Source organism: Cryptomeria japonica, chromosome 1 (assembly GCF_030272615.1).
Source record: "Cryptomeria japonica chromosome 1, Sugi_1.0, whole genome shotgun sequence".
Taxonomy (NCBI): domain Eukaryota; kingdom Viridiplantae; phylum Streptophyta; class Pinopsida; order Cupressales; family Cupressaceae; genus Cryptomeria; species Cryptomeria japonica.
This window is the reverse complement of record NC_081405.1, coordinates 451,549,743-451,654,326: the sequence shown is the minus strand read 5'-3', so window position 1 is coordinate 451,654,326 and position 104,584 is coordinate 451,549,743. Positions and strand designations below refer to the sequence as shown.

General features: G+C 35.8%; 1 pseudogene; it reads left to right on the top strand.

Annotated features, from left to right (window-relative positions):
- Positions 1 to 1,417: 1,417 nt before the first annotated feature.
- Positions 1,418 to 50,611, top strand: LOC131065947 (vacuolar-sorting receptor 1-like; annotated as a pseudogene).
- The last annotated feature ends 53,973 nt before the right edge of the window (positions 50,612 to 104,584 follow it).

The window sequence follows — 104,584 nt, the reverse complement described above, 5'->3', positions numbered from 1 at the left end:
CAAGAAGAAAATAAGGAATATCAATTTGACTTGCCTATCCTCCAAAACCATGGTAGAATCATTGTTACTAAAATTCCCAACATGTAAGAGATCCATAGAAACCAAAGGAGGTGGAGCAAAGACAAGATAATGAGGCGAAGAAACAACAAACATAGGAGTATCAAAACTCTCAACCATTCCAAGACAATCTCGTGAAGAAATACTGGCCCTGGGCTTTAACTCTTAGAGTTTCTTCGAAACCCTAGGAGACACAATAAGAACAACAATAGGAGGTGAAAAAACCAACACTATCCTCAACAAAATCAGATTGAACAAAAACAACACGTGTTGATTTGTTAAACTCCATCTCTTCATGAGTAGAATACTTGGGCAACAACACATCCACATTATTGTGGACTGACGTGGAGGGTGAAGCACTTGTAGAAGGGTGGAGAAGCCCTTTATGTAGACCTGACAATGATTCATCATTAATGACATCCACCACAAGCTCCTCGACAAGCCTTTTTGCCTTTAAATAGGCCTCAAGGAGGATATTTAGGACAAGTTCATCCTCCTCTTCAACTAATTCCTTAATTGAACAAAAACCATAAATACCATACCCATCAAATGGTAAGAAACCATAGCCAAGCAGAGAAAAAGAATATTCATCTTCCTACACCCATTCAATAGCCCACTCGTTGACCTCTTCACCTTCATCTTAAACTCCATTAGTAACGATTAAACTAGATGTCACCAGCTCTAAGGTTCAAGAGTCCACATGAGAGCTCACCTTTGTTGATTCTAATGAAGGATCCCTTGCTGCCTCATGCAAGATATTATCTTTTGCAAAACCATCATTTTCAACATCCTTGCCATCATCTTTAACATCTTCCTCATCCCCCCTTGCTCACATTGGACGGCGATGAATTGCTTGTTGCTGCAAGGGTTTTCCCTTCCATCCTTTTTTTCATCTACATTGTCATTACATAATTAATCTACAAACAAATGATAAAAACATTATTGTAAAAGTGGTTGGAACTACCTCGCCAAGTTGTTTTCTACAAAAGGAAAATTGATTATTGTTTGTTCAGGTGAGCCCTCTGTTTGCTCATGTGGCCTCTGGCCATCTCCTGGTAGCCTCAGTGCTTGCTCTTTTGGCCCTTGAATCTTCTTATGCGGCCTCGATATCCACTTCCATGGCCTCTATGCTTGTGCCTGGGCCTGATTTGGTTGCTAGTGATGCTACTCTAGCCAGTGCAACTCTTGTACTCTCGCTTGTGCCTACCTTGGTTGCTTTGTCTTTGGTTGCACCTGGTGTGGTGCTAGTTCCTATGCAGGGGTATTGCATTCTAGTAGATTTAGGGACACACTTCTCTCTATGCCCTTGTTGGGGGAAGGACCTATCACAGGTTCTAATGGGCTTTCTTTGCCTTCGACAATGGTCTCCTCAGCTATTGATGCTTTTGTGGCTCCTTTTCTCCCCCCTGGCGCCATTCTTGTTCCTGTTCTTTCTAGCCCCGTGCAAGGGGGTTTTTCTATTGTTGGCCCTAGTTCTAGTGTTGAAGCTGCTGCTCCTGTTGGTCCTTCGACAGGGTCTAATTTTTTAACCCAAGCTACTAGATTTGGTCATGTTCCTCAGTGTGTGTAAAGGCCTCATCTATGCCAAACCATTTCTTGTGATTATTTGTGCTGTGGATGTTGTTGACAATGATAACTTCTACTGCAAAGGCTTGGTGTATCATTTCCCCTACCTTTGGCCTTCTCTTCCCAACTTGCATAGTTGGGTCTCAACTTCTTGGAAGCCGATTGTGGTTGGTAAGATTGGGCTCTTCCCTTACACTAAAGGTATTTTCATTGCTTCATTTTCCTTTTTGGAGGATAGAAACTTGGTGTTGAGTCAACTTTGGGACTGTCGAGCGCACTCCCTCTTGATTAAACCCCGGTCCCCTTCCTTTAACTCCCCTCACTAAACCACTTCATGTGCATCCAATTTGGGTTAGACTTTCGAATCCTCCTCGCCAATTTTGGAAGGATTCTTATTATGAAGCCATCGATAACTCTATTGGCCACTTCTTGAAAGTTGATACTTCCACCTCTCACATGGGGCATTCCACCTTCGATCACATCTTGGTTGATATTGACATCTCCAAACCCCTCCATGGAGACGTGGTTTTGATGGTTGGAGATAGGCCTTGGACACGACTCCTTGATTATGAGGGCCTCCATTTTAGATGCTGCTGCTATTTTGCTATTGGTCACTTAGCTTTGGATTGCTCTCTTCTACATCAGAAAGGAGTACTACTTGGTGGAAGAATTCCAAAGAAGATCACTTGGCAGTCGAGGTTCCTACCCTTTATGAGGATAGCTCTTCCCAGGATTTTGATGAGAGTATTGCTTCGGGCGTGGCTTTGTCATGTCCTCATGGCCATACTACGAATCCTCTTGCTACATGTTCGACTCCCGTTGTTTCGACTGCTTCCTCTTAGATTCGATCTTTTGTGGTTGATACTTGTCTTCCACTTGGTCATCATGTTGTCCCTCCTTCGGATGTTGTTGATTCCCTAGTGAGGAAGTCACCTCTTGTTTCCCATTGTAATGGGTTTCCGAACAATAGTATTGCTTGGACTGTGGTTTGTAGGAGGAAAGGTTCTTCTTCTCCTCTCCCTTTTGTGTGTTGCAAAAGAGAAGTCTTTAGTATAGGGTTGAGACACTTGTTTCTTGCTAGCTCCTTACTTTGGTCAAAAGCTTTCTAGTTGCTAGTTCCTTGTTTTCCCAATCTTACATCTTGTGAGATTTGCTCTCTTTGTTTTGATGGTTGACATGTAATGAGTCTAAGCCCTTTCGATGCTTATCTAATCAAAATGAGTGCAATCCATATTTATATTTCAAGAGGAAGAAACTTTGGGAAAAAAGTATGGTAGATACCTAGCAATGATTGCACTCCATGAAACATCATGTGAAATGACGTAGTAATTAATTTTTTCTTATAGAAATCTAAATGAGGAAATAAATTGACAAGCCTATTAATTTATTGCTCTGATAATAAGCACAAAGTGACTCAAAAACAAATTTAAGGAAATAGTTAACTTTTATCCATAAGCTTTATTTGTATTTAACTAATATGGATAAAGTAGGTGTGGTTTGATTGGCTTCTTTAAAAATATCAAGTAGATTGTTGATTTAGAGTTCTTTGAAATATGGCGTGTTTCTTTTGTGTGTTATCATTAATCTTCCCTTTGAACTATAAGAAATGTACAAATATTTTATAGGACAAGTTTAACCCTTCTAAATTTCCTTATTAACTAAACTTATTTATAGGGCAAGTTTAACCCTCCTAAATTTCCTTATTAACTAAATTGATCTCATTCAAGTTATTTGTTTTTTATCTTTTGAAATTTCCACTATGCACTTGTAGAAGATTGTGGGAGGATTCTTAGGTGCTTATCGAGAATTATTTTGATATTTAAGTCAAATATCATAGAGGTGTTTGGGAGAGAAATTTTGAGTTATCTATTTTCAAGAAGTAATAACATGGTTTTGCAGTGGATTTCAGTTGGTCTTTTCATTTTGTACAAAATACTACATATGCAATCTTGCATTTGAGATAAAGAGAACAATGTAGCGAACACAATGAAGTTTGCTTTCTTTTAATTACCTTTCATTGGATATGTATGCCTCAAATCACAAGTTTTTTCTATTGAAGGGAACTACAAAGATTATCACTAGTTTTTCAAAGTTGGATATATTGAATCCTACAATGTAAGCTCTAATGTCATAGGTCTATAGACTGAATCTTTTTTGTTGCATCCCCCTTCTTTGTTGCTTTTAGTAGATGATTTCACTTTCAAATGTCAACCATCCTCTTCTCATTGAAAAATTATGGTCCGTACTTGTTTCACATTTCTCAACAATTTGTGTCCATTTGTTTCACATTTGATTCACACTCTTCTCTAAAATTAGATTTTTATTGTGTGGTTAATAGGCCCACTAATTCTTTGACCATTGTGTTGGAGGTTGCTTTTAAAACGAGACATAAATAATCAATTTTGCCTCTTTTGACATTTTTGATAACATGATGCTTGATTTATTACACTGAGAGGTGTATTATAGTCACAAATGGATGAAAAGACCTCTATCAATAAAAACAAAAAGCAAAACTAAAACAAAACAATTTTTATTTATTTTTATTAATTTTATAAAAGCAATGCTTTTTATTTTAAAAATAGGAAAATAGAATTTCTATTACATTTTATTGAGACAATGTTTTTAAATAACAAAAAGCAAAACTAAAACAAAAACAAAATAAATATTCTTTTTTGATAAAACCAATATTTTTTATTTAAAAAACATGAAAATAGCAATTCTATTACATTTTTATGAAGACAATATTTTTTGTTTTAAAAATAAAAATAGAAAATCTATCAATTGTGTAGCAAAAACTCATTGTAAACCTAATGTTGTTTTTTTGTTTTAAAAGCAAATATTTGTACAAACACTATGTTTAAAAAAAAAACAAAATAGAAATACTATCAAAGATGCAACATGTAAAATCCTATTTAAAGCGAGTAGGGAAAGAAACCATGACAATATCATTTATCCTTGATCTAGAAGAGTTTGACCAGTTGAAGAAGGAGACGATAGCAATTTGAAGAAATTCATCAGATGTGTTCTGAATAGGATATTAGAAAATTGAATACTATAATTTTTTTTTGTTATGCATCTTCTTCTAGCCACAATGGGTTGTCATTTGTGCACTTATGGTGGTTGGAAAGTTGTGTTTTTTCCCTTACATTATAATTTTATTTCCTCAATGATAATGCAGTTGCAATCATTGTCTAATCTAAGTTTGATATGGGTTCAACATGTAATTTAGGTGGTTTAAGAAAGTTCTATTATTGTGATGTTCATTTGGGTGATTGTGAATTGGTAGACGAGCTTGATGAAACATTTTATTTGATCTTTAATTCTCAGAGTGATTTTGATTTTTTTTCAAGGCACAATTTCCTTATGTTTATGCCTGCTTATCCTTGAATTAAAGTTTAGTAAATGTTGTAAGACCACATTAATAAATTAATGGGGATGGTTAAAAACATCAATAGTAACACTCATGCGAAGGCACAAGAGCCTTGTAGGATTTTGTTTGGTGAACAATTCAAAAGCTCATTACCAACTTTGCTTTCCCCAAAATAAAAATTTAATGGCAAAATTCTTCATCAAATTCTGGAGCTGTAGAAAATTCAAATTGCATAGTTATAAGATGATGCTTTTAATGTTGCGCTACACCTGCAAGAGACAAGAAGAATGGGTTTCAAATTTGATTATTATGTGTATATTGTTTAACAAAAAACAAGTCTATATTCTTAGATTAAGATATTATCTTATTTTGATTGTTAAATATTTTGCTTCAATTTCATTTCAATAAAAATCTTTAGTATTGTTTATCAATAATATATAAAAATCTTTAGTATTGTTTATCAATAATATGCTTTCAAATTTGATATCTCTTGGTGTATTTTACATAATTTTAAAAAAATATATGTAAGTTAAATGGTTTTTTTAGAGGGCCTTGATAGGCCAAAATCAAGGTGGCATCTAATTAAATAGAATTAATGTTTAACAATTAAATTTTAGTTTGGTCTGCATATCAATCTGATGATGTAAATTTGTGAAAAATGTAATGACTATCTATGAAAGGGCTATAGGCAGTGAGATGAGTGTTGATGAAATGCAACTAGAAAATAAAAGCATTCATTTAAAATTGTTATAAGAATTATGTTAAAATATGCTACAAGAACTATGCGAGTTGTTAAAAGTGTATAATGTAGAGGATAAGAATCTTAACATTCACATTGCAAGACAAATAGATTATCGAAACAAAAATAATAATCACAAATTTATTTTTTAAAATAGATAACTAAAACTATCTACATTTCTTCACAAATTAAAACAGATGGAAATAATTCACAACTTATAAAATAAATAAAATACAACATCATTTTCAAAGCTTCCTAGAGTGGGCCTTCCTCCATTTGTGCAGGAATGATACTCAAATAGAAGTTGTTGTATATATTATGTATTCTAAAACAATATTAAATTCTTTTCTCCATTGTGTTCTCTCCTATGTTATTCTCTACTCTTCTACTTCGACATTTTTTTTCAATGCCTATGTTATCCTCCTTTTGTTGCTCTATTTATTTATACAAAGTTATTTTTAGGTTGTAGCCATTTTATATAAAATTGATTATAATAAAAGGAGTCATTATTTTTTATATTAATAGCAACAAAACAAGGATACTAGCCCTTAATACAGACAACCCATAGGTAGCTTAAAAATAATCAACAAAACAAGGGTGCTGACCCTATACAAAATCAGGTTGACCAAGCCATTAACAATAGGTCACAAGACTATTGCGTAAAACAAAGGCTAAACCAACCTTCAACAATGCACTAGCAAAACAACTAGGAACCCTTCTCAAGAGTGAGAAGAAAGACCAAAAACTCGACGAAGAGGATTGGGAGAAGAATTACCTTTACACCTACAAAAAATAAAATCCCAAGCAATGCTAGTGTTAGGAATATCATTACAAGTGGGATCAAGGGGGGGATCCCCATTGAGGGAATGCCAACACATGGAACACAAGTTTGTTGCAAAACAAGAGAAATAAGAGTAAGAACCACATGACATGAGGAGGCTATATCTATAGTGAAAGGGGGTGTAGGATTTACAAGGGGTGCCACAAGAACAGTAAGAGGCACAACCTCATCCTGTAAGGAGTAATCATTAGCATGTGAAGAGTCTTCCATAGTCAAATGATCAACAATAACATCCTTCTACCAAGTAGTAGCACTTTTACAACGTGGGAGAGAACAATTTGTAGCTAAATGACTAGTTAAGAAGCATCTACGACAACGAAAGGGGAGACCCTCATAATCCAACGATTGGGTCCATGACCTATCCCCAATCATAAGAGCCACATATCCTAAGAGAGGCATGGAGATGCCAATGTTGATTAGAATGCAAGCAAAATTAGAATGAACCCTGAAGGAAGTGGTATCATCAAACTTCAAGAAGTGATTGATAGAGTTTCTAAAGGACTCATAATAATAATGCTCCCAAAAATGAAGAGGAAGATTGCGAAAATGAACCTATACCGAACACACATTGAGTGGTTCAGTAAGAGGGCTGAAAGAAGCTGCCCATGGTTTGACTGAGAGAGAGTGAACTTCCCAAACCCATAGCTTACTTAGCACCAAGTCACGAACATCGAAAGAAGCAAAGGAAGTGACACAAACCCCTAGAATGGGGGAAAAACTCAATGTTACCAGCAACCAAAGGCTTCCAAGAATCAGTCACCCAACAATGTAGATCTGGGGGTGAAGGCCATAACCTATTAAATCTGCACACCAATCCACACGGTTGGTAGAAGACAACATTTTCAACCACATCTTGACCACAAACCACAAAAGAAGAGGTCTTGGCACAATGAAGAGGGCGAGATTTTCCTTTGGGAGGATGAGCGACAATAGATTCAACCGTTCAAGCAAAGCTCTGCCTATCCACATTATAAAAAGGCCTATAAGGGACTCCATCACCCGTATGAGCTCTCATAGGACCACCATCATCAAAGGTAAACACCTAGCCTATCCACAACGAGGGGGGCATGTGGAGGATAGGGTGGGGGAGGTACATACCTAGACCCTAACAACCCTCGATGAACAATAGACATGTAACAACAACATCAATTGAAGCAAATGTAATGGATGCAACAGTCAACATAGACAAAAAATCTACATAAACGACAACAACTGTAGAACAATCTTGGTTTGTAGCCATTGGAGGAGTGTGTTGACGAGTTTTTTATGACCAAACGAGCACGGAATAAAGTTTCCAATGTTCACTCTATCGTCTCTTGAGAAAAATCCTGTTTATGCTAAGATTGCGAAAGATCATACAAGCAATTCCAAGGATCCTACTATGAACTTGTGACTTTGTGATGGATATGAGCTCGTTTGGCTTGATGATTGCTAGTAATCCAAGGGTGACTTGACATAAAGTGGAACAATACTTTATGAAGGTTTGAAGAAATTTAGACTTCAAGGAAGTATAGAGAATGGTTTGGCAATGGTAAGTGTTTTTGGAACATTTTCTCAATGAAATATGTGGGAAGTAAAAAGGAAAGGGTTCTGAGAAGTTCTAATCTAAATCTAAAGAACTCAAAAGACAACAAAGGCTCATGTGAAATTGACCATGCTTTGTTTCACCAACTTCAGACAACTACACAAAGGGAGGTGCAATCTTCAAGGGTTGTGCAAATGATTTTCATATCATGAAATAATGCATCATAGAACAATGCTCATTCAATAGAAGAAGTTAAACATATATATTTAAGAATCTTAGTCCAATCTTATATTGCAAATAGAAATCATCTATTTGTAAAAGGTATGAGCGAATGATCTCACCATGAAACAAAGTTATCTATCTCATTCATCTAATTGCTTGAAAACAAATCTAACTACCTGAGTAAGAGAAACCTTGCAAACTTAAAAATAACACAAGTAAACACCAAAATCCAATGTATTACTCTTATTATCTTGATAGCTTATAGCAATTATCTCATACAAATTCTCCCTCCTTTACAATTGAAGGGGTGAACCCCTTTTATAGGCCCCAAGAATGAAAATGCATGGCCAAGATTACATTTGAAATTAATGGCTAAGATTCCCCATGCAAAACCCTAATTAGGGTTTGACCAAAATAACCCTATGTTGTGCCAAGTAGTGGGCTTGGCCATAAATGGGGAATCATGACCACTATGCATTAAATAACTCATCACTTATAAATAAGGCGTCGATCATGCATTAAGTACCCCACCACTTTAAATAAGGCGTCTGTCATGCATTTAATATATTCCCACCCAAAATAGGGTGACCACTATCTCTGTCTTTGACGATGAATGCGATGAACCTGGTCATGACGACCTCAAGATCCCCTACAGAGACACTTGGTTCAATCTCCAATTTATACTCCAAAATAGCAATATACTTTTCACACTTGGAGAAAACCTTCTCCCATCTTGAAATTGTCTCCTAGATCTTGCGCATGATGCTTGAGAATAAGGAAGCATTCTCCAAATGACCCTTTGAGAAGAAATCCACGAAGAAGAATTCATGCAACCTATCTTTCAGATTATCCACTATCAGCACCTCATCAGATAGTCTTTTTGCAAAAATGCCTCAATAGTATTGAGGATTTCTTCTTGAATTTTCTTGATTGTTGTCCTTTATAGATCTAACTCCATATTTGATCTTTTGAACAATTCCTTCCTAGTATTTACCGTACAATACCACTGAGGGAAGTCATATGCTTCATTTTCTATGATGACTTCTCCATCAATTAATGCTTGCTTAGGGATTTCCATCAATGCCTCAAGATGTGTAATACTCAAGTCTTGATAGATGTGTGTGTCCTCCCATTATTGGTCCACACTTTCCAATTTGCCAAGGACAACCAAGATTCTCTAGTAAAATTGAGCCAAGTTATCAATGAATTTATATGGTGTAGTGAAGGTGTTCTCTACCCATTCATTTCAACATTGGGCGATTTTCCTTATCTCTTTGAGTCCATCCATTGATTCCTTTGGAAGAGAAGAGGGAGTAACAAAATTTTGATCTTCCCGTCTGAATGGACACATTAACCATCACACATATTCATAGAAAGCTTTGTTCTCATTTTTCAAATTCTTATTTTTATTTTCCATTTCTTCATCTGCTCGTTCAATGCCTGAGAGAAATCGTCAAAATCCTGTAAGTATCATATCAATTGTTGTAACATCATACTAATTTGGAGTGATCTTGTTTCTATCCTTGTCAACCCTGGATTGCCACATGCAACCTCATGAATCTCAACTCATTTATGGTAACTTTAGAGAATTTATTTACCACCTTGTTTTGCACTAGTTTGTTTATCTGGATTAGAAACTCTTCAATTTCAAGCGTAGGATCCATTCCTTCCTTTGGCTCTTTCCTCATTATTTCTTTCAGTCAATTTGGAGCAGCTGCTTACTAATCATATGTTTCTACTTGCTCCTATTCTTGCTTTACTTCCTCAAGGAGCCCTAAGTCTCCCATTTTTGTTTCTTTGAAACAATCTTGGATGTGTTGTTCTGTATCTGGAGGAAGTTCCCGTTCCTCATTCCTTTGCTGGGCAGGCCTTAAGAAAGCATTCATATTGAGTATATCTTGTGCCTACGAAATATATTGGCCTTCTTCTTGTGACTGATTTCTTGCTACTTGTTCTATGAAGATACCAATTTCATGTACACTTGAGGAGCTATTATGTGACTTTTCTTATTCTAAGCTTCATCTCTTCTGCTATGACTCCTTTCTTTGAACCTCCTTGCTTTTCCTTGTCTGTGAATCCTTGGGAACACCTTTCTCCTTTCCATGTTCTATCCTTCCCTGTGGAATCACTTCTTCTCTAGCCTGAGCTCTTGATGACCCCTCAGTGGCCTCATCTTGGGATTCCAAGTCTCCCATCAAATTATAAGTCAGGTGGGCGTTCTTTTCCTTCAACTTATTGATGTGACGTTCAATCCAATGCCTCATGAATTTTGTAACTAGCTAGCTTAGGATATCCAGATCAACAATTTTTGGTTCTGACCAATTAGGAGCTTGAATTGGCTTATCTTTTTCTTTTTCATAATCAGGGTGAGCAATGTTCACATCATCTTTTACCTGATCTACCACTTGGATGATTTTGCATATCCTTATCATCCTTAGAGATAATGTGGAAAACATTATTTTCTTAATCTCGTAATCATCCTTGGCATTTGCCAAATAATATTCTAGCTGTATCTTATGCTTGTGTCTCGTACAAGCCATCATTCTTACCTTATCATATGGATAAAAATTTGATCTTGCAGTGTGGGGTGCGAGGTGTTAGAATAGCAGTTCCTCTGCTGAATTATCCATTGTTGCCAATGATGGGCACAATTCATCATAATCTCCCATGACAATCAAAAATTCGAGCCCACCCTTCTTTTTCTGATTCTTGTCATAGTTAGCTGTGTTGCTACTTCTAGAAACACCATTTTATTAGTTGGGTATCTTGGGAGCCTATAGGGTTGGGAAGAGAATCCATGGACCCAGATGTAAGTGAAGTGCGAAAACTGGATGAACCAAGCCATGTACTTCTTTACCAACTTCCTTGCTTCATGTGATAGCCTTGTGTGAACACCTACCTATAAGGATTGGATGATGTGCATAATGAAGGTGTCATTTGCTTTCCTGAAATGACTAGTGCTATACAAGTGAAACTGTGGATAGCATCCGTGAACTTTTAACTATCCTGGACCACATCCCATAGGTCCTTTGCTTGATAATCTATTGGACTTGCCCATTCTTACCAACATATGGACAATGCATGAGCTCATGTAGAAGGATCAAGATGTAAAGTTTTGATGCTAATAGCTAACAAGATGAGAGGTGGGGGTGAATCATACAAACTTAATCTTCCATAAAATCAACATATTCAACCTTGGTAACTTATACTTCAACAATATAACCAAAAACTGCTAAACAAGTTAACTCATAAACACATAATCATCATAACACATATAACACCAGATTTAACGTGGAAACCCAAATAGGGAAAAATCACTGTAGGATTTCGGACCCACTAAGAAATATACTCTTCTAGAGTATGCTCGGTTAAAAGAAAATCCCGTTAAAGATTACAAACACATTGCTAGATGTGACCCTATTAAAGGATTTCCCTCATATATGTTAGGATCTTAACTTTGTTAGAAGTGACCTTGTCAAAGGATTTCAAATACTCAATTAGAATGTTACCTTGCTAGAGGATTTACAAATAAGACTATTAAGTCCACTCGGTTAAGAGATTTTCTGTCACTTTACAAAATAACAGTAATAAAAATATATCTGCAACTTCACATCTAAAATGCTAAAGCAGATTCTTATTTGCTCAACACTGTCTAGTCATAGGACTTATCTTGTCCCTCTGCTGGGCTCCTTACTTTGTTATTCAAACAGGTCTTCAAGCTTCTGTGCTCGGTAATCACTATGTAGCATCCCTGTGCTTACATTTGCCCACATGCATTGTTCATCAACAATTTCTTATTTATAAACAATTTGCTAACCGCTGAATCTCCTTGATCACATTTCCCATGATCAATCATAGCCATCAGATCTTCAATCTTGACTAGGTTCAATGTATCCTTCGATCTGAAAAATGTTTTACCTTGCCTTGGAACTTGCATTCCTTCCTTGGAACTTGTGCTAGGTTAAGCAGTTCAATCTGTGCTGTAGATCTAGCTCCTGAATTTTCAAAGCCGTAGATCCTTAACAAATTTCTTGCACGACATATCAATAATTTAATCAACTCCAGCTAATCAACTTCCTTCATTAAATAACACTTTTATTCATCCAATGCTATCTGTCTTAACTCGGTTGCAACTCGGTAAATACTAAACTTTACTCGATAGACATTCCGCCTTCATTAACCAATATCGATAACCTTAGGGTTTACCGACTAGGTTCTTTGCTTGGTGACATAGTATAGTATTAACCTTACAATCAACAACATATGTAGGATATAAAAACAATCTAAACATCATGATCTCATCATTGTCTAACTTGGTAATAGTTTCCCACTGAATAACTTATTTCTCCCCTTATTCATCACATTCTTTCTGTGTCTTTTACCGACATCTTAATTCTCTTCAAATCAATCTTCTCAAGATATGGCAACATCATACTGAATCAAAATATCAATTGCTTGACATCAATGACAAAATAATGTTATAAAGATAGTTATCATCCTTCTGCAGTTATATCAATAATCTTCAACAACCTTCTCAATATCCTTATTGAAATGCCAACAATCTCTCATTGTAATTGGAATGCCAACAATCTCCCCCTTTGGCATTGATGGCAAAACCAATTGATTTGACCTAATTGATTTAGATTTAGATTGCTGTGAGATTCTGAAATGCTCTCCTCCTATCATTAGTCTTCTCCCTCTTTCTTCTGGTCTTCTCCATGTAGTCTCCTCCTTTGGTCATTAGTCTTCTCCCCCATACATTAGTCTTCTCCCCCTTTGAGAGCAATGCCAAAAAGTAAAAGAACTAATACATGATTTCTTCCTCTAAGAAGTGATCTCCTTGCTGTTATGTATCAACTCAGTTTCGGTCAGAGCATTTAGTCTTCAATTCTTGTTCCTTGTTTTATTTTTTGCACACCTTTAGAAAACCTCCTAAAGTGTGTAAATCAACATCAATCCACACATAATATTATGTAGATTCATTGAATTGATGCTTTCACCGAACTTTGTTAGTGAGTAGAAGATAGGGGTAGGACCCCTAACTTGCTTCGGAGATACTCAAAAGTGTCTCTTGGTAGTGGCTTGGTGAAGATGTCTGCAAGTTGCTCCTTTGTGCGAACATATTCCAGCACAACTTTCTTTTCTTGAACTTCTTCTCTGAGATAATGATACTTGATAGAAATATGTTTTGTCTTAGAGTGCATTATCGGATTCTTTGAAATATTAATGACACTCGTATTATCACATAATATAGTTATTGGCTCGGTAACTTTCTCATTTATACCTTCCAACAGTTGTTTTATCCATGCTATATTAGTGCAATTCAATGCTGCATCAACATATTCAGCTTCTGCTGTTGACTGTGAAATACATCCTTGTTTCTTGCTAAGCCAACTCACTAGTCTTTCTCCTAAAAAGAAAGCTCCTCCACTTGTGCTTTTCCTATCATCAATGTTGCCTGCCCAATCAGCATCAGTATAAACTTTTAAATCAAAATCATTTCTCTTTTCATATACTAAGCCATAATCTTCAGTGCCTCTCAGGTATTTGAAAATTTTCTTGATTGCTGTCATATGGGTTTCTTTGGGATTTGCAGAGAATCTTGCAACTATACCTACTGCATGTGCTATATCCGGTCTACTGTGAATAACATATTGTAACTTTCCAATCATAGATCGGTAAAGTGTCTCATCAACAGATGCAGATTCATCATTCTTTGATAGCTTACAGTTGGTAGTCATAGGAGTACTTACTGGTTTTGAATCCTCCATTCCAAATTTCTTCAACATTTCCTTTATGTACTTGGATTGAGTAATGAAAATCTCATCTTTCATTTGAAGTATCTGTAAACCTATAAAATACTTTATCTCACCGATTAGTGACATCTCAAATTCTTTGCACATTTCATTACCAAAATTTTTGCATAGAGAATCATTTCCACAAAATATAATGTCATCAACAAATATGGCTGAGATCAATATACCATTGTTCTCATCATTCTTCATGTACATATTGCTGTTTTCACTTGTTCTTAAAAAACCAATCTTGATTAAGTAAGAGTGCAATCTTTCATACCATGCTCTAGGTGCTTGCTTTAGACCATATAATGCTTTGTTCAGCTTACATACCTGATCTTTATTCTTGTCTTCAACAAATCCTTTAGGTTGTTCAATATAAACTTCTTCTTCTAGTATACCATTCAAAAATGCAGATTTGACATCCATTTGATATACCTTGAAATTTTTGAAAGCAGCATATGCCAACAATGTTCTTACTCTTTCAAGTCTAGCCACAGGTGCAAAGGTCTCGCCATAATCTATTCCTTCTTCTTGAGCATATCCTTTGAAAACTAGTCTTGCTTTATTTCAAATGACCTCACCTTTTTCATTTAGCTTGTTTCTAAAAATCCACTTTGTACCGATTACATTTTTGTCCTTCGGTCTTGGGACCAGTGTCCATGTGTCATTCTTCTTGATTTGATCAATCTCTTCTGTCATAGCATTTACCCAATCTTCACTGTTAAATGCCTCTTTTACTATTCTCGGTTCAAATTCAAATATCAGACATGTGTTCTGTCTCAGTTTGTTCCTTGTCATCACTGGATCATCCTTATCTCCTATAATTTGACTTGATGCATGATTCCTTTTGACATATTTGGCTAATACAGGCTCGGTAGGCTCTATATGATCTTCTTCATCACTTGGTAACTGAGTATTCTCTTCATTTTCTTCAGTATCTCTCTCGGTAGGACTTGTTGGTTGAACATAGACAAATTCTTCATAATCTTCTGGTTCCTTGGAATTTCCTTCATCATTTCTTTCTGCAAATTCATCAATTTTCACATTTGCACTTTCTACTATTTTGTTAGATGATTTGATCAGACATTTAAATGTTTTGCTTCTAGAAGAATAACCTAGAAATGTTCCTTCTTCACTTTTCTGATCAAACTTTCCATTTCTGTCATCTTTGTATACATAGCATCTACTTCCAAAGATTTTAAAGTAGCTTACATTAGGTTTCTTGTCATACCAGATTTCATATGGTGTTTTCAAAGTTCCTTTCTTCAGTTATACTCGGTTCAGAGTGTAAACAACAATACTTATTGCTTCTCTCCAAAATTTTTGTGGCACTTTCTTTTCAATCATCAGAGTTCTGGCACAATCCACAATAGATCTGTTTATTCTCTCAGCTATCCCATTTTGCTGTGGAGTTCTTGGTGCAAAGACTTGTCTTTTTATACCATGATCATTGCAAAATAAGTTAAATTCATTAGAGGTGAACTCTCCTCCACTATCAGATCTAAGACATTTCAGTTGTCTTCCTGTTTCATTTTCAACTCTTGCCTTGTACCATTTAAACATTTGACAAGCTTTTGATTTTTCTTTTAAAAACATAACTGACATCATCCTTGAATAATCATCCACAAATAATATGAAATATTTATCACCATAATAACTCCGAACTTTCATAGGACCACAAAGATCAGTATGCACAAGATCTAAAATTCCCTTAGAAGTGTAGGACTTACTTGTAAAGCTTGATCTTGTCATCTTACCCATCTAGCATCCTCTGCATATAGCATTCTTAGGTTTCTCCAAACTCGGTAGACCTCTTACTCGGTACTTCTTACTTATGTTGATCAGATTATCAAAATTTACATGACAAAACCTTTTATACCATAACCAGGTATCATCTATCTTTGCATAAAGACACTTGTTCCGAGTTGAGTCAAGGTGAAATGTGTTACCTTTTGTTTGAGTTCCGGTAGCTGCTAACTTTCCATGCTTGTCATGAACTTTGACAATTCCTTTCTGAAATTCTATTCGGTAACCTGTGTTGTTTAGCTGTGCTACACTCAACAAATTGTATTTCAAACCTTCAACCCAATAAACATCATCACATTTTGCATTATCAAGAAGTGTGATAGAGCCTTTACCTTTTACCGGACATGGTGCATCATTACCAAATCTTACATAACCTCCATCATAATCTTCTAATTTAACAAATTTGTGTTTATCACCTGTCATGTGATGTGAGCATCCACTATCTATGATCCAAGAATCATTTTTATTTATGTGAGATATTAGGGATTTTTCTTCATACCTTTCTTCATCAAATCCATCCTTAATGGCCACATAAAAAACTTCCTCTTTGTCCATTTCATCAGATTTATCATCATTGGATTCCTCATTGACAATTAGGCATGTCTTTCTATCTCTTCTTCTGAAATCTCGGTATCCTCTGTAGTGATTGTCTTTCTGTTTGTCATCTCGGTATTCGCTCTTTTCACTAGATTCTTTGTTAGGGCAGTTAGAGGCTATATGTCCTATTTTATCACAATTGAAACATTTCAAAGGTAGCTTTCCTTTATACTTACCTTTGCCTCTCGGTAACCTCCTGGCCAACAATGCTTCAAACTCTTCTTGCTTTCTGATTTCCTCATACAGTTTTTGCACTTCTTCCATGTTCTTACGAAATCTTTCACTTGCTCCACTGTGATTCCCTTAAGAATACTTACTCATTCTATCATTGTAATCATTAGATTCACCAAGATGAAAAGAACTGAATGCAGATTCAACTTTATTTACCGAAGACCCACTGTTATCAAAATTATTTAACTCAAATGCATGTAGCTTACCGATAGTAGCATCTAAAGAAACTGGCATGTTAGGTACAGACCTCAATTCATTGATTGCAGAGACTCGGATTGCATAAGCAGGTAGAAGGGTTCTCAATAACTTACTTGTGACATCCTTCTCTTCAATAGTTCCTCCTCCTCCTTTGATTTGATTGACAATTTCCTTTAGTCTTGTACTATACTGGGTTATGTTCTCTCCTTCATTCATCCTCATAGATTCAGTTGTCCTCTTAGACTGTCCACTTTTGCTCTTTGTACATGTTCATCACCGCCATAAACAGATATAAGCTTAGACCACATTGCCTTTGCATCAATACAACCTTCTAGATCATTAAACTCTGAGTCGGTCAATGCTGATGATATTTCAATCATTGCTTGAGTGTGTTCTTGCTTTGCCTTTATCTCTTCCATTGTCATTGGGTAGGTGCTAGGTTCAACATAATCATTCTCCAGATAGTATGTAGCATATTCTCCAATTCCTGATAGGTGCAACTTAATCCTTTTCTGCCATGTGAAAAAACTTGACTTATTCAGCTTTGGGGCAGCTCTCTTATACATCTTCGGATCTTAACTCAAGTACCTTCAAACTTTTCTTCCGGAGTCCAAAGCTCTGATACCAATTGTAAAGTTTTGATGCCAATAGCTAACAAGATGAGAGACGGGGGGGGGGGGGGGGTTAATCATACAAACTTAATCTTCCGTAAAATCAACAGATTCAACCTTGTTAAATTATACTTCAGCAATATAACCAAAAACTGCTAAACATGCTAACTCATAAACACATAATCATCATAACACATATAACACTAGATTTAATGTGGAAACCCAAATAGGGAAAAACCACTGTGGGATTTTGGACCCACTAAGAAATATACTCTTCTAGAGTATGCTCGGTTAAAAGCAAATCCTGTTAAAGATTACAAACACATTGCTAGATGTGACCCTGTTAAAGGATTTCCCTCAGATCTGTTAGGATCTTCACTTTGTTAGAAGTGACATTGTCAAAGGATTTCAAACACTCAATTAGAATGTTACCTTGCTAGAGGATTTACAAATAAGACTGTTAAGTCCACTTGGTTAAGAGATTTTCTGTCACTTTACAAAATAATAGTAATAAAAATATATCTGCAACTTCACATCTAAAATGCTAAAGAAAATTCTTATTTGCTCAACACTGTCTAGTCATAGGACTTATCTTGTCCCTCTGCTGGGCTTCCTAATTTGTTATTCAAACAGGTCTTCAAGCTTCTGTGCTCGGTAATCACTATGTAGCATCCCTGTGCTTACATTTGCCCGCATGCATTGTTCATCAACAATTTCTTATTTATAAACAATTTGCTAATCGCTGAATCTCCTTGATCACATTTCCCATGATCAATCATAGCCATCAGATCTTCTATCTTGACTAGGTTCAGTGTATCCTTCGATCTGAAAAATGTTTTACCTTGCCTTGGAACTTGCATTCCTTTCTTGGAACTTGTGCTAGGTTAAGCGGTTCAATCTGTGCTGTAGATCTAGCTCTTGAATTTTCAAAGCCGTAGATCCTTAACAAATTTCTTGCACGACATATCAATTACTTAATCAATTCCAACTAATCAACTTCCTTCATTAAATAATGCTTTTATTCATCCAATGCTGTCTGTCATAACTCGGTTGCAACTTGGTAAATACTAAACTTTACTCGGTAGACATTCCACCTTTATTAACCGATATCGATAACCTTAGGGTTTACTGACTAGGTTCCTTAGGGTTTATTGACTAGGTTCTTTGCTCGGTGACATAGTATAGTATTAACCTTACAATCAACAACATATGTAGGATATCAAAACAATCTAAACATCATGATCTCATCATTGTCTAACTCGGTAATAGTTGCCCATTGAATAACTTATTTCTCCCCTTATTCATCACATTCTTTCAGTGTCTTTTACCGACATCTTAATTCTCTTCAAATCAATCTTCTCAAGATATGGCAACATCATACTGAATCAAAATATCAATTGCTTGACATCTGTCTACCCCAACTATAATGATAATAATAATACCTCTAATTGAAATCTCAATCTGAAGTTTGGACATTCATATGGTAGAGTTTACTATTTTCATGGCTGGTGTTCATTTAGTTATCAATCCAGGAACGTAAAACTTGAAATGGGTCTGCAATATATATGCACTAAGCTCCTTAAATGATTATTCTGCATTACTGCAGTAACTAACATTATGCAGGAAGGAAAGGTAGGGATTGAAATCATAAAAGGCTACTTGAAAGCTTCACAAAACACTGCTGAAATGATCTAATGAAAATAACATAAATCACATCGTTTTGTCTTGGCTACAGGAACAGTCAACGAATCTATTTCCAGTGGCTGCAGGAACAATCCAGTCATGAACTTCTACTGCAACTAAGTAAAAACTAACTTCAATGATCATAAACATAGGATCACTCACCAAGTGGGCCCCCTTGGATGAGTGATATCAAACTCCCAACAAAGTACTATTAACAGATCAGAACAACATATTCTTATTCATTTCTTCCTGAAAATGATTACATATTCTAAAAGAGAAAATTTAGAATGCTTGACAAAACTCAACTTAATTCCTTTTCATCTTGTCTAACTCTAAGAAAGAAGGAAGAGCTTATTATAAAGAAAAGATCAACTACAATGGACAACTCAAGTTACACCTAGAAGAAGAGGCAGATAATTGTCAGATGAAGGAGATAACTGAGAGCTTGGCTGTAGGAACCATGGATTTGAAACCAAACCACAGTCTTTGCATGCCAAAGTGATATTTTGCAAATTCAATATGCACCAGAGTTAAAACTCCCATGGTGAAGTATAACTGCTTCGATTATACCATACATTGCGCTTGCTCGAATCCCCTTCAGTTTGACCTCCAATTATCTGAATGTGATTCTCCAGTCCTTAGGTGCGAAAGAAAATCATCCACCGCAACATCAATTATTATCTACACTAAAACAAAAACAACATACAAGGATATGCATATGTATCTGTAGTCACATAAATCTGTCCACTTAATTAAATGAATATTTAATATTTATTTGATTATTTAACCATCAATTAATAATTAATTAAATTAATATATTTAATTAATTCATCTTAACCCTCTTCTCCTATTAATTAAATAAATTATTCAATTTATTTGATTTAATTCACTTAACCAAATTCAGACCATTAATTAAATAAATAAATCATATTTATTTAATTAAATCTTCTCTCACATTTAAATAAATTAATATTTATTTAAATCCCCCAAAATCCCACCTCTCACATTTAAATAAATAAATCATTTATTTAAATCACCTTTATCCTCCACCCACTTGTATTTTCCTACAAAAGCAAGTTGCACAATTATTTTAAATAAATAATTTATTTAAATCACCTTTATCCTCCACCCACTTGTATTTTCCTACAAAAGCAAGTTGCACAACTATTTTAAATAAATTATTTATTTAAAATCCTATTTATCCTCACCCACTTGAAACCTTTAATGGTTTCCCTTAAAGTATTCAAACTTGATGGCTTTAAAGTCTTCAAACTTGATGGCTTCCTTCTATAGTCTTCTTAAGACTTTAATGGTTTTCCTTAAAGTCTTCAAGCCTTTAATGGTTCCCCTCAAAGTCTTCAAGCATTTTAATGCTTTATCTTCCTTTTTCTCATTTAAATAAATTAATATTTATTTGAATATTTATCCAAATACAACTTGCACACATTTAATTGAAATAAATGAATTTTTATTTTAATAAAATCCTATTTTCCCTCACCCACCAAATCCACTTGCAAAATCTAATCCCCTTCTAGATTCTTCTAACCCCTTCCTAATTAGCTTAATCCATCCCCTAATTATTGTCACATTCCTAAGCAAAATGGAGTCACTTCTCAAAGCCTAAAAGTCTTGGATAACCTTTGAAAGCTTCCAACCTTCAACCACTAAATGGCTCAAAGTCTTGGATAACCTTTGAAAGCTTTCAACCTTCAACCACTTAATCCCCAAAGTCTCCAATAACCATTAATGGTTAATTCAACCCTCCCACATGGTTAAAACATTTGTTTTGACTCAACCTCTACCCAACCCAAAGGTCTCATCAGGCCATTAATGCTTTGACCATGATTATCTCTTAAACATTTGCACAAAGGTTTATCCTTGGATTAACTCTTAATCCAATGGGTAATCTTAATTTAGACTTGACCCTTACCTTCTAGATAACCATGAGGTCTTCTCAGGCCTTTAATGCCTCCAACCTCTTCTCTCAACCCAATCCTATGTTGAAACTTGTCACCATTTTATTGGTGCCAATTGTGCACATGGATCCCCAACTTTCAATCCTAACCCTTGTTAAAACCATTCAATCTTAACCCTTCATTTCCCCATTTCTTCTATAAATAGAACCCTTCTCCTCAAGCAAAGAGAAGCATTTTAGAGTATTGTTGTTATACTGGCATTAGCATAGAGCTTTTTCATAGCATCACTATCTACTCTAGCATAGTATTTAGCTTTTCATTTCATATTTGAAGCTTAGTATTAAATCTCAATCCTCCATAAGCATCCATAGTGCAAAAAGCAGCTGAGAGCTACACTCATTTGGGACTTGGAGAGGAGAGAAACAAGGGAGAAGCATCAAAAGGCATCATGGAAGCATCTTAGGGAGGCTCTTCTCCTTTCTTTTATTTTGTTAAACTTCTTTCATGCTTTTTAAAATCTCTCTTGATATGTTTGGAATGGTTTTTAGTTCTTTGTTTTGTTTTTATGGTTGAAACTAACTTATTAACATTGAACTTTGTTGTGGCCTTGTCCCCATTTCCATGACATCATTTGGTGAACCCGACGTGAATCCAAACACCAAAAAGATCAATTTTTTTTTTTAACCAATAACATGTTTGAATGTTGAAAATGTCACACAGGTTGCGATTTTGACACTGTTTTGGTGCGTTTGGCATTATTTTGGCGCTATTCCCCCTGTTTCAGTGCTTTTCCCTTCTCTGTCTTTCCCTTTCTTTTAATACGTTTGTGTTAAATAGTGCCTCTGTTCAAACGCAGACTAGCACTATTGTAACAAAACGTTGTACAAATCACTTTGTAACCAAAAAAAATAAAAAACCAAAAAAAAAATAAAATTTAGGCTTGTAGAAGCCCACCAAATAGGCGGATTTTACTAACTATTTTTCTCTTTTGTGCAGATTTAAATTAGATTAAAGAGTAGATTTATATTTTTTTACTAACTTGTTTTTGAAGTTGGTTTTAAAAATGAATTCACTTTTTATTTTGGTTTAAAATTAACTTCACATTTCAAATTTGGGCTTTTGAAAAAGAATCACACATTTGTTTGGGGCTATTAAAAAGAATTTCATTGTTCAAAGGTAAAAAGAACCACAAACTTATACAAAAACAACTTTATTTTTTTTGCAAGTTAGAAAACAAACTTCGTTTTGGTGCTTAAAATCAACAAGACAAATTTTATTTCTTGCATCAAGATAAAACTTACAATCCACACTTCCATTTTTGGTGCAAATAAAATTCACAATCAACTTGTCTCATTTTTAAAGCAATTTTACTTCATGCAAACGTGTTTTTCATTAAGTTGACCAGGATTTTCAAATTCTAGTTTACTCCAACAATTGCCTTTGAAAATTAAAAAGAACACCATGATTGTTGGAGCAACATCTCCAAATAGATAGAAAATCATTGCGATGACAAATTAAAAGGAACAAGTGAATTTTGTGTTTGGCACACTTGTGCAAAAGAGTTGGTCGAGTGGTCCTACCTCTAACACACACTATCCTCTCCCTTGGCTCTCGTGGTCCTAGGTGCAAGAGAAAAGTGTTAGTAACGCTCAAATTTTATCTTTTTAAGAGAGGCCTGCCAAGGGATCGATACTCTTGGGAACGACCTCGAGCGGTAAATCCTTCGAGCCGCTATAGAAATCAGGTGAGAGCGAAAGCTGTAGCCTTGGGTATAGCTGTTCCTACAGTGTAACTGGCCGAAAGGACAAATGGGCCCCACCACCAGTTACAAGGCTCTTAAGTGAGTCACTGCAGAATGAACTTATGTCCAAAGCCATCGAACATGACTAAACACCTTTAAGTAGTAGCCCACCTGTTCTATTGATTGAGGATATTTGAGGTATAATTTAGTGCAAGAGCATAGATGGTTTTGCTCCCAAGATACTCACCATACATATTTCCTTGAGTAGAAACATAGCTTTTTGAAAAGTCACTTGTGGCTTGATAAAAGTGGTGGCTCCCCCATCATAGGGATCATCTATTTGTTATGCTCGTGCAAGACTTAGTATATCACATCCTTACCTGCCACGGCGGGATTCATAAGGTATGTAGTACCAAAGTCGAAGAAATATCAAGATGTGGGCTAAATTTATCACAACTGGCCATTTGACCTTAGGGATAAAAAGTGTTTGAAGTGTGTTCATTTTACAGACCTAGTGCGAATTGAGCCGACTTCAGGCTTTGGAAATACACCTTAAAATACATCTAAAGGAAGGGTCAAAAACAAGTCCAAGAATTGGGTTGATCTAGACCCATACTCATTTGTGCCTTTGAGGCTACAATCTTGTGTTTGTGTGCTTGCTTTGTTTTCTTGTCAAAGAAAAATCAGAAAATCAATCCCAAAAACAAAGTATTCATCCAACATCTGTCAACACAACCAAAAATACCAAAAACAAAGTGCAAACAAACAAAGAGTCAAAAATTTATGACCATTCTTCACATCTTGCGAAAGAAGAAGTGTCATCAGAGTATCACCTTGAAAAGGAGACCACTAAGCTCAAAGGCTTTAATCAAAAGGAGGAAATTCTTCTATATCAATCGACAAATCTTTGTCTCCCATAGAGTCTTTCTACATCGCATGCGTCTATACCTTCAAGGTAAAACAAACGAGTTTGATTCAGAATCATTGAACCACAGAGCTTTTATGCAATATAGAGCTCTGAGTTATCACAAAAATCAAGGAGGAAAGATTAATCCCAATTTCTTCCCAAACATCTGTATCACCTACAACACAGCTCGAGAAATGCCACCAACGCCTGAAAGGGAAGAAGTAGAGTTTGTTCCATTTGTAACACAAAGTTTTTATTGAAGTTGAAAACAAAACATCCATCATCTCATTCATACATCATTATTCCATCATCAATTCATCCCAACTCTCAAAACATTAAGAGGTTCTTGTCCCAAGTTCTCTTTTAGATATTGCTTGAAATCAAACACATCACATCACTTTTTAGATTGTTTCTACATCTAGGATAAGCTCATCCTAAGAGACACATCTACGCAGGTTAAAACTAGTTCATGAGTGAATCCTCTCATTACTAGGTAGTCAAAGTCTGTAACACATCTCAGATTTCTCTACACCTTATCACATCCAAACTCCTCAAAACAAACAAGCAATTCAAAGAAAGAATTTTGGTTACATCTACCTTAGAGTGCTAGAGATCTACATACAACACAAATCACCAACCATCAATCTTTCATTTCATCACCAACTCATCATCATCTTCAATCAACTTCAACACAAACTTGCAAACAAAATGGCTCAAACCCGATCGCGATCAAGGCAACGAGAAATAGAAATTGAGGAAGAAGAGGACAACCTCAATGAATTTCAAGAAGCACTTGGAGGAAATGTAAATGATGAAAACCCAAGTAGTCCCACTCCTTCAACAATCGAAAGGGTTCAGCATAACCCTCATTTTAACAGATTATTTGATGAAATATTAAGGAGCAATGCGGATGCTCACTTTTTAAGACTCGCTCAAGAAGGAGCCAAACTCCCCTCAGACTTTGATCTTGCCCAAATAAGACAAGCATCAGAAAGACAAAGTCGCCATGAGGAGGAAAGAGGTAGAAATCACATCAGATATAACATCCCTCGAGGTAACCCACCACCTCCTCCTCCAAATGAAATGGAGATGTTGCGGCAACAAGTCGAGAATCTCGCCCAACAACTTCATAGTGGTGTTAGGACCAATCAATTCTCACTTAACGACATCTGTCCCTATCCGTTTGATAGGAATCTTTATATGCCACCCTTTCCACGCGGGTTTGAAACACCCAAATTTGAAAAATATAGAGGAAAGGGGGATCCCCGTGATCATGTCCGAGAATTTCATTCTGCTTGTCTTGAAGTAGCTTATGAGGACACATACCTAATGCGCCTTTTTCCCCAAAGCTTGGGAGGAACAACCACATCATGGTTTTCCCGACTTCCAGGTGGCATTAGAACATTTGAGGAACTCATCCAGAAGTTCCTATCTCATTACTCTTATAATATTGAACGCGACATCACCATGGCTGATCTATGCAACACCAAACAAAAACCAGGTGAATTATTCTCAGTATTCCTGCAACGATGGCGCCAAATGTCTAGCAGACGTTCTCTTCAGTTACCTGAACAAGAACTAGTGGAAATTTTCATTTCCAACTTAAACGAAGAAATGGAATTTCACCTGGATGTCAAAGACACAGACTCTTTTAACGATATGATCACCAAGGGTATAAAATGTGAAAGGGCACTCATCAAGAAAGGACTCATCAAAATCTTTAATGAACCCAAAGATGGTCCTCGCCCGCGCTTCAATAGCGATAAACCGAACTTCTGGAACAAGAATAAGAATATCGTCTACGATGGAGTTGTGGATGCTCGGACTGTCCAAAATGCACAACCTGTGGTTCGGTTTGCAGGACAAAATCCTCCACCTCAGAATAACACAAATGTTCCTCTTAATCAAGGTCGCATCACATCTCATGATGAGCCAAGACCTCGTCCACAAAAACAAAAACGCACATACACTCCCTTAGGGGAACCCATTGAAACAGTGATGCGACAACTCATTTCTCAGAAATTGATCACTCTACCTAAGCTATCCAACTATGAGCCGCAAGTCAAACCGGCATGGTGGAGAGATACTGAACATTGTGAATTCCATCAAGGAAGAGGACACAAGACAAGTAATTGTCATCGATTGAAAGATCTCATTCAAGATCTTATTGATCGAGGAGAAATTGAGATTGAAGGACATGATCCGAAAACGACCAATAATGATCATCAGATGTTCAAGAATCCACTTCCATCACAAGATCAAAGGGGTCCTTCCACGTCCAGACGAGGTCCTGATACCACTGATTATACGCAAGCTGCGTATAACTACACTGTCAATCACCTGTATGATGCCAGTGAACAAATTGCAACTATCACCTTCAAAAATCCCACCTCAAATTGCAATGTTGTTACACGTCGTGGCAAGGTCACCATAAAGGCAGCTCCACAAGGCACCACCTCCATCCCAAAGCAGTACAATCTTGTGGAACAATTAGACAAAACCCCTGCGCTCATATCCATTTTGGAGCTATTACGCCTGTCACCCTCTCATAAAACTATCCTGGATCAAGCACTCCAAGAGGCGTCAGTCCCTGCAAACCTGAATACGGACCAATTTCAAGCCATGGTTGGAAGTCTAAAGTCATCACCTTGTCTCACTTTTTCCGAAAGTGATAACTCTTCCTTCCAGCAACCTCATAACGCCTCACTCCACATTGAAGGCTTTGTCAACCAACACAGGATCAAGCGAGTCTTGATTGATAATGGAGCAGGCCTAAACATTTGCACACTACAGTTGGTCACAGCATTGGGCTATGCAGTAGAATCAGTGGATCCTCGCAAGAAGATCACCATCAAGGCCTATGATGATGCAGAGCGTTCATCCAAAGGAGCTGTGGTACTACCAATCCGAGTGGGCCCTGTGGTAAAGCATATCATTTGTCAGGTTCTGGACCTTCCTCTGCCATATAATCTATTATTAGGGAGACCTTGGATACATGCCATGCAAGCTGTTCCATCTACCTACCATCAATGTATCAAGTTCCCACATAACGGGGTCGAGATCACAATCCTGGGCGATGCAAATCCCTTTGCATTTTTCCATAATATCAGCCATCAACCAGAGATTACCGTTCCTAATAATAGAGAAGCCATTTCCTCCACATCATATGTAAGTCCAGCCTCTCTTGCCAGTTCGAACACCCCTATACCCAAGCAAGAGAAGCTTAAGATGAAAGTAGCAGAGGAAGGTCCCGGGGAATATAACTTAAGTCAACTCTTTTGTGTGGGACAAATGCCCACTTCTCCTATAACTCATGGTAAACCACAACAGTTACTCCAGCAACCACTAAACATACCAGCATGTGCTTTGACACCTTTCGTTCTTGGAAAGAGTCAAGAGGAAGAAACACAAGATGAGGACCTAGCGGACTGGATCTATAAAGATCCCATCACCACTGACAAACCGCAAGTTACACTTCCTACGGAACAATATGGCAAAGGCCTCCTCATTATGCAAAGAATGGGATATGATGGTCAGAGTGCTTTGGGATACTGCAAACAAGGACGACACGAACCTCTACTACCAGAATTCAAGCCCAAAGGTAATACAGGCCTTGGCTTTGAAAAAGAGATCCTTCCTAAACTCAGATTCAAAGGAAAACCCAGCAAACCATTTTGCCCACCTACTGCAAAGAGGATACCTTTCATAATCAAAGCACCATCAAGAACTATCCCCACTGCCCCCTCAAGGCTCAAAAATCCACCATCACCAATGTCACTCATCCCATCAAACGAACCAGTAATCCTATCAGCAACACCATTTGTAGCAGCAACTATATTGGAACCCGCAGCAGCATCTATGGCACCAGTAGTTCCAGCAGAAGCCACTGAGTCACCATTACCAATACTTCCAGTGACAAATCCATTAAACCCCATCACAATTCCTGCAGCACCGATCACTACAAGGATACATAAACCAATCACACCTGCCGTGTTTAACTCCAAAGACATCCCAGTATGGTATAGCAATCGGATGCTGGAGAGTGATTCAGAGACCGACTCACATGAGTGGGAATTCGATTCAGTGCAACTTAACACTTCAGATGAGGAAGACACATCACCACCTCCACCCCGCAAAGACATCCCTGTTTACGGAGAAGCACAGATAAAGACCACTTGGGTACCTGAGCTGGAAACATCTTCCACAGACCCTATGTCTCATCCTACGCCTGATTCTGACAGGGAGAGTACCATCAACGACCTTCACCACACTGTCTTAACCCTCACTGATACATCTCCCGCACTTAACTTAATCGATGAAGTAATGCCCATTATCCACCCTGAACTCATTGAATGGAACCAACCAAATCCCCCATGTCTTGACCTCTTCCAGAACGATGAGGCTGTCATTGACTTTTTAGAATTAAGGGATAATCTACCAAGCGGGGATCACAAAGCTGGATTCGCCATTGAACTTAATAGCGCAACATACTTCGGGGCGGATGCCAAACCCTTCAGCTGCAAAAATATAACAATAAAACATGGATCTTCCAGTGAAAACCACACTGTGGCACTGTTTGATCCGACAAAAGTAAAAAGAAAGAGCGTATCCAATGGTGAAAACCTCTCTGAGGCGCCTGAGGATGAAGGCTTTGACATCCTCCCTGCTAGTACACAACAGGAACGATCAACGATTCTTATCGAGGAAACCAAAGAATACAATGTGGGGACTCCTGAAAACCCTCATATCATACATCTGGCATCTCTTCTCACTCCAGAGGAACAACCTAAATTTATAGAGTTCTTCCAGAAGCGTCAGATCAACTTTGCATGGTCATATGCAGACATGCCTGGGCTTGATCCTGATTTAGTCATGCATCATCTCACAGTAGCAAAAGGAGCCAAACCTGTCAAGCAGAAGCTTCGTAAGATGCATCCTCAGATTGCCGTGCTAGTCAAAACAGAACTCAAGAAACTCCTGGATGTTGGTTTCATTAGACCAATTGATTATGCAGAATGGATCTCCAATATTGTGCCTGTCGGCAAACCAAAAGGGGGCATCCGCATTTGTACTGACTTCAGAGATCTAAATAAGGCATGTCCTAAGGATGACTTTCCCCTACCAAATATCGACATCATAGTGGATCTAACAGCAGGACATGCGATGCTTTCACTCATGGATGGATTTTCAGGATATAATCAAATAAAGATCGCACCAGAAGATCAACATAAGACAGCTTTCACATGTCCATGGGGCACATATTGCTGGAATGTAATGCCTTTTGGTCTAAAGAATGCAGGAGCGACCTATCAAAGAGCAATGACCACCATCTTCCATGACATGATGCATACTATGATGGAAGATTATGTGGATGATTTACTAGCAAAATCACTTACTAGAGAAGGACATCTTCACATCTTAGATAAAATCTTTGATAGACTGGAACAGTACCATGTTCGACTCAACCCAAAGAAATGTGTCTTCGGAGTGACCTCCGGGAAGCTTCTAGGATACATTGTCTCAAGCAAAGGTATTGAGGTCGATCCAGCAAAGGTTAAGGCAATAATGGACATGCCACCTCCAAAGAATATCAGTCAGCTAAGAACACTACAAGGACGGCTTCAATCTATCCGCAGATTCATTGCACAATTGGCTGATAAGTGTCACCCATTCACACACCTGCTACACAAGAACATCCACTTTCAGTGGGATGACAGATGCCAGCAAGCATTTCAGGCGCTTAAAGACTATCTCATGAATCCACCATTGCTGATGCCACCAGATCCAAGTAGACCATTATTGCTCTATATCTCAGCAACAAGTACAGCATTGGGTGTACTACTGGCACAACATAATGCAGAAGGAAAAGAGTGTGCTATTTACTACATCTCTCGCACACTTGTGGGCTATGAACTCAATTACACACCTATTGAGCGAGCTTGCCTAGCAGTAATCTTGGCAGCCACTAAACTGAGGCACTATCTGTTAACACACAAGGTGCAACTCATTGCAAAGATTGATCCACTCAAGTATTTACTTAACAAAGCAGCATTGACAGGTCGCTTAGCTAAATGGGTAATGATTCTAAGTGAATTTGACATTGAGTATGTGGACCGTAAAGCTATCAAAGGTCAGGTCATTGCAGATCAATTGGCCGATGCACCACTCATAGGCAATCATCCTCTCATTTCCAATTTTCCAGATGAAGAGATATTCATGATCACAGAAGCACAACCATGGAAACTATATTTTGATGGTTCATACACTAGGCACGGCTCGGGGGCAGGCATTCTGTTTATCACACCTCAAGGTGATAGCATCCCGAAGTCTTACAGGCTCACATTTCCATGCACAAACAACATAGCAGAGTATGAGGCCTTGATCACAGGACTCAGGTTAGCCGTACAATGGAAATTACAAGAACTACAAGTATATGGCGACTCACAACTGGTCATTCAACAAGCAACTAATGAATATCAGACCAAAGATGATAAACTCATGCCATACAAGCAAATGGTGGACAGTCTAAAGACATCATTTACTACTATCACTTTTGAGCAGATACCAAGAGATCAGAATCGAGCTGCTGACGCCATGGCTACCATCGCATCTCTACTAGATCTTCCACAGAATTCAACACGCTACGAGTTCTTGGTAGAACAACTTTGGATCCCCGCTTATGATATCCCCGAATCTGAAATGATATGTTGCCTTGTCGGTTCTGAATCCCCATGGTATGGTGAGTTCTACACCTATCTCCGCGATCACACCCTTCCTCCCGACCAATCAAATAACCAACGAAAAACCTTCATTCGCCAAACTGCTCGATATACCATTATTGCTGAAACCCTATACCGACGTAGTCTTGATGGTACTCTCCTTCGATGTCTGGAACAAGATGAGATAACAAAGGCTTTGGAAGAGGTACATGAAGGAATTTGCGGGACTCACTCAAGTGGTCCATCACTAGCCAAGAAGATCATGCGAGCTGGATACTATTGGCCATCTATGGAAAAGGATTCCTACTACTTTGTTAGGAAGTGCAAAAAATGTCAAGTTCATGGCGACCTAATACATGCACCAGCTCAAGAACTGCAACCAATCACAACACCATGGCCTTTTTGTCAATGGGGTCTTGATCTTGTGGGTAAAATCCATCCATCTTCATCCAATGGCCATAAATTCATTATTACCGCCACCGAATATTTCACCAAGTGGATCGAAGCTGTTCCACTTACCCAAGTCACCGGCAAGCAAATCGCCTCATTCATCCTCAATTACATCATCTGCCGGTATGGTGTACCCATGTCCATCATCACAGATAACGGTCTTCCTTTCAAAAATCAGGATGTTCATGAGCTTTGTGAGAAATTTCATATCCAACACCTCTTTTCCACTCCCTATTACCCACAAGGCAATGGTCAGGCCGAAGCATCCAATAAAAACATATTGAGAATCCTAAAGAAGACAGTCAATGATGCCGGTCGTGATTGGCATGTTCAATTGAATCCAGCGCTATGGGCATATCGAACTAGCATTCGGACCCCTACAGGTGCAACTCCTTATTCATTGGTCTATGGTGCTGAAGCTATCTTACCTATTGAGGTCGAGATACCATACTTACGAGTTTCATTGCACAATCTCATCGATGATGAAGCATACAGAGTATCTCGTCTTCAGGACTTAGAGTTACTAGATGAGAAGCGACAAGCTGCATACAATCACCTCAAAGCCTATCAGCAGCGCATGAGTAGAAGCTACAATCACCGAGTTAGATCTCGTACATTTGAGGTAGGTGATCTTGTTCTTCGAGAAAATCCTCGCAACCAACCAAACAGAGAACATCAAGGCAAGTTTGAATCAAATTGGTTGGGCCCATATGTTGTCACTGCTGTATTCGGGTCCGGGGCATATCAGTTGGCCACATCAGATGGAGCACCACTCGCAGACCCAATCAATAGCATGCACCTCAAACGGTTTTATACCTAAGGTGTACAGAGCATCAGGCTCCCCTGCCTATCAGAAAATACCAAAAAACATTCAGAAAAATGTCCTGAAGAAAATATAAAAACATTCAAAAAAGTAAAGAAAAATCATGCATCCAAACGGTGAACAACCACTCCGGTGGCACCTTGGGTAAGAACGATGGTGAAAACCTGGCAAACAGGCGCCACTCGTAAAGGCTATGGCTCCATTATCTTTCAGACTTGTGGCGATCACATCTACTTCATACATACATCCATCCATCCATCAACCATGGCTTGTTATTCCTCTGCAATTATGATAGTACTCCATACATCTTGCATCCCGCTTTTTCATAGTCATGTCTAAAACTGGGGGCAATGCCTTTAACCTATTGATGGAAGTGGATTCTACATTGTCTTATGATTCATTAAGTTCTTCATTCAAACAATCATCAAAAATCCAAAAACATTCAAAAATATCTCGCAAAAATACCAAAAACATTCAAAACAATTCAAAATCCAAAAACATCGACAAAACCATTGAAAAATCACACAAAAACATGGCAACACCTTGTACATACTCATCCATGCAGATACCAAAACAAACATTGCGACAAACTACTCACACAATGACCATTTACCAAACAACCACACAATCCACATCAACAATCCAAAACTGTCTTTAAAACAAGGATGCATCCTTCCTTACCAAAACAAAGACAAGATGATGTTTTCTTTGACAAGAAAATTCTGTTAGGCTATCAAATACTTGGTTGATTTGTGAGTAATTCATTTGTTTATCTGTATCGGGATCTTTTCAACATTGTTTTGTATCGTTTGCGCATTATTTCCGATGAAGTTCTGGGGCATGTACTAATGGTGTCTACGTGGGAAGTTCACCAAGCTATGAGATCTTATGCCAAAATGCAGTCATAGATCACTACGGCTTGCTGACTACAGCGTATACCTCGACCATATGAGCATGAACCATTACCAAGGATCCATATTCTTTATTCTTTATGTATATACTGTTTGTTTGCAGGTACAATGCTTTTTCTTTGGTTCCTCCTACCTCATCCAAACTGGATAAAGGTTTTATCTCTTATTACGGTATGCACTTGTCTCAGGATATGATCAGCCTAAGATCAAGGAGGACGTTCCAAGTCATGCATGAAAGGAGATAATCCTTATCTATTCCGCAACAATACTCAGGTCAACTTGATCCATTATATCAAGTTGCTTGTATTAACTTGCTATATAAAAATCCATGTAAGAAATACTCTGGTCATCTTGAATCTTTATGTCAAGTTGCTTGTATTTTCTTACAACATTTTAAAGCTCAATGATGAAAAATAAAGCACCATGGATCGTCATTCCATCTCATTTGTATATATTGCATTTCGTTGCATTCCACCCATCCATACATTCATAATAGCTGCATATCATGCATACGTAGTCATAATAATGCATACTCTATTTTCCTCTTCTTCCATAGGAATGAGTCATAAGTCCTCCATTTCTTCTATTTAACATTGAACCCCCCCCCCCACCCTCCCCATCTCAACAATCAGCATCACATACCCTACATCGTGTCCCAATCAACCTACTCAAGCCATGTTCATCACCATCCATCTCTAAATAGGAGGGATTGTGTTTCCTATCCTAAGTCATCGAATAAGTCAAGAAAGTTACTCTATTTTGCACAGATACATCGACTCCCACACACCTAGACTATCAACAGATACTCTGATCAAGTATCTTCGGGTCTCAACAGGTAATCGATCATGGTAATCCTAGACTACATCAGGCATTTATCATAATGACCTAGTCTCAACGGGGCTGCTATGATTCACCACAACCATCCATCACACGCACACACTATCAATTGATCAACCAATCAAACACAATCCAATGGACAATTACATCAATTGTCTAAGTCTCAACGAGTATTTTGCTTCATATACCTTGACTTCATCGGGCAATTACATCAATTGTCTAAGTCACATCAGGTCACTTTGATTCACTTACTCAGACTTTATCATGTCCAAGCGACCAACTGACATCAACTGTCACGCTTTGACTTGACCGGGGCAATTAAACCGATTGCACCAGATTGTCCAAACAATTTTGATCAATTGTATAGCATCAATCCAAACCCCACACTACATCTGCTATGTATCTCTTGCATGACCTCAGGGTACTCGTTGGCTTGTTGTTTCTTCATATTCACTCCATTTTCTCCCATTCTTTCATCATTAGTTCTAATTTCTTCTATTCTACCTCCCCTCCACTTTGCATTCTTTTTCGAGAGATCGCCCGATTTTTCAAAATAAAATTCGGCCCATCTCTCGAGGGGGCATACCACCCATTAAATTTACATTTTATGGGGCATTTCTTCACACCTATTTTTCTTTCTTTGAAACGACGCGATAAACCGCACCGTCTCAAAGAGGGGCAAATGTAGTCACATAAATCTGTCCACTTAATTAAATGAATATTTAATATTTATTTGATTATTTAACCATCAATTAATAATTAATTAAATTAATATATTTAATTAATTCATCTTAACCCTCTTCTCCTATTAATTAAATAAATTATTCAATTTATTTGATTTAATTCACTTAACCAAATTCAGACCATTAATTAAATAAATAAATCATATTTATTTAATTAAATCTTCTCTCACATTTAAATAAATTAATATTTATTTAAATCCCCCAAAATCCCACCTCTCACATTTAAATAAATAAATCATTTATTTAAATCACCTTTATCCTCCACCCACTTGTATTTTCCTACAAAAGCAAGTTGCACAATTATTTTAAATAAATAATTTATTTAAATCACCTTTATCCTCCACCCACTTGTATTTTCCTACAAAAGCAAGTTGCACAACTATTTTAAATAAATTATTTATTTAAAATCCTATTTATCCTCACCCACTTGAAACCTTTAATGGTTTCCCTTAAAGTATTCAAACTTGATGGCTTTAAAGTCTTCAAACTTGATGGCTTCCTTCTATAGTCTTCTTAAGACTTTAATGGTTTTCCTTAAAGTCTTCAAGCCTTTAATGGTTCCCCTCAAAGTCTTCAAGCATTTTAATGCTTTATCTTCCTTTTTCTCATTTAAATAAATTAATATTTATTTGAATATTTATCCAAATACAACTTGCACACATTTATTGAAATAAATGAATTTTTATTTTAATAAAATCCTATTTTCCCTCACCCACCAAATCCACTTGCAAAATCTAATCCCCTTCTAGATTCTTCTAACCCCTTCCTAATTAGCCTAAATTCATCCCTTGAATATTGTCACATTCCTAAGCAAATTGGAGTCACTTCTTAAAGACTCCAAAGTCTTTGAAAAGCAATTAATGCTTTGTGTGTTCAACAAATTAACCCTCAAAGTCTTGGATAACCTTTGAAAGCTTCCAACCTTCAACCACTTAATCCCCAAAGTCTCCAATAACCATTAATGGTTAATTCAACCCTCCCACATGGTTAAAACATTTGTTTTGACTCAACCTCTACCCAACCCAAAGGTCTCATCAGGCCATTAATGCTTTGACCATGATTATCTCTTAAACATTTGCACAAAGGTTTATCCTTGGATTAACTCTTAATCCAGTGGGTAATCTTAATTTAGACTTGACCCTTGCCTTCTAGATAACCATGAGGTCTTCTCAGGCCTTTAATGCCTCCAACCTCTTCTCTCAACCCAATCCTATGTTGAAACTTGTCACCATTTTATTGGTGCCAATTGTGCACATGGATCCCCAACTTTCAAACTTGGCCCTTGATTAAACCACTCAATCTTAACCCTTCATTTCCCTATTTCTTCTATAAATAGAACCCTTCTCCTCAAGCAAAAGGAGAAGCATTTTAGAGTATTGTTGTTATACTGGCATTAGCATAGAGCTTTTTCATAGCATCACTATCTACTCTTGCATAGTATTTGCTTATCATATTCAACCATCTTGAATCTCCATATGGCATCCATGGCTAGTGCTAAAAGCTGAGAGCTACACTCATTTGGGACTTGGAGAGGAGAGAAACAAGGGAGAAGCATCAAAAGGCATCATGGAAGCATCTTAGGGAGGCTCTTCTCCTTTCTTTTATTTTGTTAAACTTCTTTCATGCTTTTTAAAATCTCTCTTGATATGTTTGGAATGGTTTTTAGTTCTTTGTTTTGTTTTTATGGTTGAAACTAACTTATTAACATTGAACTTTGTTGTGGCCTTGTCCCCATTTCCATGACATCAGTATCTTACTCAATTAATACATTCATTAACTCACATATGACATTATCCTAAATAATCTGCATATCACAGGGACAAATCATTTGGCTGCAGGAATAAATTGGCATGGCTGCAGGAATTAACAGACAAAGTTCAAACATGATTTCTTAAGTTCAGTTTTAAAACATGGATTACATATAGTCAATTCACAATACTTTACTTATCATAATGCAACCCAAAAGATACCAAAAAACCCTAAGAGTCATGATAAAAACATGTCAAAGCATCGACTTATGATGCCCCCCAATTTTAAGGGTTTGCTGCTCCTGCAGCAAAAGGAAAATTTCTTATTTTTGTTGAAACTCTGAAATCACCAACAGTGTCCTATCCGGTTCCCTTGGAAGGCAAATTCCAATAAAATCCCTTCATTTTCTCCAACCTGGACTATCTAGCTATTTCTTCTACAACTGCATCATAATTTTGTTCTGTTGGTTGGCATGCCAAAAGTGGCCACATAAGGATCAGAGGTTGAAAGATTAATGGCAACCAGTTATTGGATTTCTCCCTCCCTAGCTGTATCAATCTGGAGGCTCTTTGTATGGCTGCATGAAAATTCTGTAATGAGTGAGGTTCTCCCAGTTTTATATGATCTGGTAGATGATTCCATCATTGAGTTATCCCTTCTAGTGCAGTTGTCCTGTGGGTCTGAACCAAATGTTCATATGCTTGATAGACTTCCTCTCTCATTGGAAGTACTATCTTACTAACATCATCTCTTATTAGCAACTTTTGCCAATCATAATACAGAACCCTGGGTTCTTCTGATTCCCTCCTCAATGGCAATGGACAGTCAAGTTCCAATTTTTCAAACTCCCTGGCTTGTGGTCCTATGATCATCTCATTTTGGATCCATGACATTAAAGCTCTGAGATGGATATCCCCAATATACAATAAAGGATTCCATTCTCTATCTTGGGGTACAACATAGTTATGTAAATATAATTCACATAACAAATTCCTTACAGCATGTGGGGAGGTTTGATAAGCATGATAGAATTCCTCAGGTGTTTCCAAGGATGGATTAACATCCCTAACAATGCGGTTTAGTCTGAAATTCAGATATCGCTCTTTCAAATGTATTGCATAAATTCTTGGGGGTACCCTACACTGCATCATCTCAGGAACCATACCATAAATCTCTTCTACCTTAGCTTCTAATTCCTTAATTCTATTATCTTTCTTTTCAATCTCTTTTTGCTGCTGATTAATTATCCCCTGCAACCTATCCTTCTCTATTTCCCATTGCCTAAAAAATGTTAAAGCAATTGATAAACTAGTTAGGGATGAAGGAGGTCTAATAGGTCCTACCTTAGACCATGAGATTTCTTCAATAAACTCCTCATTAAGAGTTGACATATCTCCCACATTTTCTTCAGGTTGCTATAGAACATCATCAACAGTCTCCTCACATTGCAATGCCACTGAAGCAAGATTTGCTAGCTTATCCATTACAACTTCTTCTTGAATTTCTTCTTCTGCAGGGTTCCTCAGGGTTTTCTTGCATTTCTTTCTCTGCAGAATCTTCTTCTTCCGAAGTTTCTACTGCAATAACCTCTGCTGGATTACTCACAGGTTGATTCTTCCATGTCCTTCTTCTTGTTCTTCTTACATACACTTTTAAAACAGATGCAGGAGTTTTTGTTTTTGTTCGACGCCTCTTGGCTGCATGAGGAATATGAGTTTCCTACGGTCGGATAACAAATTCTTCATCTGATTCATCCTTTTCCAATTCTTTTCCTTCCCTTTGCAAAACAGGTGAATCTCTTTGAAGGGAAGTAGAGGGTCATTCTTCGATTGACTCTGCTTCAATATTTCCTTCCATAATAATTGTAGCTCCTTCAACAACCAACAAACCCTCATCTTCACCAGAAAGATCTTCTGCAACAATCTCTTCTTGAGTCGGCGGATTATTCACAATAGGGGCTTCATCAACCTTAAATTGCAGAATATCCTCAAACACACCCCATTCCATTTGTGAAACATCTCTTAGGGACCGCTGTACAAGCAACTTAACCAGTCCATGATGCCTAACAAAGCTATTTCCATATTTTCTAGTCTCCTTGGCACTTATAGAAATGACATGATACAAGAAATTTGGGACATTAACTCGTCGACCATGACGCAGATGACTAAGTAACTCAAAATGTGGTGAATGCAGATTTGAATACCGTCCTTCACATGTAATATATTTCATAATATACAAAGCTACCTGGGGCCAATGTGCTGGTAAAGAAACCTTCTAGTCTCTTGTCTGTCCACCATTAAGGGTCTGTCAGTGGAAATTGTGAACTCTGCCCTGGCACTCCTTGCGTCTTTTGTTATTGAAAAGAGATCTCCTTCCTACAGCAACCCTGTGACCTCTGCAATTCGTTGCTCCATAGCAATTACCCTTAACCCTTTGACTATAGCTTCTCCTTCATCAAAGGAATGCATAAATTCCACAGCTATTTCGTCATTGAAATCCTTGATTTTCAAGAAATAATCCAACCAATCGTGGTTTCGGAAATAAAGCTCACAGACAACATCCTGCAGCAACCCTTCATGGATCGTTGGCTAATGGCGAATTAGATCACCACCCATCTTTTACTCTGATACTTCCACAGCTTCACCAAAATGTTTGACATTTTCACAAAAAACTAAAATCTACATATCTTAATTTTGGTGGCAGACCTTATTATTCACTTGCGTGAAATAATAATTATCATAAGTAATGTCAATTAGGAAATCAATTCGGGATATTAAAAAAACTGATAATAAATCTTATTGGAAAAAGGACCATAAAGTACCCCCCCCAACTTAACCTAGCACGTGTCCACACAAGCTGACGAGATTTCGAGTTTGGAGCGGATTTAAATAGGATAAAAATCATAATGAACTAATAAATGCATAATTAAAAGAAAGTACAATATACATGTACCTACAATTGGACGAAAATGATGGCGAAATGAAATGAAGTGACAGGTAAGAAAATGGAATGGAATGCAGTGGATGAAACTTTATGTATGAAGAACAATATTCCCATGGAAATATTTTATTATGATACAGTGGATAAGTTCACTGCAAAGGCTGCATGAACATCACCTTTATCAAAATGCTCAAGTGCAACAGGAAGCTCATGAATTGATACTGAATCATTGGCAGTTTCTGCAGGAACCTTACCATTTGCTGCAGGAACTTTTATTTCATTTTGGGGAGCAAACTGCTATAGGAACTCTTCTCTAGTAGCTGGCTTGTGATAAAGTCGTAGTCGGCGTCTATTCACTAAGAGTTTAAATCGAACAGGATCTATTGTGGACAGACGAACTGCTCCATTCTAAAATACTTCTTTTACCTCATAAGGACCTAACCACCTTGTTTGGAGTTTTCCCATAGCATCCTTATATCTGAAATCATACAGGAGTGCCCAATCACCAACTTTGAATTTCTTTTCTCTGATATATTTATCATGCCATCTTGCTCTTTGGTTTTGAATCAATTCTGTCTGTTGAACAACTATCTTCCTCCATTCATCAAGAGCATTTAACTGCTGAATGCATTCCTTCTGTGCTTCAGACAATGCCATATTCAGTTGTAGAGCGGTTCTCAAGGTTTTATGCTCAAATTCAATATGCATCATTGCTGTTTTACCATAAACCATCTCAAAAGGTGTGAATCCAATTGGTGTTTTCCATGTTGTTCTATATGCCCAAATTGCCTCTGAAAGTCGATGAGACCAATCTTTCTTGTGGATAGACACTATTTTTGTAAGAATAGCGTCAAGCTCTCTATTGGTAACTTCTACTTGTCGATTAGACTATGGATGATATGGAGTAGATTTCCTGTGTCTTATATTGTATTCATTGACCAAAGCTTTTATCAATGTTGATGTAAATTGAGGTCCTTGATCTGAGACAATTTCCCTTGGTACTCCATACCTTGTAAATATTTCTTCATAGAGAAACTCAACCACCTTATTATCTCTTGCATGTTGCATAGCTCTAGCTTCTACCCATTTTGTCACATAGTCTATACATACCAAGATATAAGATTTGCCATTAGAAGGTGGATCAATGGGGCCAACAAAATCTAATCCCCACTTGTCAAATGGTGTAACAGATATTTGAGGATATAGTGGCATCTCATCAGACTTTGTAGGTCTTCCCATTCGCTGACATCTGTCACATTTCCTTGTGTACTGAGCTGCATCTTTGTGTAATGTAGACTAATAGTATCCGATATTGAGTATTTTCAATGCTGTAATTTTGGCAGCAAAATGACCTCCACATGGCTCATCATGACATGCATGCAAGATGTCATATGTTTCATCTTCTTTGACACATCTTTGCATGACTTGGTTAGGTCCAGTATAAAATAGACAATCAGCAATCCATGAAAAGTTAAAACTTTTTTCAACTAGCAACCTTCTTTCCTTAGGAGAAAAAGAAATTGGCATCTTAGCTGCAGCTAAATAGTTGGCAATATCAACATACCATGGAGTATGAGCATGTATGAGAAACAAATGCTCATCTGGAAAAGTGTCATCTATCATTGTAGAATCTTCCTGCAATTGAAGACGTGAAAGATAATCTGCAACAACATTAGACTTCCCTGGCTTATCAACATCTGTGATATCAAATTTCTCCATCAACAATAACCAGCGAGCCAATCTACCAGTGATTGATGACTTATTCATGAGATATCTAATTGCAGTATGATCTATATGTACAAATATGGGATACCCTGTAATATAGTGTCTAAACTTGTTAAGGGCATATATGACAACTAGCATTTCCATTTCAATAACTGTATAATTCAATTCAGGTCCTTGCAAATTCTTGCTGATATAATATATTGCATTTTCCAACTTGTCAACTTTTTGTCCCAACACTGCTCCTACAGCATAATCAGATGCATCAGTATGGATTTGGAATGGTAGAGACCAATTAGGTCCTTTTAGAACTGGTGCTTGAGTCAAAGCATGCTTAAGCTTTAAAAAAGCTTCATTGCATGCTGAGGTCCATTTAAATTCTGCATCTTTAGTAAGCAGTGAATATAAGGGACTTGCAATTTTGCTGAAATCTTTGATAAACCTTCTGTAGTATCTAGCATGGCCAAGAAAACTTCTCACATCTTTCTGCTTCACAGGGTCATTAATATGTTGAATAACCTCAATCTTTGCTGGATCCACTTGTATGCCTTGTACAGATATATGATGACCAAGGATTATTCCTTCTTCCATCATAATGAAACACTTCTCACTGTTTAGAGAAAAGTTGTAGTCTTCACACCTCTGCAAGACTTTCTTCAAATTACCTAATGCTTGATCAAATTCATACCCATAAGTTGTAAACTCATCCATGTAAATTTCCATAATATCTCGAGAAATATAAGAAAAAATACTGATCACTGTCCTTTGAAAAGTGGCTGGAGCATTACACAACCCAAAAGGAAGAACAAAATATGCATAAGTGCCCCATGGACAAGTAAATGTTGTTTTCTCCTGATCCTCAGGAGCTATTTGTATTTGATTATAGCCACTAAATCCATCCAGAAATGAAAAATATCTCTTACCAGCAAGAGAATCTAATACCTGATCCACAAATGGCAGTGGAAAATGATCCTTCCTTGTGGCTAAGTTCAAGGCCCTATAATCAACACATACTCTCCATTTGCCTCCCTTCTTAGGAACTATCACCAAAGGTGATACCCATTGACTATCAGAGATAGGATAGATAAACCCAGCTTTCAGCAATTTCTGCAATTCTTCTTTAACTATCTCCTTCAAGGTAGGGTTGACTCTTCTTTGAGGTTGTCTGAGAGGGCAACACTCATCCTTTATGTAAATGCGATGAGTACAAACTGCTGGATCTATTCCATTCATATCCTTGTAATCCCATGCAAAAGCATTTCTATGGAGTTTCAACAAGTCTACTAGGCTATCCTTTTGAGTGTTTGCTATATTCTTATTGATGTTCAAATATTTATTCAATTCCACCTCTATCTTGATAGTAAGATCAATCTGATTTATATCAGAAAAATGAGAATAAGACAATTCCTGCGGCAACAAGGTATGCAAGATATCAGTGGCTGCAGGAAAGTCCAAACCTGCAATATTCGGAACCAATTCCTGCAATTCTTGGTCTTCTATTAACTCATTTATCAAAACCTTATAAAGAATTGATTCTTCATCATATAACTGCATGAGTGACACTCGATTAATCATCATAAGGTGATTAATAGAGTCAATTTCTTCAGATTCCTCTCTCAAAATAGACCAAACAGTCTGCTGCTGCTCAAGCTGAGGTTGTGCTGAGGAATACAAGGCTAATGTTTTTGTGGAATTGCCATTTGAAATAGTCATGTCTCTTGATCTAGACCCAATATATGCATCAACTGTGGCAAGCCATGGTCTTCCCAAAAGGACTGGATATCCCCCCAATGTTGCTTTTGGAGATGAAATCATAAAGTCTGCAGGATATTCCCAGGAATCTAGAATAACTACTATATCTTCTATGATACCATCAGGTCTTACTGCAAAGCCATTAACAAGTTGGAGAACTGTGGGTGTAGCCCTTAAACTATCTATCTCTAGATGTTTCATGACTTCCCTTGTCATTACATTAATCACTGCCACTAGATCAACTAAAACATTTTTTATTTGACTGCCATTAATGACTATACTCACAACAAGACTACCTGGATCAGAATACTTTGGAATAGCAATTTTTCCTAACATAATATCAGCCAATTGACCCATAACATGGACTGTTTGTGGATCCTTTTTCTTTCTGCCAGGTTTCTTTAGGCATGCTTCTCTCAATGCCTTACCATATATTGGGACATCCTTTATTGCTTGCAACAATGGAATTTTAACACAAATGTGCTTCAGTTGATCAAGAATATCAAAGCTTTGCTGTTGTTCAGTGGAAACTTCTTTGTCTTTCAATCTATGGGGAAATGGTGGTAATATTTGATTCTGAGGTATTACATCTTTAGGATCAGAGATTGGCTGTTCTTCTTGTACCTCAGTAATAACTGGATGAGAGGGATTAGGTAGAGTAGTCCCAGATCGAAGGTGAATATCATCTAGTGATAAAGAATAGGCTGGGTATTGATTAGCATCAGCTGAATAAGCTTGTTGTTGTTGCTGAGATTTGATATTTGGATTAGGCAAAGGTTGAGTAGGCAGTTGTGTTGGCTTAGGAGGTGCAACTGTAGCTGCATGAGGAGGCATTAAAGCAGGAGGTTGTGGTTGCTGAGCAGGGGGCTGATATCCAGAAGATTGGGATGACCATGATGGGTTTCCCCTCCATTGAGAGGTAGGTTGCCAATTCCCTTGAAACTGGTTCCCTGAACCCTGAGGTGGACACCAGTTTCCCTGTGGCTGCTGCCACTGGGGGATTTGATTAGCGAATTACTGTCCTTGGCCTTGTGATCCATACCAATGTGGATAGTTACCAAAATTTTGAGAATACCGTGGTTTCCATTGGTTATTTGGTGCATAAGAATTACCACTATAACCAGAAAAGGAAAGTGGATCAGGTGGCATACCTTGTCTTTGAAAATTTAGTCTTCTTTGAGCAACATAGAAGACTTGTTCATCCTCACCTTGAATTGGTTTGAAATCAGGTACTTCAACATTTGCTACCATCTTACATCTGCAATCTTTCTTCTGCTGCTTACAATGAGAACAAAATTTTGCAAGAAATGCATCAGCTTCCTCATGCTTCTTCTTAGCTGCTAATGTATCCAACTGAGTAGCCATATTGTTTATAATGTCCTTCTTGAAATCTTTTAACAGATGGCTAAGTTTCAATCTAGAAACTCTAGTTCCAGATGCTGATGATGGTGCCCCTGGCTTAAATCTCCTATTCTTCTTAGAAGTAGATCTGGAATACTTCTTGCAAATTTATCCTATTTCAGCCCAAGTAGATTGTGTAATGTCACCTCCTCCCATGAGATCTAAGGAATCGGTGCATTCATCACTGATACTCCTCAAGAATATGAATTTGAGGGAATCTTCATTCAGAGTACTATGCTTGGATTTCTTGACACTAAACAAAAACCTTTCCAGATAATCCTCAAGGCTCTCATCTTCAGTTTGTGTCATTCTAAAGATATCATCCCCATGACGATTAGTGCCTCTACAATAATCTTTGTATTTTGCAAGAAACAACCGTTTCATCTCATCCCATGTGTTGATTGTGCTACTATCCAAGCTCATAAACCATCTCAAGGATGACTCCTTCAAAGTGGCGGGAAAATTTTTTAGTCTATGGGCATCTATAGTATAGTCAAAACTCCTACAGAGAACATCAAACTCAAATAGAAATGTATCCAGATCCTCTATCACCAACCCATAGAATTTAGGAAGTGAAGATGTTGGAATGTTCTTGAGGTTAGCATTATCATGCTGGTTAGAGATGGGAAAATCAAATGTTGGACCAGGTGGTGGTGGTGGATTATTCCCAATAGGAGGTGGGTTCCCTTGCATTGGACTTCTGGGGGTTGTTACTATAGAAAATTCTTCTTCTTTTGGACCAAAAAGGAACTGAAGTCTACCTTCTAGAAATTCAGACTCGGGGTGATTCAAACTCTGTGGGACTCGATACAGTTCAACAAAAGGGTTTATAGCTGGGAAATTATCTTCTGCATGAGTAGTATGAGTGGGAAGAAATCTACCTCTGGCATCTCTTCTTCTATTATGCATGCAGATTCATGAAATTTAAAACAATTAACTAGAAACTAAAATAATCATAAAAGGTTCTTAGCTTGACACCATCCCCGACAATGACGCCAAAAATGTCTACCCCAACTATAATGATAATAATAATACCTCTAATTGAAATCTCAATATGAAGTTTGGACATTCATATGGTAGAGTTTACTATTTTCATGGCTGGTGTTCATTTAGTTATCAATCCAGGAATGTAAAACTTGAAATGGGTCTGCAATATATATGCACTAAGCTCCTTAAATGATTATTCTGCATTACTGCAGTAACTAACATTATGCAGGAAGGAAGGCAAGAATTGAAATCATAAAAAGCTACTTGAAAGCTTCACAAAACACTGCTGAAATGATCTAATGAAAATAACAGAAATCACACTGTACTGTCTTGGCTGCAAGAAAAATCAACGGATCTATTTCCAATGACTGCAGGAACAATCCGGTCATGAACTTTTACTGCAACTAAGTAAAAATTAACTTCAATGATCATAAACATAGGATCACTCACCAAGTGGGCCCCCTTGGATGAGTGATATCAAACTCCCAGCAAAGTACTATTAACAGATCATAACAACATATTCTTATTCATTTCTCTGTGAAAATGATCACATATTCTAAAAGAGAAAATTCAGAATGCTTGACAAAACTCTGCTTAATTCCTTTTCATCTTGTCTAACTCTAAGAAAGAAGGAAGAGCTTATTATAAAGAAAAGATCAACTACAATGGACAACTCAAGTTTCGCCTAGAAGAAGAGGCGGATAATTGTCAGATGAAGGAGATAACTGAGAGCTTGGATGCAGGAACCGTGGATCTGAAACCAAACCACAGTCTTTGCACGACAAAGCGATATTTGGCGAATTCAATATGCACCAGAGTTAAAACTCCCATGGTGAAGTATAACTACTCCGATTATGCCATACATTGCGCTTGCTCAAATCCCCTTCAGTTTGACCTCCAGTTATCTGATCGTGATTCTCCAGTCCTTAGGCGTGAAAGAAAATCATCCACCGCAACATCAATTATTATCTGCACTAAAACAAAAACAACATACAAGGACATGCATATGTATCTTACTCAATTAATACATTCATTAACTCACATATGACATTATCCTAAATAATCCACATATCACAGGGACAAATCATTTGGCTGCAGGAATAAATTGGCATGGCTGTAGAAATTAACATACAAAGTTCAAACATGATTTCTTAAGTTCAGTTTTAAAACATGGATTACATATAGTCAATTCACAATACTTTACTTATCACAATGCAACCCAAAAGATACCAAAAAACCCTAAGAGTCATGATAAAAACATGTCAAAGCATCGACTTATCAACATCAATGACAAAATAATGTTATAAAGATAGTTATCATCCTTCTTCAGTTATATCAATAATCTTCAACAACCTTCTCAATATCCTTATTGAAATGCCAACAATCTCTCATTGTAATTGGAATGCCAACACAAGACTACTTCAAATTATTTCGCTGTTCATCTTGGTTGCTATTGATCATCCTCACCCAATCCACCATCTTTATGGAATCCACCACTTCCTTAATGAAGTAAAACATCCATAGCTCGAAGATGAATGCCTATGGGCATTCGATAATCCGACTCAACATCAGCACAAGATCACTGTATTGTTTGTTGAAGTCCACGCTGATGAGCTGCTTGGGCATTTTGAAATGGTGAGGCTTTAGTTTTTGCATCCACTTTCTGTTGATTATTCCAACACATCCTTCTATTATGAAATCATAGATCATAGCTGCCCTTTCTTTTGTCTTGAACTATCAATTGAATACAAAATAAATGCTAAGAGGGAGAGCGAACCAACATTAACTAAAATCTTGAACTTCAATCTTGCATCTAACAAATTTCACTTCAAAGATAATTAAATTAAGACATCATAGATTCATTCACATCAATCACTGATGAACACTAATATTTTATATTTGGAAAACACACACTAGGAAAAACTATGATGAGCACCAAATCACAAAAATGATCCACTATATAGAAATATTTTACAAAAAGAGAGCTAACTGCTTCAGACTTGCAGACCAAGGCTAACTTCTCTTGGGACAAGATACAAAAAAATGACTTGCAAACTTGATGCTAACTACAACAGGGCAAGATACACAATTATAGCTTATAGAAAAAGAACTGTATGAATAAAGGCATCTTAATATGTTGATTATAGTTTCTGTTATAGCACAACCTCTGACCTTATTGAAATATCTGTTGAATAGAACAAAATACTGAGAGGGGGGTGAATCAGTAGTCCCTTTTCAAATTAAAACTAAACTTCTGAAACTTAGCTTATTATCAATTAATCTTAGCTCAAAAGAAATGCATACAACATAATTGAAATGCGTGAGGTACACAATCGTAAGAGAGAAACCATATTTTTATATGTGGAAAAACCAAATGGGAAAAACCACGGAGAGGGTTAAATCTCAAGATAATATAACTAGTTATATGAGATTACAAGGCTCACTATTAGAGGGCTCATTGCTTGGAATACAAAGGCTTACTGTTGGAAGGCTCACTGCCAAGAGATAGAGACAAAAATGAACTAAGAAAATCGCGTCTACATATGCATAGGTTTAGTTCTCATTAAGCTTAGATACCTAATCAATTGCTTGCAACAGATCCGATCAAGAATTTGTGCAACTCTAACACAATCTGCTTGCACCAATCCACTATCACACTAATCTTGCCTTTCTCCTTCAACACACAAACACACTCAACAACCACAACACACAAACATTCTCACACACTCTTTCACACACATCATATACCAAGCAAATCATAACACATATATATACGACTGGTATATGCACCAAGTTGGCCTTAAGAAAATTTTCCCCAAGAATACTTCTTCATCGGTCTTCACCATGATTTCCTTCAAGAATATTGTAACAATCAGATCACATGCTACAAGAATTGGAGCAAAACAAGAACAAAAAAAATTCAAGGTCGGCTATACCTGGAATGATCATATCCTCGAACTTTCGCAAGCAAATTTCTGAAGCAAAACAACACGATCCTAATTGACATAAAGAAATTAAGATCATGAATAACTCATTGCTAGAATATCATCATTAGAAACTAAAATGTGGAGGAATGTAGAGCACTGCAAACACTGCAAACAACGTCATCACTGAATACACTTCTGGAGCACCAAAAAAACTTGCCAGAACCGAATCCAAAACTTGGTCAACATGAAAACATATCCACATACTGTCAACAAAAATTTTTAGAGCAACATCCTTCCAGAAAACACATTTGCAACAATTATAACATAAGCTTCCTGAAATAACAACAAGCTTCTTCATCTTCACACATACATACCTATCTTCCACTATTCAACAACACCTTCATGCATACATATCACTGCTTTGCAACATCTTCACTCTATACACTATATTCGTACCAATCCTAATTACTGGGTTCAACATCAATGGTAACCAAACATATATTTCTAACAATCTCCCCCTTTGTCATTTATGGAAAAACACATAAAACCACTTTTCTCCCCCTTAGAAACATATTCTCTATTCTCTACTTTATCTATAAATTTGTTCCATATCTCTCCATATCTCTCCCCCTTAGAGAACGTCTATATTTCCCCCTCTTTGACATTAAGGACTAAGGGTAACAACAAAAAGTTACCACAAAACTATACTTCCCCAAAAAGAAAATGTTTCAATTGCGCTTCACATGAAAAATTATCTTATACATTACACTTTTGTAAAAAATTTAAACTTAGCACCATCAAAATGTTTATGTTTACAACATGCACTTTGTCAATAGACTAAGTGTTTTTAATTTTTACCTTAATGTGCTTGATCATTTGACATTGCATTTTATTGTCTTTGTTTGCTTTTAAATGGTAAAATACTAAATCTTTCATTCATTGAGTTGGTTGGATTTTGATTGTCAAAACTCAATGTTCAATTTATTTTATCTGAATTGAGCCTTATACCCTACCATTGTAGATTGCTTTTTGGCTTCGAAAGTCTAGAATGCTCAGAAAGCTGGGGCAACGAGTGTCCTTGTGTCTGATGATAGGGAGGAACCTTTAATAACTATGGATTCGCCTGAAGATGATGCATATATTACCTATGTTCAAAATTTGTCTATTCCTTCTGCCTTCATTGAGAAAAAATCAGGTGACAAATTGAAAAAAGCTATTAGTAAGGGGGATATGGTTAATATTAACTTTTCTTGGAGAGATTTTGTTCCACAGATAGATCAACATGTGAAGTATGAATCTGGATGAATGACAATCATGATTGGGGATTGACATCTGATATGCAAATGGAGTTTTTAAAGAATTTCAAAGGAGTTGCTCAAATTCTTGAGAAAAATGGACACACACAATTTACCCCTCACTATATTTCTTGGTAGTGCCCTCAGGCCTTTACTTTGAGCAAGCATTGCAAAGCTCAATGCATTAATCATGGAAGATACTCTGCACTTGATTTTGATTATAAATTTAGTTGGGGGTTTGCTGGGAAAGATGTGGTGATTTAAAATTTGAGACAATTGTGTGTCTTTCAAGTTGCAAAATAAGATAACAGACCTTGGGTTTGGTGGGACTATGTCACTGATTTCAATACTAGGTGCAATTCGAGAGGGGGAAAATATATCAGAGCATTAGCAAACAGTATCATCAAATCTTTAAGTAACCATTTTCTATTTTCCTTCAATTTGTATCAGTTGAAGGCCTTGAATGTTTCTGTTTTGATTCTTGATTGTTTAAATGGAATTGGCTATTAAGAATATGGTTAGATGATGTTCTATTCATTATCATCAAATGTTTTTTTGGCAGGTTTGGATAGCAAGAGGATAGAAAAATGCATGGGAGATCCAAATGCCGATACAGAAAACCCTATTTTGGAAGCTGAGTAAGCTGTACAGGTTACTTTACAAGTGAATCTATTTGTTGTGAAAAGTTCAACTCAGTTGGAAAGTAGAATTCTTTGCAAAATATTTATCAAAATTAGCTATCAATTTTGTTCTAACTTCTTTTTTGTGTTCCCCACTTGTGCATTCCTTAGGTTGGACATGGATCTCGTAATGTTGTCACAATAGTACCCACTCTTTTTATCAACGACAAGCAATATAGAGGTCGAGGTTATTATTTTAAGTATGTTTTGTTGTTCTTGGATACACATAAATATAAGTGTGACATGCTTACATATTCTCAATGCAGGAAGACTTGACAAAGGAAATGTCTTGAAAACAATTTGTTCTGGTTACAAGGAAACCTTTGAAAGCACAATTTGCTTGAATGATGGCGAGATTCAATTCTATTGGGTAGAACTAGACATAGACATTTCAGGAGTTAGGGATTATGCATTTTTCATGTCTGAAAGTAACTGTTTGGGTGAAGATGAGCTACTTCATAATGCAATTATATATTTGTGGCATAACTTTGACAGTTTTTGAATGAATCAGATGGTTATGAATAGTGACTATATCGAAAGTAATAATAATGTTTTGTGATTTGAGATAGGAAGACATATGAATGTTTGTTAAATAATGGGGGTTAGTGGGAAGATAAAAGGGCAAACATAACAACTTGCAAGATATAGAAGATTTTAGTTTTGCTGAGATAAGGGCGCTTTTGTTTTTCTTCCCCTGTAAGTGTGCTCTATTGTTTTATAGGTTCTATGGTAAGGAGTATTTATGACCTTTCATTTTTGTAGGATACTTCAATGGGAAGGGTATGTAAGTGTCCTTTGGTTCAAGATGTTCAATTACAGGGTGATAATAATACCTATTGTGAGGTTCCTGATGTTTCTCATTCTTGAGCTTGAGAGTTCATCTTGGGAGTTGTGGATAAGAAAGGTTGTTCAAGTGTGCCATTGGATTCAAGTGTGATATTGGATTCAAGTGAGTCATTGGATTCAAGTGTGATGTTAAATTAGTGTGTCACTGAATTCAATTGAGTTATTAGAATAGAGATTGAGTTTATGTTGGAGACAATTGCACATTTGATATCTATATGTGCTACTGTGATGCCATTAATCTAAAATAGTGTTAGTATTCAGTGTTAATATAAATGAATAACTGAATTAAACATGTTTTAGAATAAGTGTTGGCAATTAACTATAATGTTGATAATATGAATCCTATAGCTTGTATCATAGTTATATATTAAATAAGTCTGGGTTTCTTCTTCTATTCAATTTTATGATTATAAGAGTTTAATGTGGTGTAGTCATCTTCTATTAAATAGAATATAATCATTTTGTTGAATGGTAGTTTTTCCTATTAATTCTCATTTAATTTTATCATTGTATTATAGCGGGATTGGGTGTGACTTTGTCATTAGGCTTTTGTTTTTAAGGTCCATCGTTTGCATTTTATGCATTCACATTTAGATTTTTAGCTACTTTTTAAGTTGCATTCACATTCCATTTTCACTCCAATGATTAAGCTTCTTAGGTCATGTCCTTTTTGTGTCTCAAATCATATGATGAGGACACATGTATTGATCTTGTTCTATCCTCACCTAGAGTTTCTCTAGGGTTTCTTTTTTATTTTTTATTTTTTATTTCTTTTATAAGGAATCCTCATTATATTGACACATTTTAATATAATTCATGTTTTTGGATCTATCAACCTTTGGCCTCCACAGTCTTTCTATTTATCTCATTATGTGACCAATTTCTGATTGCAAGTGATCTTTGGCAACTGTATCCCAGTTGATGGATCAACTCCACTACATACATCTATGTAATAAAGACATAATATTTAGTAAGTTTAGCATGGTTATGAAATTATAATTGAAATTAGTGCAAGCGAGTTTCCCATGGGCTCTTAATACTCACTCACATCCTTCTACTTAAGACTCCTCATTTGTATTCCTTGATTGTTGCAATTTTACGTGCTCCATTATGTATTTTTTAATAAGTTAAATTACTATTCATTATAATTTAATTAGAAACTATATCTGATATGCAATGTGCAATGTTATAAGCAACCTAAAATGCCAAATAAATAAAATTTATTAATTTTATTTTAAACATAATACACTATTAAAGGTAGAGATTAAATCATTAAGGAGTCAAAGTATATTGTTATCATTATAATCTTATAGAATGGTTCAAAGGACCAATGAAGAAAAATCTAAAGTGATATACTCATCTAGACCTCAAGAATCAAAACTTATAGAAGATGTGAGACTTCTCACCATAAAATTCTGGGATCATGGGCACTTCTAAACTTAAAACTACTAGTGGACTAACTAACAAGCCATAATGAGCATTCATGTTTACCAAAGACCTTGCAAGACATCACTAGGCAAGCCTAAAAAATCATCAGTATAAAGTCTACAATTTTAGGCATCCAAACCTTCTAGATTTGAAATAGACTTTTAACATCTAAAATATACAAGGATTTTTGCATTTGATATTTAGTTTTCTTATTCTACAAACATGACTTGACCTATGTAATTGACTTGAGTAAAATTTTGAAGTTTAAAGACTAAGTTGAAGTCCGTGGGGGGTATATTTAATGGTTCAAAAAGTTTCTCTAATCATATTATATAGAGTTCTTTACTTGTAAGTCTTCATATTTTATAATTCCTATATTTTTTAAGGACTCTAAAAATCCTATGCAATAGAACCTAGTAAGTAATCTTTGGTCTATGGTATTTATACTCTCAATTCCATGATTTTAAGGTGGTGTTATAGTGAATTAGGGTTCAACATGTGGCCAAAGGGAATCAAGCATACATAAACATGAATATATCTACCAAGTTTATTTGTGCCTTCAAGTAGTCTGTGAGTTCCTAGGACACAAAGAAGTAGCAACAATCAGATTCATTAAATTATTCTAGGTCCACTCTATACTTGTAATAGATGGAAAATGCAATCTAACCTAGAAAGTGTGTGTGCTTTTCAAATTATATGATTCTCTAATTATTAGTGCTAGGATTAATCTATTTTTTTTTAATGCATCATGTCTATTTTACCATTTAAAAAATAATGTAGACTATTCACAAAATAAAGGTGGTTAGAAAATTTCAACCCTTAAAGTTCATACAAGGCATCAACCAACGAAAAAGATAACATAAAATAGATTGATAAGTGACTGTAGCAAATGTAGAATGAGGAATAGAGAATCTTTATCTTTTGATTTACTTCATACATTAGTAGGGTTTGAGGTAATAATAGGAGACTCATGTTACATATATGTGTGTCTTTGTTGCCATTGATGTCAAACCTATTGGTGTAATCTGGATGTTGGTGCTAGTTAGCTGAATGTATTATGATAAACTATGATGTTTGTATGAATGTATTGTGTATGGGTTGGAAGTGATATATAGAAGAAGTGTGTGATGAAGTATGTTTATCCTGGTTCATGTTTCTGATGATTGGTTGCATCTGGTCACTAGTTCAGATGATTATATGATTGATTATATGCTACAGAGTTATTTACAATTTGATGTCGGGTTGTTTGGATGGATTTGGATGTCGAGATGAAGTATTTTTGAAAGATTAACGTTCTTTGTTTGGCCCGAAAGTGATGTTGTTATCTCTGTTAATTGTTCTAGTGAATAGTATCATGGTTCGTACTGGATATGTTTAAGATGGTTGTTCCAAAACCATTTTGGCAGTTTGTTTTCAGTTTTCTAGTTGATTGGATCATTGATTCATGAGTGACATTATTGTCTATCAATTATGGTGTTGTTCTTAGGAGTGTTCCAATTTCCTCGTCTAGATACTGCTTTGAGGATGTTGTAGATCAGTTATTATCATTCCTAAGGTGTTGTACCTCTTTTGTGGTGGACTACTTATTTTGTTTTTGGGTTCAAATTAAGATATTTTGGGTTAAGTAGATCAATTTGTATCAACTTATGTGTTTTGGTCCAAGTGGTTGCGTGTAAAGTCTTTTGGTGATATTCGGAAGGTGTTTTGACTTGATGTGAACCCTCACACATTTGATTTACCTTCGAAATGATATATTTTGAGTCAATATTAGGTACAAGTTACATTTTGTTTTGGCGAACCTAGTAGAGATTATTGTTGATCCGATTGATATTTAATGGACACATCAGTAAGGTTTTGTAAATGAGTATGTGGTATGAAGTATGATATAAAGAAGCTAATGTGGTGTTGTGAATGGGATGCAAAGTTGAAGTAAATTGGAGGTTTGGAAGTATTGTAGAGTAGACAAATGAGTATTGATTTGTGAATTGTTATCCGCATTCAGATAGATGTTATTTTCTATACAATTTAGTATATTATTCTTATTTTATTTGGACAATTGTTTTGCATCTTGCCCTGAATAAGTGATCTCAATTGAGAAAGTCCTTATCTTGTATCTTGCCTGAGTTTGTGTGTCTTAGTCTGCAAGTCTAGAGTAGTGAGTTCCCTAGCCTTAAACTTTGTAAATAGTTAATATATATTGTGAGTTTGATTCTCACTATGGTTTTTTCTAGTTTGGTTTTTCCACATAAAAATCTTGGTGTTCTTGTGTGGATTCATTTTTTGGTTCAGTTGTTTACTTTGATGCATATGTCTTTGGATGGATGTTATTATTCAAGTACTTTAATGTGATCAAGTTCTTGTATATGTTGATTCAACCCCCTCTCAGCTTTTGGTAGTGTTCAATAATTGGTATCAGAACATTGGTTCAAAGAGACAACTTAACCACTGAGTAGAAATGGATGATATGGATTAGAATGATTGGAATGATGTTGATGGCATTCTCAAGACATGGAAGGAAAATTGAGATCTGCATTAGCAAACCTAGATGATAGCAAATAAAACATAAGAAGGTAGTTGAAAATATCTCTTATCTAAGAAGTTTTCTTGATAAGGGAAAGAAGGTCATTGATGATTTTGAAAAAAATCTTGATGAGAAGACTAGAGAGACTTGAAGAACAAATTACCAAACTTGAGGAATTGAAAGTTGCAAGGGATCAATTTGATAATGGACTGAAACTCAAAGGTGGCAATGAAGTGCTAGATGTTATACTCAACTCTCACAAATAAAGTAAACACAAAGATGGACTTCCCTTTGAGGATGGTGAATGTTTAAAGATAGAAGAAGGTAAAGATAAGATCAAAGATGGCTTAAAGAACTCTAATAAAGATCAAAATAATTCCATTTCATACCAAAGCTTCAAAAACTCAAAGAATGTTTGCAGACCTCCTCTCGTTCTTTCCAAGTTTTCATCTTTTAATGGTAACTGTCTTTCATGAAATAGATTTGGACATAGAGTTGATGAATGTAGAAGTCAGATAAAAAATCACTCTTTTAATGGAAATTATCACTACTATAATAAGATTGGTCATAAATATAGTGATTGCAAAAGTAGGTTGAATTGGAGTAGAGATGGAAATTCAAGTTTTGTAGAGGTGTTCAATCTTTCAATGGACACTAAATGTTTGCAAGGCATATGGACACAAAATTGTTGAATATAGGACAAAGAGGAGAATTGGAAATGGTAGAATTAATGGCAGTGAACCTTAGAGAGGTCTGGTATACCACAATTGTAATAAAATGGGACACATTGTGAAACATTGCAGAAGCAAAATTGAGAAACCTAATGGTTTGGAAAAGAGAATTGATATCAATGAAGAGAAGGAGAAGATGAAGATGACATGGGTGAAGAAATCAGAAGATAAGGTTGAAGAAAAGACTGAAGATGGATCCACACCTACCATGAGTGTTGACTCCTCTTCTGGTAACTAACTTAGACAACATTATCCAAGAGAGAGAGCTTAACACAAATCTTTTATCCCCTCTTGGCTTGGTGTTGAGATATTCTTAGCATGAAAGATGTTTGGAAGGCATTTCTAGTGATTTTTGGGCAAGTTTAGTGATTTTGAACTTTTTCTATGATTTTGGGTAAGTTTAGCTTTTTGAGGAAACTCTAGGTAGCGGTAATATATTTCTTTTCAGAAGTCACTTGTACAAATGCAATCAAGGAGTTTTCTAGTGTAAAGTGGAGCAGAGGCATTCAATAAAAGGTATTTTTCTATTTGTGATATTTCAAATGAAAAATTCTAAGATTATTAGGGTTCATAGTGAGGGTAGACCTGGTTTTGAGATTCATCTATTTGTTCTAACAAGCAGCGACCCTGTTGGTGTTTTTTTTGTTGTTCTTAACAAAGTTCTATATAAAGAGGATGTTTGTAGCTACATTCATGTTTCTTTGGAAGAATATAATCATAGCAAGATCAATAATTTTAAAAATAATTCATCTATTTGATGGTGCACAAAGGTTTAAAGCAGATTATGTTAGTCTAGGGCATAAGGGTTTGGACACTTGGAGCAATTTTCCAATATTTTGTGATGAAGAGATAATTACGATTGTATGGAGCATAGTTCATGAAGATTGTCTATGGTTGGATCAACCATACATGATTTCCAAAGAAGCCCTAAGGGATGTGACTGGATTGTGTTTGATTGGAATGATACTTGATTTGAAGTTAGTGAACAATGAAGAAGTGAATAGATTAAATAGTGGTGTTTCTAATAAGAGAGTTCTTTGGATAGATAGTTGTAGCATCATAAATTGTGCACCCTTAATTGGGTGGTACAATTCCACACTTAGGTTAGCACCCGCCTTAGTGTGTTTGCATCTTGCATTTTAAATTCCCTTTAAGCATTTAATTAATTAATTTAATTAAATCTAAAGTCTTCTTTTATCCCTCTACACATCATAAAATTGGGCCCTTTACCCTAAGTGTGCCCCTTTTTATTTTTTTCTTCCAATTAATTATTTCGACAAAAGCCCTAATTAAGTCCTATTTCGACCTTCAAGGCCCTATTTCACATATTTGAACACCTTGAATCGTCACATACTTTTGGAATTGACTTTAGAATCACGATATCTTGCTTCCCCAAAAATTTGGAAAAAAGTTGGTTGGACCAAGAGGCGGCCTCTTGGTCCTAACTTTTTCTCCCCAAAATTTGGGAGCATGTTTTGGCAGTATTTTAATATTTGAATCCAAAGAATTGAGAAATTATATTGATTCTAGGTTCACCTATGATCAAAATAAAGTTAGGGTTTCATATATATAGCCTTTCCTTTCCTCATTTGAAGGATCCATCTACAAGCAATTGAAGGAGCCTCTTAAGCAGTGCAAGTGCAAGTTTATGCAAAGTCTTCAATCAGGAAATCAAGCATCTATCAACTCTACATTAGTCATCTTCAACATCAATTGGGAGCTTTGAAGATATTGAAGAATAATAAGAGATCACCAACTGTTGATTGACTTGTACTTCTCCCTTAGGGTTTGGTATGGTTTCATGTCTTTGTATGAGCTTCATAACTTTCATTTTCAGATTTAAATTCATGCTTTAAATCCATTATTTCATTTGTGGTTTGAAGCATTTAAATTTACGTTTACACTGATTTAGGGTTTACTCTCCAAAGTGTAGGGTAGAACTCTAGATTTACTTTCTTGTTCATTTAGGATCTTGCACACACATTTTCAATATATTATCGACTATTTGTGGAGGTGGAAATCACCAAAAGAAGAGGTTTAACTAACGTGAAACCCTATATAGCCACCTAGATTTTCAAGTTGCAAGTGCAGGTACAAAGATTCGACAGATAGACGAAATTTGGAATTGACAGATCACACAGGTTCAGGCTCAGTCTTAGAAGAAGACCTCAATTTTCTGAGACCAGGTGTGGCACCTTGGTCTAGGACCAAGGTGTGGCACCCTTGTCCTCTAGGTTTTTCAGCTTCTTTTGATAGTTCCATAATGCAAACTTTCAGGATCCAGATTCCAGAAGTACAATAGGGTACAATATCAGGGACCAAGGCGTGGCACCCTAGTCCTGCACAATCAACATCAAATTTCAGTTGCAGGTGCACATTTGAATTCCTCTTCCTACTTTGTATTCAATATCCCAGTTTTAGATCTACAAATTTTAGTATTTTCAGCTTATATCTGCATCCTTTCTCATCTCCTAGCATAGTAGATCATTTCATTGCATTTTTCACATTTCCTCTTCATAGCAACAAAGCAATAAAAACCCTAAAAATATTCTTGGAGTCTCTCTCTTTTGCAAGAAGTAGTCAAAGTGAATCATCTCCTTAGGCTCTTTCGTATTCTAATGTATGCATGAAAGTGCAATTAGGTCTTAGTTTACCCAATCCCATTTTCATCCATCACAATGGCATTGATGATTTGGGAGTTAGGTATGTGACTATGAGAATTTCATACAAAGTGTATTACAAGAATCAGAAAGGTTTGTCTTCTTCTAAATATTGCAATGTATGTGGCTTATTAGATGGTGAAGGAGAATGTTGATTATTATTTGTGTGAACTTTTGAGGTGTCAACTATTTGACAACCTCCAGATGATGAAGAAAGAGATGTACCCCTTTTGGTATGGATATCTTATTGTTTGCTCAGTATTTCATTTTCTTAATTCTTTACCCAGAATGAAGAATGTTGTATGGAGAATAGATGTTACTATTGGTGCTCAAATTAAGGAATATTTGGATAGTTTGAATGATAGTGACGATGTTTGTCATAAGTTCTTTGTGGATCTTTGAAAAAACATGGTTGTGAGGAATTAGATCCCTTTGAAGGTTGTGGAATGGGTATAAGGATGAGATTAATTTCTTATTTGACAAGGATAATTGTTTCATTTAAGTTGTTAGTTTGAGGACTTCATGGGTGACTAAGCTCCCCTATGAGGTGTTTGAAGATGAGTGTATGAGCATTACAAAGATAGTTCTTAAAATGCCTAAAGATTTGAGTGAAGAAATATTTGGAACATATGATGAGATCATGATAATATCTAGTGGAAAGAGAAGTAGTAAAGTTGAAAGTGTGTCAAAATGGAAAAGAGCTAGGAAATCATTTGTAGAGTCTTTTTCCTCTGTATCTAAGGTGATGAAATCTAAGCAAGTGAGACTGGAAAGAAAGGAATGTGTAGAATTTTTAATTGAGGAGAGTGATAAAGAGAAGAACTAGAAAAGATCAACATGTAGAACGATATTATGATTGAAGAAAAGTTGGTTACTTCAAAGTAAAGTCTGTTTGATGTTGATAGTGTGCTTGAGTTGATTGGGCGACCAGATGGTCTAAAGAATAGTGGTGAGTTGTATCTTGTTATTTTGACATATGATCAATATGTTATTGAATACGCATGTGTGACATATTTGCTCTAAAATAATCTTGTTCCTACTAATGTTGCTGATGTTCTTCTAGTGTTGTTAGTAGAATTGTTGATTGAGCGTATGGGTATAGTTGGAAAATATGAAAATAATTGAAGTGAACCCTATATAGAGACAAACTTGACAAAGATGATAGAGAAGTGCCTAAGGGAAAATCATGATCTTAAACTTAATATGGTTGGTTTTAAAAAGATGATGCATAATGTTGCTTGGTTGTATTGATATTGCTTAGGGTGGCTCATTGCTACAAATAAGTTCAAATATGAGATAGACTCTATTGAGTATCAACTTACCAAGTTGACTGATTCGTTTGATATCTACAAGGATGCTAATGGTACTATGAGATCTATAGTTCAAGATCTCCATTCTCAATTTTCCCCGTGGCATAATAAAAAAGATGAATATGTGAAATTGTTTTGTGGAGTCAAGGATGTCATGGAATTATGGTTGTCTATATTTATCATGTTATTGGCAGATGCAACAAAGGTAGAGAGAAGTATGCTTAATTTTGATATCTTTGATATTTTAGTAAATCTGTGCATTGACCATGAGTTCATAGTAGAATTCTATCTACTACTATTCGTTCATGAAACTCTTCTTTTATGAGCCTAAAAAAATAGTTAAAGGATATTTTCCTTAGTAATGTTTGATAGGTATTTTTTGTTCTTTTTATCCTGGAGATTTTTGTTAAGGGGAGTTGCAATTTTGATCATTCTATTTTTGGCAAGTAGAGTTACCCTTTGTCTTTGATGTCAAAGGGGGAGAAATATTTTTGATGCAAGGATTTTTTAGGAGAAGTATTTTGTTTTTCCATCAATGACCAAGGGGGGGATTGTTACACATATGTATGTCTTTGTTGTCATCGATGTCAAACCTATTAGTGTGATCCAGATGTGGGTGTTGGCAGTCCAGATGTATTGTGATAAACTATGATGTTAGTATGAATGTATTATGGTATGGGTTGGAATTGATGTATAGAAGAAGTGTGCGATGTAGTATGTTTATCCTAGTTCATGTTCTTGATGATTGGTTGCATTTGGTTGTTGGTTTGGATTCCTATCTAATTGATTATATGCTAAAAAGTTATTTGTAGTTTGATGTTGGGCTGTCTAGATGGATTTGAATGTTGACATGAAGTATTTCCAATAACATTCTTTGTTTGGTCTGAAAGTGATGTTGTTATCTCTATTGACTATTCTAGTGAACAATATTGTGGTCCAAAATATGTGTTCACACCAGATATGTTTCAAATGGTTATTGCAGGATAGTTCTAGCAACTTGTTTTTAGTTTTCTAGTTGATTGAATGGTTGATTCATTAGCGACATTGTTGTCTATCAATTCTGGTGTTGTACTTAAGAGTGTGTAGAGGAATGCTTTCCTTTCCTCATCTTGATATTGCTTTGAGGATGTTGTAGATCAATTATTATCATTCCTAAGATGTTTTACTTCTTTTGTGGTGGAACACTTATCCTATTTTTGGGTTCGAATTAAGAGATTAGTTTGTATCAACTTATGTGTTTTGGTTTGAGTGGTTGCATGTAAAGTCTTTTGGTGATATTTGGAAGGTGTATCGACTTGGTGTGAACCCTCACATGTCTTATTTACCTTTCAAATGATATATTTTAGGTCAATATTATGTACACGTTACATTTCCTTTTGGCCAACCTAGTAGAGTTTATTGTTGATCCAATTGATATATAATGGACAAATCAACAAAGTTTCATAAATGGATGTGTGGTATGGAATATTTTATGAAGAAAGTGATGTGGTGTTTCAAATGGGATGTGAAGTTAAAGTAAATCAAAGGTCTAGAAGTATTGCAGAGTAGATAGATGAGTATTAAGATATGAATTGTAATCTACATTTTGATAAATGCTATTTTTTATACAATTCAGTATACTATTCTTATTGTATCTGGACAATTGTTTTGTATCTTGCCCTGAAGGAGTGATCTTTAGTTGAGAAATTCCTTATCTTGTATCTTGCCTAAGGTTGTATGCCTGAGTCTTCAATCTTGGAGCAGTAAGCTCCCTAGTCAATGGCCTTAATCTTTGTAAATAATTAATATATATTGTGAGTTTGTTCTCATCATGGTTTATCCTAGTTTGGGTTTTTCATGTAAAAATCTTGGTTTTCTCGTGTGGATGCAATTGTTGGTCCAACTGTTTACTTTCAGGCATATGTGTTTAGATGAATGTTATTGTTCAAGTACTTTAATGTGATCATGTTTTTGTATATGTTGATTCAACCCCCCCCTGCCCTTCTAAACATCTGGTAGATGGATGTTATATGTTCAAGTACTTTTATTCAATAACCACTCAAGCAAAAGAGATAGCATGAGCTAGATGATAAAATTTTCTAGACTCAAGCCAACCATAATTTCCTACAATAGTAGGTAGTGCAGAGGTAGAAAACCTAATAATAGGTTGCAACTAGCCACATTGAGAATGATCCATTTTCTTAGGAGGAGAAACCTAAGAGTGGTCTTCTCAATGGCTATGGCTATAATGATGCCTCCAAAGAGGAGATCAACCCCAAGAGGAGGTAGGAGTTGGAGGTACTCTATCCAAAACACAAGGGGCACTACCCCAATGTGATGATATGATGAATCAATAAGGATACAAACAAAAAATAAGAGGGTGGAGGAGGGGGGGGTGTGAATTAGTAGATATAAAACTGACTATTTTTCATCAAACTCCAAAACAATCTCACAAATCAATCACTGAACAAACTGGTTCAAACACTGAGTAATAAAGTGCAATAGCACTGACAATTTACCGGTTGACTGGTATATCAAAATAACAGTATAACAGATTTGAAACTCTCAAACCATTTAACCAAAACATCAAAATACTTTACTAACAACAATAAAATCACATTTCAGATTTCTGCCAATCATCTTAACATAACTAAGTGGATTTAACAGTTAGGCAAATTAACCATATCAAAACATAACCACAAAAACCATTCACCACTTGACACAATGATTTTTGATGTGGAAACCCAAATGGGAAAAACCATGGTGGGGATGAATACCCACAAGTATTCTGAACTCTTCTGAAGTTTGCCTTATTAGGAGCCAAGTCTGTTAAAGGTTTACAAAATGTTCAGTTAGAAACAAATCTTGTTAGGGACCACCCGGTTAAGGGATTGACTATAATGCCTTGTTAGAAGCAATACCCTGTTAGGAGTAACCTCGAGAGAGGATTTGAAATCCAAGCTAATGGATCACCTGATTAGAGGATTTATATAGCACTAAGCCTTTTAAAGCTTACCCGGTTAAGGGATTTAACTGTTGTAATTATTAGGGAACAACATGGGTTTGCTGATCTAGTAAATAGCACCACTCCACTTGATCAAATCCTTTTCATGCTCCTATGTGCCTTCACACATACTGCATATACTCCTTCTAGTTCAACAATCAATCTCACTGACACTTAACTAAAATTGCCAACACTTCAACAAAACAACTCATCGACCTTATAAGAAAAACAACAGGTCAGTAACACATCACAAACCTAAGATCTTATAGAGATTACAAACAAATTGGTTCAAGTATGACCATTGGATTACATAGCAATCATTGCACATTATACAAGACAACCCCGACCACTCCTTGATCACTGCTTCATTGATTCCAGTAACTCATCATGCGGTTTCCTCTTCATGCTATGCACTCGCTCATTCCCAAGACAAAACAGTTATCTCTACACCCCAAAAACCATTTGAAACTTATCACATACACTATGCATATGTGGCATAATCATTATCGGTCACCATTTGATCATAACTCAAAACAACCGATTCACCAAGCTCCATCGGTTAGGGTTTGACACATCAATAGGTAGGGTTACCGGTTGATCTCACTTCTTGTAAAGTAATACTGGTTTCCATCACTTGCTCAACTACCGGTTGCATAACAACATCATTACTGGTTATAGTTGACATCAATGACAACACAATAGTTCATCAATGTAATCCTCAACCAAATAACAACAATCTCCCCCTTTGGCATTGATGGCAATACAAATATCAATACCCTTGATTGTGATGATTGAGAACAGGAATCCTGGTTTACATTTTACCATGTACTCTCCTTCAGCTGGTAACTGGCTACCATAATCATATAGTTTTTCTCCCCCTTTGATAACAATGCCAAAGTGAAAGTAAAACATGCAGTGACATACTTCAGTGTTCTGCATCAAACTGCTCCCCCTATGGAGTAGCTCCACTCTACACCAATCCTGCTTCAAGATTCTTCAGTTTGCTCTGAAACTGATGTCTTCCACATCTGCTCAATTAACCTCATGTAGGGGCACAACCCCTAGTTGACCTCTAAGATACTCAAAAGTAGTCTTAGGCAGAGGTTTAGCTGCTCCTTAGTAGATATGTGCTCCAATAACACATCTTTACTCTGCACTTTCTCCCTCAAGAAATGATATTTCAGCTCAATATGCTTGGTTCTAGCATGCAACACCAAGTTCTTTGAAATATTTATTGCACTGGTGTTATCGCATAAAATCTTTACTAGTTCTGTGATATTCAACTTGAATCCTTCCAAAATGTGTTTCATCTAGATTGCCTAGGTACAATTCATATATGTTGCAACATATTTAGCTTCAGTAGTAGACTGTGATATACAACTTTGCTTCTTGCTGCTCCAAGATACAAGTCTCCCACCAAGAAAGAATGCACCACCGATTGTGCTCTTCGTGTCATCAAAATTTCCTGCCCAGTCTGCATCTGTATAAACCTTCAAATCAAAGTTACCTGCATATGGATACCATAATCCATAATCAATTGTACCTTTCAAATATATGAATATCCTTTTAGTTGCAATCATGTGTGTCTCCTTTGGGTTCTTCTAAAATCTGACAACTAATCCAACTGCATGAGCAATATTCGGTCTGCTAAGAATAACATAATGCACTTTCCCTATCATTGACCTGTACTCCTTTTCATCAATGAATGCAGCATCATCCTCCTTAGACAATTTACAACCTATAACCATTGGTATCCCAACTGGTTTATAGTCACTCATTCCAAATGTCTTCAACACCTCTTTCACATATTTGGACTGTGTGATAAAAATACCACCCTTCATCTGTTGAATTTGCAAACCTATGAATAATTTTACCTCTCCTACCAGAGACCTTTCAAATTCACTTTTCATCTCATTTGCAAAGTCATCACTCATGTCATCATTGCCTCCAAAAATGATATCATCTACAAATACTTCACTAACCAATATCTTATCTCGTTCCACCTTGAGATATATATTGTTGTCTTCACTGGTTCTCTAAAAACCTATCTTCATCAGGTGTGAATGTAGTCTTTCATACCATGCTCTTGGTGCTTGCTTCAAACCGTATAGAGCTTTATGTAGTTTACACACCATATCCTTTGCATCTGTCAAAGCATAACCATCAGGCTGTTCAATATATACTTCCTCTTCCAGTATTCCACTTAGAATTGCTGACTTCACATCCATCTGATATACTTTGAATCCCTTATATGTTGTAAATGCAAGTAGAGTCCTAACACCTTCCAATCTAGCAACTGGTGCAAAAGTCTTGCCATAGTCTTCTCCTTCTTCCTATGCATACCAATCTTGCTTTGTTTCTGACTACCACTCCATTTTTATTTAGTTTATTCTTGAATACCCATTTAATACCTATAACATTTTTATTCACCGGTTTGGGTACTAGGGTCCATGTATTGTTCTTCTCAATCTGGTCAAGCTCTTCTTCCATAGCTTTGATCCAGTGATCATCTCCAAAGGTTTCCTTACCAGTTCTAGGCTCAATATTAGAGATCATGCAAGAATTATCTCTAACTCTTCTTCTGGTTAACACTCCAACATCTTTATCTCCAATAATCTGGTCAAGATTATGATTGAGTCTCACATACCTTGGAATGACATGATCATTATCTTCATGTTCTTCTTCCTCACTATCATCATCTTCTACAGAATCTACCTATTCCGGTTGAACTGGTACTACAACATTCACTTCACCAACTTCTGGCTTCACTGGTTTTGGTTCCAAAATTAGAATGTAAGGTTCTTCTTCCTTCTTCTCCTCACTGGTTTCTCCTGAAACTCCAGGACACTCATCCACTCAGACATCAACACTTTCAATGATTCTGTTTGTCTGGTTGTTGTAACATTTGTAGGCTTTACTCTTGGTGGAGTAACCAAGAAATATGCCTTCATCACTCTTAGCATCAAACTTACCAACATAGTCACCTCTCTTGATAAAACATTTACTGCCAAAAATCTTAAAATAATTGGCATTAGGTGATCTACCATACCAATATTCATAAGGAGTTTTATCCTTACCGAGCTCTTTACCAATATCCTATTTATAGTGTATACAACTATGCTAACAACTTCTCTCCATAAAGTTTTTGCTACACCTCCTTGTATTAGCATCATTCTAGTAGATTCAACAACTGACCGGTTGTTCCTTTCTGCAATACCATTTTGCTATGGTGTCCTAGGTGTAGAAAGATGCCTCTTAATTCCATTGTCTTCACAATATCTAGTGAATTCCTCAGAAGTAAATTCACCTCCTTGATCAGTCCTCATACACTTTATCTTCTTACCAATTTCCTTTTCAGCTAAGGCCCTGAATGCCTTAAACTTACTAAAGGCTTCTGTTTTGTCCTTCAAGAATGTGACCCACATCATTCTTGAGCAATCATCAGTGAAGATCATAAAATATCTATCACCTTGAATACTTTTAGTCCTTATTGGTCCACAGAGGTCTGTATGAACCAAATCTAACAAATGTTCCGTTGAGAAAGATTTGCTCTTAAAAGTTGAGAATGTCATATTCCCTAACTGACATTCCTTACACAGAGCATTCACCGGTTTGTCCAACTGAGGCAAACCTCTTACTGACTTGGACTTACTGACTTTGACAATGTTATCAAAATTTATATGACAAAATCTCCGATGCCAAAGCCAACTATCATCTACTTTAGCAATTAAACAATTGTTGACTTTAGGATTTAGGTGAAATTGGTTACCTTTTGTCTACTTGCCGATTGCAATCAGTTCACCTTTGCTCCCATAGATTTTGCACATTCCTTTCTTAAATTCCAGTGGATAAGTTAATGTGGCTCTCAATTTATCCGATTCTAATGCCTAGTTTCTGAGAGTTTTCTTGGTTTTTTGAATTGGGTTTGTGTCTTTTCTTAGTTTTTTTAATTGTGTTTGTGTTATGATAAATCTACTCTTTCCTATTGTTTAAAACTATGGCTTTCTTTTGAATATTATATCATTGGTTTGGCATTTTTTGTACTCTACAATTTTTCTTCTTTAAGATATACTCGGATATGACAACTTTTTTGCAGAATGAGTTATATGTCGTTGAATCCTGTCTTTCTAACCTTTCTTCAGATGCCCATAATATGGGTTTTGCTCAAACAACGACCCCTAGTATTCAAATTAGTTTCTGCAAAGCAATGATGTGCATTGCAAAGAAAAAGACTATAGAACAAAAGCCAAGTCAATCATTCTTCTACTCTTTTCAGTACAATCAAGATATCAAAATCTGAATTATTACATTAGCCTTCCCACTGGCTTGAATAAGTTGTGGACAAACTTGCATGGGTTCAGGGTAAACTTCCATAAGCTCAACAAACTCATGAACTTTATTATACATTGGCATGTTACCATTTTCATCGTGTTCTCCATCTCCCTGATTTCATAAACACAAGACATCAACCAAAGATTAGGAAAATAAGAAATGAGGAGGCTTAAATTTAATAATTTACACAATTAAAATGAAATAACTTGTATCAGATTCTAGTTACTGGCCACTGTTTCATCAAATTCCCTGAATCACATGCTAAATTTATACAACCTATCAAATAGAATATAAAGTACAGACAAAATAAAATTACAGGAGATGGTTTCCATGAAATGCTAATAGTGAACAATTAAGCTTATAAGAACAAACAAAAGACCAAGCAAACAAGCAAATATGAACAATTTTAAATATATGAAGCACCATACACTGATACAAATTCATTTTTTGAGACTTTTCGCAACTTGAATATCCGATCAAACACAATTAGATTTCTGTCTATTCTCCTCACCACCTATATGTGATAAAACCATAAAATTTTCCACCTTGAGAATACGTGTGACCACCAAACATCAAGTTTCTTGCATAGTGTTGTTATTCATGTGTCATTATTAATGCACTCCTCATGACAAGTGGTATACCCAGTAACATTTCTAAACAGTCGTTAACAATTACATATTTCTAAACATGTCTTAAAATCAAACATTGACTACATATAGTTACATAAATTATCAAACAAAAAAATAATCTTTTTGTAGTAGTTTATGTCTCACTGTAGTTTTCTTGGTAACCCTGAAGAAAATATTAAAGATTTTATAATTTAGTTCTTCAATGTTGTTATTAACACAAATCCATCTAGTTGTATATGCAAATAGTTTTATATATATGACACACCTAGGCCACAATTTTCATCGTCTTCCGCTTCTTATCTTTGCTATTTCAATTTTGAAATAGAAAAAAAAAAAAACTATTGCAAGCTCTTTTGTTTATTTATATAATTTATTCTTTGGGATTACAAACCTTAAATGACAATCATTAATTTTTTCAAAATCATTGATTCATTACCTTCTCTCAAGTTTAACCTCGTTACAGAATATTGTTTTCAGAACAAGCCTTATGAGAAACTTTTACCCCTCTAGAGTTTCACTTAAAAATTGAAAATATAAGCTGATAGCTAAAATTTTCTCCATGAAATCACATAATACTGGAATTGGACAAAATACCACATCCAATTCTACTCCTTCCCGTGTTGTGCTCAAACAGACTACGTCAGATACAAGACTTAGGGTATTATTGTCTTTTGATTTTTGCCTCTTTAACTAGTTTGATTGGACTTGTGGTATTTATCAATTTAATTGAATCATTCTTAAGAGTTAACTGACTATATTTCAAATAAAATGAAATATTCATTATGATTAATGAATATTTTTAACAACTATTACAAATATTATTATTTCTGCTACAAATTAATTGAAATACAATATAATTAATTTAGATTTTATAAACTGCTTCATTTATGACTTGAACCATGTAGATGTAATTTGGTTCATTTCTGTAGATGTAGATCTAAAGATTAATCTTTAAAAATTAAAATTCAAAATCATACAGTTTTACTAATCATAATGAGTAAAAGTGATATAGTTGTGATGATTTTTATGATATATTATTATCTTTTTGTCTTTTAGACTAAATTCACCAGATCACGTTCTCATATAACTTTAATAAAATATATACCTCTTAGAGTACTTTAAGTAGCCTTCTTCAGCCATAACAGTTCCAGTTAGCATGCAACATCAATTAACAAACACTGGATAAGAGTTCCAGTTAGCATGCAACACCAGTTACCAAAGAATGAGTTTCACTTCCACTTAGAATGCAGCTTTTAGACAGCTGTAAATAAGACTAAGTTAATCCATGTGCCAGTTTTAGATACCCACTAAATTAAACTGTACCTCAAATCCTGAGCACCACCTAAGTCTAAGGTAACATTATCTTCTGTTTAGTTTGTTGTGTTTCAGCCAACTGAGATAGGGGATAGACTTTTCCTTCATAGAGATCATTAATATATCCAGATAACTTCTTTGTATGCCCGTTCCCAAGTCTATAATTAAAACAACAGACATGCAAAACGGTAATAAGAAGTTTTTAATTAATTATGCAGTAGACTTATGATTCAGTATGGCAATATTTTGACAGTCATTAGGAATTATTGATTTGTATACTTCAAATAGATTCTTGCATCTACCGTAAAGGATAGTTTTGATAGGAATTAGTTTCAGTTAGATTCATGTAGGAATTAAATTATTAATATTTAAATATGGTATTTACATTACATAGATAAATTATATATAAATTATCACAAATCTCTCAATCGCCTTTTGTCTAACAAAAATAAACATGGTAGTTAATAGTATGACAGTAATCATCAGCGTAATAGAATATCGAGGGATCAAGCACATATCATAAAAAGGTCTCTAAGTTTTGCATGGTATTTACTGTCCTTATCCTTATTTCTCTGCCAGAGATTACTATCATTGCCCTTTAAGAAGCCTTACCTCTACAATACAATCTTCACAATCTCTTCTCTTTTTCGTTGCACAGGGTGCTACTTTCTTTCAGTCTTAGTCATTGTATCGGACTCTACATTTGTCTTTACTGTCAAAATCTACCTTCTTTATAGCTTGGTATATGCATGTTGAATATTCACTATTCTTGGAAAGCTTGAAGATAATACTTTGTCTTTACAAACTGAAACATACCAGGAAATATGAATACTATTTTTAATATGTTATTCTTTTTAATTTGGTAATTCTAGTTCTTGTTTAATATTAGAGGAGACAATCAATGTAAGTTACTATAACTTTTTCTTCACGTTTTCACATCAATATTTCGTTGCTTTCTACTTCTTTTGAATATTTAAACACTTACATTTACTAACTCTTTCTCTGCCACATAAATGAAAACCAACAAAAGGATTGAAACAAGCAAAAGCATGAATGAAACAGGACAATCAAAGATGTAAGTGTTCTTAAACATCACTCCACCTTAGGCATTGGCCTTTTGCAACTTTCACACGTTACATGATGTGTACTAGTTCTTAATTTTTTTTTTTTTTGGACTTCTCAATTAATTTTACTTTTAATCTAACCTTTCTCATTATGATCTCATATAAATTTAATTTCTTTAAATTCAGTCATATAGTAAGCTTTTTTCTCACTGATTCATTTTCTTTTCAAAACTGTCCTAAATTTTGGATTAGCATTTTTAAATTTCCTTCTTACTGTTGCTCCTCGATACACTATTATGACACTGTAACTCAGATTGTATCCATCAATAAGATTGTCTTTTACCTATTAGATCCCTGCATTCTTCTTGTATACTGCTCTATATAGAACCTAAAAACACAAGCAAAGAAATGAACAGGTACACATGTTTCTCTTGTCAGATGCAATTTCTTTGACTTTGCGACAAACATTTCTCATTACATGTTGCACAATAGGATGCTCCAAAATGTGATAGCAAAAGAATGGTGGTCAATTATGCCATCCAGTGTCATATGAGAACAACCATGTATATAAATTGCTACTCTCAAGTGAAACATGTGATACCTGTTCTTGCTTCAATGTTTTTTTAACCTAAGGGTATACAAATATTAACGCAAATCCTTCTACTCATTGCAATTGGAAATTTTTGAACCTTTGTCAAATACAATAGTTGTAAAAGCTATCCAGCTTAATTACATTTTTTTAATAAATAGACTGTTATAACATCTTTTCCCTCATTTCAATCGCTGTTCTTTGAAAGATATAATTGAAATGTCCAAACTGTCAACAATGACTTCAAGACACTTTTGCATTACATAATTTGAAGCTTATTCCTTTGGTTATAGACTAAGGATTGTTGCTGCCGCTGTCAATACTTTGTTAGCAATTATATAGTTGTTCTGATTTAGATCATGTCGTTATGAGTCTTCTTCATTTGACAGGCTTCTTGATGTTCTTCTTATCATCGAGATCTTGGATCAATTCTTTACTCTCCTTGCTTTGGGAATGTGAATGTCCCTCAAAAGGCTCAAATGTCTTTATTCAATCACTATCTTTTTCTGTCCTTCCTCAACAGATCAAATTAATTAGCCTAAGAAGCTATAATAGTAGTTATTATATTAATTACTTATTACATTAATTACTTATCTGACCAATATTGTTTCAAGTTGTATAGGTTATAACAACAGTATTGTTAATTTCTTTTACCACTGCCAATAGCACCATTTAAAGTTTCTTTTACCACTGCTCATTACACTGTTCTATCCAACTGCTCCTTTTGACATTAAATGCTCTAGAATATCTTGCTCTCCAGATGTTGTAATGGCTTTATTCATTGTTCCCGTACCCACTTTGCTATCACAGGTCCATAATGAAAACCATCTCCTCATGAAATCTTTGTTGCTTATTACATTGGACTATCATTACAGTGTTAGGTCATTGTTTCTATGTTTGCATCAACTACCCAAAGGTTTGCAAACTTGCTCCCTAGCAAAGATAAATACTTCTTTCGAGAAGGCTTTTCCATTCTGCTCTTTGATAAACTCTGGAACCCCTCCACTGTGTACAAGTCACGAATTCGCTCTGTGAAAGATTATTGTTGCCAGACCTAGTTATCAAACACTTGCTTAAAAGTTTCCATAAAAACCCTCTTTCATTTGTAAACAAAGTCTACTAAAAAGGAATTACTATCTCACAGTTTTATTAGCAAAGCCTTATTTTGGCTTTCAAGACATTTTCTTCTACTACACAGTTTTATTAGCAAAGCCTCATTTTTTCCTTACAGAGAAAAGCAATAAACTCCAAAATCAATTTCAATTGAAGAATTTAATGCACACAGAAGTGGAGATATTTTCGAAGGAGATATAGTTGTGACATATAGAACAAACCTTGACAAAATGAAGAATGCAATTGAAGTCCTCTGAGCAGACTTGACATACCACAAAGGAGAGATGACAATAACACTAAATGTCACAAAATATTTGGTTCAAAATTTGAACATAAGCTATCTCAAGGAAAAAGAATTCGAGTAACCAATTTCCAAATTTCTCCAAAAACTGGATATGACCATGGTGATTGTGACTTTATCTTGCTACTAATAGAAGCAAGTATCATAGACAATATTGGTCAAGTTTGCAATGAATATAAATTCATTCCAAACACAACAATAAGACTTATTTTGCAAAACATGGACCAATACACAGTGGGATCACTTGGCACCATTGTTGTTGGAACAAAAAGAAAGCCATTTCAATACATATTAGATCTCAAAGACGGAGACACATAATTTGATAATGCACAAGTATATTGTTACACCTCTCTATTTAGCACATACTACAAATTTCATAACTAATAACTTTAAAATATTCAAATTACATACGTAATATAATTGGTTTTTGAAAGATGCCTATCCACAAAAATCTGCTACATCACTTTGTACACATCGAGCAGCGTGTCCAAATGAAAGACTATCCTTTGTTGCTGTTCGAAAACAATGTTCGACGACCGGATATAAAAGATCCTCCACTCCACACTGGCAAATCAACATACATTGGGTCACTCACAAATATAGACACAAAAGAACATCTACAAAGGTTGCTCAATACAACATATGAGGTAAATATTTCTATGCTTCAGTAAAATACAATTTCTTTTGTATGATACATTTTACTTTGAACAAATACAAAATAAATTAATTCTAACATTTATTATCATAGGTATACAGAGTATTACGAGTTGCCAATGCTTTCTCCATACCGTTCCAACCAATTTGCTCCACATGCAATTACAACAAGACCACCTTTGGCACCTTGTAAAATAATGTTGGTCACTGCAACATGTGTAATAAAGACACTGAATACAATTTACACATTCCCTCAAATGCATTCTAACAACAGAAAACAAGAATAACTTGGAATGTGTTGTTGAAAAGGACATATTCAGTCACCTGTTTCCACAACTGCAAGAAACCACTTATGAAGACTATGTGAAAGATAAAAGTAAGACAATATTTGTTGTTCGTGGTTTACAAAAAGAAGGAACTTATACACTCAATCAAGACAATTATATTATAAAAATAGAGGAGAACCATTTACCAGTCATTGAATCTTCAAGTCAGGTATACAAAGAATATTATACAGATACTCATATATTTCAAAATTTCTTAACTTGTATAAAAAAACATTAACTAATTTCTGTTTCGTTACTTTTGCAGGTCATTTACCTGTAGCATAAATAGTATCAATCAAAATATTTTCAAGTATATTGTATTACACAGTTTTGCTTTTAAAAGCAAATTATCAGTGCTCTCCAAGATACATATCATAAATTACACAATTTTGTTTTTAGAACAGCCCAATGACCTCATATGTATTAAACATCCTTTTATTATTCAGTTTTGCTTAAAGATTTGCTTGAGGTTTCAAATAGTTTGATGTTTATTTCTCAGAAATTATTTTAAGATTCCATCCTAAATTTTCATCGTCTTTTGTTTCTTATGTTTGCTATTTCAATTTTGAAATTGACAAAAAAATAAAAACAAAACACTATTGCAAGCTGTTTTGTTCATTTATAGAATTTATTCTTTGGGATTATAGACCTTAAATAACAATCATTAATTTTATCAAAATCATTGATTCATTACCTTATCTCAAGATTAACCTCATTACACAATATTGTTTTCAGAACAAGCCTAATTTTGTGGTCAATAATTATGTACTAGTAAAGGAGATAAATTATATATCGCCTTTATTCCTTGCTTAACTGCTATTGTAATAATCAAATGGCGGTTCTATCGCTTATCTGTTCCATGTATCATGTTGTAGTGCCATTTCTGCTATTTCAAAAAATGACAGACCTGGACTACAGTAAACAGATAGTATTTTAAGGTGTTTGACTTTTTGGGTTTATGTATTTACTTATTTCATGGGCTGATTTTGCTCATTATTATGACTTTGTCTCTTATTCTATTTTTGACTGTTCACAGGGTTTTGGATTGCACCTGATTGATGTTCACAGGGTTTTCATCTCCGTCTTAAGCCTTTGACCATTTTCACAGCGAATAAAAACATTATGCTTTGTGCCATTGACTGCCTCTATAACCTCTCTTATGACTCTGTCATGATTGTGGTTTGCTTCTTTTTTAATTGCATTTCATGTTTACTCTTCAACGTTTTGAATGAATCCTACTTATCCTTTTGGGGAACTCCTCGTTCATTTATTTTACACTGTCCCTGTTGATGATACTAACATATGATTGTGTACTTGAATGTTATGAATGGTCTACCAAATGTGCGGTAAATGTATGCTACACCAGTATCTAAAGCCTCTAATTTTTGGAGACTCCTCACTACATTTTTACTGTCTTCTTCCCTGCATACACTATAATCTTCTATTTAGCTCCTTAACTACCACTCCTCATGAAAGTTGGCTCTTTATTTAGGACAAAACTTCAAAACTTTTCTTATATCTTGCTGTGACTGTCACTCACTACATAAACAATTATGACATCAATTACAAGAATGCTGGTAAAGGTTCAAGTTGCTATTATATTTTACTCAAAAAACTTTTCATGCCTTCAAGAATTATTTTATTGGTGTGCTCATGTACACATTATTCTCTTTGTTTGAGTTAATAAACCCTACATAATGCTTATTGATTTATGTATTAATACCTTGTCTTTCTTTATTCATGCTCCAAACTTAGCACTATATTTTATGACTGTATTTTCATCTTCACTATTTATGACTGTATTTTCATCTTCACTATGAGATTGCGATACAGTGCCTTTTCATAATGATTATTGATTTCAGAAAAGTTGTTTCCAAAAGCAAGAGTTCCTCACACTCGTATGTACAAACCTGAGGCAAACAGCTGCCGCCTAAAGAATTTTGTCACGCTCTTCTCACAGCTGTATGATGTAGATTTGTGGCTATTACTGTAATGCTCAAATGGACATTTCTGGTTATCATTTGCAAAGGATACTAATTAAAAAAAAATCTGTCACATGGGCTTTTCTTCAACCAACTTTAAAAATTGGATTTACTTCCTTTAAAGTAATTTACTTGGCTGAAGTTAAAAATGATATTGAAAAGGATCATAATATACGGTAACCACTATGAGAAAGTTGGCTAGTCGTCTGAGATACTAGGATAAGAATCAGTCATCAGGAAGAATGTCAATTCACCTTATTGTTTAATTCGATTACAGAATATTTATGGCTGTCTTTAGTTGGAGTAATGGCTTCACCTCCTCTATTTTGTTAGACAATGCTTAACATACAATACTTTTCCTATCATAATTGCTATGAAGAATGAAGAATGCTGTATGCTCATATTTGTGTACAACATAATTGTAATAATCCTTTCCTTGACCAAATCATAACTAACCTTATATCAAAGATTAAATAAATCTCATACATTATTTCTGAAAACTGTTCCATTGTAAACACAAAATTCACAAAATAAAGATTTATGTTGATACTTTCTCAAATCTGATTAAATTGACACCCTCTGAATAACCATGTATTGAAGTTTCAATAATTAGAACAAAGTACTTCAATAACTAAATTATAGTTAAAAAAATTGACTAATTGCATTCGTAGGTTTTTCAAATTAATTCATGACAAAGTTATCATTATGAATTTTGTGAAAACTCAAATTTAAACTTTTGCCTCACCAATAATTTACTAAGTTTCAAATTCTAGTTATAATTAATAAATGCATCTAATTGAAATTTAATTGACATGTTTACACTTATATATTTTAATTACATAATTCTTGTGTCCACTATTTTGTATAAAAATTCATAATGCATCACCTCAAATGAGTATTAGTTACAATAAACAAAGTTATCATTACAAATTTTGTAAAAACTCAAATTTAAACTTTTGCCTTACCAATATTTCACTAAATTTCAAAAAATAAAATAAAATAAAACAAATTTAAGAAAATAACATACTAGTTACAATAAATAAATATTCCTAATAATTATAACAAATATTATTATTAAGCTAAAAATTATTAAGGCAAGTACTCACCACTATGAGGCACTTTTTTATTAATTTATTATTTGACTATCAAACATGCATCATATGCATGTTCTTAAGCCTAAAATTATCTCTAAATTAGTTGTTTGACTTTAAAAAAAACAAAAAACTATTTGAATGAAAATATTCTTTCTTCCAAAATATGAAAAGCATGAAATTTTTTTTTTTTTTTTCTTTTATTTATTTGATTATTTAATGTAAATCATTAAATTAGATAATAATGATAATTTAATAATATTCATGTATAAGTGTAAATTATCTTTTTTAAATAATTAATACTATATTCATAATTATTAAATGTGACCATATCCATTAAATAAAATATCGAATATGAATGGTCATGACATAATATCCTTTTCATAGTTAGGATTGACAAGAGTAGGGGGCCGAGCAATTGCTTGCTTGATTTCTTCAAATTTGGCCTTCGCTTCCTTGGTCCAATTGAAGCCAAAATTTTCTTCAGCATGGAGGTGAGAGGTTTTAACGTTGTAGCAAGGCTAGGAATGAACCTCCTCACAAAGTTGATCCTATGAAGGAAACTCTGCAATCCCTTTTTGTGACTAGGGAGTGGAAGAGAAAGATTGACCTTCACTCCCTGTGAATCAATGGCTAAGCTTTCCTTGGATACAATATTTCCTAACAATCTTCCTTGATTAGTAGAAAATATACATTTTCTTGGGTTCACGGTCACACCATATTCCCTAAATTTCATGAACACCTACTCAAGATGATCAAAATGATTAGCTGTACATGTTTTGAATAAATAGTTATATCACCAAGGTATATAAGCACAAACTCTGCTAATACACCCTTGAAAGCCATGTACATTGCTCTTTGAAAGGTGACACACACATTGGTTGGCCCAAAAGGCATCTTACAATAAGCATAGGTACCCCACTTAATAGTAAATGTAGTCTTATACTGGTCCAACTCTTGGACCACTATTTGATTGTGGCTTGAATACCCATCCAAGAATGAAAATCAATCCGAGCCACTGACTTTTCATAGAATTTTTTCCATGGAGGGAAGGGGATAATGATCTTTAAGGGAGGTTCTATTAAGGTCCCTAAAGTCTATATATATTCTAATTTCTCCATTCTTCTTTCTTTCAAGGACAAGGTTAGCCACCCAAGAGGATTATTTGATAGGGAAGATGATATTGGCTTCTATGAGTTTGGTTGACTCGTTCCACATTAGTGGCTCAATTTTTGGGTTTATTGGCCTTTTCTTTTGTTTAATTGGTTTTGCATCTGTCTATAGTATGTTGGGCTAAGCTAGGTTCAAAACCCTTCAAATCTTCACAGGCCCAAACAACTATGTCATCGTATCTTTGACAAAACTTAACATAGGCTTCTTGTTTGGTTAAGGAACATATCATTCCCAAATTTAGTGGCTTTCCCTTGGCAACAACAAATGGCTTATAATCACCTTTCTTTCTAGCCAAGTTCATTTTCTTCCTTAGTTGATCATCCGAGTTGAAAATGACCTTCAAGGTAACTAGACCTTTAGGCAACTTGTTGGAGTTGAGTTGCATGATCTAATATCCATATTGGTCTTGCAACATTGATTGATTTTTAACAAACAATTTTGCTTCATTTTGCAAGAAATTGACTACTTGTTGATCACTTTCGAATACCTGCCAATTTGCTTGATTTTCTGGGATGGCAGGCCTTACAACCATCCTGATGTGTTGTTCCTTCTTGTTTGCAACATGCACTGGTATGTCAAACTAAGAACCAACTATTGCAAGCCTATTAGTGTGCTTATTATAACTCCTAGTAACACTTTAAAGAGTATAATTAAATGTCAACAATTGCTACTTTTCTATAAATTGAAGCATTGTAGGAATTTATTTTGGAAAGGCTTATATAAATCATATTGTGATACACAAGAAACAACTTAATATTTCAATTATTTTTATTTTATTTATTATATTGTCTCTCTCATAATTTATATTTTATAGAAATATTTATGCTTTACTATTTCCATTATGGTATTAGGGCTATTGAAAATCATGTTGTTGTGCATCCAAAATCATTGAAAAGTTCTAGTCTATGTATTCCATGGGTACCAAAAGATATAGGGGTGTATGGGGTCTAGATTTTTGCTCTCTATTAGACCAGTGTAATGCATAATGTGTTTGTTGCCTTAGATGTTTTAATGAAATAAAGTAAAGCGTACGTGCGGGCTAATTTAGCATGAATATTAGACATAAAAGATAACCACCAAACTTCTAATCTAATAAAAAAATTCAAACGCAACTCAATAAAAAAATATAAATGAAATCATTAAACAATTAAACCCATCTTGACTCCAATGCACTTGGCCTCCATTGTTCTCCTTCTTCTTGTGGGGGTAACTGCTCTCAAAGTTGAACTTCATGAAAACTTGCAATATGTAAACACAACAATTATGGTGGGGGGTGTTGTGTGTGTCACCCCTATGCTTGTTGGTGCTCTCTTGGTGCTTTGAGTTAAGGGTCCCCTTCTACTAGTATGGAAGAGAAGTTTTTGTTGTCATTTTATGACACCCTTGGTCCATCAGTGAGAACCGATCAGAGATATGTTCCATGGACCAGCGCTACCCTAATTGATCAAAGAGAAAAGCAATGGAATTATGAAGTGTGAAGTGTTATCTTGTTTGGAGGAAGTTCTTTCCTTAGTCTCCTTTCTCTTCCCCGGAACTCTGAAACCCCGAGGTTCTAAAGTTCCTTCCTTTGCTTCCTTTTCTCTCTAGTTCCCTGAAACTCCGGAACCCTAAGGTTCTGAAGTTCCTTCCTTAGCCCGTTTCTCTAGTTCCCTGGAACTTCAGAACCCCGAGGTAAAGCCTTGAGGTTCTGAAGTTCCTTGCTGCCTCTCCTTCCCTTCCCCGGAACTCCGGAACCTCATGGTTTCGAAGTTCCCTCCTTGGCCTTCTCTCTTTCCCGGAACTCTAGAACCCTGAGGTTCTGAAGTTCCTTTCCTTGTCTCTTCATCTGTTCCCCACAACTCCAGAACCCTGAGGTTCTGAAGTTCCTTTCCTTTGATTTCCTTCCTCTTTCTTGGAACTCCGAAACCCCATGGTTCCGAAGTTCCCTCCTTGCCCTTTTCCAGTTCCTCGGAACTCCGGAACCCCGAGGTTCTGATGTTCCTTTCTTGCCTTCTCTCAAGTTCTTCTGAACTCTGGAACCTCGAGGTTCTGAAGTTATTTTCTCTTAGTCCTCCTTCTCTCTTTCTCGAAACTCCGGACTCTCGAGGTTTTGAGTTCCTTCCTTAGTCTTCCCGACTTCGGGAACCTGAGTTTCCAAAGTCTTCCAACTTCCCTCTAGCTTGCAACACTTCTGGATGGCGTGATCAACACTCAAAGCTTTAAATTCTCTTACGACTCTTGTGACTTGTGCACCTTCTTTTGTGGAGCTACAGGGGTGCATTTAATAATTTTGTAGGATATCCATCAAGAGAGGTATAGGGCCATGATTATTGTTGTTACTTATGTCATGCCTGCATGCTCTGACTTTGGAATGTCAGTCAATCCACCTCCTAGAAGTAGCTTTCTTCTTAGGATTGTATTTTTAGGGTATGTCCAGGTTGCTTGCACTTCCTTGCATCCCCTGATTGACATTTCCCTGCACACACAAGGGTCATGATCTCTCTCATGCAACCATTTTATATATAAGGCTACTATGCCTCATTGTAAAGGGTTCTCTCCCTGCTGTCTGGAGCTATTCTATGCTCTTTCACTTCTCTTAAAGATTTGTATATTTTGCATTTCTGCTACTATAAGTTTGGCCATTGGCCTTTGAATGAATTGAAATTATCATTCTTGCCTTCAACTTATGCATGCTATGTATGTTTCCTTACCTTTATTATAGGTGTATGTTTTGTGGATCTTCTCTCATATATGCCGTGTTAATTTATTTTTGAGTGTGACTTGTGGGAACCTTCTCCCCTCTTGGCATTCAACAAGTTCTAACCTCCATACATGCATTGGGGTCATTCAAGTAACTAAATTTTGTGCATCTCTTGGGTATTTCGGTTGATTCTTTGTGCCATTTCGGGTGGGGAGAGAAACATCTGTTATCTTGGTGCATCACCTCCTTTCATTTTAAGCATTTCTCTCTTCCCTTTTCCTCTGCAAGTTGTTAGGATAGCCTTAGAAGTAAGATTTGAAGTGTTGATTTGGTTCAACACCTGCACCTTGATTGAGAAGGAAGCCGACCTTCTCTGAAGATTCCACCCCCTTGCGCAAGGTCCCATACTTTGGGGTTGTTTCCATGTTTCATGAGGTTGTTGAATTGATGGCTCAGCACGAGTGAAATCTTTTATGATAACAATTTTTGGCATACCCGGTAGGACTTACTTTCATTTTTTTATGCTAAGGATTCAGTGTTGTTCATAGTGTTTCAGCCTTTAGAGGCAATCACCTTTCAAGTACTTGGCGAATCTGCTCACAAGTCCAGTTCTTGTTCACGACAGGTTCCTAACTCCAGAACCCCCAGGTTCCCAAGTCATCGAACTCCGGAACCCCCGGGTTTCAAAGTTCGCAACTCCAGAGGTCCGGAACCCCTAGGTTCTGAGGTGCCTAAGTCCAGAATTTGAGAACCTCGAGGTTCCAAAGTCTCTTCTCACAAGCCCATTTCTTATTCATGCCAAGTTCCTAACTTTAGAACTCTGGAACCCCTAGGTTCCCAAGTCATCAATATCCGAAACTCCAGAACCCCCAGGTTCCCAAGTCATCAAACTTTAGAACTCCAGAACCGCTAGGTTCCAAAGTTCGCAACTTCAGAGGTTCGAAACCCCCAGATCCTGAGGTGCCTAAGTCCGGAACCCTGGAACCCTGAGGTTCCGAAGTCTCTGCTCACAAATCCACTGCTTGTTCATGACTTGTTGCAACTCCGGATTTCACGCCCATAATTCATACAAGGGCGTCTTCTAGAGGTAGTTTCCCATTTGAAGAACTCTCATCTTCAGGCTCTAGAAGGTGGAGAGGTAGACCTTCATTGTCACCAGTTAGGGGGGTCGGGGTTGTAAACACTCCATCTCCTAGGTCTCGTTCTACCCCTTCATCTACAAGACCATTACTATCAAGGGCTCCCAACACTCATATCAATAGACCATTGTTTCACGTGGCCAAAAATTAGGTTTTTGTTACCTTCAATGGGGGGAGTCCTCTTATTTTGACTCAATGGAATGATATACCAGTGGCTGCGTTAAAGAGTATACCATACTTCACTGGTGAAATAACTACTACCCCTATTGAGCACATCCAAGACATTGCGAACATCCGCTCGGTCCATAATGTCACTCAGGATGATGTTGTTGTCAGACTCTTAGCCACATATTTGAAAGGAAAAGCTTTACAGTGGTATAGAGGATTGCCATCTAGCTCCATTCACAATTGGGATGAATTAGGGGAGAAGTTGTGCAGCCATTTTGAAGATAAAAGTGATCATCTATCACTTGTGGAGCAGTTGACTACAATTAAGAGGGCACCTCATAAGTTCATGGGAGATTTCAATTTCAGATTCCATAAGGCATGGAATAGAATTCCTGCTCTAGTGAAGCCATCTCCAAATCATGCCTTCTTGTATTATCTTAGAGCTCTCAACAACAATATAGTTGTCATAATACAATCAATGGGTGGAGCCTCTCTACCGGGTGCATATGACATAGCCATAAGGGCAAAAAATTGTTTGATTTAGGCTGGGAAGATAGCTCCAAGGCCTCTAATGCCTCTCTTCCCAGAAGCTCCTACTCAACAACCCACCTTGGCTCCTATCCCCATGCCGCCCGCAGGTCAACCATCCACATCGCCTACATCCTCTAATGAGGCCCATGAAGTCAAGAATCTATTACAAAGCTTTAGCAATAAGTTGGTGACACTAAAGAGGGAAACAAGCCCAACATAGAAGACCTTATGAAGCACAAAATCAAAACTATCAGTAGAATAGGCCACCCTTTCAAGGGCAAAACCAATGGAGCAATGCCAAGCCTTTGAAAAGTATGAACCCCATAGCTGCAAGCAACTCAAAAGAACCAGTTTCAATGCAAAACAACCTTGCCCAGGAGAAAGATTCGTGTCAACCATGCAATTAGGCACAAAACCAAGGTTTATGCCAAAATGGAGCGTTTGTCCAAGCTTTAGTGGTGCAGGATGAGCCAACCACCTCTGGCCAACAATATGACCCAAACCAGCCTAGCATTGGCACTCAGACTCACTTGCAAGGTGATTCTACCTTTGTTAATTGGGAGGAGGCAAAATTTTGTGCTATGAACCAAATAAATGGTGAATCTATGCTGCGATATACAAGGTGAAAGAAGAAAGCCATGGAAGCTGCCTCACCTTCAACATCAACCCAAGCTCCAATGCCCAATATAGCTGTCCAAGATACAAGACAAAATACTATGCAAGGGAGAAAGAGGCAACAGGAGGCCCAAGTCATCCAAAGAGAAAAGGTATACCTTGTAGCCTCAATGGGGCCTCTAAAATCAGCTAGTTTTCCTTTCAACATAGTTGATTAGATGTAGAAGGCCAACCTCAATGTCACTATGTGGGAGGCCCTTTCCATCCCATCTCAAAGAGATTTTCTCAAGGAAGCAATGAAGGAGATAACTTAGTTCACAACTACATGATAGATTCAGGAGCTAGTAGCCCAGTCATGCCTAAGAAGGTAGCTGAACTTCTTGGCATAGAATATGAACCTGTGCCTAAACGGGTGGTCCAATTGGATGGATCTTCTATTAAGACAATAGGGGTTAAAAATTTGAAGTTAACCTTGCATGCATTCCCTGGTTGCACTGTTTGGCAAGACGTATCAATCATCGACCTCCCTACCTTCTTTGCCATTTGTTTAGCTAGAGACTTCACTGCCAAGATAGGTGGATAGCTATCTTCTGATTGGTCCCACATGCTATTTCAAACAAGGTATGGTACCAAGGTTACCATAAGGGTAGGGCCCATTGCATAGAACCACATTGAGCCCTACACCCCCATCCCTATAAACATGAATTTCACTTTGCAGGAAGAGGGGGAGGAGTGTACTATCCGTGAGCCTGCTACTCTTTTGCAAGAGGTCCCTGACTGTTTGCTAGATGGATGGGCCAATGCTTTTCAGTTTGATCCATTAGCTGAGACTGAAGAGACTTGGCTTGGTACCTATTGTATCCATGAAGAGGATACTCCTATCCCTAACCTCATCAAGACACAAGGAGATTCAGAGAGGTTATGGAGCATGTTATTTGATGGTTCAAGAAAAAAGAATGGTGCAGGTGCCAATGTGATGCTTGTTTCTCCTGAGCAAGAGAAATATTTCTTCTCTTTTAGGCTTCAGTTTGGTTGCACCAATAATGTTGTTGAGTATGAAGCATTGATCCAAGGCCTCCAATTGCAAAAAATAGAAAGATCGGATCTTTGCAAGTGTTTGGAGATAGCGAATTGGTTGTTAATCACATCCGAGCTCAAAGTATAACAAAGCTTAAATCATACAAACATATGGTTTGGGACTTGATTGAAGGATTCGAGGCCTTTAACATCCAGAGTATTCCTAGAAATCAGAACAAGCATGCTGATAGGCTTGTAGCGGTTGGTGCTCAATTTGACATACCAACGCATGTTGCAAGTGACCAGGAATAACACATCAAGCTTGTTGTGAGGCATATTGTCCTAGACAATCAGTGAAATTGGCAAGTGTTCGAAAGTGATCAGCAGATTATCAACTTCTTGCAAATGAAGCAAAATTTTCTACTAAAAATCAGTCTAAGCTACAAGACCAGTATTGAGATCAAATCATGCAGCTCAACTCTAACAAGCTGCCTAAAGGTCTAGTTACCTTGGAAGGCATTTTCAACTCGGATGATCAATTGAAGAAGAAGATGAACCTGGCTGCAAAGAAGGGTGATTACAAGCCAATTGTTGTCACTAAGGGTAGGTCTCTAAGCTTGGGCAAGGTGTGTTCCTCAACTGAACAAGAGGCCTTTGTTGAGCGTTGTCAAAAATATTATGACATAGTTGCTTGGACCTATGAAGATTTGAAGGGTTTTGACCCTAGCCTAGCCCAACATACAATAGAGCTAAACCCAGATGCAAAGTCCGTTAGACAAATGCAAAGGCCAATAAACCTCAAGATTGAGCCACTAATGAGGAAGGAGTTGACCAAGCTCATAGAAGCCAATATCATCTTCCCTATCAAGCACTCCTCTTGGGTGGCCAACCTTGTCCCTGTAAGGAAGAAGAATGGGGAAATCAGACTATGTGTAGACTTTAGGGACCTCAATAGAGCCTCCCTCAAGGATCATTGTACCCTTCCCTCCATGGAGCAGATTCTCCAAAAGGTCAATGGCTCAGAAAATTTTTCATTCTTGGATGGGTATTTAGGCTACAATCAAATTTTAGTCCAAGAATCAAACCAATACAAGACTGCATTTTCTACTAAGTGGGGTACCTATGCTTATTGTAAGATGCCTTTTGGGCTAACGAATGCAGGTGCCATGTTTCAAAGAGAAATGGATATGGCTTTCAAGGGTGTATTAGTGAATTTTGTGCTTATATATCTTGGTGACATAACTGTTTATTCGAAGCATCTAGCTAACCATCTTGATCATCTTGAGCAGGTGTTAATGAAAAGCAGGGAGTATGGTGTATCCTTGAACCCTAGCAAGTGTGTATTCGTTGTTGACCAAGGAAGATTGCTAGGAAACATTGAATCCAAAGATGGCTTGACCATTGATTCAAAGCAAGTGGAGGATATTATTTCTCTTCCACTCCCCAATCACGAGAAAGGATTGAAAAGTTTCCTTGGTAGGATCAAATTTGTGAGGAGGTTCATTCCCAACCTTGCCACCATGGTAAAACCCCTAACCTCCATGTTGAATAAAAACTTGGTTTTCAATTGGACCAAGGAGGGGAGGGCCGGTTTTGAAGAGATTAAACAAGTAATTTCTCATGCCCCTACTCTTGTCAATCCTAACAATGAAAGAGATTTTATCCTCTATACCTTCAGAGGACAATCCAACATCTTAGCTGTCCTAACAGAGTTGAACAATGATAATTTGGAGCAACCTATTGCTTTCTTTAGTGAGGGGCTAAAGGACTATGAGCTTAAGTATAGCTATGTAGAGAAGCAAGTCCTCAATGTTGTAACAACATTAAAAAAGTTCAGACACATGTTGTCTAACAACATGATCTAGCTCTTAGTGCCACATGCAAATGTCAAATATTTCCTTCTAAACAAGGACATCAATGAGAAGAGGGCTGGGTGGATAACCAAGGTCATGGAATATGACATCAGTATCAAGATCACCAAGCTTGTAAGAGGCAGGGGCCTATGTGAACAACTTGTCTCATCTCCTGATACTACTTTAGATGTTGCCCTTGTGTTACAAGAGGATCAACCAACTAGCAATGACACTCAATTCAATTGGGTAAGTGACATGACCACCTTATTAATGGAAGGTAGATACCCCCAAGGTCTGGACAAGACCAAAAGAAGGCATTTCAGGTTGCAGTCTATCCCCTATGTCTTAGTGGATGTCACCCTTTTTTGAAGAGACTCTAATGGAGTCTTATTAAGATGTATCAAGCAAAATCAAGTCAGAAGATTGTTAGAAGAATTTCATGATGGCTCTTCAGGGGGCCACTTCTCTACAAGGACTACGACTATCAAAATAATGAGGGCTGGTTATTACTGGTCATCCTTATTCAATGACACACATAGATGGGTGAAGAATTGTAGGAAATGTGCTTTCTTCTCTAGAAAGAAAAGACTAGCTACCCTACCTCTTCACCCCATCCAAGAAGATCAACCATTTGCACAATGGGGTTTAGAATTCATTGGCATGATAAATCCACCTTCTAGTGCTGGCCACAAGTGGATATTGGCTGCAAAAGATTACTTCACTAGGTGGATAGAGGTTGTTGCATTGAGGGATGCCACTGAGGCCTCATTATTGGAATTCCTTGATGGAATTGTGACAAGATTTAGTGTCCCCTCCACCATCATATCAGATAATGCTAAGGCATTTGTTGGAACTCAAATCAGTTCTTGGGCAGTGAAGCATGGTGTATACTTAAAGACATCATCCAATTATTACCCTCAAGGTAATGGCTTAGTTCAATCTTCCAACAAGAGCCTCATCAAGATAATCAAAAGGATGATCAAATACAACCAGAGATCGTGTCATACTAAGTTGAGGACATCCTTATGGGTTGATAGAATCACACCCAAGAGGGTGATCGGTAACCCCTTTCATGCTCGTATATGGGAAAGAAGCAAGACTCCCAACTTCCCTAGAGTTACCCTCTCTTGAACTAGAACATCAACTAGAATTGACAGAGAATGATGCCATGACAGTAAGGCTATCTCAGTTGATGGAGCCGGAAGAGGTTAGAGGTCAGGCTATGCATACACTTGATTCTCATCAAGAACATGTCAAAAGAGTTTTGGACAAAAACGCTACTAATAGGGTCTTCAAAGAGGGAGATCTAGTTCTAAAGTGGGATGCAAACATAGTGAAGGTTAGGCGACACTCCAAATTTGATGCTATCTGGAGTGGTCCGTATGTCATCAGTAGTTGCAAGGAGACCAATGCATTTCATCTCTCCAGGCTTGATGGCGAAGTTCTTCCAATCCTAGCGATAGAGAAATGTAGAAAGAACATGGTTTAATTACATGACTACTTGTTTGCATCTTACGATCGTGAAGTGATGTAGAAAGATTTAGTCTAGATCCAGACTGGATTTTACATTCTCCATATTGTCTGACATACCCAATTGACATAATGAATAATATAAATTTTTTTCAATTAAAACATATCACAATTTCCTGTCCACCAATACTCAATGAGGGCAACCAGATTAATCATTCATTTTTCTCTACCCAAGCATATCAGTAGTTTGGTGTTAAATATTTAGATTAATTAGTTTTATTGATAAAAAATATTATAATATAAAATTTATTTTATTTAATTAATATACATAAAAAACTAAAAAATCATGTCAATTAAACTTGAACTATGATTTATTAGGAATTATAATTTAAAAAATAAATATATAATTTATCATATATTTATAATATTAAATAAAAAAATTCATATTGAAAATTTACTTGATAACAAAATTAATATAAAAAATAATAATAAATCAAATTATTATTGTAAAATGTAAGGAGAGTAGGGGTCTTAGCAAAATGAAATACTAAAGATTAGCTCATGAGTGAGTTTTTTTTTTGGGAAAACATCATTTTAATGAAAATCTTCAAAATTTATACAAGTACCTTTGGTCCCCATTACAAGTCACAAACAATAGCTAACGATATTTAAAAACATCTTTTATGCATATTTGTAACATTGATTGTATGGATCTAATTATAAATCATTTTAACATTTAAAAAAATTGATTATACTATAGGAGATTGTCTATTTGATAGTCTTCAAGTTTTACTTCATTTTCGATACACTTCAAATGAGTTGAGAAACAAAGTCATCAACTACTTCTTGCTTTCACTTTCGAACTGAGATTGTGATGCATTGCAAGCATTAAAACACGAATTGCATCCCGACACATTGAATGACATGCATCAAATACATGATGTGAGAACATATTTAAATAAAATGCGATTATCAACATCACCAACAATAGAAAACACATAAAGATGACTGTGGGTTGATACATTTTGTATATGATGGTTGTCAAAATGGCTAAACATATCAATTGCTTTGTGGTCAACAACTACAAAGAAAAAATATTTACATATCAATAAAAACAATGACAAACACACATACTCTATCCTATTTCACGATGAAAACCCTCTTTGTGGTCATTACGAGCCTTTGATTTGTAAAAAAGGTTCAACTCTATATCCAATCTCATCAAATTACTTGTCAAATTCTTGTACATCATTAGAAAGGTTTTGGAAGAGAATTGCACCTAAAATGGATAAAAATGGGGTCAAAAAGAATACTATTGCAAAAGAAAAATTGTGGTGATAGTCTTTTCTACTCTATCCAATATTTATTGAATGAAGAATTCGATATTCAATGTTTAAGACTATACATTGCACAATATTTTTGCAATTCAATGAAAGGGAATCCTTCACAACTAACTTATTATATAGAAAACTACTTAACAAGACATTTACTAGAATCAATTCCATCTATTGCTAAATGGCAAGATTATATTATTAAATTGGAGATGCCATATTCAAAAGGCAAAATTGAAGGAGGACAATTTTTCTTACATTGGTTATTCAAAATAATGAAAATCACAATTTGTTTGTGGTCGTCAACAACTAAAGAACTCATACAAGTTTTCACAACTGACGATAGTATAAACAAAATATTTAACATAGTATCATTTCAAACAAATACTACACATGTACATTATGAACCACTAGTACAAACACCTATGCAACAACTACATAAATGAAAACATCAAACTACCACATCTGAAGCAAAAAAAGTCAACAATACTAAACTAACCATAAAGGAAATTGAAACACCTCACAAACCAACTTATTCAAACACACTTTATACGATATCAAATCCAAAAAGAAGAATATCTCTTCATAAAATTAAACAAACAACATGTAACAATAAATGGAAAAAGGAACCAACTTTCAATAACAATACTAAAAGACCAAAAAAAAATCCAGCAACAACTTATTTTGAAGCGATACAAGATACCCCTTAGTATGAGTACTATGTTTGTGAAAGATTAAATTTCAAACACAAACTTAGAAATCTTAACAAAAAAGAACAAGAAACCTATCGGAATTTCCCTAGAACAAAAAATATAGACAACATTGTAAATGTATGCAATTACTGTAAAGTAATGCTACACAATGGTAAATTACCAAGCTTCGCAACTCCAACATTTATAAGACGAAATAAGAAATTATCAATTTTGTTGTCTATAATAGAACTTGAAGAGAGACTTATATCACCATGCCTAACATTTGCACAAATAAGACAATGGGGACATAAAAGATCACAATCCCACAAATATAAACATAATACAAAGATTACTCCCACGACCAATAGATGATACAATCACAATTACTATTGCACTAAAATGAAAAATAGAATATAAGAATCCATATCAAGTTGGAATTGTTAATCCAAAACGAATAATGATAGCATTAACACTTCTATATCACAGACATCTATATAAACTAGAAAATGTTACAATAGATAAAAGTTGGAAAAAAAAAATTAAAGGAGACAAAAATGAGATTACAATACAAAGTACAGAAAGTGAGAACGAATCAAATACTTAAGACAGTGAATGCACCAATGAATTAGAAACACAAACATACACTCTTGTACATAGATTTATAGACTCTCAAACAATTTACGACTTATAGGATAAAATATTCGAAATAGCTCCCGCTTAAGGAAATCAACCACTTGGCATTTTCAAGGATAAACATGCTAAAGAAATTAACTTCCTGACCCTTTTCTTTGGCGATCCACGAGATCAAGACATAAAAAAGACATTCACATATCAAAAAATTGCACAATGGGAGACGTTACACTCAAGCGGTGACTTTGCAAGTCACACTACAAATCTTTTCTTCAAAGCAATTTGTAATATCATTGAGCAAATAATGTCTAGTATATCAATACAAATTCAAAAAGGACAATTAAGAGGACATATTCTACTTGAAAAAGATGTTAAACACAAGCCAAACTTAGACAAGATTTTAAAATCAAACATCGGATATATGGACTTCAAACAAATCCGTATATCTCCAGATTACCTACATCAAACTAAAAAAACAATATTTGCAATGATAAGCCAACTAGGACTTCCCACCTTCTTTTTGACATTCTCAAGTGCAGAGCATACATGGTAACCATTGATATGTGCAATCACTACATTATACAAAGAACGATGAAGAAGGCAATTCCAAGATGAACATGAACCTGATATTAACTATCTCATCCGAAACAATCCTGTCGCCTGCACCCGTCATTATAGACAAAGAATGAGTTCTCTAAAAAAACTACTAAGTAAAGATGACACAATTCTAGGACATGTCAATGATTTCTTTTTTGTTACCGAATTCCAAAATAGAGGAAATGAACATGATCATGCACTGATATGGATTAAATATGCTCCCGTTTATGGAAAATCAAACTACTCACAAATTGAAAAATTTGTTGACAAGTATATTACATGCAATACAAAAAATATTAATGAAAATTTGGCAAAACTACATCGACACTATCATACGAAAATTTGTAAAAAAAAAACAAAAAAACAAATTGTAGATATAATTTTCCCCCACCTATGCGAAACACAATAATACTTGAACCATTAGAACCAATGGATGGCAATATAAGAAAAATGCAAAGAAGATCTACAAAATTATAGAACAAGAAAATTATGATGAAACAATTACTTTTCAAAATTTCTTGAATATAATTAATATAGACGAACAAAATTATATAAAAGCAATACAATCAACTCTGAAAAAGGTAACAATATTCCTTAAAAGAGATCCCGCACATATTTGGGATAATAGTTTTGCAAAGAAAATACCAGAATTATGGCAAGCTAATACTGATGCACAATTTGTACTAAATGCATATGCTGCAACAACATATTGTTCATCATACATGACTAAAGTAGACAAATCCATGACAACAAGTTTTAGACAAATATGAGGAGAGAATGAAACAACAAAAATTGATGCCATACAAATGATTTGAAGTCTAGGAAATACAATGCTAAACCTACAACAAATGTCAACCCAACTTGCGGTACACATAATTTTATCACTACCCTTGAGTTCAAGTTCGCGACAATGTATATTTGTAAACACATATCCGCCAGAAGAGCACACATTTATTCTAAAACCGAGAGGACGACTAAGCCTTGAAGATGATGACTCAACACAAATAATGTGTAAATCACTTATAGATCGATACATCACACGTCCACACCTATTGAAACACATTTGCCCAGTACAATTTTATTCAGAATACCAAATTAGTAAAGGCAAAATAATAAAGCGAAAAAAGTAGTTGTAATCAGATTTGTCAAATATAGCAAACACCTTGATCTTGAAAAACTATTACAGAGAAAAATTGTTATTATATGTACCTTTTCATAATACTGAAAATTCAATTATAGAAGATTTCAAAATGATTCACGATGCATATAGTTACTATAAAAACAAAATCAAAGAAAACAAAAAAAAAATATACATACAATTTTAATTCAACATGGGGAGATTTAGAAAATGCAATTGAAGAAGCAAAATCAAATGAAATTGCAATAATAAATCAATTCGACAAATATACAAAAACAAGTAATAATGCAGACACATATGACCTTACTTCAGATTTGTTCTACCTACAACAAAAATCCAACACAAAAAAACTTGATATTGAATTTCAAATTGTACAAAACCCAAACATTTTAGAAAATATTGAATATTATAAGCTAAGACAAATGCTGAATAAAGAACAACAAGCAATTGTCAAGGACATTGCAATGAAAAAAAAAATGGACAAAAACAAACCACTGTACCTTTTCCTCACTGGTGGAGTAGGAACAGGCAAAACTTTTATAGCAAAAGTGATTTTCCAAATGCTACTTTGTATATACAATTCATCCCCAGATTCTGATCCTCTTAAGCCAAAAGGACTGATTATGGCTTACACAGGCAAAGCAACATACAATGCAGGAGGTACAACAATACATTCTGCATAGCTATTGCCATTTAACAAATCCACCATCATTCAACTTAGCAATCAAACAATAGATAGTTTGCAAAAACATTTTGAACAATTACAAGTATTGCTTATAGACAAAGCGTCTTTAATAGGAAGTCATTTCTTATACTCCATTGACAAGAGAATGAGAGAAATAAAACATAGCTCAACAATTTTTTTTGGTGGTGTTGACATAATTTTCTGCAGAGACTTCTACCAAGCATGACCAATACAAGATAGTTACATTTTTGAATCACCTATACTGAACAAGCAAAAATCCCCATATGATTTTTGGACATAAATGATCAAATGTTATGAACGAAATAGGACAATCAAAGATGTAAGTGTTCTTAAACATCACTCCACCTTAGGCATTGGCCTTCTGCAACTTTCACACGTTACATGATGTGTACTAGATCTTAATTTTTTTTTTTGGACTTCTATATTAATTTTACTTTTAATCTAAACCTTTCTCATTATGATCTCATATAAATTTAATTTCTTTAAATTTAGTCATATAGTAAGCTTTTTTCTCACTAATTCATTTTATTTTCAAAACTGCCCTGAATTTTGGTTTAGAATTTTTAAATTTCCTTCTTACTGTTCCTCCTCGATACACTATTATGACACTGTAAACTCAAATTGTATCCATCAATAAGACTGTATTTTACTTATTAGATCCCTGCATTCTTCATGTATATTGCTCTATATAGAACCTAAAAACACAAGCACAGACACGAACAGGTACACATGTTTCACTTGTCAGATGCAATTACTTTGACTTTGTGACAAACATTTCTATTACATGCACAAGAGGATGCTCCAGAATGTCATAGCAAAAGAATGCTGGTCAATTATGCCATCTAGTGTCATATGAGAACAACCATGTATATAAATTGCTACTCTCAAGTGAAACATGTGATACCTGTTCTTGCTTCAATGCTTTTTTCACCTAAGGGTATACAAACATTAACGTAAATCCTTCTACTCATTGCAAATGAAATTTTTTGAACCTTTGTCAAATAGAATAGTTGTAAAAGCTATCCAGCTTAATTACACTTCTAATAAATAGACTGTTATAACATCTTTTCACTCATTTCAATCACCATTCTTTGAAAGATATAATTGAAAATTTCAAACTATCAACAATGACTTCAAGGCACTTTTGCATTACACAATCTGAAGCTTATTCCTTTGGTTAAAGACTAACGATTATTGTTGCCACTGTCAATACTTTGTTAGCAATTATATAGTTGTTCTGATTTAGATCATGTTTCTATGAGTCCTCTTCATTTGATTTGCTTCTTGATGTTCTCCGATCTTGGATCAATCCTTTACTCTCCTTGCTTTGGGAATGTGAATGTCTCTCAAAAGGCTCAAATGTCTTTATTCAATCACTATCTTATTCTGTCCTTCCTCAACAGATCAAATTAATTAGCCTAAGAAGCTATAATATTAGTTATTATATTAATTACTTATTATAGTAATTACTTATCTGACCAATATTATTTCAAGTTGTGTAGGTTATAGCAACAGTATTGTTAATTTATTTTACCACTGCCAATAGCACCATTTGAAGTTTCTTTTACCACTGCTCATTACACTATTCTATCCACCTGCTCCTTTTGACATTAGATAATCTAGAATATCTTGCTCTCTAGATGTTGTAATGGCTTTATTCACTGTTCCCATACCCACTTTGCTATCACAAGTCCATAATGAAAACCATCTCCTCATAAAATCTTTGTTGCTTATTACATTGGACTGCCATTAAAGTGTTAGGTCATTGTTTTTATCTTTGCATCAATTGCCCTAAGGTATGCAAACCTGCTCCCTAGCAAAGATAAATGCTTCTTTCGAGAAGGCTTTTCCATTCTGCTCTTTGATAGACTCTGGAAGCCCTCCATTGCGTACAAGTCATGAATTCGCTCTATGAAAGATTACTGTTGCTGGGTAGTTATCAAACACTTGCTTAAAAGTTTCCATAGAAACCCTCTTTCATTTGTAAACAAAGTCTACTAAAAAGGAATTACTATCACACAGTTTTATTAGAAAAGCCTTATTTTGGCTTTCAACCCATTTTCTTCTACTACATAGTTTTATTAGCAAAGCCTCATTTTTGCCTTATAGAGGAAAGCAAGAAACTCCAAAATCAATTTCAATTGAAGAATTGAATGCACATAGAAGTGGAGATAATTTCGAAGGAGATATAGTTGTGACATATAGAACAAACCTTGACAAAATGAAGAATGCAATTGAAGTCCTTTGAGAAGACTTGACATACCACAAAGGAGAGATGACAATAATAGTAAATGTCACAAAACATTTGGTTCAAAAATTTGAACATAAGATATCTCAAGGAAAAAGCATTCTAGTAACCAATTTCCAAATTTCTCCAAAAACTGGATATGACCATGGTGATTATGACTGTATCTTGCTACTAATGGAAGCAAGTATTGTAGACAACATTGGTCAAGTTTGCAATGAATATAAATTCATTCCAAACACAAAAATAAGACTTCTTGTGTAAAGCATGGACCAATACACAGTGGGATCACTTGGCGCCATTGTTGTTGAAACAAAAAGAAAGCCATTTCAATACATCTTAGATCTCAAAGACGGAGATGTAGAATTTGATAATGCACAGGTATATTATTACACCTCTCTATTTAGGACATACTACAACTTTCATAACTAATTACTTTAAAATATTTAAATTACATACTTAATATAATTGGTTTTTGAAAGATGTCTATCCACCAAAATCTGCTACATCACTTTGTACACATCGAGCAACGTGTCCAAATGAAAGACTATCCTCTGCTGCTGTTCAAAAACATTGTTCGACGACCAGATATAAAAGATCCTCCACTCCACATTGGAAAATCAACATACATTGTCCACTCACAAATATAGACACAAAAGAACATCCACAAAGGTTGCTCAATTAAACATATGAGGTAAACATTTCTATGCTTCAGTAGAATACAATTTGTTTTTCTTTTGTAAGATACATTTTACTTTGAACAAATACAAAATAAATTAATTCTAACATTTATTATCATAGGTATATGGAGTATTATGAGTTGCCAATGCTTTCTCCATACCGTTCCAGCCAAGTTGCTCCACATGCAATTACAACAACACCACCTTTGGCACCTTGTAAAATAATGTTGGTCATTGCAAACAGTGTAATAAAGACACTGAATACAAATTTACACATTCCCTCAAATGCATTCTAACAACAGAAAACAAGAATAACTCAGAATGTGTTGTTGAAAAGGACATATTTAGTCACCTGTTTCCACAGCTGCAAGAAACCACTTACGAAGACTATGTGAAAGATAAAAGTAAGACAATATTTGATGTTCGTGGTTTACAAAAAGAAGGAACTTATACACTCAATCGAGACAATGTTATTATAAAAATGGAGGAGAACCATTTTCTAGTCATCGAATCTTCAAGTCAGGTATACAAAGAATATTATACAAACACTCATATATTTCAAAATTTCATAACTTGTATAAAAAAACATTAACTAATTTTTGTTTCGTTACTTTTGCAAGTCACTTACTTGTAGCACAAATAGTATCAATCAAAATATTTTCAAGTATATTGTACATATAACAAACTACAAAGTTTTTCTTTTAAAAGCAAATTATCAGTGCTCTGCAAGATATATATCATAAAGTACACAATTTTGTTTTCTAAACAACCCAATGACCTCATATGTATTAAAAATCCGTTTGTTATTCAGTTTTTCTTAAAGATTTGCTGAAGGTTTCAGATAGTTTGAAATTCCTTATGGAATCTGTAACATGATAAAATGTTTACTTCCCAGAAATTATTTTAAGAGTCTATTCTAAATTTTCATCATCTTCTACTTCTTATCTTTGCCAACACTATTGTAAACAGTTTTGTTCATTTATAGAATTTAATCTTTGGGATTATACACCTTAAATAACAATCATTAATTTTGTCAAAATCATTGATTCATTACCTTATCTCAAGATTAACCTCATTACACAATATTGTTTTTAGAACAAGCCTAATTTTGTGGTGAATAATTATGTACTAATAGAGGAGATAAATTATATATCGACTTTAATCCTTTCTTAATTGCTATTGTAATAATCAAATGGTGGTTCTATTGCTTATCTGTTCCATGTATCATGTTGTAGTGCCGCCTATTTCAAAAAAATGACAGACCTTGACTGCAGTAAACAGATAGTAGTTTAAGGTGTTTGAATTTTTGGGTTTATGTATTTACTTATTTCATGGATTGATTTTGCTCATTATTATGACTGTCTCTTATTCTATTTTTGACTGTCATGCTTCTGCATACCTCAGTTTTTTGCATTTGGATTACACATGATTGATGTTCACAAGGTTTTCATCTTTGCCTTAAGCCTTTGACCATTTTCACAGTGAATAAAAATATTATGCTTTCTGCCATTGGCTGCCTCTATAACCTCTCTTATGACTCTGTCATGATAGTGCTTTGCTTCTTTTTTAATTGCATTTCATGTTTACTCTTCAACGTTTTAATGACTCTTACTTATCCTTTTGGGGAACTCCTCATTCATTTTTTTCACACTGTCCCTATTGATTATACTCGCATATGATTGTGTACTTGAACATTATGAATGGGCTACCAAATTTGCGGTAAATGTATTCTACAACCGTATCTAAACCCTTTAATTTTTGGAGTCTCCTCACTACATTTTCACTGTCTTCTTCACTGCATACACTATAATCTTCTATTTAGCTCCTTAGCTACTACTCCTCATGAAAGTTGGCTCTTTATTTTATATCTTGACCTCTGTCAAGAGCTCTCTTATCTTTATTTAGGACAGAACTTCAAAACTTTTCTTATATCTTGCTGTGACTGTCACTCACTACATAAGAAATTATGACATCAATTACAAGAATGCTGGTAAAGGTTCAAGTTACTATTATATTTTACTCAAAAAACTTTTCATGCCTTCAAGAATTATTTTATTGGTGTGCTCATGTACATATTATTCTCTTCATTTGAGTTAATAACCCATGTATAATGCTTATTGATTTATGTATTAATACCTTGTCTTTCTTTATTCAGTCTCCAAACTCGGCACTATCTTTTATAACTGTATTTTCATCTTCACTATGAGATTGCGATATAGTGCCTTTTCATGATGATTATTGATTTCAGAAAAGTTGTTTCCAAAAGCAATAGTTCATCATAGAAAATAGCTCCACTCTTAATTACAAACCTGAGCCAAACAACTGGGTATGTGTAGGATCACGGTGTGCCAAAATAGGCCCATAAGTGGCAATGAAATTTCAGAAAATCAGAGTTATGCAACTTGACATGAAAATTTGAATAAGTTGTGAACTTTATTTTTAAAATATGTAAGAAGAGAATATATAGAAAATTGAATTTAGTTTCTAAGCTACTAGTTGTTTTTTGGAAAATAAAAAATCCTATTTGATGAAAATTTCAAATTTCAATGGAGTGGTACTAAAATTTCAGCAAAAAAATAAGAAGTAGACGTATGTCTGACCACCCTAATCACAATCAAATATTAATATTTTTTTATAATATTTATAATATAAGTATTAGACTCATGTCTAGATGTGACACATATTTTTTTTTAATTTTTTATATATTAAATAATTATTTATGAATTTTTTACTACAACTTTTCAGAAATTCAGAAACTCCTACATTTGACCACCTTAACTTGGTCAAAACTTTATGAAATTTAATTTTTTTAAATTTTTCCCTATAGTAGACAAAGCATAGGATGTGACGCATGTTTTGGTTTCAAAAAATGTTATACCGTTTGAAAGTTATGTGTGTTTTTCAATCAGTATATCAATCAGGACTATTGTCAGAATTCAATTAGAAAATAAATAATAATTATTTATTAAAGTCGAAATAAGACAAGCCTTATATTGTTGGAAAGCTAGGAACGTCTTTAAAAAACCCTTTTCATTTTATCAATTTTGGTTACAAAAAAAGTCGTTAGCCACCAGTGTAAAGTCTGGAAAATCAAGGAATACTGAAAAACACGTTTTTTCAGTTGACTTTCCAGGCTTGTCACTTCCAAGCCAAATACCAAAGCATTCTCGAGCCTAAATTGGAAATTTTAAAATTTTTCTACAAAAACCGGATATCAGATTTTATCCAATATCCGATTTTAATACAAAAATTTGCGGTCCCCAAAGAATTTCCCGTTGCTGCCATTTATTTGGTAAACTGCCACATGGCAGAAATTTGATATCCGATTAAATCAGATATCGGATTTTATTAGTCATATTTTCGAGAGAGAGAGAGAGAGAGAGAGAGGAGGAGGAGAGAGAGAGAGAGAGAGAGGAGGAGAGAGAGAGAGAGAATATGACCCCTAACAACACAATTTGGTGTCTTAAGGGGTCCTGTGGTGTCGTTAGGGGTCATATGGTGTCTTGGGACACCATAGGACCCCTTAAGACACCAAAGCATGTTGTTAGGGGTCATATGGTGTCCCAAGAACCCTTATGACCTCTTAGGACACCATATGACCCCTAATGACACCATATTGGGTCGCTTTGGGTCATATTGTGTCCTAAGGGGTCCTATGCTATCCCAAGACACCATATGACTCCTTGGGACACCATAGGACCCCTTAAGACACCAAAGCATGTCGTTAGGGGTCATATGGTGTCCCATGAACCCTTATGACCTCTTAGGACACCATATGACCCCTAATGACACCATATTGGGTCGCTTTGGGTCATATTGTGTCCTAAGGGGTCCTATGGTGTCCGAAGACACCATATGACTCCTATGGACACCATATGACCCCTAACGACACCATAGGACTCCTTAAGACACCAAATCATGTCATTAGGGGTCATATTGTGTCATAAGGGGTCCTTTGGTGTCCCAAGATGCCATATGACCCCTAACGACACCATAGGACCTCTCTCTCTCTCTCTATGACTACTAAAATCCGATATCTGATTTAATTGGATATCGGATTTCTACAACGTGGCAGATTACAAATAAATGGCGGCAATGAGAATTTTTTTTGGGGACCACAAATTTTGTACTAAAATCGGATATCAGATAAAATTTGATATCCAATTTTATCCGATATCTGATTTTTGTACAAAAAACTGAGGAAAAAAGGGTTTGTGGGCCATTCTGTAGATTCCAATGGCCCACAGTATGCATATTCTGTTTTCTGTCGAGGATCACGGGTTTTCAGACAGCTAGAGACAAATTTGTGCTTTTGGGAGATTCTTAAAGTGAAAACTTACATTGTCAATCACGAAGGCGCATGTGTGGAGGGAAATGGGGAGTAGTAGTCATCGGAAGTCTAAACGCAAAAGAAAACTTTCAAATGACCAAATTGAAGTGTATAGAGAAAGAGATAGAGAATGTCATAGGAGGAGAAGACAAGGTATGTTAAATATTGCTAATGTTACTTCAACTGAAGAGGAAATTGAATTTGAAAATGTGCCACAAGTTATTGAAAATAAAAATGTAGATTTTGAAATTGAAAATATTGAAAATTTTGAAAATGTTGAAAGTGATAATGAAAATGCTCAACATGTGGAAAATTTTGGCATAGGAGGTGAAAATATGGAAAACTTTAACGTTGAAGGTAGAATTGCTCAACCAAGTGAACCATATGTAACACCTAATTACTTTAGAAATGAAGACCCTCTCATGGATGAAAGACAAATTCCAAATCCAAGACCTTCAAGAACCCCAAAATGGTTATTTGAAATCAATGAGAACATTATTGCGATTCTTGAAGGCAAGAGATCAACAAGAACCATTCGGTTGTGGGCTACACAACTTTTCAACCAAAATTTTAGCAATAACACATTGAACGAGCAATGCCAACTCTTTGTTCAATTGCTAAAGATGATAAAGATGAGACCATTGCTAAACAAATTGAAGATTCGTATGAACAAGAAGATGGAGAGAAATTCTATTATTGTAAAAAATCTATTTGACGCTCTCAATTCTATTGGAAAGAATACCAAAGAAAGAGATAAGAGAGTTGCTCGAAGAGTGATTACAACCTCCTTACTAAGCCATCAATTGAGGAAGGCTCGTCAAATGAGACAAACTTGCGTTGATTTTAACATAAACCATAAAACTTTGGATAGAACACTTGCACAAAGACAAAGACTTGACGATCCACTTCAACAAGATACATGGGCATTTGGTGGGAGGCTTCCACGTGTTGATAGAAAGTTGACTGACAATGTGAAGGAAGAGATTCAACAATTTTGGCACTCTAATTCTAGAGTGTCACCCAATGTAAAGGATGTTTTGAAATTAAGAATCAGCAACCGAGACCGCACACCGCATCCCAAACATTTCTTGGAATCAAGCCAAACAATGTTGTACAAAATTTTTTGTGAATTACATCCAACTTTGCAAATATCACAAAGGGCCTTTGAATCTTTGAAACCATTTTATTGTGTTCCTCTTAAGATTCACAATACCTGTTGTTGCAAGTACCATGTGGAGTTTTCAATGTACCATGAACTTTTATGTCATATTCGTTCTACGATGCATACTAATGAGATGTTGTAGGAGTGTGGTGCAATGCTATTTCCGAGATCATCAAGAGACTTGCAAGATCTATTTTTATGCCCTAGAGATGATGGCTGCTATTTCTATAGAAATGATTGTTTGAATGAGAAGTGCTCAGAATGTGGTGGGTTGTCAAAGTTTGTTTCATGTTTTCATGAGGGCAGCGAACACGAGTTTGGAAATAATTATGTTGAGAAAAAAAGATACAAGACAGTGAAATATACTTTGAAGAGTGGAGGTGAAGGTTCTAGATGCGAATTAGTCTCAAGAGAAGTGAGTATTGCTGATTTTATTTTGGATTTTAAGGAAAATCTTTTCTACAAGTATGCAAGGCACACCCATAGGTCTCAGTGGTTGGATCAACAGTTCAAGATGTGTAAGAACTCTTTCCCGATTGGCACTGTTGTATCAACGGTTGATTTTGCAGAGAACTATACATTGCAACCATAGAATGAGGTACAGTCTCAGTACTACAATTCAGTCCAGATTGCTATTTTTGTTCACATTACATATAGACATGCTCCTGATAGTACAGAAGAGGACAGGAAGATAATCAAGGAGTATCATTTTTATATGAGTGATGATAGATCACACTCCTCCGAGTATGTGCAACATTCTTTCGAGAATTTTTTTGAGTTCTTGCATGAGAAAGATATTGCAATTGACCGACATATAATATGGTCAGATAACTGTATGGGTCAATTCAGGAATGCGCGTATGTTTTATTGGTTGAGTAGAATGCATGTGGAGAGGTGTATACCTCATATTTGGTGTTTTTTTGAGGTGGGGCATGGGAAGGGAGAGCATGATGGAGCAGGTGCATGTTTGAAGAGAGCTCTAGTTAAGGAGCAATTGAGGATTTCAGGTGCAAATTTCTCTGATGCACGTTCTATTGTTGATTGGTGTAGTTCGGCATTGTCACATGGAGGTACTCTTGATTCAGCAGTGAGCAGATTCTTTTGGTTGGTTGAGGAGGGAACAGTGGGAGATAGATTGGATTGTCAAACAATTAAAGATTCTTCAAAGATGCATTCATTTCTCAGCTCAGATGCAAGTACATGGACCATTTGGACACGAGCGTTGGCTTGTTTTTGTTAGAGTTGTGTTCAATGTGATTGGGATCAGTGCGAGTCAAGTGAGTGGGTTGATACGTGGGTTCCCCACTATCTAACTCCTTTATCTCAAATAATATACTTGTCAAATGATGACATGGAAAGTTCACTTGAGTATGATCGTCTATCAGATCTTGTATAGCTAGGACATGTTTTTGCAGTTGTTGCACCGCAAGGGAATAAAGAGAGATTGAAATATTGGTTGGCATGATGTGTACAGGGAAAACAAAAGCTAACACAACCAGTGACAGATGATGATGGGTTCACATATCCTACAGGTTCAGTTTTTGTTGTGGGAACTTGGTTGCGAACATACATGATTAGAAAGAATGGCATACCTGCATTTGAAGACTATGAGAGACACAAAACCATTATAATGTATTCACACCTTATTATAGTTACAAATGTCAAGTTGTTGAAGCATCAAGCAAAACCAAAGACCAAAGAGCTATGGATAGTGACTACTGCTGATCATGAAGCAATACTGGATACTCTTAAACAAAGAGATGACCCTTCAGGCACACTTGAGTAGTAGGTCTTTAATGGTGCCTTATTTTTTTATCATGCATTTCATTTCAAACAATGATCATTAAACCTTAATGTTCAAGTTTGTTACGTGTATATTAAGGATGTGTTCAAAATGCAGGTCTATTGATGAACATTTTTTTTTGGCAACATGGTTTTTGCATGCACATAGCGAGTACACTTGATATAATTGGAAGGGACGTATTTTTGCAACACGACTTATTATCATGCATTTGATGAGCTTTACAATTTTTGTTATTAGACAACACTATTTGATAATTTTTTATGATATAATTATCGCATAACCTTTATGCTCATGAAGGTCTTTTTTGATGATAGACAACAATATCACATTACGATTTTTGCGTCAACATAGTGGGTTTTGTTGATATAATTCGAAGGGACATATTTTTATGGTATATAATCCCACCTTTTCATTTATTATCATGCATTTCAGTTGAAGTGATTGTCATAAATCCTTTATGTTCATCCATGCATTTTATGTGTAGACTAACAATTCTTAAAAATACAGGTTCATGCTAGATCATTCGTCGTTGAAAAGACCCTCTCTTGGTGATGGTACATATTCCTTTGTGCATTAATGAGATTAAATTGTGGGTCTTGTTGTGTTTATTATCATGTGGCCAGGACACATCTGTAGTGGATCAAATTGTCATGACAGATGATCTATTGAATCAAACATTTGACATTGATGGTCAAGGTGGTTTGTTGAATCAGACATTTGACATTTGACATTTGTTAATGTTGGGCCTTCAACATCAACACCTACTAGTCAAGGTGGTCATCGAACTTTCACTTAGGTAACCTTGTCTATTTTTATTCATTAATAGTTAATAAAATAAAGTCAGTTAGATTTTGGCAATTGAATAACATTGTTTCATTTTCAGACACTGACATCAGATGCACCTAATATTCTCTCCACAATGGAGCATGGTGCTCTCTAGCAGTAGCATCTTTGATGATTTTGACAGTAGTATGAGTCAGATTAGTAAATTTCTAATTTGATGCTTCCCACAGGGCTTTGCAACTTCAGATTGTGAGTGTGCCCCTGTTACAAATGAATTGTACTTTAATCGACATATAACAATATCCAAGTGGTGGTTGGCATGAGCTTGAATATGGTAAGTTGTATGCATCTTGAAGTTGAATATGATATGTTGTATACATCTTGAAGTTGAAATTTGATTAGACTTTGTCAGCATTTGATGAATCATAAATGTCATTTCATTATTAATCTTGTGAGTGTGAGGTGTAGGAATAAATATCAATTACTTTGAAAGTCATGGATGGTTGTCCTGATATGATAACCACCACATGGTTGTGCCTTATGAAGAAAAGCTAAACAGATAATAACTAATTGAGAACATCAATTCAAATCCATAATATAGAGGATACTAATAACAGATCTTTGTATATTTATTTTTTCTAATAATGAAATAGGTACAACTGTATTGAGATAAAATGAAGCTTTTCTCTCATATGAAGCTTTTCTCTCATGGATGTCACATGCGTAGGGTATGACTCCGAGCGTTTGATCGAGTGGGGGGGCAAAACAGGAGCATGCGTAGGGTAATTATGCCTAACTCGACATGTTGGAGCTGACGGTTCGTCATTGCGATGAGCAGAACAAGAAATCGGCCATGCGACAACATTCCATTGAGTGAGACTGCCGATTTTTTTGCCAACTGAAAAATTGCTGCCCTAATAAAACCGTAGGGCAACTTGAAAAATAGAGATAGGCTTTTGTAGGGACCTCTCTCGTGGCCCCATAGGTTCAAACAGATCATTTGCAGGTGCCACAGATTCTGAGTTAGGGCCCGTCAAAGTTTGACAATTTTGAGCACTTAGGGCGCTCAAGGGATGACGCCGGTAGGGTATGACCCCGAGCGTTCGATCGAGTGGGGTGGAAAAAAAGGAGCATTCATAGGGTAATAACACCTAAATCGACATGTCAGAGCTGACGGTTCGTCATCGCGACAAGCAGAACGAGAAATCGGCCACGCGACAACATTCCATTGAGTGAGATTGCTAATTTTTTCGCCAACCGGAAAATTGCTGCCCTAATAAACCGTAGGGAAACTTGAAAAAATGAGATAGGATTTTGTAGGGACCTCTCTCATGGCCCCGTAGGTTCAAACAGATTGTTTGCAGGTACCACGGATTCTGAGTTAGGGCCCGTCAAAGTTTGACAATTTTGAGCAGTTAGGGCGCTCAAGGGACAACGCCGGTAGGGTATGACCCCGAGCGTTTGATCGAGTGGGGGGTGAAAAATAGGAGCATGCATAGGGTAATAATGTCTAACTAGACATGTTGAAGCTGACGGTTTATCATCGCGATGAGCAGAACGAGAAATCGGCCACGCGACAACATTCCATTGAGTGAGACTAACGATTTTTTCGCCAACCGAAAAATTGCTGCCCTAATAAAATCGTAGGGCAACTTGAAAAACCAAGATAGGATTTTGTAGGTACCTCTCTCATGGCCCCATAGGTTCAAATGGATCATTCATAGGTGCCATGGATTCTGAGTTAGGGCCCATCAAAGTTTGACAATTTTGAGCACTTAGGGCGCTCAAGGGACGACGCCGGTAGGGTATGACCCCGAGCGTTTGATCGAGTGGGGGGACAAAAAAAGAGCATGCGTAGGGTAATAATGCCTAACTCGACATGTCAGAGTTGACGGTTTGTCATTACAACGAGCAGAACGAGAAATCGGCCACGCGACAACATTCCATTGAGTGAGACTGATGATTTTTTCGCCAATCGAAAAATTGCTGCCCTAATAAAACTTGAAAAACCGAGATAGGCTTTTGTAGGGACCTCTCTTGTGGCCCCATAGGTTCAAACAGATCATTTGCAGGTGCCATGAATTCCGAGTTAGGGCCCGTCAAAGTTTGACAATTTTGAGCAGTTAGGGCGCTCAAGGGACGACGCCGGTAGGGTATGACCTCGAGCGTTCGATTGAGTGGGGGGGAAAAATAGGAGCATGCATAGGGTAATAATGCCTAAC